Source organism: Eriocheir sinensis, unplaced genomic scaffold (assembly GCF_024679095.1).
Source record: "Eriocheir sinensis breed Jianghai 21 unplaced genomic scaffold, ASM2467909v1 Scaffold103, whole genome shotgun sequence".
Taxonomy (NCBI): domain Eukaryota; kingdom Metazoa; phylum Arthropoda; class Malacostraca; order Decapoda; family Varunidae; genus Eriocheir; species Eriocheir sinensis.
In genome coordinates, this window is record NW_026110330.1 from 688,706 (window position 1) to 832,884 (window position 144,179).

General features: G+C 37.7%; 1 protein-coding gene and 3 long non-coding RNA genes across 27 annotated transcripts in view; 2 read left to right on the plus strand and 2 right to left on the minus strand.

The window, feature by feature from the left end:
- Positions 1-2,632, plus strand: part of LOC126989046 (uncharacterized) — an 8,184-nt gene extending 5,552 nt beyond the window's left edge. Inside the window, exons 4-5 of the long non-coding RNA XR_007742812.1 lie at positions 1-2,147; positions 2,393-2,632. The exon at positions 1-2,147 is cut by the window's left edge and continues 405 nt beyond it. This is a non-coding gene — a long non-coding RNA (uncharacterized LOC126989046). The remainder of the gene's footprint in view (positions 2,148-2,392) is intronic.
- Positions 2,633-9,554: 6,922 nt separating this feature from the next.
- LOC126989047 (uncharacterized) lies at positions 9,555-44,150 on the plus strand. 4 transcript variants are annotated; one of them, XR_007742813.1, is made up of 8 exons: positions 9,555-9,700; positions 12,673-12,889; positions 17,181-17,297; positions 21,277-21,343; positions 24,831-24,947; positions 28,349-28,432; positions 33,146-33,195; positions 44,109-44,150. It is a non-coding gene; the product is annotated as an uncharacterized LOC126989047 (long non-coding RNA). The 4 variants fall into 4 exon arrangements; XR_007742816.1 differs by lacking the exon at positions 44,109-44,150 and adding an exon at positions 13,091-13,212 and having other exon boundaries at positions 33,146-33,179; XR_007742815.1 differs by lacking the exon at positions 28,349-28,432.
- Positions 44,151-48,058: 3,908 nt separating this feature from the next.
- LOC126989048 (uncharacterized) lies at positions 48,059-101,672 on the minus strand. 21 transcript variants are annotated; one of them, XR_007742830.1, is made up of 6 exons: positions 94,303-96,740; positions 92,850-92,926; positions 71,789-71,858; positions 68,049-68,097; positions 64,422-64,490; positions 48,059-48,379 (listed from the first exon to the last, which is right to left on the minus strand). XR_007742830.1 is itself a non-coding variant. In XM_050847594.1 (6 exons), the coding sequence occupies exons 2-6, from the start codon at positions 93,812-93,814 to the stop codon at positions 48,312-48,314; spliced, it is 447 nt and encodes a 148-aa protein (XP_050703551.1). In that variant the 5' UTR covers positions 93,815-93,857; positions 93,920-94,294; the 3' UTR covers positions 48,059-48,311. The 21 variants fall into 21 exon arrangements, 5 of the variants coding, with proteins under 5 accessions (XP_050703551.1, XP_050703550.1, XP_050703554.1 ...); XM_050847594.1 differs by lacking the exons at positions 92,850-92,926; positions 94,303-96,740 and adding exons at positions 93,624-93,857; positions 93,920-94,294; XM_050847593.1 differs by lacking the exons at positions 71,789-71,858; positions 92,850-92,926; positions 94,303-96,740 and adding exons at positions 92,615-92,687; positions 93,624-93,857; positions 93,920-94,294.
- LOC126989049 (uncharacterized) lies at positions 55,963-63,119 on the minus strand. The gene is made up of 2 exons (XR_007742833.1): positions 60,348-63,119; positions 55,963-57,577 (listed from the first exon to the last, which is right to left on the minus strand). It is a non-coding gene; the product is annotated as an uncharacterized LOC126989049 (long non-coding RNA).
- Positions 101,673-144,179: the final 42,507 nt, after the last annotated feature.

Below are 144,179 nucleotides of genomic sequence, written 5' to 3' on the forward strand. Positions count from 1 at the left end.
TCAGCTTGTGTACAGGGTTAAAATATAGTTAATGTTAGAGTTGGAAGTGTCTGACAGTCCCATCTCTTTCTTACAGGCCAAGCAGGAAGAAGAAGGAGGAAGAAGAAGAAGAAGAAGAAGAAGAAGGAGGAGGAGGAGGAGGAGGAAGAAGAAGGAGGAGGAGGAGGCAACTTATAAATATAGACAAGTTTATGTGTCTAGGAAAATATTTAAATGATCTGTATTATGTAAAGTATTGAATTTAAAATATATCTACTAATAATTTCTATGCATGTTTACAGGGTTACATATTTAAGCTGTAATATAATTTACATGTATTTAAATGGGGTTTTAAGTATAAGGTGTTTGGTATTGCTATACTTATAAAATCTTTGGTTTTTGGGTATATAATTCTAAGTAAGTGTTTCCCTACGTTATTTAAGTGTAAAGTAAGTGTGTAAGGTATTAAGTTATATATTAAAGTGTGTACCGGGTTCTCTAATAAGTGTGTAGTGATGGGAAGTATTTAAGTGTAATGTATAAAGGTTACATATATATATATATATAAGTATTTAAGTGGGAGCAGCAAGTAGTGGGCTGTATTTTTCTACACTTTTTTGCCCTTGAAAAAAAAATACTGTGAAATCTTTAAGTGTACTGTATGAAGGCTATACATTTATAAGTATGTGTAACGTCCTGTGGGAGCTAACTAATGTAAGGGTGATTTCATAAGTGTTACCGTAGTGGTGTGACTTAATCAGCAACCTCTACTGCAATTAGTCTGAGTACAATTACTGGTTCTGGTACTCTGAGTATAAACAAAACCTTTTAATTTCAGTTACCAAGGACAACCTCTGCTGCTCTGGGTATCAACTCCTGCACTCCTGGGACTGGTGTAACATCTGCATGCCCTCGTAATAACTCACTCTGCTTCTGCTATTCGTAACACCTCGCTCTGCGCCTGCTGTCGTACTAACTCCTGCTCGCTTAACCCGCATGGATTTTGTATAACACCTATAGTTTTCGTGTGACGGTTCTCTTCACTCTTCCTTCATAACTAATCGCACGGCTTTGCATAAAAACTCCGGCAACTTACGGCTTAAATTTCGCATGAGAACTACTCCTGCTTACGTATGACAATTCTCTCTGGCTTTCCTAACAATTCATGGATTTTGCATAACCCCATTCCATTTCCGCTGTCATGCTAACCCATACTAATGCTGGCTGGAGTATCCTAACCCATAGTCTAAGCTGCCGGCCAGAGCTTCAGGTGACCCCTAACTTGAAGCCTGTCGGATCAGCGTCTAGCGAGGGAGGTTCCGTCAGGTTCCGTTCACCCCTAGAGCTGTCTCCCTTCACCTTAAAAAAATAGTTTGACATCATTTGAGAGCAGCAGTACAGGCCAGGTATCAGAGAGGGGTTCAGGCCTATATGGGGGCATCTCCGTTAGGCTTGTACCTCAAAAAATAAAAGATTGAAAATTAAAAAAGACTGTATGTGAGAATCCTGACTATGGAGGGAGATTATCCTCAAACACGTACGGTTATATATATGTGTCTTTTACCCACCCATGCGTGCAGTACGGTTGAACATTAGAACGTAAGAACATGGTGGTGGTGGTGGTGGTAGGGGATCATGTTTCTTAATGGTCCCTCTAAGCGAGAAAAATTAGAAAAAATCATCACTCACACAAACCATTTCATAATACATATCCAAGCATTTGTCATCAGATTATGTATCATCTATTTTGGGGGGTTTATATCATGGCACAAATTTGGCCCGTCGCTGCTACACGGTAAAGCCACAAATTTGGCCCGTCACTGCTACACGGTATAGCCACAAATTTGACCCGTCGCTGCTACCGTATTAAAAAGCATTACCAAGCACATCAGACGCCCGGGAAACATACTATACACTATGAAAGCCTTACCAAGCACATGCAACCTCTACCAAGCCTTACCTCATAAAATAATCTACCAATTAATATATTTCCCTGGTCTAACAGTCTACATTTTCAGGACTCGTATTTATATATTTATTTTTATTGTGTTATTTTAGTGTTGTTGTATGTCTGTTTATTGAGGGGACTGTTTGGGTCTTGTATTTTCTGTTGTATATTTCCAAGGCCAAAAAGGTCAGTAATTGGGTTCTCAATGATGTTTTTTTAGGTTGATGGTACAGAGGAAGGGTCATAAAAGCACCCCTGTCTGTAACTCCCCTGAAAGCCTTGTCAAATATGTGTTTTTTAGGTTCATGGTACAGAGGAAGGGTCATAAAAGCACCCCTGTCTGTAACTCCCCTGAAAGCCTTGTCAAATATGTGTTTTTTTAGGTTCATGGTACAGAGGAAGGGTCATAAAAGCACCCCTGTCTGTAACTCCCCTGAAAGCCTTGTCAAATATGTGTTTTTTTAGGTTGATGGTACAGAGGAAGGGTCATAAAAGCACCCTTGTCTGTAACTCCCCTGAAAGCCTTGTCAAATATGTGTTTTTTAGGTTCATGGTACAGAGGAAGGGTCATAAAAGCACCCTTGTCTGTAACTCCCCTGAAAGCCTTGTCAAATATGTGTTTTTTAGGTTGATGGTACAGAGGAAGGGTCATAAAAGCACCCCTGTCTGTAACTCCCCTGAAAGCCTTGTCAAATATGTGTTTTTTAGGTTCATGGTACAGAGGAAGGGTCATAAAAGCACCCCTGTCTGTAACTCCCCTGAAAGCCTTGTCAAATATGTGTTTTTTAGGTTGATGGTACAGAGGAAGGGTCATAAAAGCACCCCTGTCTGTAACTCCCTGAAAGCCTTGTCAAATATGTGTTTTTTAGGTTGATGGTACAGAGGAAGGGTCATAAAGCACCCCTGTCTGTAACTCCTGAAAGCCGTGTCAAATATGTGTTTTTTTAGGTTCATGGTACAGAGGAAGGGTCATAAAAGCACCCCTGTCTGTAACTCCCCTGAAAGCCTTGTCAAATATGTGTTTTTTTAGGTTGATGGTACAGAGGAAGGGTCATAAAAGCACCCCTGTCTGTAACTCCCCTGAAAGCCTTGTCAAATATGTGTTTTTTAGGTTCATGGTACAGAGGAAGGGTCATAAAAGCACCCCTGTCTGTAACTCCTGAAAGCCTTGTCAAATGTTTTTTTTAGGTTCATGGTACAGAGGAAGGGTCATAAAAGCACCCCTGTCTGTAACTCCCCTGAAAGCCTTGTCAAATATGTGTTTTTTAGGTTCATGGTACAGAGGAAGGGTCATAAAAGCACCCCTGTCTGTAACTCCCCTGAAAGCCTTGTCAAATATGTGTTTTTTAGGTTCATGGTACAGAGGAAGGGTCATAAAAGCACCCTTGTATGTAAATCCCTGAAAGCCTTGTCAAATATGTGTTTTTAGGTTCATGGTACAGAGGAAGGGTCATAAAAGCACCCTTGTCTGTAACTCCCCAAAGCCTTGTCAAATATGTTTTTTTAGGTTGATGGTACAGAGGAAGGGTCATAAAAGCACCCCTGTCTGTAACTCCCCTGAAAGCCTTGTCAAATATGTGTTTTTTAGGTTGATGGTACAGAGGAAGGGTCATAAAAGCACCCCTGTCTGTAACTCCCCTGAAAGCCTTGTCAAATATGTGTTTTTTAGGTTGATGGTACAGAGGAAGGGTCATAAAAGCACCCATGTGTGTAACACAACTGAAAGACTTGTCAAATATCTGTTTTTAGGTTGATGGTACAGAGGAAGGGTCATAAAACCACCCCGGTCTGTAACACCCCCTGAAAGCCTTGTCAAATATGTGTTTTTTAGGTTCATGGTACAGAGGAAGGGTCATAAAAGCACCCCTGTCTGTAACTCCCCTGAAAGCCTTGTCAAATATGTGTTTTTTAGGTTCATGGTACAGAGGAAGGGTCACATTTCCACAGATCATAAAAGCATCTCGGAAAATGCCCAAACCTCCACTGAAAGCCTTGTCAAATATGTTTTATTTTTTTTATGTCATGGCCTATTGCGCTGGTAGGCATCTTCCCAGTGGATCCTGATGGTCGGCCCAAGGCTTCTTCCCGGTGGGGCCTGATGGTCGGCCCAGCCCGTTCTGGCACAGGCAAGTGTTTATAGTGGTGCCATCTTGCATTGGCTCATGCTGCCCTCCCGGAGCTCATCTTTAATCCTAGAATCTACCCTTACCTGTGTTAGGATAATAGGCTACTGGTGTGATAAACTAAATCTCTCATTATAACCTTTCTCCTCTTCTGTTCAAAGCTAAAAACCTAATCTTTTTCCCTCTTCCTATAGCTCAAGCCCATCCATAGGGGGGGGGATTGAGGTCTAGCACTGTCTTGGATAAAAATGTGAGAGGATTATCCCAGCTTAGCTCAGGCCCTTGGAAACCACTTATAGGGAAATACATGTAAGGTTGTGTCTACAGGTCAGCTAGTATTCCTCCTGTCTCATAATGCTTATAGTTTTTGCCTTCAACACTGATTTGATAACAAGGTGCCAATGCTCAGGTGAGGGAAAGTGCATGTGTGGGGGTGGGTCGGACAGAGAGCTTTACTATATGAAAAGGCTTCGTACACTCAGAATTTGCCATGTTTAACCCTTGAAAGCTTAGTTCTGGCTAGATATCAAGCTTTAAAGCATCACATTGAGCAAGGGTTGATGTAGGAGAATCAATTACTTCCCCACTCAGTATTTAAAGAGACTGACTATTTGGAAAGGTCCTGTACACTCAGAATTTGCCATGTTTAACCCTTGAAAGCTTAGTACTGGCTAGATATCAAGCTCTAAAGCATCACATTGAGCAAGGGTTGATGTAGGAGAATCAATTACTTCCCCATACAGTATTTAAAGAGAGTGACTATTTGGAAAGGTCCTGTACACTCAGAATTTGCCATGTTTAACCCTTGAAAGCTTAGTTCTGGCTAGATAATTACCGGACATTAAGTGTCTTACCATGGTCAGTGTCAGCATTTGTTTAGCCTTAATTATCATGAGCATAGTTTTATATCAAGCACTGACTCTTGGGTAAGACTTTGAGAAGGTCTTAATGTACTCAATCTTTGGCATATAAAAACAAGTCTAGCAATGCCTTAGGAAGATACCATGAGCAAGGGGTGAGTTAGGAAACTGATGTACCTATCCCTCAATACTGCATAAACAATGGATCGAGGGCTTGTTCAGTATATATATATCAGGCACAATTGTCCATCTTTTGAGTTAGTTTATCAAAGACATATCACAATCTTCTACCATGAGCAAGGGATGAGTTAGCAGCTTGATATATATTCCTTAATACTACAAAAATAATGGAAAGAGGGCTTGTTCAGTATATATTATCACTCATATAGGTTACAATTGTCCATCTTTTGAGTTAGTTTATCAAAGACATATCACAATCTTCTACCATGAGCAAGGCATGAGTTAGCAGCTTGATATATATTCCTTAATACTGCATAGACAATGGATCGAGGGCTTGTTCAGTATATATATATATCAGGCACAATTGTCCATCTTTTGAGTTAGTTTATTAAAGACATATCACTGAATATTCTACCATGAGCAAGGCATGAGTTAGCAGCTTGACATATATTCCTTAATACTGCATAGACAATGGATCGAGGGCTTGTTCAGTATATATATCAGGCACAATTGTCCATCTTTTGAGTTAGTTTATCAAAGACATATCACAATCTTCTACCATGGGCAAGGGATGAGTTAGCAGCTTGATATATATTCCTTAATACTGCAAAGATAATGGAAAGAGGGCTTGTTCAATATATATTATCACTCATATAGGTTACAATTGTCCATCTTTTAGTTTATCAAAGACATATTACTGAACCTTCCACCATGAGCAAGGGATGAGTTAGCAGCTTGATATATATTCCTTAATACTGCATAAACAATGGATCGAGGTCTTGTTCAGTATATATATATCAGGCACAATTGTCCATCTTTTGAGTTAGTTTATCAAAGACATATCACAATCTTCTACCATGGGCAAGGGATGAGTTAGCAGCTTGATATATATTCCTTAATACTGCATAGACAATGGATCAAGGGCTTGTTCAGTATATATATCAGGCACAATTGTCCATCTTTTGAGTTAGCTTATCAAAGACATATTACTGAACCTTCCACCATGAGCAAGGGGTGAGTTAGCAGCTTGATATATATTCCTTAATACTGCAAAGATAATGGAAAGAGGGCTTGTTCAGTATATATATCAGGCACAATTGTCCATCTTTTGAGTTAGCTTATCAAAGACATATTACTGAACCTTCCACCATGAGCAAGGGATGAGTTAGCAGCTTGATATATATTCCTTAATACTGCAAAAATAATGGAAAGAGGGCTTGTTCAATATATATTATCACTCGGATAGGTTACAATTGTCCATCTTTTAGTTTATCAAAGACATTACTGTATCTTGTACCATGAGCAAGGGCCTTAGGGTGACTTATAGGAGATAGTTATACATTCCTATGTGTTTCATAGAGGAAAGCAAGAGATCTAGAATGATATATATTCTAATGTTTCTTCATCTCTTATAGTTAAATAGTTCAGCAGTGAAAATCAGTTTTATGCTGAGTGCTGAGTAGCCTTGATGTCGATCGGCCAACACGTACCTCAAGTCAGCATGCATTTGTGTTATAAGGTCAATAAACTCAAGGCCCAGAATCAATCAGCATTTTTGAAGTCGGCATTTAAAGTCAGCATCTCTCTCTCTCTCTCTCTCTCTCTCTCTCTCTCTCTCTCTCTCTTCCCAGCACGGCTTAATTCGATATCAGCCCTTAATGATGTTGCCGTTAAGTATCTCATTAACGATCATGCATGCAGGGGACGAGAAAGCTGAAAAAAAAGTAAACTATGACGAGGCGGAAGAATTATATATGGCGAGCGATCGAGTCCATTGGCGGGGGTGTTGCCATTCTGAGAAAAAAAAAACTTGTTATTTTCTCGTAAGTCTATAAGAGTATTTCTTCTATCCCTGTGTCTCGGTATGCTAGGTCACAGGTCAAGTCATGCAATAAACATGTTCTGTACGAGTGTGGTGACTCCGGAAACAATATATCATTAGTGTGCCGAGGTGACCGATCAGCTGATTAAAACAGCTGATTGGGTACGCGGAGATTTAAACATTACGTCATAGCTTTCGGATAGGTTTAATTTACAGATTTACATAGAAAATCAGACCCCAGGGTCCAGACTAAGTGGCCTGTCCTTAAACTAAGTGATTCTACATTAATCCGATGGCTCCATAACGTTGCATTTCAACTCTTGTTAATATTGAGTTGAAGGAAGTGACGGCCGAGCTTATTTTTAAAGGAAATCAATCGTGTGACCACTGAAGGAAGGCAGGGAGCTTATTCCATTCTCGCACTACAACGTTGATGAAGAAAAGTTTGGTTCAGTCTGAATTTACTTGTCTACATTTGAGTTTTACGCCTTAATTTGTTCCTCGTACGCAGAGTGTCATCGATCATAAACAATATTGATCTGTCTACATTCGTGAAACATATGGAGCCAAGCTCAGCAAATTCAGCATGGCCCAGAATTTCTTTAAGTCGGCATGGTCTGAAGTCAGCATGGCCTATAGCTGGCTCGATCCCCCAACTCGGCATATGTCGGTACAGGAAGCTTTTTTGTAGCGATATGCTTAATTCACCTCAGCCTATGACCTTTTCTGAGCTCAGCATACTACTACTACTACTACTACTACTACTACTACTATTACTACTACTACTACTACTACTACTACTACTACTACTACTACTACTACTACTACTACTACTACTACTACTACTACTACTACTATTACTACTACTACTACTACTACTACTACTAGTACTACTACTACTACTACTATTATTACTACTACTACTATTACTACTACTACTACTACTACTATTACTACTACTATTACTACTACTACTACTATTACTATATAGGGGTTTAATTATGAACAAGTCAGCAATGCTCACTCGATCAGGATGGCGCCTAGCTGTTTCTCAATGCTGATCCTATTTTGAACTCAGCATGCATTAAAGAGTTACTGATTTCAGTCTGTATAGCCACTCTGAGCTCAGCATGGTGGTCTATATATGACAGCATGATCGTTTTCTTGATATGCTGAGTTCGGAGTTCAACATGGATTTAAGTTAAGATTAGCATATGAGTCAGCATGGCCATAAGTTTAAATCAGCTTGCATAAGATCGAGTCAGCATGGCTATCTCTTTCAATGCTGACTTTTTATAGGCTCAGCATGGGAGTTATACAAGTGAACAATGCCGTCATTGCACTCAACTTACTGCATATATTGTGACCTTTATTTCAAGTCAGCATTCATCATGAAGTCAGCATGTGACCGTAAGCTTAAATCAGCTTGATAGCATAAGATATAGCATTTCAGCATATATCCTTCAACTTAATATCAACTAGAGTAGAAATGCAACGTTTTGGAGTCTTCTGATTAATGTAAAATCACTTAGGTTTAAGGACAGACCACCAAGTCTGGACCATGGGGTCTGTGTGGTCTGATTTTCTATGTAAATCTATGTAAAGGTTGGAACAATTAGTTTTGAGGTACAACAATAAGTTTTCCTGTTCCAACGTCCATCTTCCCTTATTAAATATTTCAAAGCCATTATTTACACGGCTTTAGGTTTAATTAAAGAGAAAAAGCGATATAATTACCAGTTTATACAGGAAGAAACGTTGTAACCAATGGCTTTAAGATCTAATTAATACGTGATTCATTTCCCTGCCTCCCTCCCTCTATCTCCTCTCCTCCTCCCTCCATGCTTCACGTAAGGAGACTACTAAGTGTATTAAGAACTCCCTGAAGCCATTATTCCCACATATAAGCTCATTACATCATATTGTAAGCCCGTGCTGAAGAGTGATAGGATTTTATACTTTCTGCAGTTTCGTTCACAACATGTGCCGAGACCCAGACCCAGACCAACCCATTAATAACGAATAATAATGATTCCAAGGCTTTACCGCTGTTATTAAGGCCCCGGCAGGACTTAATTGGGGTTTACTAATGATAGGACACGCGATAAGAGGGCAAAGGGGCAGTTAAATAGAGTAATTAATGTTTCCGTGGTTAAACTAAAACTATTTATGTCAGCGATAATATACCTAAGCACTGCAAAAAAAGCCCTATTAATTAAACATTTCGACCCTACCTCCAAATAAATCTAGTTATTGGAGCGGAAAAGACAGTTCCAGGGTCATTTAATTCAAGTACGAGAATCTATTGAGCTGGCAGGAATCAGCTCGCAGCCGAAAAATAGCTCGCAAAGGGGACTTGAAACAATGCTTAATTTTCAATATATCACTCACTGCTATCGTTTAACTGTCCCTTTGCGACTTCAATACACTGAAAATACATCAGATAAACACTTAAAATCAGTAGAAGGCTTTAAAACAAACACATAGGAGATTACATAGGAGGAACTACTCGGAGCTGATACTCACTCCTGGTTTGGGCAATCTCAACGCTTATATATAGATCACAGGTGGTTAAAGAGACATAAATCAAGGCAAATTAAGACGTTTTTTGCTGTCTTTACCCCATTGGACATGTGTAGTGGGTAGTATCGCGACTTATTTCCCCGAGGAGGTATTTCTCGCACACACCTGGAAGCCACTGTCATCCGTGAAGGGAGTCGGCTCTTATATTTTTGTGTTTTTTGAAGCGAATTATCCTGTTGCCGAGGGAGCCATGCATCTGGAAACGGTAAATAGTCCCTCGTGATTGTTTTGGGCGGGTGAGGGCAGTGAATTAAGGCTTGTAATAGGTGGAAATAGGGAAAATGTATCTGTGGGGGAGAGAGGTGGATTTCAATGGCCGCCGTGGTCGTTCAGAAGTTCATCGTTTTTTACTGATTTCCGGTAAAGTAGAGTACGTAGCGGCACGGGGCTTGAGGGGCAGGGCGACACGTGCATTGCATTCCTGTGTGTGAAGTTGGAGAGCGGGATATAAGCCGGTAAGGTCAGAAAGGTCACGTATATAACTGGCTTGGGGTGTCCGGCTCCATATATGACCTTAATTATTAATGACCTCTAAGACCTTCGGGCACTATGATAGGGAGAACTGAGATGAATGACCTAATGTATGGGGTCAAATGAGGTGTGAGTGTCTTAAATATTGAATTATGGGCGTTTAGCGGTGAGGTCATAAGGGCGTGATGGAGCGAACCATATGTGACGTATTATCTCAGTTATCAATAACACCTAAGAACTTTGAACGCTATGAGAGGGAGAACTAAGCTGAATGACCTAATGTATGGGGTCAAATGAGGTGTGAGTGTCTTAGATATTGAATTATGGGCGTTTAGCGGTGAGGTCATAAGGGCGTAACCGGCGGATGGAGCGAACCATATGTGACGTATTATCTCAGTTATCAATAACACCTAAGAACTTTGAACACTATGAGAGGGAGAACTAAGCTGAATGACCTAATGTATGGGGTCAAATGAAGTGTGAGGGTCTTAGATATTGAATTATTGGCGTTTAGCGGTGAGGTCATAAGGGCGTAACCGGCGGATGGGAGCGAACCATACGTGACCTTATATCCGTGAGTTTTGACCAGTGTAAGATGCCTGGGTACTCCTATATTAAGGGTTAGGGTGTATTTGTGTTGTATTATTGCAGATATGAGGTGTGGGTTGTGTTACTCAGGAAATATTGAAGGTTAACGTGAGCTAGAAGTGTTTAAAGGGTGACTCGTCTAGCGGGCGGGGTGAATTTTACGAATTTTTCAGATTTATTTATTTCAGTGTTATTTCTCTTGATTCTTTTTGCATTTTCATCGTTATGGTTGTGATTTCATGTGTGTCTGAGGTGGTATTGATGGTGATTGTGGTGATTTTAGGTGATGCATGTGGTGGTGATGACCCGGGGTGGTGAACCTATTAACTCTAAGGGGGAGTATGTAGGTTAGCGTTGTTGACTTGACCACATGTGCTTACCCTAGGCCATCGGGTGTCATTCTAGAGTTATACATGCTCCTGGTACTGTGAAGGCTGGCATGAACCTGTATTTTGCCTGTCAAGATTTACTTTGGTCTCACAGGAGGTTAAGGTTAAAATCTAAGTTTAATCCAAGGTTAGGATAACTTAGTGATGACCAACATCTTATCCTAGACCTGGGGGCTTCGTGGTGCAGTGGTTAGCAGTTAGCACACTCGGCTCACAACCGAGAGAGCCTGGGTTCGATTCCCGGGCAGAGTGGGAAAATTTGGGAGGCTTTTCCAATACCCTATGCCCCTGTAAACCCAGCAGTGTACCAGGTATAATTGGGGGTTGTGTCCCGTCTCCTGGGATCTGTTCCCTTCTATAATTCCTTCCCCTTCTGTCTCTCTCCGGCATATGACCACAGATGTTGCGCCGACTAAATGAAATTTTCCAACTTTTTTATCCTAGACCATCGGGTGTTATTCTGGAGGTCTGCTCATGATACCGTGAGGTCCGGAATTGACCTATTTTGTCTGTCAATTTTTATCTTGCTCTCACAGGAGGTTACGTTAAAATCTAAGTTATCCAAGGTTAGGATAACTTAGTGCTGACCGAGCATTTTTTTTGTTAATGTTTCTGATATTTTTCAGCCCTTGAATATATAAATAAGTGTGAAGTGATGAGACTTGGGTGTTTTTTCTGGAATAACACCCACTTGTTTAGGATAAATAGGCAGGATAGGCCTCTCACCACACTGCCGTTGATGTCACTGGCGGGAGAGGTGGCTACGGTCATCTCCATACTCCCCGCCTCTTAAAATATTGTCTTGGGGTGCAACGCAGTATATATTTGTTTTATTTCATTGTGGTAGTAGAGCGCACGGCAGGTACGGTTAACCCAGTAGCTGTGGGGATCATGTTTCTTAAGTCGGTAGCAGCGACTGGCCAAATTTGTGTCTTTACCGTGTAGCAGCGATGGGCCAAATTTGTGGCTTTACCGTGTAGCAGCGACGGGCCAAATTTGTGCCATGATATAAACCCCCCAAAATAGATGATACATAATCTGATCACAAATGCTTTATATATAACATGAAATGGTTTGTGTGAGGGGTGATTTTTCTCCATTTTTCTCGCTTGGAGGGACCATTAAGAAACATGATCCCTGCTGCTACCACTGGGTTAAAGGCCTTTCCCTCAAAGCGAGAAAAATGAGAAAAAAATCATCACTCACACAAACCACTTCATAATATATATCAATGCATTTGTGATCAGTTTATGGATCATCTATTTATTTATTTATTTATTTATTATTTATTTTTACGTCTTGGCCTATTGCGCCGGTAGGCTTCTTCCCGGTGGATCCTAATGGTCGGTGGTGGGGTTTATATCCTTCTTAATATATCAAGTTACATATCATGGCAAGAATTTGGCCCGTCGCTGGTACACTGTAAAGCCACAAATTTGGGCCCTTGTTACTACCGGGTTAAGTTAGGTCTTGTTAGGATAGCTCAGCAAGTTTGGGCAGGTTAGGATAGCTTAGATTTAATTCTCTAAATATATGGTCTTGGGGGGGACACCTGGAGATACATTTCTGTTTATATTGTGTTTTGATAGTGGCTTGCTAAGACTAGATTAGTTTAATTAAAGTTTGGTTAGGTTAGGATGGCTTAGATTTAATTCTCTTTATATATAGTCTGGGATGACACATTGAAGCATATGTTTTTACTTTTTGCATATTTGGCGTCGGAACACAGGCTGGGGAAGGAGACGGTGGCTGAGTGGTTAGCGTGCCGGTCCTGCGTTCGCTACGTCATGGATGATGAGGGTTTGAATCTGTCGCTGCCACAGACTACTTGTCCTGAAGACCACCACCATCATCCTGGACTGTATGGGACTGTCCAAGGGAAAGCAAGATGGGGCCGCTATAAACACTTGCCGGCTTGGGCCCACCACCAGGCCCAGCCGAGGGAGGTAAGGAAAAAGAAAAAAAGTATGGCTAGGTTTGAATAAGTTTTAGGTTAGAATAGCTTAGTATTAAATAATCTTGTAATTATTATTAGTCATTAATATCATTGCTATTGCAACTCATGTTAATGGAGAGGTATCTTGTATGCCCTCCTGGACGTGACTGACTCTCGTTCACCCTCCATCTCGTACGATATGTCGAGTTAGCTTCACGTTGGTGGTCGGGTGTAGTTCCGGTGCCCCGAGAATAGGGGAACCACCTGCTAAACCCTGGGGTGAAGCCTGCACCTCAAGCATGGCCAGCGGTTGCGGGAGTCTCCGAAACAACCGTAACACTTTGACTTGTGTTTCATATCTTTATCATCTCTACTTGTTAGTAAGATAACGTCAATTCTGTAAAAAAATAACATGTAAGATGGTTCTTACGTAAATAGTTTTTTTGAGATATGAGACGCATTAATGGATTTACATTAATTTCAATGGGGAAATTTGTTTTGGTTTTCGAGTGTTTTGGTGTGCGAGCATTATTCTTGAATGAATTAAACTCGTAAATCGAGGTTTGACTGTATATGTACTCCATAAATAGCTAACATAACAGATCGCAGGTCATCGCTAGGTCTGTAAACAATGGGGGGGTTCCCCGGGCCAGGCCACAGGGCTCAAGTTAATAGTATATCCGGTTGTGTTGGAAAATTTAATGTTGTTATTTTTTTATATAGAATCTTGGCAACTGTGTTGAAAATGTTCCAGGTAGTATTGTGAACATAGAAAAATATGTTGCCAGTTTTTTCATTTGGTCCCACATGACTTTCTACTACAGAAACTAAAGTCACTAAAATCGAGCAGTTCGATCAAGATTGGAAAATAGCGCCTACATACATATAGGTTTAGATATGTTTCTGCATGACATTTTTGTAGTTTTTGGGGTATTGTGGCACTATAAAGGTAGGTATATATTATGCGCAGAACATACCCGAATACATAGCTCGAATGCAAGAGATACAAACCACAGATCCAATGATTTGGCAAGAGTTTGTAAATGGTGACTTCACAGTGAATACAAGCAACACTATCCCGTTCACTCGTATTGCAGTAGACCAGGCAATGGAGCATCAAAATAAATCTACCAAAGGTCAAGGAGGAATCTCTGGAATAACATCAAACCCAAAGACTTTGCTGAAGTTCTGTCTCACTGGTCCTGAGTTGGCACGCATTGCTTCCGAAAGTGAACAACTGGCAGCAGTGTCTAACAGTGCTACAATACAACAACAGCACCACTGCCTCTCTCAGGCCAAAGTTCGTCGCCAGGAACAGGCAATCACACAACTGAAGAAGGTACTGTCGCCATGGAACATCTTTAGTGGATCAAAAGGAACTGAGACTGGGCCGCCAGTGATGCAACGACAGGTCGGATGTTCAAGCTTCTGTCGAAGGAGATCATTACCGACTACATCAAAGAAAGCATTCTGTCCACAGAGCAGATTGGCATGGATGCATACAGAAGTTTCATTGAAGATCGTCTGATTGGCAATGGAAACCTGTGGGCCAAGATGACAAAGGTTAAACTGCTGTCTTGGTCAGCAACTGCCAAGGAAATTAAACTGAAAGCCGGTTCCCAAGTGATCACACTGAAAGCAACATCATCACTGTTTGCTAGGATGCTGGTGATAGCACGATCCTCAAGGGATGACATCAACTTAGAGGAAGTGATTGGCACCCACGAGTTTGTGTACATAACCAGATGGAGCAATCCACCCGACCACTGACAAGAGCATGGTAATCCACCTGCTGGAGAACCTTCTGGAGCCAGATGACAATACAACCCCAGGAACCAATGCTCAGGGCACCAACGATGAAAACGAGGGTTTCTGTCTTGTAGTTGATGGCATGGCTGTATTGCATGAGTTGATGGCTGTCAAGAACGTCAAAAACTGCAAGGATCTAGGCACATCATATGTCAAGTTGATTGACTCAAAAGCTCGAGGTTATGGCCAAGTGAGGATCATCTTTGATAATTACACCATAGTATCTTCACTCAAGGAGGGCACACGGGAGAGCCGCAGAGGCAAGCCCAAGGGAATCAATTCCTACATTGTAGAAGATGCAACTTGTATCAAAGACAAAGGTACATTTCTTGCAAGCAATGAGACAAAGGATTCACTCACTTTGTACCTGGCACAACAACTCATCAACCAGAGTACTACCAAGAACCTAGTAACCGTGACACGCAGCAGCATTATGACAAACTCTGAATGTCATGTATCTACAGGTGTAAGCACCCACGAAGAAGCTGACACTCTGATGATATTACACGCTGTAGAAGTAGCAGGAACACGATTTGAAGTCCACATATACTCACAGGACACTGATGTTCTGCTCTTGGCTCTTCGTAGGGTGCCAATGCTTGGTACGCGACCAGCAATGATCATGGGCACCGGAGAACGCCGTCGCATCATCCAGCTGAAACCCATCTATGACAAGCTTGGTTCCGACAAAGCATCAGCTTTGATCAAATGGCATGCGCTGACTGGATGCGATACAACTGGGCATATACAAGGCAAAGGAAAAAAAGGATGCTTCAAAGCTTTCCTTAATGCCAGTTCAACCGTACTTGCTGCACTGAATGGGCTTGGAGAAGGAGCCGAACCATCAGATAGTGTGGTCGAAGGGTGTGAAGAATTCTTATGCTCACTCTTCTGTCCTAAGCAACTCCATATCCCCAAGGCAAAGAATCTCAGGTGGTACCTCTTCAAAAGGCTGAGATCTGACCAAGGAGTAGACATGTTACCACCTACACATGGAGCTTGGCTCGAGCACATCCGAATCGCACATATTCAAGCAAGTGTTTGGTCACAAGACCTGGTCTTAAATCCAGTCATACCAAATCCTCTCATGCTCGGATGGCAAATGCAACATGACAAACTGATGCCACTGCTATCAAAGGAAGCACCAGCTCCAGAAGCAGTTCTTCAACTCATTCGATGCAACTGCGGATCCACTAACCGATTCAGCCAACAAGTGTTCGCGCAGATGCTCTTGCAGACAAAATAATCTTGTGTGCACTGAATTGTGCAACTGTACAGGAGATGACACATGCCAGAACACTAATCCTATCACAGATGGCCAGGATATTGAAGAGGACTGACGTCGTGGACATTTGTGGCTGTAACTTGAAACAGCGGATCATTAACATTTGTGTTATTCTTTTGCAATAAGAATTACTTGTTAAGTTGCTAGAAGCAGAATCTTTTGGTGAACATTTATACCATAAGTACAAAATAGTCACACACTATTAGTCTTTATCACATATTTTCCAAAACTGGATAATTATGGCCATTTAAAATTGTTACACACTGTAAATAATTTGAAAATATGTTATTTTTGAATTTTACGATATTATTTGTTGATGCTGAAAATCAGTCTGGGACCACACAGAAAAACTGGCAACATAATTTTCCGTTTGATGATGTATTTAGATGATAATAAAACTTGTTGCCAAGATTCTATATGAAAATATGGCTTTTATACACAAGCCGATATACTATAAGAGTCCATGGACTATAGCTAACTAAACTACCTGATAACTAACTAAACTGACCCCCTCCTTCCCCTTCACACTAAGAGCAAGGTCTCCAGCGGACTGCTTCAGCTTTCAAACACATCGCTGAGTTTAGTGTGGTCACCCGCATGCAGCCCTATGGGGCTTCGTGGTTCAGTGGTTAGCACACTCGGCTCACAACTGAGAGAGCCCGGGTTCGATTCCCGGGCGGAGTGGAAAAATTTGGGCGGCGTTTCCAATACCCTACGCCCTGTCCACCCAGCAGTGTACCAGGTATTAATCGGGGGTTGTGTCCCGTCTCCTGGAATCTGTTCCCTTCTCCTATAATTCCTTCCCCTTCTGTCTCTCTCCGGCATATGACCACAGATGTTGCGCTGTCCACTAAACAAAACTTTCCACTTTCCACCTGCTACCACCACCAGGTTAATGATAAATATAAATGAATCTCGTTATTGGGGACCAGGAGACAGATTTTGTGTTGGAAGTCAACAGTCAACAGTCTAGCAATGTTGGCACTGCCTCAAAGTATAGGCCTGGCTGTATGTATAGAGTTATGAAAGGAGAAAGAGAGAGGGAGGGTAGAGGAAGAAAAGGATGTAAAAAAACAAATATGAGAGAGAGAGTATCAATTAATTATCTTATATTATACAGCCCTTGATAGAGAGAGAGATTTTATAATATATTGTCCCATGCTGTCTTTCCCGGTACAAGACTTTGAGAGTGGACACATATTTGCAGGTTGGTGTAGCAGTGCCGGGAGGTGCCATAACACAGGGCACTCCTCACCTCAACAACAGTCTCTTCACCGACAAGTAATTCTTCACCAACAAGCTTTTCAGCAGCTTGGAGAAATAGGTAAGCTTTCTCCACTCACTTCCTGCCCTGCCTTCATTACCCCCGCCAGAAGCCCCCAAAGGGCGAACCCGTTATATTGAGCTGTAAAATGTTCAGCAGCTCACTTAGTAACCCAGTGTGTTGTAAAATGTTCACTACCTCCCCTTGCTTAGAGGGAAAGGCCTTTTAACCCAGTGGTGGTGGTAGCAGCAGGAATCATGTTTCAGTGGTCCCCCCAAGCGAGAAAAATGAGAAAAAATCACCCCTCACACAAACCATTTCATAATACATATCAAAGCATTTGTGATCAGTTTACACATCATCTATTTTGGGGGGTTTAAATCATGGCACAAATTTGTCCCGTTGCTGCTACACGGTAAAGCCACAAATTTGGCCCATTGCTGCTACACGGTAAAGCCAAAAATTTGGCCCGTTGCTGCTACACGGTAAAGCCACAAATTTGTCCCGTTGCTGCTACACGGTAAAGCCACAAATTTGTCCCATTGCTGCTACACGGCAAAGCCACAAATTTGGCCCGTTGCTGCTACACGGTAAAGCCACAAATTTGGCCCGTTGCTGCTACACGGTAAAGCCAAAAATTTGGCCCGTTGCTGCTACACGGTAAAGCCACAAATTTGTCCCGTTGCTGCTACACGGCAAAGCCACAAATTTGGCCCGTTGCTGCTACACGGTAAAGCCACAAATTTGGCCCGTCACTGCTACCGGGTAAGAAACATGATCCCCGCAGGGTTAAGCATAGGGTGCATGATATATGTTTCCCAAAGTGCTTACTATGCACTGGATACATATTATGCATGCAAGATTGGTTTTGCTTTATAATATAGTTAGATTAATTTGATTTATTTATTCAGCCCTTGACAGAGAGGAAAGTAATATTTCTTATTGTACAAGGGACTTACCACAGACATGTTGCTAACCTGATTTTGTATAAGTTTAAACCCAGGAATAAGTCACCTCCAATCCTGGCATCAAAGTTCCTTAAGCCCCTAACTCACTCACCTGTGCTAATGCAGGAGTCAAGTCATCATTATACAGTAAATATTGGTGTGAAAAAGACTCCTAATATTGGCCGCATCATGTGTGGAAATACATATTAAAAGGAAGCCTAGCCAGCAGGGAGGGAGGAGGAGGCTCACTACATGGTTTGGTCTCAAAAGCTAACAGGCTATATTTTCACCTGCAAGGGTAGATATATATTTTTCTACTTACTTTTTTGCCTTATTTTACAGCCTTTGACAGAGAGGAAAGTAACACACACAAACTGATCACAAATGCTTTGACATATAATATGAAATGGTTTGTGTGAGGGGTGATTTTTTCTCATTTTTCTTGCTTGGAGGGACCATTAAGAAACATGATCCCTGCCACCACCGGGTTAAGTTAAAGTTTTCTAAAGAAAGAATTGCTACATTACATTTGTAAGTCACTGACACAACAAAAACACTCACCACCATCACTTTGTTGATGCGTCATGGACAGCGATATTAGGTAGGGTTAGATACACGGGAGCCAAGGTTCAGAGGAGCTGCTTCGTGCAGACTCCTATGTTCTTATGTCACTGGACGAGGTGGAAGGATGCTTGGGTGCCATAGTAGGGGTCAAAATGCAGTGTGTGTATTCCAGAGAAACGTTCCACTCACAGTGCTGGCTAGCTTCAGACTGAGGAGAAAGACAGCGTCTCCGCCATAGCAGGGCACGATAACAGAAAACCTTATTCCCGATAACTGATAATGAAAAACCTTAACAACACCCTGCGCCGTATCCGAGATCGCCACGCGCGCTAAATTTCAAATGTCGCTATTGAATATGACAAGCTTTCAGCCATAAACTCAGCATAATCATCATTTTTATATATGAAAACATGCAGAATTAAATGGTGCACATAAAGAAACTCACTACGGCCAGGCCAAAACAACACCCGGCACCGTATCCGAGATCGCCACGCGCGCTAAATTTCAAATGTCGCTATTGAATATAACAAACTTTCAGCCATAAACTCAACATAATCATCATGTATTATATATGAAAACATGCAGAATTACATGGTGCACATAAAGAAACTCACTACGGCCAGGCCAAAACAGCGCCCTCTGCTGTGTCCGAGATCGCCAAGGCTTAAATTTCAAATGTCGCTATTGAATATAACAAGCTTTCAGCCATAAACTCAACATAATCATCATGTATTATATATGACAACATGCAGAATTACATGGTTCACATAAAGAAACTCACTACGGCCGGGCCAAAACAGCGCCCTCTGCTGTGTCCGAGATCTCCGCGCGCGCTAAATTTCAAATGTCGCTATTGAATATAACAAGCTTTCAGCCATAAACTCAACATAATCATCATGTATTATATATGAAAACATGCAGAATTAAATGGTGCACATAAAGAAACTCACTACGGCCGGGCCAAAACAGCGCCCTGTGCCGTATCTGAGATCGCCACGCGCGTCAAATTTCAAATGTCGCTATTGAATATAACAAGCTTTCAGCCATAAACTCAGCATAATCATCATGTATTATATATGAAAACATGCAGAATTAAATGGTACACATAAAGAAACTCACTACGGCCGGGCCAAACAACACCCCCGCATCATCCGAGATCGCCATTCGCGCTAAATTTCAAATGTCGCTATTGAATATAACCAGGTTTCAGCCATAAACTCAACATAATCATCATGTATTATATGTGAAAACATGCAGAATTACATGGTGCACATAAAGAAATTCACTACGGCCGGGCCAAAACAGTGCCCTGCGCCGTATCCGAGATCGCCACGCTCTCCAAATTTCAAATGTCGCTATTGAATATAACAAGCTTTCAGCCATAAACTCAGCATAATCATCATGTATTATATATGAAAACATGCAGAATTAAATGGTACACATAAAGAAACTCACTACGGCCGGGCCAAAACAACACCCCGCACCGTATCCGAGATCGCCACGCGCGCCAAATTTCAAATGTCGCTATTGAATATAACAAGCTTTCAGCCATAAACTCAGCATAATCATCATGTATTATATATGAAAACATGCAGAATTAAATGGCACACATAAAGAAACTCACTACGGCCGGGCCAAAACAACACCCCGCACCGTATCCGAGATCGCCACGCGCGCCAAATTTCAAATGTCGCTATTGAATATAACAAGCTTTCAGCCATAAACTCAGCATAATCATCATGTATTATATATGAAAACATGCAGAATTACATGGTGCACATAAAGAAGTATAAATTAATTGATAATTTTGAGATGTAAGCATAAATATAGAGATAAAATAACTCGTATATTGGCTAAAGCAAGCCAGTATGCGTGTCCTGGGATATGGTACGGGGCACACAAGGACACAGTATACTCGTGTTGAAGGGGTTAAACCCATTACTACGTGTCCTTCCCGGTTCTCTTACCAACAAAACCCTATGAATATCCCCCTTATTACAGGCCCTTCCTTCCCTCTAAGTGTGAAATATGAGAAAAAAAATCATCACTCCCACAAACCATTTCATGATATATATATATATATATATATATATATATATATATATATATATATATATATATATATATATATATATATATATATATATATATATATATATATATATATATATATATATATATATATATATATATATATATATATATATATATATATACACACATCATCTCATTTGTCATCACATTATGCATATATTTTGTGTGTGTGAGAGAGAGAGAGAGAGAGAGAGAGAGAGAGAGAGAGAGAGAGAGTTATGCTTTCACAGTTATTGAGAAAATTTCTAAAGCTGAGAAAGTAAAGAGATTATTTTTAAGATGAAAGAAAAGTGAGCAAGTATGGCACCAGAATTAAAGTCTCTCTCTCTCTCTCTACCAATATCTATATATATAATTTTACCTTGAAAATAATTTATTATCTCAAAAAATCCCAATTATTTTACAGCTGACTTATTTCCTTACCCTGTTTACAGAGGAAGAAGAGGAGGAAGAAGAAGAGAAGATGAAGAGGAAGAAGAGGAGGAGGAGGATAAGGACTTGGTGAGTGTTCAAATCAATTCTCTTTCCATTGCAAACTTCTTCCTTCCTTCCTTCCTTCCTTCCTTCCCTCTTGGCTCTTAGACCACTGAATAAAGAAAGGAGAGACAGAAGAGATGGTTAGATTATGATAATGCATTGCAACACCCAAACTCACATGTAATATTTAAGTCTTTTGTTGAGGTTTGGGGCATTTCCAGGGGTAGTTTTATGAGGCTGGTGGTGGTGTGACCCTTCCTCTCTGCTATGAATCTAAAAACACACTTTAGACATGTTTTTTGTAGGAGTTTAGGGCATTTCCAGGGGTAGTTTTATGAGGCTGGTGGTGGTGTGACCCTTCCTCTGTGCTATGAAGCTAAAAAACACACATTTGACATTAGAGGGTAGCAGGACGCCTATCAGGACGCCTATCAGGTCAGGGGCAAGAACAAACACATGTTATCTAATAGGAGTGGCCATACAGGACGCGGGTAGCAGGTAAGCTTGGAGGGAACCCGCTACCTGCGTCCTGTATGGCCACTCCTATTAGATAACGTGTTTGTTCTTGCCTCTGACCCGCTAGGCGTCCCGCTACCCTCTACTGGGCCCGAATTTACAATAAATCTTTAACCGCTAAGTTTGACTTTAGGGCGAGTTTAACTTTATTCTTCATCTTATCCCTCATAAGTTGATCTTAGCTGACGAGATATTTTAGGCGGGCCCAAACCCGTCTTAAGGAGCCTAAGTCGAACTTCAGTCGCCAAGATGGCCGAACGTCAACAAGCCCGTCAGCGCCTAGAGAAGACTTTTCAAGAGCGAAGAGACGTTCTGAATACTTTGAGTGACGCAGAACTATTGAAACGCTACAGACTGGACCGTGCAGGAGTACTGTTCGTAACGGATTTGGTGAGAGGGGCCCTGCAAAGCCCTACTTCAAGGAGTTTTGCATTGACACCCGAAATGAAAGTAATTATTACACTGCGTTACTTAGCAACGGGGAAAATGCAGATGTGTAACAGTGATGATCTTGGTCCATCACAGTCGTCAGTAAAAGCGATCACCGATACCCTCAAGGCACTTACACAGCCAGCCATACTTGTCCAATTCATTCGATTTCCTCGCACCGTCCCTGAAATCCGAGAGAAACAACAAGAATTTGTGCAAGTTGCAAACTTCCCTGGCATTGTTGGTGTAATAGATTGCACGCATGTCAGGAAATATGAAGCAGACTATGTCAACAGGAAGAATTTCCATAGCATAAACACACAATTAGTGTTTGATGCCAAATATAATATTCTTAATGTTGTAGCTAATTGGCCTGGGTCCACTCATGATGCTCGTATTTGGCGTGAGGGTGGCCTCAAACGCATGTTTGAGGATCATCGTATACCACCGGATTCATGTCATCTATTAGGGGACAGTGGCTACCCTTGCAGACGGTATCTGTTGACTCCCTTCCCTTTACTATGTGTAGAGTGTGGCAGTCTCTCCAATTCACTCCCCTTTTCCTCTTGGGAGAAGTGAAAGCGGCAATATTTTCCATGATTACCTCGTCAGAGGGTGGGTGATGCAAGAATGAGGAAGACGAACAGGAACGCGTGTCCGTGTTTACATTCAAGAGAAAAAAAAAAGAATATCACCTTGCGCGGATGATAAACGTAACCTTTATTTTATAAATACTACCTTATTATGCCCATGTTTCTGAAGTATATCATCATATAACATTGATAAGGTAGTATTACTACATATTCAATCACTGAAGTGTCGCAATTCTGCAATTTAAAAAATACATCTTTTGCCAGGACAAATTTTCAAACTGGATCAGCTGCTGAGTGAAGTTGAACTTATTTTTTCATTTAAGCTCAGCTATAAGTTAAACTTGAGATTCAGTGGAACTCTTAAGTTAAAGATTAAGATTAATTGTAAATTTGGGCCCTGGAACTCGCAGGGAGGGTTTAGCACCAGCGGCAAGTTACGCTAGTCCTCCCTGCAAGTATTTAGCAACCAAAGGGTTAATTTACAGTCCTTGATAGAGAGAGACTATAGAATATCTTATCCAGTGCTGTCTTTCCCAATACAAGACTTTGACAGTGGACACATATTTGCAGGGGGGCTTTGTGGTGCAGTGGTTAGCACACTCGGGTCACAACCGAGAGAGCCCGGGTTCGATTCCCAGGAGTAGTGGAAAATTTAGGGAGGATTTTCCGATACCCTACATAGCCCCTGTCCACCCAGCAGTGTACCAGGTATTAATCAGGGGTTGTGTCCCGTCTCCTGGGGTCTGTTCCCTTCTATAATTCCTTCCCCCTCCTGTCTCTCTCCGGCATATGACCACAGATGTTGTGCTGCCCACAAAACCAAACTTTCCAAACTTAATAATTTGTGGGTTGTGTCATAACCTTGAAATAGTCATAGGTGGAGGGCATCATAGCTGAGGATCCCCTGTACAGTGCCTTGAATATGTAGCTTTCTGGATAATAGCAAAATTTGTCACTAAAGAAATAATCGCCTAAGCAGGGTTGGCAATGATTAAATCAAATTGATTTAATCAGATGATTAAATCTTTGATTTCTTTACTAAAAAATCATGATTGTTATTACCAAACAAAATCATGATTTTTTTTTTATTTGATTTTTTTTAGTAAAAGTATTCCATGAGTTAAATGGTGTGCTCCAAAGATGGTAAAGGAAAACAACGTATTCATTTGCAATGATTCATTTATTCTCTTCAAGGTATATACCACAAAACAACAAGAAGAATCCTACATTATTATAAATTTATAAGTAGGCTTTGACAATTGATATGAATTAATCCTTGAACTCACTATTTAAAGTTTTGAACTCTCGATATAAAGTTATTGTACTTGCTAAAGTCCTGCTCTTGCCTTTCCTCCAACACTGAGGGAATTTTAAAAAGATAGGTTAGTAAGCTTTGGTCTGCCAGCTGATCAGCTGCAGGAAAACCCTTTTTCAGGTTAACCCTTTGAATCTCACTTTGTATGTCTCTGGTAAAGCAAAGAAAGCAACAGGACTTAACAAGCATACACGTAGATGCCACTGAGCTGGTAATCTCACAAAAGCAAACTGCCGAGGCACTGACTGTGACTGACCAACTGGTGGAAAATACATGTACTGAGTTTAGTGAGTTCTCTTGTGCTAATGTTGCCAACTGTTTCAGATATCAATATTCAACAGAAAGGACATATTTTATGAAATTAATGGAATATTGAGTTCCATATAGTTTTTTTGGGGGGGTGGCTTCGTGGTGCAGTGGTTGGCACTGCCTCAAAGTATAGGCCTGGCTGTATGTATAGAGTTATGAGGGGGGAGAGAGAGAGAGAGAGAGAGGGAGGGTAGAGGAAGAAAAGTATGTAAAAAAACAAATATGAGAGAGAGAGTATCAATTAATTATCTTAATTATACAGCCCTTGATAGAGAGAGAGATTTCATAATATATTATCCCATGCTGTCTTTCCCGGTACAAGACTTTGAGAGTGGACACATATTTGCAGGTTGGTGTAGCAGTGCTGGGAGGTGCCATAACACAGGGCACTCCTCACCTCAACAACAGTCTCTTCACCGACAAGTAATTCTTCACCAACAAGCTTTTCAGCAGCTTGGAGAAATAGGTAAGCTTTCTCTACTCATTTCCTGCCCTGCCTTCATTACCCCCGCCAGAAGCCCCCAAAGGGTGAACCCGTTATATTGAGCTGTAAAATGTTCAGCAGCTCACTTAGTAACCCAGTGTGTTGTAAAATGTTCAGTACATCCCCTTGCTTAGAGGGAAAGGCCTTTTAACCCAGTGGTTGTAGCAGTGGGGATCATGTTTCTTAATGGTCCCCCAAGCGAGAAAAATGAGAAAAAATCACCCCTCACACAAACCATTTCATAATACATATCAAAGCATTTGTGATCAGTTTACACATCATCTATTTTGGGGGGTTTAAATCATGGCACAAATTTGGCCCGTTGCTGCTACACGGTAAAGCCACAAATTTGGCCCGTTGCTGCTACACGGTAAAGCCACAAATTTGGCCCGTTGCTGCTACACGGTAAAGCCACAAATTTGGCCCGTTGCTGCTACACGGTAAAGCCACAAATTTGGCCCGTTGCTGCTACACGGTAAAGCCACAAATTTGGCCCGTTGCTGCTACACGGTAAAGCCACAAATTTGGCCCGTTGCTGCTACACGGTAAGAAACATGATCCCCGCAGGGTTAAGCATAGGGTGCATGATTATGTTTGCCAAAGTGCTTACTATGCACTGGATACATATTATGCATGCAAGATTGGTTTTGCTTTATAATATAGTTAGATTAATTTGATTTATTTATTCAGCCCTTGACAGAGAGGAAAGTAATATTTCTTATTGTACAAGGGACTTACCACAGACATGTTGCTAACCTGATTTTGTATAAGTTTAAACCCAGGAATAAGTCACCTCCAATCCTGGCATCAAAGTTCCTTAAGCCCCTAACTCACTCACCGGTGCTAATGCAGGAGTCAAGTCATCATTATACAGTAAATATTGGTGTGAAAAAGACTCCTAATATTGGCCGCATCATGTGTGGAAATACATATTAAAAGGAAGCCTAGCCAGCAGGGAGGGAGGAGGAGGCTCACTACACGGTCTGGTCTCAAAAGCTAACAGGCTATATTTTCACCTGCAAGGGTAGATATATATTTTTCTGCTTACTTTTTGCCTTCTTTTACAGCCTTAGACAGAGAGGAAAGTAACACACAAACTGATCACAAATGCTTTGATATATAATATGAAATGGTTTGTGTGAGGGGTGATTTTTTGTCATTTTTCTTGCTTGGAGGGACCATTAAGAAACATGATCCCTGCCACCACCGGGTTAAGTTAAAGTTTTCTAAAGAAAGAATTGCTACATTACATTTGTAAGTCACTGACACAACAAAAACACTCACCACCATCACTTTGTTGATGCGTCATGGACAGCGATATTAGGTAGGGTTAGATACACGGGAGCCAAGGTTCAGAGGAGCTGCCTCGTGCAGACTCCTCGGTTCTTATGTCACTGGACGAGGTGGAAGGACGCCTGGGTGCCATAGTAGGGGTCAAAATGCAGTGTGTGTAATCCAGAGAAACGTTCCACTCACAGTGCTGGCTAGCTTCAGACTGAGGAGAAAGACAGCGTCTCCGCGCGGTGACATCATTGATGAAACTCATGTTAAATCAAACATATTGCGTTAGTCAAATGTATCTACTTAACCCTTTCATTGCTAAGTGCTCACAGCTAGACTATCCCCTCAGGCGTGCTCGGGCACCCCAGCGGGGGAAGGGGATCTCTTTTATCCGCTGCGTCTCAAAAACTATTCATCACAGCTACAAAATAAAACCACCATTGGAAAGAGGAGGCCAAGATCTACAGGATTCAGTAATGTAAACCTCTCCTGCGAAAGTACAGGCACGTTGAGGGGGTGTTGCCTGTGAAGACGTACATTTATACATGCGCGACGGTCAGCCGCAAGGCAACTACTGTAGATCTCTTGATGATGGGGTGCTGGCAGGGCAGTATTGCCAACTGCAATATTTACAACTATTTGATCAAAATATCAGTCATGTGAACCTATGCAAAAATGTCGCTATATTGGACAACAACATCCACCAGTTGCTCGTCCATAGATTCTCCGCGCTGGGCTGACATGATTTTCCACCAAATTTAGTGAAGAACACACTCAATTGTCAATCCTGTGTTGTGAGAATTAGTGTTGGAACACTCATACACGGGAGATTTGAGTGCGGGTGGAGCTCGCAGGGAGCGTTTAGCACCACCAGCAAATACGCCTAACACTCGCTGCGAGCGTTTAGCAAAGAAAGGGTTGAATATCAACTTGTTTTAAGTCAAAAACGCTTTATTTAAACTCATGTTAATCGAGAGGCGACTGTATTAGTAGTGGGTCAGTGGTAAGTGTGTTTAGCCCAAGGACGTAGGTTCGCACCGAAACACTGAAGGTCATCATATGCCGTCCGGATCTCCAGTCAACCCTTAACTTTCTTGAACCCACCATTGCCAGATTGTTGTACTTAGAGCATGGTGTTTACTAATTTTTGACACTTGACGATCCCCAAAAGATATCAGAAATTAACGATTGTAATGATAACTATAAATGAGTCTCGTTATTTGTGTGTAGGAGACAGTTTTGGGATCGGAAGTCGGTATAAAGAAGAGGTTGAATAAGGCAATCTGGCAACACTGCTTGAACCCCAAATTTCAGACAACTATTAAGTCCTACCTTCAAGGATTAGGATTTTCATTATCTTTCTTGCCTGCTTATAAGACTTCATTTTGCTTCTTTTCCAGAGAGAGAGAGAGAGAGAAAATAAAGATTGTGTGTGTGTGTGTGTGTGTGAGAGAGAGATTGTGTGTGTGTGTGTGTGTGTGTGAGAGAGAGAGAGAGAGAGAGAGAGAGAGAGAGAGAGAGGAAAAAAATAAAGATTGTGTGTGAGAGAGAGAGAGAGAGAGAGAGAGATACAGACAGAGATACAAAAATATATTGTGTGAGAGAGAGAGAGAGAGAGAGAGAGAGAGAGAGAGAGAGAGAGAGAGAGAGAGAGAGAGAGAGAGAGAGAGAGAGAGAGAGAGAGAGAGAGAGAGAGAGAGAGAGAGAGAGAGAGAGAGAGAGAGAGAGAGAGATATAAAAAAATAAAGATATGTGTGTGTGTGTGTGTGTGTGAGAGAGAGAGAGAGAGAGAGAGAGAGAGAGAGAGAGAGAGAGAGAGAGAGAGAGAGAGAGAGAGAGAGAGAAATTCCTTCACATTGAAAATAAATAAAATGAATTACACACACACACACACACACACACACACACACTGCATTAATTACACTGTATTTATAAGCCCAGCAAAACTTATTACTATTACTATTACTATTATTATTATTATTATTATTATTATTATTATTATTATTATTATTATTATTACTATTATTATTAGGTCTGACAAGAGGTTATTAGCTCAAAAAATTAATTATCAACTGTTTATTAATATCCTTCCTTAATTTTAGAGACAAGAGGAGGAGGAAGAGGAGGAGGAGGAAGAAGAGGAGGAGGAGGACTTTGAAGACTGACAGACAGACATCATTTCAGTGGTGAGTGAAGTTATTTTCCTTCCCTTCCTTCCTTCCTTCCTTCTTTCTTTCCTCTCTTCCTTCCTTCCTTCCTAACTTCCTTCCTCCCTCCCTTCCTTCCTTCCTTCCTCCCTTCCTCCCTTCCTTCCTTCCTCTTTTCCTTCCTTCCTTCCTCCCTTCCTTCCTTCCTTCCTTCCTTCCTTCCTTCCTTCCTTCCTTCCTTCATACCTTCCTTCCTTCCTCCCTTCCTTCCTTCCTTCCTTCCTTCCTTCTTTCCTTCCTTCCTTCCTTCCTTCCTTCCTTCCTTCCTTCCTTCCTTCCTTCCTTCCTTCCTTCCTTCCTTCCTTCCTCCCTTCCTTCCTTCCTTCCTCCCTTCCTTCCTTCCTCCCTTCCTTCCTTCCTTCCTTCCTTCCTTCCTCCCTTCCTTCCTTCCTTCTCTTGGATAGGTTAGGATAAAAGGGCGGATTATTAGTTCGCCAAAAGATCACTTCTGCTTATAACAAGTTTTCAGCCATAATCTCAACATAATCATCATGTATTATATATAAAAATGTAATGCGGTATCTAGGGTTTTCCTGGTCAAGATTCCTAATCCTCGAAGATCTGTTTTTCCCTATTTCTCCTAAGTAGTTGGTCAGAAGATATTCACAATCATTGATTTAAGACCTTTATTCTTCCTTCACTTGTGGTAGCGTTGAACTAATTCTCATTCAGATTACATCAGGCAAGAAAAATATCCTTTTGGTAGCGTTGAAGACTTAATTACAGTAGTCAATAATGGCCGAATTAATCCCTTGATCCTCTTAACTCATTCACCAGAATACAATAATGGGCGTTAGGCTTGTTTGGATGTTACACGGGTTTACAGTCCTTCACCTAGCGAGGGTGATATTTTTTTTTTTTTTTTACGTCGCTGCCTGTTGCGCCGGTAGGCATCTTCCTGGTGGGGCCTGATGGTCGGCCCAAGGCTTCTTCCAGGTGGGGCCTGATGGTTGGCCCAGCCCGTTCTGGCGCAGGCGAGTGTTTATAGTGGCGCCATCTTGCATTGGCTCATGCTGCCCCCCGGAACTCGTTCTTGATTCGCTTGGACGGCTTCCTCTAGAGTCCGGGTTGATGGGTGGTCTTCAGGACAGCATGTGGGTAGTTTTAAGCCACTCGGCGGTGGCTGAAAAATCCGAGTGGTAGCGTGGGGATTCGAACCCGCGTCGTCCGTCACGCGGTGAATGTGGGCCCAGTACTCTACCAATTCGGCCACCGCCTACCACAAACGTGGCACGAAAAACAGTTCACTGGTGCTCACATGGGCATAAACAATCTTCTTAGAATCTCCTATATCCTTAGTAAAATATAGCCTAACCAGCAGACAAAGGGGACGAACCAGGTGGTTACATCCTCGTTAAAGAGAAATACTGCACAGCCCTGCTACTCCGTGGACTAAACACCCTACGTAGTCAATACGTGTATCATACCGAACACACCCGAGACACGCACGTGACAGACCCTTTATCTCCACTCACTTCCCTGTCCGGGGGAAGAGCCAAGGCGTGTCTGTTAGTGTTTGCACCGCACAAATACAATAATGAGAAAATATATCTATAATATGAACAGGAATTACTTCACCTCAGAGCGACGCACCTGTCTGGGGGAAGAGCCAAGGCATGTCTGTTGGTGTTTGCACCGCACAAATACAATAATGAGAAAATATATCTATAATATGAACAGGAATTACTTCACCTCAGAGCGACGCACCTGTCTGGGGGAAGAGCCAAGGCATGTCTGTTAGTGTTTGCACCGCACAAATACAATAATGAGAAAATATATCTATAATATGAACAGGAATTACTTCACCTCAGAGCGACGCACCTGTCTGGGGGAAGAGCCAAGGCGTGTCTGTTAGTGTTTGCACCGCACAAATACAATAATGAGAAAATATATCTATAATATGAACAGGAATTACTTCACCTCAGAGAGACGCACCTGTCCGGGGGAAGAGCCAAGGCGTGTCTGTTGGTGTTTGCTGGGTGGGCCCTCACGCCAGCCGCTGCCCAGTTCACATCCTCCCCAGATTTAATTCGAACCCTGATTTGTTCAACCTTGCAACAACCGTCTATGGTACTTTTACGTCGCTTGATATTGGTATAATGGTTCCCTGAATAGCAAGGTGAAAAATTCTAACTAGAAGCTACTATCTTGTATTAAAATTATGCCCATTATCTCGTATGGAACCGATCACCTACTTTCTGCAGGCGTCAACATGTATGTCTGTCTGTCTGTCCGTCTGTCTCGGGGGTGTGAGCATCACGCAATAATAATTCAATGTTACTAATAATTCTTACATTAACTTAAATGTTACTTACATTAACTTAACATTACTTACCCATACTTAATACTACGTCCCGGCACTACAATATGACCACAGATGTTCCCTTCTCCTATAATTCCTTCCCCTCCTGTCTCTCTCCGGCATATGACCACAGATGTTCCCTTCTCCTGTAATTCCTTCCCCTTCTGTCTCTCTCCGGCATATGACCACAGATGTTCCTTCTCCTATAATTCCTTCCCTTCTGTCTCTCTCCGCATATGACCACAGATGTTCCTTCTCCTATAATTCCTTCCCCTCCTGTCTCTCTCCGGCATATGACTACAGATGTTCCTTCTCCTATAATTCCTTCCCTTCTGTCTCTCTCCGGCATATGACCACAGATGTTCCTTCTCCTATAATTCCTTCCCCTTCTGTCTCTCTCGGCATATGATCACAGATGTTCCTTCTCCTATAATTCCTTCCCTTCTGTCTCTCTCCGGCATATGACCACAGATGTTCCTTCTCCTATAATTCCTTCCCTCCTGTCTCTCTCCGGCATATGACCACAGATGTTCCTTCTCCTATAATTCCTTCCCTTCTGTCTCTCTCCAGCATATGACCACAGATACTCCCTTCTCCTATAATTCCTTCCCTCCTGTCTCTCTCCAGCATATGACCACAGATGTTCCTTCTCCTATAATTCCATCCCTTCTGTCTCTCTCCAGCATATGACCACAGATGTTCCCTTCTCCTATAATTCCTTCCCCTCCTGTCTCTCTCCAGCATATGACCACAGATGTTCCCTTCTCCTATAATTCCTTCCCCTCCTGTCTCTCTCCAGCATATGACCACAGATGTTCCCTTCTCCTATAATTCCTTCCCCTTCTGTCTCTCTCCAGCATATGACCACAGATGTTCCCTTCTCCTATAATTCCTTCCCCTTCTGTCTCTCTCCAGCATATGACCACAGATGTTCCCTTCTCCTATAATTTCTTCCCCTCCTGTCTCTCTCCAGCATATGACCACAGATGTTCCCTTCTCCTATAATTCCTTCCCCTCCTGTCTCTCTCCAGCATATGACCACAGATGTTCCCTTCTCCTATAATTCCTTCCCCTCCTGTCTCTCTCCGGCATATGACCACAGATGTTCCCTTCTCCTATAATTCCTTCCCCTTCTGTCTCTCTCCAGCATATGACCACAGATACTCCCTTCTCCTATAATTCCTTCCTCTCCTGTCTCTCTCCAGCATATGACCACAGATGTTCCCTTCCCCTATAATTCCTTCCCCTTCTGTCTCTCTCCGGCATATGACCACAGATGTTCCCTTCTCCTATAATTCCTTCCCCTTCTGTCTCTCTCCAGCATATGACTACAGATGTTCCCTTCTCCTATAATTCCTTCCCCTCCTGTCTCTCTCCAGCATATGACCACAGATGTTCCCTTCTCCTATAATTCCTTCCACTCCTGTCTCTCTCCAGCATATGACCACAGATGTTCCCTCCTCCTATAATTCCTTCCCCTCCTGTCTCTCTCCGGCATATGACCACAGATGTTCCCTTCTCCTATAATTCCTTCCCCTTCTGTCTCTCTCCGGCATATGACCACAGATGTTCCCTTCTATAATTCCTTCCCCTTCTGTCTCTCTCCGGCATATGACCACAGATGTTCCCTTCTCCTATAATTCCTTCCCTTCATGACTCTCTCCAGCATATGACACCAGATGTTCCCTTCTCCTATAATTCCTTCCCCTTCTATCTCTCTCCGGCATATGACCACAGATGTTCCCTTCTCCTATAATTCCTTCCCCTCCTGTCTCTCTCCAGCATATGACCACAGATGTTCCCTTCTCCTATAATTCCTTCCCCTTCTGTCTCTCTCCGGCATATGACCACAGATGTTCCCTTCTCCTATAATTCCTTCCCCTCCTGTCTCTCTCCAGCATATGACCACAGATGTTCCCTTCTCCTATAATTCCTTCCCCTCCTGTCTCTCTCCGGCACATGACCACAGATGTCACTAAACCAAACTTTCCTTCCACCCATGAAAACCTGGTTAACTTTGTCTGTGTACACAGTGGTAATGGGAGCCCAATATGTTGAAGAAGATACAGTCATCCTCGAGGTAGTTTTAAAATGTTTCTGCACCTTTAACAGTAACATGGATACCTTGTGTCTATTCTCTGTGGCGGCCTTGGGAAGCAATGCCAGGAAAATGATTATTATGTTGGTAAAGATAGGAGAGCTTGTAAATATTTGACCCTGTGTCTCGGCAAGGCTCTGACCCTGCCCCCTGTGTTGACCCTCTGGTGGTAGTGACTGTGTGAAAGGAAGGAAGGAAGGAAGGAAGGGTTGAAAGTTTAAAGGAATTTATTATTATATGTAAAATGAATCTTCAGGTTGACACAAATACTAATTCCTTACTTATATTATAGATGAAAGAGGAAGAGGAAGAGGAGGAAGAGGAGGACACAGGAATTTCTTGGTGAGTGTTGTTTTTATTTCTTTGATCCATTTATCAATATTTTCCCTTGTTTCCTTTTTTTCTGATCTTCATTTTCTTTACAAAGGAAGGAATGAAGGAGAGAGAGAGAGAGAGAGAGAGAGAGAGAGAGAGAGAGAGAGAGAGAGAGAGAGAGAGAGAGAAGGGAGGGAGGGAGGAAAAGAAGGAAGGGAGGGAGGAAGAGAAGGAAGGAATGAAGGAAAGAAAGGGAGAGGAAAGAAGGAAGGAAGGAAGGGAGGGAAGGAGAAAGATAGGAAAAAGAGGGAGAGGAAAGAAGGAAGGAAGGAAGGGAGGGAGGGAGGGAAGGAAGGAAGGAAGGAAGGAAGGAAGGAAGGAAAGAGAGGGAGAGGAAAGAAGGAAGGAAGAAAGGGAGGGAAGGAGAAAGATAGGAAGGAAGGAAGGAAAAAGAGGGAGAGGAAAGAAGGAAGGAAGGGAGGTAGGGAGGGAGGGAAGGAAGAAAGGAAGGAAAGGAGGGAGGTAAGGATCGAAGGAAGAAAGAGATGTAAGGGAAGGAAGGAATGAAGGAAGGAAGGGAGGTAGGGAGGGAGGGAAGGAAGGAAGGAAGAGAGGGAGGGAGGTAAGGATCGAAGGAAGAAAGAGATGTGAGGAAAGGAAGGAATGAAGGAAAGAGAGGGAGAGGAAAGAAGGAAAAAAGGAAGGAAGGGAGGCAAGGAGAAAGATAGGAAGGAATGAAGGAAAGAGAGGGAGAGGAAAGAAGGAAGGAAGGAAGGGAGGGAAGGAGAAAGATAGGAAGGAAGGAAGGAAAAAGAGGGAGAGGAAAGAAGGAAGGAAGGGAGGTAGGGAGGGAGGGAAGGAAGGAAGGAAGGAAAGGAGGGAGGTAAGGATCGAAGGAAGAAAGAGATGTAAGGGAAGGAAGGAATGAAGGAAGGAAGGAGGGAGAGAGGAGGATGGAAGGAAGGAAGGAAGGAAGGAAGGAAAGGAGGGAGGTAAGGATCGAAGGAAGAAAGAGATGTAAGGGAAGGAAGGAATGAAGGAAGGAAGGGAGGGAGGAGGAGGAGGGAAGGAAGGAAGGAAGGAAGGAAGGAAAGGAGGTAAGGATCGAAGGAAGAAAGAGATGTAAGGAAGGAAGGAATGAAGGAAGGAAGGAGGTAGGGAGGAGGAAGGAAGGCAGGAAGGAAAGGAGGGAGGGAAGGATCGAAGGAAGAAAGAGATGTAAGGGAAGGAAGGAATGAAGGAAGGAAGGGAGGTAGGGAGGGAGGGAAGGAAGGAAGGAAGGAAAGTAAGGAGGTAAGGAACGAAGGAAGAAAGAAAGATAATGAAAGGAAGGAATGAAGGAAGGAAGGAAGGAGGAGGAGGAGGGAGGAGGGAAGGAAGGAAGGAAGGAAAGGAGGAGGTAAGGATCGAAGGAAGAAAGAGATGTAAGGAAGGAAGGAATGAAGGAAGGAAGGAGGAGGGAGGAGGGAAGGAAGGAAGGAAAAGGAGGGAGGTAAGGATCGAAGGAAGAAAGAGATGTAAGGGAAGGAAGGAATGAAGGAAGGAAGGGAGGGAGGGAGGGAGGGAAGGAAGGAAGGAAGGGAGGGAGGTAAGGATCGAAGGAAGAAAGAGATGTAAGGGAAGGAATGAAGGAAGGAAGGGAGGTAGGGAGGGAGGGAAGGAAGGAAGGAAGGAAAGGAGGGAGGTAAGGATCGAAGGAAGAAAGAGATGTAAGGGAAGGAAGGAATGAAGGGAGGGAGGGAGGGAGGGAAGGAAGGAAGGAAGGAAAGGAGGGAGGCAAGGATCGAAGGAAGAAAGAGATGTAAGGGAAGGAAGGAATGAAGGAAGGACGGGAGGGAGGGAGGGAAGGAAGGAAGGAAGGAATGGAGGGAGGCAAGGATCGAAGGAAGAAAGAGAGGGAAGGCAAGGAAGGAAGGAAGGAAGGGAGGTAGGGAGGGAGGGAAGGAAGGAAGGAAGGAAAAGGAGGAGGCAAGGATCGAAGGAAGAAAGAGATGTAAGGAAGGAAGGAATGAAGGAAGGAAGGGAGGAGGAGGGAGGAAGGAAGGAAGGAAGGAAAGGAGGTAGGTAAGGATCGAAGGAAGAAAGAGATGTAAGGGAAGGAAGGAATGAAGGAAGGAAGGGAGGGAGGAGGTAAGAAGGAAGGAAAGGAGGGAGGGAAGGATCGAAGGAAGAAAGAGAGGGAAGGGAAGGAAGGAATGAAGGAAGGAAGGGAGGGAGGGAGGGAGGGAAGGAAGGAAGGAAGGAAAGGAGGGAGGCAAGGATCGAAGGAAGAAAGAGATGTAAGGGAAGGAAGGAATGAAGGAAGGAAGGGAGGTAGGGAGGGAGGGAAGGAAGGAAGGAAGGAAAGGAGGGAGGTAAGGATCGAAGGAAGAAAGAGATGTAAGGGAAGGAAGGAATGAAGGAAGGAAGGGAGGTAGGGAGGGAGGGAAGGAAGGAAAGGAGGGAGGTAAGGATCGAAGGAAGAAAGAGATGTAAGGGAAGGAAGGAATGAAGGAAGGAAGGGAGGTAGGGAGGGAGGGAAGGAAGGAAGGAAGGAAGGAAAGGAGGGAGGTAAGGATCGAAGGAAGAAAGAGATGTAAGGGAAGGAAGGAATGAAGGAAGGAAAGGAGGGAGGTAAGGATCGAAGGAAAGGAGGGAGGTAAGGATCGAAGGAAGAAAGAGATGTAAGGGAAGGAAGGAATGAAGGAAGGAAGGGAGGTAGGGAGGGAGGGAGGGAAGGAAGGAAGGAAGGAAGGAAAGGAGGGAGGTAAGGATCGAAGGAAGAAAGAGATGTAAGGGAAGGAAGGAATGAAGGAAGGAAGGAAGGGAGGGAGGGAGGGAAGGAAGGAAGGAAGGAAAGGAGGGAGGTAAGGATCGAAGGAAGAAAGAGATGTAAGGGAAGGAAGGAATGAAGGAAGGAAGGGAGGGAGGGAGGGAAGGAAGGAAGGAAGGAAAGGAGGGAGGCAAGGATCGAAGGAAGAAAGAGATGTAAGGGAAGGAAGGAATGAAGGAAGGAAGGGAGGAGGAGGAGGAAGGAAGGAAGGAAGGAAGGAAAGGAGGAGGCAAGGATCGAAGGAAGAAAGAGATGTAGGGAAGGAAGGAATGAAGGAAGGAAGGAGGAGGGAGGGAGGAAGGAAGGAAGGAGGAGGAGGGAGGCAAGGATCAAGGAAGAAAGAGATGTAAGGAAGGAAGGAAGGAAGGGAGGGAGGGAGGAGGGAGGAAGGAAGGAAGGAAGGGAAGGAGGAGGAAGGATCGAAGAAAGAAAGAGATGTAAGGAAGGAAGGAATGAAGGAAGGAAGGAGGTAGGGAGGAGGGAAGGAAGGAAGGAAGGAAAGGAGGTAAGGATCAAGGAAGAAAGAGATGTAAGGGAAGGAAGGAATGAAGGAAGGAAGGAGAGGGAGAGGAGGGAGGTAAGAAGGAAGGAAAGGAGGGAGGTAAGGATCAAGGAAGAAAGAGATGTAAGGGAAGGAAGGAATGAAGGAAGGGAGAGGAGGGAGGAAGGAAGGAAGGAAGGAAGGAAAGGAGGAGGTAAGGATCAGGAAGTAAGAGATGTAAGGAAGGAAGGAATGAAGGAAGGAAGGGAGGGAGGGAGGGAAGGAAGGAAGGAAGGAAGGAAAGGAGGGAGGTAAGGATCGAAGGAAGAAAGAGATGTAAGGGAAGGAAGGAATGAAGGAAGGAAGGGAGGGAGGGAAGGAAGGAAGGAAGGAAAGGAGGGAGGTAAGGATCGAAGGAAGAAAGAGATGTAAGGGAAGGAATGAATGAAGGAAGGAAGGAAGGGAGGAGGAGGGAGGAAGGAAGGAAGGAAAAGGAGGGAGGTAAGGATCGAAGGAAGATAGAGATGTAAGGGAAGGAAGGAATGAAGGTAGGAAGGTAGGGAGGGAGGAGGGATGGAAGGAAGGAAGGAAGGAAAGGAGGGAGGTAAGGATCGAAGGAAGAAAGAGATGTAAGGGAAGGAAGGAATGAAGGAAGGAAGGGAGGGAGGTAGGAAGGAAGGAAGGAAGGAAAGGAAAGGAGGGAGGTAAGGATCAAGGAAGAAAGAGATGTAAGGGAAAGAAGGAATGAAGGAAGGAAGGGAGGGAGGGAGGAGGAAGGAAGGAAGGAAGGAAGGAAGGAGGAGGTAAGGATCGAAGGAAGAAAGAGATGTAAGGAAGGAATGAATGAAGGAAGGGAGGGAGGGAGGGAAGGAAGGAAGGAAGGAAAGGAGGGAGGTAAGGATCGAAGGAAGAAAGAGATGTAAGGAAAGAGGAATGAAGGAAGGAAGGAGGAGGAGGGAGGGAAGGAATGAAGGAAGGAAGGAAGAGGAGGAGGTAAGGATCGAAGGAAGAAAGAGATGTAAGGGAAGGAAGGAATGAAGGAAGGAAGGAGGAGGAAGGAAGGAAGGAAGGAAGGAAAGGAGGAGGTAAGGATCGAAGGAAGAAAGAAATGTAAGGGAAGGAAGGAAGGAAGGAAGGAAGGAGGGGAGAGAGGGGGAGGAAGGAAGGAAGAAAGGAAAGGAGGAGGTAAGGATCGAAGGAAGAAAGAGATGTAAGGGAAGGAAGGAATGAAGGAAGGGAGGTAGGGAGGAGGGAGGAAGGAAGGAAGGAAGGAGGAGGAGGTAAGGATCGAAGGAAGAAAGAGATGTAAGGAAAGAATGAATGAAGGAAGGAAGGGAGGGAGGGAGGGAAGGAAGGAAGGAAGGAAGGAAGGAAAGGAGGGAGGTAAGGATCGAAGGAAGAAAGAGATGTAAGGGAAGGAAGGAATGAAGGAAGGAAGGGAGGTAGGGAGGGAGGGAAGGAAGGAAGGAAGGAAAGGAGGGAGGCAAGGATCGAAGGAAGAAAGAGATGTAAGGAAGGAATGAAGGAAGGGAAGGGAGGGAAGGGAGGAGGAAGGAAGGAAAGGAGGGAGGAAAGGATCGAAGGAAGAAAGCGATGTAAGGAACGAAGGAATGAAGGAAGGAAGGGAGGTAGGGAGGGAGGGAAGGAAGGAAGGAAGGAAGGAAAGGAGGGAGGCAAGGATCGAAGGAAGAAAGAGATGTAAGGAAGGAAGGAATGAAGGAAGGAAGGAGGAGGGAGGAGGAAGGAAGGAAGGAAGGAAGGAAAGGAGGAGGTAAGGATCGAAGGAAGAAAGAGATGTAAGGGAAGGAAGGAATGAAGGAAGGAAGGAGGAGGGAGGAAGGAAGGAAGGAAGGAAGGAAAGGAAGGGAGGTAAGGATCAAGGAAGGAGAAAGAGATGTAAGGAAGGAAGGAATGAAGGGAAGGAAGGAGGGAGGAAGGAAGGAAGGAAGGAAAAGGAGGAGGTAAGGATCGAAGGAAGAAAGAGATGGAAGGAAGGAAGGAATGAAGGAAGAAGAGGAGGGAGGGAAGGAAGGAAGGAAGGAAGGAAAGGGAGGAGGTAAGGATCGAAGGAAGAAAGAGATGTAAGGGAAGGAAGGAATGAAGGAAGGAAGGAGGGAGGAGGAGGGAAGGAAGGAAGGAAGGAAGGAAAGGGAGGAGGTAAGGATCGAAGGAAGAAAGAGATGTAAGGAAGGAAGGAATGAAGGAAGGAAGGGAGGGAGGAGGAAGGAAGGAAGGAAGGAAAGGAGGAGGTAAGGATCGAAGGAAGAAAGAGACGGAAGGAAGGAAGGAATGAAGGAAGGAAGGGGAGGAAGGGAGGGAAGGAAGGAAGGAAGGAAAGGAGGTAGGTAAGGATCGAAGGAAGAAAGATATGTAAGGGAAGGAAGGAATGAAGGAAGGGGAAGGGAGGAGGGAGGAAGGAAGGAAGGAAGGAAGGAAGGGAGGTAAGGATCGAAGGAAGAAAGAGATGTAAGGGAAGGAAGGAATGAAGGAAGGGAGGTAGGGAGGGAGGGAAGGAAGGAAGGAAGGAAAGGAGGGAGGTAAGGATCGAAGGAAGAAAGAGATGTAAGGGAAAGAAGGAATGAAGGAAGGAAGGAAGGGAGGAGGAGGAGGAAGGAAGGAAGGAAGGAAGGAGGAGGAGGAAGGATCGAAGGAAGAAAGAGATGTAAGGGAAGGAAGGAATGAAGGAAGGAAGGGAGGGAGGGAGGGAAGGAAGGAAGGAAAGGAGGGAGGGAAGGATCGAAGGAAGAAAGAGATGTAAGGGAAGGAAGGAATGAAGGAAGAAGGAAGGAAGGGAGGGAGGTAAGAAGGAAGGAAAGGAGGGAGGTAAGGATCGAAGGAAGAAGAGATGTAAGGAAGGAAGGAAGGAAGGCAGGAAGGAGGGAGGGGAGGGAGGGAAGGAAGGAAGGAAGGAAAGGAGGAGGTAAGGATCGAAGGAAAGAGATGTAAGGAAGGAAGGAATGAAGGAAGGAAGGGTGGTTGGGAGGGAGGGAAGGAAGGAAGGAAGGAAAGGAGGGAGGCAAGGATCGAAGGAAGAAAGAGATGTAAGGGAAGGAAGGAAGGGAGGTAGGGAGGGAGGGAAGGAAGGAAGGAAGGAAAGGAGGGAGGTAAGGATCGAAGGAAGAAAGAGATGTAAGGGAAGGAAGGAATGAATGAATGAAGGAAGGAAGAGGGAGAGGAGAAGGAAGGAAGGAAGAGGGAGGAGGTCAGGATCGAAGGAAGAAAGAGATGTGAGGGAAGGAAGGACTGAAGGCCAGAGGAAAAAGAGGGAGAGGAAAGAAGGAAGGAAGGAAGGGAGGGAAGGAGATAGATAGGAAGCAAGGAAGGAAGGAAGAGAGTATATATATTTGACAAGGCTTTCCTTGGAGTTGTGGGCATTTTCAGGGGTAGTTTCATGACCCTGGTGGTAGTGTGACCCTTCCTCTGTACCATAACCCTGATAAACACATTTGACAAGGCTTTCCTTGGAGTTGTGGGCATTTCCAGGGGTAGTTTCATGACCCTGGTGGTAGTGTGACCCTTCCTCTGTACCATGAACCTAAGAAACACACATTTGACATGGCTTTTGAGGGAGTTGTGGGAGGCATTTCTTGTTCAATTTTCTATATTCTGGTGTTGTCAGCGTAAGGCAGCTGGACTAGTCAGGCAGGGAGAGCAGTGGTAGCAGTGTGAGGTGGTAGTGCGCTGGTTGGCTGTGTTCTGTGGATGGTAGCGTATGGTACAATGATGACTGGTGCCTAGGAAACTGAGCAGATGTAGCCACAGGTCGGATTCAAACTGGGCTGCCCACAACTCCTATGAAAGCCTTGGCAAATATGTGTTTCTCCAGGTTCACGGTAGGAATGTCACTACCACCAGGGTCATAAAACTACCCAAATGCCCTAAACTTGAAAGCCTTCTCAAATGTGTGTTTCTTTAGTACAGAGGAAGGGTCACACTACCACCAGGAGCATAAGACTACCCCTGGAAATACCCAAAACTCCCTTGAAAGCCTTGTCAAATGTGTGTTTCTTTAGGTTCACAGTACAGAGGAAGGGTCACACTACCACCAGGGCTTAAAACTACCCATGGAAATGCCCAAAACTCTTATGAAAACTTTGCCAAATGTGTGTCTTAAGGTTCATGGTACAGAGGAAGGGTCACATTACCACTAGGGTCATAAAACTACCCCCTGAAAATGCCCCAAACTCCCTTGAAAGCCTTGTCAAATGTGTGTTTCTTTAGGTTCATGGTACAGAGGAAGGGTCACACTACCACCGGGGTCATAAAAATACCCCTGGAAATACCCAAAACTCCTACAAAAGCTTTGCCAAATGTGTGTCTTTAGGTTCATGGTACAGAGGAAGGGTCACACTACCACCTGTGTCTTATAACTACCCCTGGACATACCCTACACACACTCGCCACTCCATTCACTCACCAAGTTAGCCTGTTCTCACGCCAAGCATCTGCTAGTTGAGTCTTTCTCCTTGGGTGCACCTTCTGAAAGCCCCGGTCCATGTTCAGATGTTTCCGTACAGTGCCACTATTCATATCAAAAGTTACCCTGTTCTCACGCCAAGCATCTTTCTTTCTCTTTAAACATGATATTATTGTACCGTGTGGGACCCAGCCTCCTGGTACTGAAGGGAAGTGTGCTGTATAGGTTACATATATGCGGTTACGGGTATGCGGTACGTAACATTGGGACCTGTTTGGGTGAGCTACGAGTGCGGATCTTTGCTCTCTATCTCCAGAGTCTGTGTAGTCCACTGTAAGTCAGATTATACTGCTTACTGTACCAGGAATGACCTTCTGAATAAAGCCTGTATTCTTGAACTTCATGACACCGCAGTTTGCTTGTTTGAAAAGCTGTTATGACTGTTTCCCAAAGCCACAGAGAAGGCTAACCGGGTTTTCATGGGTGGTTTAACCGTTCATGGTGCAGAGGGAGTGTAAAACTATCACCAGGGTCACAAACCAGTCCATGAAACCACTGTAGGATCTATGACGAGAGGCTTCCCAGCTCCTATTATGACTTTTGCAGGGCCGTAGAGAAGATTAACCAGGTTTTCATGGGTAATTTTCCAGTTGAAGATGCGAGACCATGTTAAACTATCACCAGGGTCACCAAACTCCTACCACGAGAGAATTTTCAAGGCGGTGAACTGAGGCGGTTATGTTTAAAAATACTACCAGCTTAATCCCTAAAGGGCGGGAACGTACCATGCAATCGGTTGTCCCTGTACGGTAATGTGACGTCTTCCTGAAAATTGCTCACTTAACATTATCAGTATCACGGCTCTCCCTAACCCGGCAGCTTTGAATATACCAGCATTTGTTTATCCATCCTTCCTCTTCAATCTGCCGCAAACTTGGTGTCTCTGCGTCATGTGGTGTGTGTGTTACGGCGTTACGAAGTGCAGTGATGTTACGCTGTCAGTAGGTCTTCGTTCTGAGGGCTGCATAGGTTGTGCTTAGCTTGGTGTGGCTAATGTCTCTCCCTCTCCATCCACTCAATTTGGTAATTTTTTGTCAAATTTGATCATTTTTTGCAAACCACAATATTACGTAGGAAACAGCGAGGACTGAAAAATGTCACCCATGCGCGCTACACCTTTTTGACAGGGCCTTCATAGGAGTTGTGGGCATTTCCAGGGGTAGTTGGATGACCCTGGTGGTTGTTTAACCCTTCTACTGTACCAAGAACCTAAGAAAACACTCATTCAAACATTGTATTAGTGTCGTATTCAAAAACATTTTGTCCCCTGAGTGAGGTAAACTGACAGGGCTTTCATAGGAGTTGTGGGCATTTCCAGGGGTAGTTTTATGACCCTGGTTGTAGCAAGACCTTTCCTCTTTACCATGAACCTATAAAACAAGTCAAAAGAACCCAATTAATCTCCTTTACGGCCTTTGGAAGTAGCTGATGTGAGGAGCGGAAATGTCCGAGGCTCACACATTCTTGAAAAAGCCATCCTGAGAGACCTGTATTTAAGGCTTCCGTAGGAGGTTTGGGCATTTCCAGGGGTAGTTTTATGACCCTGGTGATAGATTAACCCGTCCTATGTACCATGAACCTTCAAAACCACTCAATTAGAACCCGATTGATCTCCTTTTTGGCATCTGACAGTCACATTCTTAAAAATATTGTTCCAAGCGCACACATTTGACAAGCTTTTGTAGGAGTTGTGAGAATTTCCAGGGGCAGTTTGATGACCCAGGTGGTAGTTTTAACTTTCTCCTTACCATGAATCTTAAAACAAGACTCGTGAGAACTTGATTGATCTCCTTATTGACCTTTGCAAGTAGCTGACGTGAGGGGCGGAAGGGTCTGGCTCATAGATCTTAGGAAGGGAAGTTTGAGACATACCTTGAATCGGCTCCTTGACGCTAGTAGACTCCATGGCTGGCGTTCCTTCCTCCTTGTCTTCCTCAAATTCCAGACTTTCCTCCTCTGTGATGTACCTTTCTCTCTCTCTCTCTCTCAGTTCTAATCATTCCTTCTTTATTTAGTTTTATTTATATATATCCTCATCTGTTTTACTTCCCTTTACTTACCTTAATATCTCTCTTCTCCGCCTCCTCCTCCTCACTTTCCTCCTCGCATACGTACATCCTTCTCGGTAAATCCTTTTCACTGTATCGTATATATAGAGTTCCATTATTTGCTTGTTTCCCTTCCTCCTCATCTCTTAACGTATAAACGAGGCTTACGGCAGAGAAATCCTAAGGCACGATGACCTATTCTTACGTATACTAGAGTACGTTCACACACTGAGAACAGATTACGAGACTTCCAGCCCTCCGCTCATCCTATGCAAGGTTTATTTTCCCTTGCAAGTAACTATATCTTGTTCTTCCTTTCCCCCCTTGCTAACTAGAACATAATTATTGTTATATTGCTCGTCATGATGTACGTTACAAGGGAAAGTGACCCTCCGTCTGCCCCATAAAAGTTGAGCTTCCATTTTGATTCGTCCCTTGTTCATCCTTGGAGGGGTAGTCTGTCTTTCCCAGTGCAAATTAGAGTTAAATTGCTATGTTATGATACTAATTGCAAGGGGAAAGAGACCCTTCGTACAATTTACACAAGGGTCGCCATTCCTAATGTCACCTCACTTCTCTGCCGTACGCCTCAAATATTTTAGTCTGTGATATGTTGTTATCTGCTTTCTCTTTGTCTAAGGTATTTATGTCATAGTAATAATCTCATGTCTGTCTTATTTTCTTCTTGTTTCCACGTCTTTTATTTCATATGTTCTTATTGTCTCTTAATTTCCATTGCTTTTTCAATGACTTTTGAGCTCTTTATGTATACAATCTCTCCTCTTGTTAGTTCCCTTCGTTGTCTTCTCTTATATCTCAATATCTTGTTTCCAATTCATATATAATTCTTTTTATATTATAAGTTTTTTTTTCCGTATGAAAATTGGTTCCTCCCTTTAATATATATAGAATTAGCTTAAGTCAATTATACCTAAAAAAGTGTCTGGGGATATTAGCTAAATGGGTTTGGGGCAAGATAAAGTCATAGGTGTAGCTCTTAACTTTATTTATAAGACTTCATAGTACAGATACAGTTCATCTTCTGTGACTGGCTTAGAACAGTCCTTGCAGAGAAAAGTACAAGTCATCAGAGTTGACTAACACGACTTCCTTCCTTGGCAGAATTGAATGGCTGGCGTCTCGGTCTGCCTGCCTGGGACACACACACTCTGGAAGAAGAAAAGAACACCAAGATGTCAAGTTCCTGCATAATCAGCCTCTTAGTGAAGGAAATGTATATTTATTTAATAAATGATTGACAAAAAATAATTTTGTATTTATTTTAGAAAATTATATGGCTCACTTTTGCATATGTTGCAATACTATGCAATAAGTATATCATACAATAAGTTAGCCATAAATATGCTAATATATATATATATATATATATATATATATATATATATATATATATATATATATATATATATATATATATATATATATATATATATATATATATATATATATATATATATATATATATATATATATATATATATATATATATATATATATATATATATATATATATATATATATATATATATATATATATATATATATATATATATATATATATATATATATATATATATATATATATATATATATATATATATATATATATATATATATATATATATATATATATATATATATATATATATATATATATATATATATATATATATATATATATATATATATATATATATATATATATATATATATATATATATATATATATATATATATATATATATATATATATATATATATATATATAAAAGTTGAGAGGAGGAGCTTGGAGAGAGATAGAGAGATATATATAATGAGAGCATATATATATATATATATATATATATATATATAAACAAATATATATATATATATATTGGTACTATGTAATAAGTGTATCCAAATAGTTATATATATATATATATATATATATATATATATATATATATATATACTACAACATACTAATATAATAGTAAGTGTGTTTAAAGTTCTTAACAAACCTATTAGAAGAGGGAATGAAAGAGGAGATGAGTAAAAGAAGGTTGAGTAAAAGATGAGTCAAAATGAGGGAGAAAATGAGTTAAAAGTAGAATACCAGCAAGAGAAGCCTGAAATTAAACCAATATGTCAGAGAGAAGCCTGAACCACACAGAAAGAACAGAGGTGAAATCTGTGACAGCCGAAGCAAATTTTACATAAACTACAAGACGTCCAGCTAAGATAGGCAGAGAGAGAGAGAGGATTTATTGAGAAGGAAGGATTTGTGAGAGAGAGAGAGAATTTATTGAGATTTATTGAGGAGAGAGAGATTTATTGAGGAGAGGATTTATTGAGGGAGAGAGGATTTATTGAGAAGAGAGGATTTATTGAGGAGAGAGAGAGAGAGAGAATTTATTGAGAGAGAGGATTTATTGAGGAGAGATTTATTGAGAGAGAGAGATTTATTGAGAGAGAGAGATGATTTATTGAGAGGAGAGGATTTATTGAGAGAGAGAGAGATTTATTGAGAGAGAGAGATTTATTGAGAGAGGATTTATTGAGAGAGAGAGATTTATTGAGGAGAGAGGAGATTTATTGAGGTGGGGATTTATTGAGACGAGAGGAGATTTATTGAGGAGGGAGAGAGAATTTATTGAGGAGAGAGGATTTATTGAGAGGGATTTATTGAGGAGAGAGAGAATTTTTGAGGAAGAGGATTTATTGAGGAGAGGATTTATTGAGGAGAGAGATTTATTGAGAGAGGATTTATTGAGTAGAGGATTTATTGAGGAGAGAGAGAGAGATTTATTGAGAGAGAGATTTATTGAGAGGATTTATTGAGGAGAGAGAGGAGATTGAGAGGATTTATTGAGAGAGAGATTTATTGAGGAGAGAGAGTTTATTGAGGAGAGAGAGATTTATTGAGGAGAGAGATTTATTGAGAGAGAGATTTATTGAGGAGAGAGGATTTATTGAGAGAGAGATTTATTGAGAGAGAGAGGATTTATTGAGGAGAGAGAGAGAGAGAGAGAGAGATTGAGAGAGGAGATTTATTGAGAGAGAGAGGAGATTTATTGAGAGAGAGAGGAGACTTATTGAGAGATGATTTATTGAGAGAGGATTTATTGAGGAGAGAGAGAGGAGATTTATTGAGGAGAGAGAGAGGAGATTTATTGAGGAGAGAGAGAGAGAGAGATTTATTGAGAGATTTATTGAGAGGATTTATTGAGGAGAGAGAGAGATTTATTGAGAGAGAGAGAGATTTATTGAGAGAGGATTTATTGAGAGAGAGAGAGAGAGGATTTATTGAGGAGAGTGGATTTATTGAGGAGAGAGAGGGGATTTATTGAGGAGAGAGAGAGAGAGAGAGAGAGAGAGAGAGAGAGGATGAACAAAATACTATATGATAGATAAGAACATTTATATAATCTTAATTACCAGGCACACCATGAGGCACTCAACAGGAGAGAGGAAGTCCTCCACCTCTTCAAGCTAACCTCCACAATGGGTTAAGTAGCTCACTCCTTCAGACACTTCCCTAAGGTATAAAATCTCCTTCAACGAATGTATTTTCCTCCCTTACTGACGTACAGAATCTTCATCCTAAGAGCTGCTAAAGAAAGGTTACTAAGGTAGGTATACTTAGATGCCTCACTCCCTCACATCAGATATTTCCAAAGGCCAAAAATGAGGTCAGTTAGGTCTTATTGAATGTTTTGGTAAGTTCAAGGTTCAGAAGAATGGTCACACTACCACCAGGGTCATTAAACTACCCTGGAAATGCCTCAAACTCCTCCAAGCCTTCTCAAATGTGTGTTTATCAGGTTCATGGTACAGAAGAAGGTCACACTACCACCAGGGTCATTAAACTACCCCTGGAAATGCGCAAAACTCATCCGAAAGCCTTCTCAAATGTGCATTTCTTCTGATCATGGTACAGAAGTCACATTACCAGAAGGGTCATTAAACTACCCCTGGAAATGCCCCAGACTCCTCCGAAAGCCTTGCCATGTATGTGCTGCTGGGTGCAATACAGGCTTAGTCCTCACGCAGGAGCCCAGCCAATGCGAGACTAGACTAGCCGTGCCGTGTGAGGTCAGAGCGTCAAAATACAATTAACCTGGTAGCAGCGACAGGCCAATTTTATGGCTTTACCGTGTAGCAGCGACGGGCCAAATTTTTGCCATGACATAAACCCCCTAAAATAGATGATACATAAGGTCGCATTATAAGACATATATTTGACAAGGCTTTCCTCTGAGTTGTGGGTATATCCAGGAGTAGTTTTATGACCCTGGTGGTAGTTTAACCATTCTTCCGCACCGTGAACCTCAAGAAACGCTCATTAGAACCCGACTGACCCCCTCTTTGGCCTTTTGAAATAGCTGATGTGGGAAGCAAAAGTGTCTTATGATACCGGTGTTACACGCCATAGTGTCCTCCCCCGCCTAAATGTCCTCCCCCCCCCGTCGGGTCCCCGGTGTCGGAGCGAACATAAACAAACAAAGGCCAGCTGATAGCAGTCTCACGCCAGAGTGTCCACCACAACAATGGCTTCGGATCTCCGCGACAGGATTTTCCATTTTAATGAGAATTTAGTCCCGCTTAAGCAACTAATTCTTAACAACCAGTATCCACCAGGCTTGACTGGAAATCAAAGGAGAATTTTGAGAAGACAGAGGGAACATCACATGATAAAAGGTGAGTACTGATCGAGTGAAAATAGTTTATTGTTTCGGGGAAACAACAAAGGGGTACTCTTGCATTTAATAAACTCTGGTTTGTTGAAAAAGCCAGTCAGCCTGAATAGCACCCGTGGAAAGTGGCAGCCACAAGCTGAGCAATACAGTGGTTTGTGTTTTATGGTTCCAGGGCTGAAGGTCAGCTCAGGCTAGGGCAGGTCATACCCAGTCTTGCCCCCCCCACATAATTATCAGAATTTATCTACCATCCCTAAAATCCCTTCATTAAGAACTATGAAAGGGAAAAAGAAGGCCTGGGCCATAAGGAAATGGCCATAAGTGTCTAGGAAGTGCTGTGGCTGTACAAAATAGAACACTACAAAGATGGCCACCCATGATGTGAACAAAGGCACCCAAGGCAGGCCAGCCATGTGCTGCCAGGTCAAGTGGGCAAATTACCCTACTTTCCCCCTTAAAATTACCCTGTTTGCTTTAAAATTACTCAGTTTGCCATCTGTTTTATACATAAACACACACACACACACACACTATATATATATATATATATATATATATATATATATATATATATATATATATATATATATATATATATATATATATATATATATATATATGGTCAAAATGTAATATTCATACTCATCAGTGTGTACTGCTGTGTAGAGTTGTTGGTAAACCATGTCATGCCTGAGAATAGAAATTAAAGTGTTTGGTGACTATATTAAGAAAATTACATTAAAGAATCCTGATGGATCCTAGCATCATGACTCATGAGGACTGACTTCAGTTTGTGAGTATGTAGTACTATGTTATATTCAATGTATAGGTCAGTGCGCTCTCTCTCTCTCTCTCTCTCTCTCTCTCTCTCTCTCTCTCTCTCTCTCTCTCCTAAATAGCTAGATTTCAGAGGGTTTTGCAGTCTGTGGTGAAATTACTCTAGAAATCTGTCTTTGTCTATGCTTCTACCCATTACCCTGATAGTGTTCAGATTACCCAAAAACAGGGTAATTACCCTGCACCTGGCAGCACATGATGTGCTTGGCAGTGTTACGCAGATATGACACCCTGGCTAGTGAGAATGAAGAATGTATGCAATCTGCACGGTTGCAGACCATCAGTGGCACACACAACACTGCAAACGCTAATCTCCATGAAATCCATAAAATAGTGGAAGAGATACATGGTCAAGGGAGGGAGACTAGAGGCCAGTAGACAAAGACACTCCTTCACCCTAAAGGCACACAATTTCCCAGAAGCCAGAACAACAGAGGCAGAGGTGTTGAGCTACCAAGTGGAGAAAAGAAGTCATTTTGAAGGACCTGTAATTATACCATAAAAAAAGACTGTACATTTGGCTAAAATGGAATCAGCTGTCCTTATGAACACTCAAAATCATGCCCAAAGCTCCTCACACTTGGCTTGGACAAACAGATACACAATGCAGACAAGGGAAGCATTGTAAAGACTTACACCAATTTGAAAATTTTGTTGAGTTTTGAATTAATATAACAGTTTCTTGTCAAAATCACATTCTATATTACTGAAATAATAGGCCTGGCCAGCGATGGTCAGGGCTGCCACTCAAGTGCCTCGCCATAACTGTTATTTTGTCCTTCAACTGCTGTGCTAAATCCCTCACTCACAGAATTTTCTAATGAAGAAACAGTAAATTTTAAAATTAAATCAAATCTAACCTAACTAATCTCTAACTTAAGGCTTTGCGTCTTAACCCCTTGAAAATTAAGAAATTTATATCATTGTTATTTCTAAATTTTTCAACCTAGTTCAACTGTGAAAATGTTGAGATCTATTCAATGAAACAGTTAAGGTTTGATTGTTTCATGGATGCTGTAAAGCAGTATATAATACCATTACTTTTACATGTGGTAAAGTTATCCTTTTGTTACAGAGAACCAGCTGTATCGCAAGAGAAGAAACAAATGGGTTCAGATTCCTTCAACACTGGGAGAAGTGATGGATATTCTGCTTTTTTATCATGTCACAAGTGGCTGTCATGCTGGTATTGATAAAACCAAGTCCAGGATTTCTGACCATTATTACTGGCTTGGTATGTCAAGGGACGTCATTGCATATGTAAGTAAATAACACCTTCAGGTAAAAGTTTTATTGCACTTTTATCTGTGTATATTTTAGTTATTAGTTGTATTTTTTGAAGTCCACAAAAGTGAAGGTTCAGATCATAGGTTTAGGAATTAACAAATTTCACACTCAGAATATAAAATATGTAGTATATTACTGAAATGCATACTGTACTATCTGTTTCTCTTTAATAATGCTAATATCTCTTTCTATTTTTTATTGATATTTCCACGCTGACTGCTCTTCTGAACTTGCTAACTGCATGCCTCACCCCCTCCCGCAGCCCCGCTGCACGCAATTTTCTACTCATGCTCATCCCTATTCTGTCCAAACCCCTTATGCAAGAGTTAAGCAACATCTCCACTCTTTCATCCCTCATGCTGGTAAACTCTGGAACAATCTTCCTTTATCTGTATTTCCTTCTGCCTATGACTTGCACTCTTTCAAGAGGAGGATATCAGGACACCTCTCCTCCCGAAATTGATCGATTTGGATATATCTATCAATTCTTTTTTGGGGAAGCAGCGAAAAGCGGGCTTTTTTTTTCATTATCTTTTTTTTTTTGTGCCCTTGAGCTGCTTCCTATGTTTAAAAAAAAAAAATCCACCAAGACAGTATATAATAATTTTGTCTGCCTTCTGTTTAAAGTCAGCAACACAACACAAGGTGATAGTGTTATTTCCATTTAATACTTGATATTAGCAACACATCAAAAATAATTATGCCACAGCTACAATTCTTTACAGAATCAGGATAGAAGCACAATAACCCTGCCTACCTTTCAGGTTTACTACATCCTTTCTTTACTTTTTTCAGATATCAACTTGTACAACTTGCCAGACTTTTGAGGTTGTAAAGACACAAGCTCCCACACTTAAACAAATTAAGGTGTCTCAACCCATGGAAGTCGTAGGCATGGATCTTATTGGTAAGTGTTTTGGTGTATTTATCGCCTCTACATCAATGGATAATATTTAATAATGTTTAGTCCATTTCTTTCATGCTTTGTTGGTGGACAGACGGAATGAAACAGATTATAGTTATTGCTGTCAAATTAACACACACACATATTTATACATGTGTGCAGTATCTGTCATAATGTTGTTTAAGACTGAAGATTTTGATATTTTTTATCAATGTACTGAAGCTGATGATTGTCAAAATTTAGTATAATTGTTAGTGTCATCACTATTTGTCAAACTACATTAGTGTAGCATATTAATTGTCCATTATGTAAATTCCAGCTATTGTCACATGGATTTCCATGCTTGTTTTCAATTTACCATAATTTCTTGAGCAATAGGTTAAGGCTAGATCTAGTGGAATATATATATATATATATATATATATATATATATATATATATATATATATATATATATATATATATATATATATAATATATATATATATATATATATATATATACAGATATGAGAAATTCGATTTCCAGGATTTACATGTTATTACAGGAAAAGCTAAGGTAGTGTTGCAAGCAGGCAGTGACAAATACAGTTCGGCGACATGACATGCTCATCTTGTCCAGGACCTCATCCAGTATAATGAAGGGCAATCAGTTTCTAGTTTATTAGAATGCATATGAGATTTTAAGATGCATGATGAACCCTTGCATGTTTTATGGTGTCTTAAAAGTTTTAGGTGAACATCGTGAAATATATTATATTTTACCTGTAAAAATGTAACTCATTTATTTACTTTTGCTAAGGTTTCACATCAGGAAGTATGGTCCCTCTTCTTACTGTTTCTTATTATTGTGTGTACATAAACACATTACTTTCTCACACTTATGTTGGCTAATAGTTCACTCTATGATGGCATGTTCCCCTGCAATGACCTCTGTATCACATTTACTGCTTTCTCTTACTTATTTTTGTTATGTGGTTGCCACTAGCATTAGGGCCCCCAGTTACTGTTATTAGGTTATAAGAAATAGCAGCTGCACTTAATTAGCCTAACTGTTACCTTCTTCTGACAAATTAAAACCTAAAGGGTGGGAATGTACAGTGAAAGCCATAAATCCTCGCACAAACTTCAAAATTATGGCGGAAAAAGTCGGACCAGAAAACCCTGTCACCCGCCCTTTAGGGTTTAACCTCCCCTGCTTCATGCCCTGGCCAGTAATCCTCACATCCCCTGCACTTAGGAGTTTGGTTCAGTAGGTTTTGTATGCCTTATTTATATTACTATAAAATCTTACCATCCTCACACCAGATAAGATAATGGTTTTTTGCATGTGGAATTTTGTATCTTAAGAGATCTTACAAATGACAGAGTGTTGCTCTGCGATGGATTTCTCAATTGACTTCATTGATTTAGAAATGATGAGTTAAGGGATGATGATAGAAGATACTTTGATGCAGTAAATACTGTTACATTTACAATTGCCACAATTTAATTTTCCACAATATTTTGAAACAAAACAACTTAGCATTCAGTGTTCCATTGTAATGACACCTTTATTATCTGTTTTCTGCCACCACATAGTAAGTCATTACAGTGCTGCTCCTCATGTTTTTCAGCTAAATGATATCCATCGTGGGGATGATATATGCCACTACATGTATACTGATATATTTTCACTGTATTACAGGACCACTAGCGATGACCAAGAGTGGGAGTCAGTACGTATTGACAATTGTGGATTACTTCACCAAATATGTACTGTTGTTCCCTCTTCCAAGAAAGGATGGGACAGGTGTCAACAATTGCATCAAGCAGTACATAAGCATGTAAGATGAATTTCATTGATACGTACTGGTTTTGTAGGTCTTTGTATTCCAATGGGACAATCCTTAGTGTAATAAGATATCAATAGTATTTCCTTTACAGTATTCTTAGGTAGAATAAGCATAAACATACACAAAATATATTTTATGTAAAATATTTATGGCACTGTAAGGTCCATGAGGGAGAATGTGTAAGCTCGCTGTACCATATGGTGTGTTTATGTTTTCACAGATTAGAGCACCAAAACGCCTCATCTCTGATCAAGGAAGGAGTTTTGTAATAAGGTATGGATCATTTAGAATGACAGGTATAATACTGGAGCTTTTGAAATTGACAATTTTTTTAAGTGTCTACTTAGTATATATATATATATATATATATATATATATATATATATATATATATATATATAGATATATATATATATATATATATATATATATATATATATATATATATATATATATATATATATATATATATATATATATATATATATATATATATATATATATATATATATATATATATATATATATATATATATATATATATATATATATATATATATATATATATATATATATATATATATATATATATATATATATATATATATATATATATATATATATATATATATATATATATATATATATATATATATATATATATATATTTATATATATATATATATATATATATATATATATATATATATATATATATATATACATGTATGACTTCTTTAGATAGTCACTTTGAAAGGTTGTCCATACTTAATAGGCCTCACCAATTTTTCAGTTCGGTTAAATCAGGAAATTTTGAACTTATGATAATGGTTGTGCACTATTTTGTACCTCCCATACTGTAACCAAGTAGGGGGGAAGGAACACCACCTCCTTACTGTCAGCTGAAGGAGAGGACATTCATGTCCCCTGATCCCTGTCACACATTCATTTGCTGCCGTGCAGTCCTGCCACAACAGTAGTTGTCACCCTCCATGACTTCTTGTGGAAAGTTTAATATTTTCTTTAGTGTTTAGTGTAGCGTGAACGGATTACTCAACCCATGGCTATAAGCTACATAAATGTGTTAGGATGATTAACACATATATAAATAATCTTACGGTTTGTTGAAAATTACTCGATCATTGACAGTTTCTACAATGTGTGCAATATTTTTACATGCAATGCCTCATACTTTCAGATCAACAATGACTTCTGCCAGCAAATGGGAATAAAAAGGTGTGTCTCCAGTGCTTATCATCCCCAGACCAATGGTTAGTTTGGCTTAATTATACAGTATACTTTGAAGCAGGATGCTTCAATTAACACAACTTGGGAACCAGCTTTTATTAGCTTAAGTTTTATCTGGCACTGCTTAGGGAATCATTTAGTAAAAGTTTTGTTAACAGCTTTCCTCTAATAAAGTGGTGGTGCTTATCATCCAGGGCATAACAGTTCACTTACTATTTACCAAGTATTATCAATTTAATGACGAGATTTTCTGTTCTCTTTTCCTATTACTCTCGCACGTCCTCTGCGTGTATCAAATCACACGAGAGACTAATCACAAGGAGAGAGTATTCGCCGGCTGCCTGGGATTGAACCTGTGACGAGAGTGTCGGAGAGCCACTCCTTACCGAGTTGGTTATGGGAGGATGTTCATCAGGCATAGTCACTGCAGTACATAAACAGCTTTGTTTGGTCTAAAGTACTACTATTCTTGTGCTTTTCTTGCCTTGGAATGTCATGCAGATCAGGTCCCCATTAGAGTATGGGCACTGTAAAGGAACTGCACAGCAAACAGTCTCAGGTGTAGCAGATTTATTTTCACTGAGCTTCTATAACAGTGGGATTATAAAACAGTAATGTTGCTGTGATAGTGATATGGCAGATCAGTTTGAACACATTTCCTGATATCATATGAGTTGAGTTATGTGGCTTTTATTTGGTTCTTAAGATTGGTATCCATTTCTAGGTTTGGTGGAAAGAGTAAACGGTATGGTGAAACGCCGAGTAAGCAAGCTGTTGGTTGACCGTGGCAAAACTGGGACGAGAGTCTGCATGACATCATTTTCTCAATAAACGCTCAGCCACAGTCAGCTACGAAGTACACCATTTTTCCTAATGTTTGGTCAGGAAGCCCACACACTTTTGGAGGTCAGTATAAACATTGTTTTTGGTGCATGTAATGCCTAAAAGTAACAGTTATTGGTGTGCATCACATTTTTAGTCAGAGAGGGAATATGCAGAAAACACTATATGATTCATGTGCTTTCAAAAACCGTAATGATAAAATCAACAGAATTATTTTTAGCACTACTGAATAAACTTATGGGGACGTTTGCATTGTCCAACTATATGTAGCTTGTGTAATACGTATTTCATGATGACCAGTATGTCTTATTGATTATGTAGTTCATGTAAATTTGCCTTCCCTCAGATCAAAGGTGTGGACTCTGACACTGACATCATAGAAGATGGCAAGCTTGAGGAATTTGTAGAAGACCATGCAACCACCTACGAAAAGGCATATGAAAAGGTGAGTCTTGACTTTACTTATAATAGTCTCTTTTGAATGGAAATTACAATTTGTAGCATGTATTACTTGCTGACATAATGTAATTGTATTTTGGTAGTACATTATTACATGGATTTGTAGTAATTTCCATATATTGGTTTTACTCTTTTAATAAGTATTAAATTTATAGGCTTAGATCAACCAAACAAAAGCACATGCCAAGGCAAACAAGGCATACGAAAAGAAAAAATCCAAGGGGGTCAAAAGCTTTGCACTGCATGTGGGCCAGCTTGTGCTGAAACGCCAGGCAGCCAACATTGCACGCAAAGGTGGACAGTGTGATCCACTGTGGACTGGCCCATTTAGGTGAGTGACATTTTTTGCTAATCTATGAATGGCATTTGAATATGTAATTTTAGTTTTACTAATCCAGTAAGATGTGATCCACTTTGGAGTGGGTAAGAGAAATTTGTAGTTTATATATGAATGGCTTTTGAATATAATGTTATACTAATTGACAACAACACACTATTGCAAATTTTGCCTCCACAACTTCCATAAAACATAGTTGACAGTTGACTACATTTAAGCATGGTACCTATATTATGTGTGCTGTTAGATTGCATATTTTTCCTGTTGTCTTTTATGGGCATGTTTCAGTTCAGTAGTGATTGTGTTTCCTCATGTACCTATGTTGTGATGTATGCATGTTTTAGTTGATGCTTCTCTCATGTATGAACTTTTCCCCTCTTTCTAGTAGTGTTGAGGCAGAGCCTTGAGCCTCCATCAACTGTCTTTACAGAGAGGTAACAACAGGCTGCAGCGTTGTGGAATTCAGCAGTGGCATGATTAGGGAGACACCACAACTCTGGCTGGCAATGGAGCACTCGCCCAGCTGTGGGGTCCAGCCATTAATTGAGATCACCAGAACCTTTCTCAACTGTTTCCATTGTCTCCACAAAATAATATTAATTATCTTTCTTAACCCTTTCATTGCTAAGCGCTCACAATGAGACTCCCCTCAGGCGCGTTCACAGCGAGCTTTTAGCACCACCAGCAAGTGACGCTAGTGCTCGCTCTTTTAACCTTTGTATAAAAAAACTATTTATCACAGCTAAAAACAAAAACACCATTGGAAAGAGGAGGCCAAGATTTATAATATTCGGTAATGTAAGCCTCTCCTGCGAAAATACAGGCACGTTCAGGGGGTGTTTCCTGTGAAGATGTACATTTATGTGTGCGTGACGGTCAGCCGCAAGGCAACTACTGTAGATCTCTTGATGATGGGTGCTGGCAAGGGAGTATTGCCAACTGCAAACTTTACAACTATTTGGTCAAAATATGAGTCAAGTGATAGGTGAAGCTGTGCAAAAATGTCACTATATTGGGCAAGAATATCCACCACTTGCTCATCCGTAGATTTTCTGTGCTTGGCTGACATGATTTTCCACCAAATTTAGTGAAGAACCCACTCTATTGGCAATCGGACCTGTGTTATGAGAATTAGTTATGGAACACTCACATGTGGGAGATTTGAGTGCAGCTGGAGCTCACAGCGAGTGTTTAGCGCCACCAGCAAATACGCCTAATGCCCACTGCAAACATTTATCAATGAAAGGGTTACTAAAATTTCATTGCAGATTTATTTATTCTTAATGAAATATTGGCTTCTCCATTTCCTTCCCTCATACTCTCTCTTCACATATTCTTTTTTTTTTTATGAAATATTGGCTTCACCATTTCCTTCCCTCATACTCTCTCTTCACATATTCTTTTTTTTTTATGAAATATTGGCTTCTCCATTTCCTTCCCTCATACTCTCTCTTCACATATTCTTTTTTTTTTGTAATGAAATATTGGCTTCTCCATTTCCTTCCCTCATACTCTCTCTTCACATATTCTTTTTTTTTTATGAAATATTGGCTTCTCCATTTCCTTCCCTCATACTCTCTCTTCACATATTCTTTTTTTTTTATGAAATATTGGCTTCACCATTTCCTTCCCTCATACTCTCTCTTCACATATTCTTTTTTTTTTATGAAATATTGGCTTCACCATTTCCTTCCCTCATACTCTCTCTTCACATATTCTTTTTTTTTGTAATGAAATATTGGCTTCACCATTTCCTTCCCTCATACTCTCTCTTCACATATTCTTTTTTTTTTTAATGAAATATTGGCTTCTCCATTTCCTTCCCTCATACTCTCTCTTCACATATTCTTTTTTTTTTTAATTAAATATTGGCTTCACCATTTCCTTCCCTCATACTCTCTCTTCACATATTCTTTTTTTGTAATGAAATATTGGCTTCACCATTTCCTTCCCTCATACTCTCTCTTCACATATTCTTTTTTTTGTAATGAAATATTGGCTTCACCATTTCCTTCCCTCATACTCTCTCTTCACATATTCTTTTTTTTTTTATGAAATATTGGCTTCACCATTTCCTTCCCTCATACTCTCTCTTCACATATTCTTTTTTTTTTTATGAAATATTGGCTTCACCATTTCCTTCCCTCATACTCTCTCTTCACATATTCTTTTTTTTTTATGAAATATTGGCTTCACCATTTCCTTCCCTCATACTCTCTCTTCACATATTCTTTTTTTTTTTTTGTAATGAAATATTGGCTTCTCCATTTCCTTCCCTCATACTCTCTCTTCACATATTCTTTTTTTTTTGTAATGAAATATTGGCTTCACCATTTCCTTCCCTCATACTCTCTCTTCACATATTCTTTTTTTTTGTAATGAAATATTGGCTTCACCATTTCCTTCCCTCATACTCTCTCTTCACATATTCTTTTTTTTTTTTTGTAATGAAATATTGGCTTCACCATTTCCTTCCCTCATACTCTCACTTCACATATTCTTTTTTTTTTTAATGAAATATTGGCTTCTCCATTTCCTTCCTAATACTCTCTCTTCACATATTCTTTTTTTTTGTAATGAAATATTGGCTTCTCCATTTCCTTCCCTCATACTCTCTCTTCACATATTCTTTTTTTTTTGTAATGAAATATTGGCTTCACCATTTCCTTCCCTCATACTCTCTCTTCACATATTCTTTTTTTTTTTTTGTAATGAAATATTGGCTTCACCATTTCCTTCCCTCATACTCTCTCTTCACATATTCTTTTTTTTTGTAATGAAATATTGGCTTCTCCATTTCCTTCCCTCATACTCTCTCTTCACATATTCTTTTTTTTTGTAATGAAATAATGTATTCACCATTTCCTTCCTCATACTCTCTCTTCACATATTCTTTTTTTTGTAATGAAATATTGGCTTCACCATTTCCTTCCCTCATACTCTCTCTTCACATATTCTTTTTTTTTTAATGAAATATTGGCTTCTCCATTTCCTTCCCTCATACTCTCTCTTCACATATTCTTTTTTTTTTTTAATGAAATATTGGCTTCACCATTTCCTTCCCACATACTCTTAATTCACATATTCTTTTTTTTTGTAATGAAATATTGGCTTCCATTTCCTTCCCTCATACTCTCTTCACATATTCTTTTTTTTTTTTATGAAATATTGGCTTCTCCATTTCCTTCCCTCATACTCTCTCTTCACATATTCTTTTTTTTTTTTTGTAATGAAATATTGGCTTCTCCATTTCCTTCCCTCATACTCTCTCTTCACATATTCTTTTTTTTTTTTTTAATGAAATATTGGCTTCTCCATTTCCTTCCCTCATACTCTCTCTTCACATATTTTTTTTTTTTTTTAATGAAATATTGGCTTCTCCATTTCCTTCCCTCATACTCTCTCTTCACATATTCATTCTCACAGGTCCACACCATCTCAGTGCCCCATGCTTCACCCACTCCACAATCCACTTTTTCACTGTCACACCGATACCAAACTGCTTATGCATGCTTTCACTACTTTCTCCATCTCATCCGGACACACATGTTTTGATGGGGCTACCCTATGTTATATTATAATAGTGATGCAACTTAAGGTAATGAATGTTTATATTTGCAGGATTTTGGAAATAACAGAAAGGGACACAGTAAAGCTGGCTCACGTCAAGATTGGACACGATGATGTTCCCCTGGCACGGATGGTGGCTTACGATCAGCTTAAGCCTGTAAAGTTCGGTGCTCTTCACAGGCCCTCAGAAGAGCTGCCAGCAGGCAGTTCTACTGATACAGACCCTGAACTACACCTCAATGAGGAATTATACCAAAAAAGACAAGGCCTTTCCATCCCTGTGTCAGTTACTGCCCATCCTAATCCAGGGACACAAGGCATCCAGACACGGAGGAAGACGTCATTCTGATCGGAACCAGGGCCAAGGCTGAAAGAGAAGCCGTGTGTCTGCCCCCTGTGCCAGCCAGTCGCCAAGATCCACAAATGGAGGTAATGATTCAGATTCTTGAAGAGAGAAGGTGGCTCACTGATGACCACATGAATCATTGCCAGGCCCTCCTCAAACATCAGTTTCCCGAGGTTGATGGCCTCCAAAGCTGTGCAATATTTGAGGCGGTGGAGCATATTCGTGTTGGTACCCCTAGGGGGAAGTTTGTTCAAATTATCAATGTCAGTAGTAATCACTGGATTACAGTAAGTAACATTCAAAATTTTCAAGAAGGTAAAGTAAGAATCTATGACTCCATGTTCACTAAAGTCGGTATGTCCCACCGCCAAAAATTCATTGAACAGCTTGGGTGGATGCTACACACCTCTAGCGATGCCATAACAATGGAATGGCGTGATGTTCAGCGTCAGAGGGGCGGCGATGCTTGCGGCTTGTATGCCATCGCCAATGCTTATGCACTCTGTGCAAATATCAGACCTGAGGAGTGTGCATGGGATCAAGATAGTTTGTACGACTGGCTGGTTGGATGCCTTCAAGCCGGAGAACTGTCTCAACCCCCTGTAACAGTACCCCAAAGGAACAATAAGGGTACTGTTCACACTGAGGTGGAAACAGTCTTATGTAAATGCCGTTTGCCAAACAATGAGACCCGTCCCATGATTGCCTGTGATAACTGCAACGCGTGGTATCACTTCAGCTACGAGGGAGTGTCAGAAGCTAACAGCCAGACATTCCACTGCAGCAACTGCAGGTAACTTCTTTTCAGATGCTATTTGAAAAGTACCTAGAGAAGAATAGGAAGCTGTTTGCTGCATTCATGGACATAGAGATGGCATATGAAAGGGAAGGGTTAATGGAGTAACATCCCATAAACCCTTCCTGTCAACCTTGTCATATACCATCTCTAGGTCCTTGAATGCAGCAAACAGCTTCCTATGCTTCTCTAGGTACTTTTCAAATAGCATTTTCAGTAAAAGAAAATAATCTACACAACCTCTTCCTTTCCTAGAAACACCTTGGTGTAGATTTGCTCTAACCTCTCAATGTTTCTGTGTGTGATAATGCCGCACCGTGGAGCAGTATTCAAGCATTGATCTCACAAGTGTGATATACTACTACTAGTTGTATAAGTGTTTTTTTTTATACAGTTATGTTGATTACACTTAAGGATCCAAAAGTGTTCAGTTGGCTGTGGCACTGATGTGTTCTGTGTGAGTGTTGAATTTTAAGTTAATGGAGAATTGAACTCTGAGGTATTTGTGTGTGTGTACAATTCACATGAGCATTTGGGTTGTAAGGCCATGTTGTGAGTCAGAAACAATGTTGTTTGTGTCAAGCAGATTTCATTATGTGTTTGTGTATTGTGTTCAAAGTTCCACATGGAATCAGTGTTAGTGAAATGGGGCAATAATTGGCTGTGTCAGTCCAGTCACCTGTCTCAAATAAAGGGTTGATGTTTGTCAGAAGCCAGTCAAAGTAATGATGAGGATGATATATATTGGATCAAGGAGTCCCTGGAGGACGGGGCTAAGGATTTAAGAATGAAGGCAAGGATGTTGTCGGGCCCAGTGAATTTACTTGTCAAGTCCTTCTGTAATGCCAGGATTCCCCCTCTCCTCCCCATACTGTTAATGGGAATGTTGAGGGGGGCTGTTGGAAGAAGGGGCTGTGTGGCATGGTTGGTGTCTGGTAGTGTTCTTGGGTGCACACTAATTGGAACGGTGTTGTGGGCTGGTTACTACTGTGATATTGTTGTCTTTCTGTGATATAATAGTGTTGGTAGCATATTTGCATGCCCTAAAGAATTTGAAAAAATGTTTATGTTGTTACTTAAATTGTCTGCGAGGAAGGTTGCTATGTGTTTGTGTTCGGCAAATTTTATGTTTTTGTTAAGTGTTTTTTGGGGGGCCATCTAATTATCTGTTGTGTTGTATGTCTGTATCTGTACCTTTTTTATTATTATAATTAGTAGTAGCAGTAGTAGTAGTAGTAGTAGTAGTAGTAGGTAGATAGTAAATTAATACACAATTGTGTAAATAACTATATGTAATTTACCAAATATATATTTATGCAAGAAATTTTGGAGCCTTCTTTGACCCTTAAATTAATTATGGATGGTTGTTAGACTACCAAAGGAATATCTTGTAACATGAAGAACTAGAGAACTAGAGAGCATGAAGAACTGGGGTCTTCCTTAAGCCCTTGGGAGGGAAGGAAGGGGAAAAACGTGTACCAAGGTAAGTAAGATCTTGCAGCATGAACTGGGGTCTTCCTCCGAGCGCTTGGGAGGGGAAGAAGGGCACAGACCTGTTACCAAGGTAAGGAATCAAAATCATGCTATATGAAGAACTGAGGACTTCCTCAGAGCCCTTGGGAGGGGAGGAATTATGTGAAAATATGTACCAGGGGGGATCTTATAACAAATGATGTCCTTAGAAGAGAAGAAAATATAAATGGATAGCTCTCTGGGACCTATTACATTCTTAAATAGCCATTTTTCCAGCAAGATACTTGATTCCTGTAGACAATCAAACCTCACCCATAGCACAGTGTACCGCAATGTAATTCTGATAACCTGAGTTGTTATACAGTAGGGTCATATGTAGTAGACCCCACATAATTATAAGAGAAAGCAATCTGCTTTGGGGGGGGGGGGGTAAGCTATTTATATAGCACCACCCCTCACTTTTTTTTAGATCATCTTCAAAATTCCCTTAAAGGGCTTATATAAAGAAAAATAAAAAGCACATATGCATGGCATGCTCAATTCGCTCACCCCCCACACACACAAAAAAAAGGGTCTCATAGGCTATGCATATCGACATTTTTTTTACTATAGCAAAAGGCTATTTGCCGTTAATTTACTGATGAATCATTGTCATGAAGGCTATTTATTGTCCCTTCACTTCATTTATACAAAGCAGAGCGTTGTAATGTATTCACTGATGTTTTCCTATGAAAGAATATAACAATATGCCCTTCCGTGCTGGAAAATAATGGGAGGACATTTAGGAATTTGAGGACGCGGCGGAACACGATACCGTAAGCCTTAATGTCCTCCCTTTTGTTTGTAAACAAAGGGGGACATTTAGACGGGGGAGGACACTGTGGCGTGTGACACCGGGCATAAACTGATCACAAATGCGTTGATATATATTATGAAATGGTTTGCGTGAGTGATGATTTTTTCTCATTTTTCTCGCTTTGATGGAGGAGCCTTTAACCCGAGAAGTTTCTGGTCCCTACAGAGTTTGGGATGAATAACTCTGTAGGGACCCAAAACTCCTCGGATTGGCCCTGTAAAACGGCCCCTAAACCGACCTTTGGAGGGACCCAAAACTTCTCGGGTTTAACTCGTAATACTTTGCACAGTCCCAACACTTTATTTTTCCCTCTCATGTATTACCAATAGATAACATAGGAGAGGGAGGGAATCCAACACCCAAACAGACTATTTGAAATGGTTATACTGAAGTCGTTTGATCCTAATTCTGTCCTTTCATGGGTTTTTTCTTTATTTCCAGGGGTAGATTTGTGACCTCGATGGTAGTTTGATCCTTCCTCTGTATCATGAACCTAAAAACACAGATTTGCCAAGGTTTTCGTAGGAGTTTTGAACATTTCCAGGAGCAGTTTTGTGGCCCTGGTGGTAGTGTGACCTTTCCTCTGTACCATGAACCTATAGAAACACACATTTGTCAAGGATTTCCTAGGAGTTGTGGGCATTTCAGGGGTAGTTTTGTGGCCCTGGTGGTAGTGTGACCCTTCCTCTGTACCATGACCCTGAAGAAACACACATCTGGCAAGGCCTTCCTAGGAATTGTGGGCATTTCCAGGGGTAGTTTTATAACCCTGGTGCTGGCCTAACCCTTCTTCAGTTGCAGGAACCCCACAAAACACTCATTGCAACCCAACTGATCCCTCTTTAGCCCTTAGAAATAGCTGATGTAAGAAGCAAAACTGTCTTACTATACTGGCCAAAGACATGCCCAAGTTGGTGGCAATGCAGACCCCACAAGACCGCCACAAAGTCATCATTATCCTTGACGGTGAAGGCCTCAGTCATCGTCAAATAGCACAGCCGACTGGTGTGTCTGTCTCTAACGTATGAATGGGTCTGCAGACAACATGTGGTCACAGGCTCCACTAGTGACAGGCCTCAAAGCCTTGCAGCAGATTTTTAACAGTGTAATCACAGCATTACTAAATAGATACCTATCATCCTCATATATCGTATAGCTATGGTGCAGTATGTGCTTTACGTATTAATTTTGGCAGATATTATAATTCTGTATAATTTTACCGGTAATTATGCTTCTATACCACCACCTAGAGTTATCATTGACTCAATTAAATAAGGATGAGGTCAGCCCCAGCATTTAAACTGCCTGAGAATGGTTCATGTTACAATACAAAACATGAAGAAACACTCATTAGAACCCGATTGCCTCCTCTTTGACCTTCAGAAATACAGAACATAGTTGACGTGAGAAGCAAAAGTGTCTTATTATACCAATCCCAGGATATAGTTAATATTGTGTCATCAAAACCCAGATTAAATTCAAACCTCTCCTGCGTCCATCCCACTCTGACTGGGCTCATGTTAACGCCTCCCTGCACTGTGACGCCTTGTTTAAGAGGCCCCCGAGCCAAGAAGGACGGAACAGAGAGGGAGAAAGCTGTTGCTGAGAGTGAGAAAATATAAGAAAGATTTTAATGGAAGCGGCCAAGATAGATAATGGAGAGAGAGAGAGAGAGAGAGAGAGAGAGAGAGAGAGAGAGAGAGAGAGAATTACCTCCACTAAAAATGATCCACAAAGTCTAAATGGATGTATATAATCCCCCCTTTGCGCCCATGGACCCCCCTAACGAAACAGACCAGCTATAGTGTAAGCTATCTAATGGGGGCCTTCTCCCCCTCAACAACTTGACAAAACTACAAAAAAACATCACACTTTCCCTCCTTATTATAAAAATTCCTTGACTGCTCGTTAACCATTTTAGAAAAAATAAATCAACACTCACCAATGGGCTCCTCCTGTGTTCCTCGTCTTCTTCCCAGTCCTCCTCCTCCTCTTCTTCGTTTGGTAGTGTCTGCAAATCAAGTTCGGTGTCAATTAACTGTGTAAATGTGGTGCCCCGCAGTGCTCTGCATCCACTAACACAGACGCAGTAACGTCAACTGACCCAGTACATCCATCACAAATAAACAAGGAAGACGAAAGCGACGTAGAACGTTAGAATACATCCAACTTTAAGAACAATTTGAAGAACACAGCACAGCGAGGCGACAGTGAGAAGAACAAATCATTATCAAAACACACAGGAAGCAAAAAGGGGCGTCTCGGGCCACCATACAGCCGGCGCTCTGCCGGCTTCCCGAAACCGCCCACTTCACCCAACGACAGCACCACGCTAAAGACTATAAGGACGAGAATCATGTAAACGGAAGTCATGTAAAATAACACTACTCATGAATATTCACTCTTATGTGCTATAACCATAGAGGATGTAACAATATCATAGGGAAAGGAGTGCACCCTCAGTGCAGGAGCCTTGTGTACCCAGTCAATAGGTATGACGTAGTGATGACGTATAGTGACGTAGGCAATCGCCCATATAAGGGGGTTCCCTCGGAGTACTCGGGGCAGAACTAGAAATACTTCTGACCGACACTCACGTGTCCCTCTAAATTTTAGACACAATATGTGTCGTGTGTTCATCTACGCTGTCGTGAGTAGAAAGTGAAGTGTTGTACCGTAAAGGAAAGCGCACTAGTGTCCATTGTGTATAGTGGTATTGTTTAGATTATAAGAGTATATATCTTCAGTGTATGTGTAATAAGAAATATTTAGGATTGCAACTAGTATTGAAGTAGGACGTTACTTGTCCCTTAACAGGCAGTGTGCGAGGCCTGACGACCCGCTGGGTCTGATTGAAGTGTATTCTGTATTTTATATTATTTTGTTATTCAAAGTGTTAAAATAAGTTAAAATTAAATATAAAAAAGCGACAACGTTTCATCACCCCAACTACGAGCTCCTTCAAATACTCTTGAAGTACCAGAATATTAAGTCAGTTGTCGCTACGACGAATCAGTCTTAAACCTCCTTGAGAGCCCGGTAGCGTACTACAACATAAACATTAACATACTTTTTGTTTACAGTAAACAGTTCAAGAAAAAAAAAGGAACCAATAATGAAAAAAGCCTGTCACTCCAAAAAATATCATTATAAATTGTGCAACAACTTCAGCGTGCGATGGTGTACCCAGTGCAGTCCAGCCCAGTATCACAAGTCTACAACAAAATGACCTGACCTGTCTCCCAAAACCTAGTCCTGATTTGAGTATGTAATGACCTAGCCACCATAGTAACCTGTCCCAAACATTCATAACAGCTTTTCAAACGAGCAGAGTGCGTCGTCATTACGTTCAAGGCTTTATTCAGAAGGTAATTCCTGGTACAGTGAGCAGTATAATCTGACTTACAGTGGACTACTCTGGGGATAGAAAGCAAAGATCCGCACTCGTGGCTTACCCGAACAGGTCCCAACGTTACGTACCACATACCCGTAACCCAGGGGTGGATATGGGGTGACCTCATTCCTCACATGCAAGCAGAAAGTGAATTTTAGTGCAGGCCACTATCATCAGGAAATAAGGGAAGACTTCCTTGCCTTTGTGCACGCCAGGCCTCACCGGTAAAGGTTTAGCCTGGCTCCTTTTGCGCACCGTTGAAGACCTCGGATTGGACATGGCCAAGTGCAGGGGACTTGGTTTCGATGGAGCAAGTGCCATGATGGGAAAATTCAAAGGGTGTGCCGCAGTACTCATGAAGAAGTACACCCTGGCCAAGCCAATCCACTGCTCTGACCACCGGCAGAATCTAGTACTGACGAAGCCGTGTGACGTCAAGGAAGTGAAGATCGCTCTTCAAACACTGACCGAGGTGTGCAACTTCGTTCATTCTTCAAATATGCACTGTCTCCGCTTCACAGAGGTTGTCAAGCTTACCTCGGCCAAGCGCGAAGAGCTTGTTCCCCTGTGCCCCACCAGGTGGATTGAGAGGCATGACGCAGTGCTGGTTTTTGTTGAATTTCTGCCTGTCATTGATGTTTTTCTCAAGGAAGAACTTGACGCCACCGCTGGGCTCCTTCTCATCGCCATACATGTTCCCCGCTTTCTCGTTGGACTGGTTGTAGTGGAGTGTACATTGGCGCATACTCTCAAGCCAAGCCGAACTCTTCAGAGAAAAGATGGCGACCTGGTGTCAGCCTATGCCCGATTCGTGGCATCGAGACCATTTTTGGCAAGTTCAGAGCAGATGTGGAGAATCATTTCCACGATGTGTTCATGAAAGCGGAAGAGCTTTTGGTAGAGGTGGGGTCATCGCATGACACCATCCCTGTGCCACGACTCTGTGGACGACAGACCCAGCGATCAAATGTTCCGTGCGAGAATGCTGAGGAGTGCTACCGCCGGGCGGTGTACATTCCATTCGTGGACCACGTCTTGGCTGAGTTGAAGAGTCGGTTCGGCGACTACACAGTGCCTGTCGCACTTCGATCAGCTCAAGCAACTCCTCAATGGCCTCGAAACGGATGTTGCAGCTGTGCTTCAAGCGGAGAAGCTCTACGAGCTCGACATGGAATCCCTGACACTCGTGAAGGCACTGGGCATTATCTGTTTTGGTCTTCCAAACTATCAAAGAAGCCCAGGCACACGCCAGCACCAGCGTGTTCCCCAATCTCGCCATTCTCTTGAAAACTCTGTTGACGCTTCCAGTCTCCAACGAGAGGTCTTTCTCAGCATTGAAAAGGCTTAAAACCTATTTGAGGAGTACCGTTGGCCAAGAGCGCCTGAACGGACTTGCCCTCCTCTATGTCCACTATGATATCCCCCCCATTTCAGTCAAGAGAGTGATAAGCAAATTCGGCGAAAAAAAACGCCAACTACTCTTTGCTTAGTGAGGCACTTGTTGAATACTTGGGAATTTATTGTAAATATATTTCTGTACCGTCCTGAAACCCTCACTTAAGGGTAAGGTCAGGATAAGTTAAGGTAAGGTTAGGATATTAAGGTAAGGTCAGGATAGGTCAGATTCAGGTTACCTTGGAGTGAATTACGTTTAGGGGATTATTTTAAGGCAAGTTTAGGGTAATTCAACTGTAGTTTTAGGTAAGATGGGAGTGAATTACATTAGTTTAGGGTCATTCAAGACAGAGTAAGGTTACTTTAGGGTGAATTAGTAAATTCAGGCTGCTTATGACAGACTTTCGGCACTTAGGGATCCTTTGTTTTGATCGTTACCAATGGCGCCGATCGATGCTATAGTTTTCCATGTGAAACTGGCCTATGGGGTGGTGGCGGCTGCAGAGGAAGCGAGAGGGGTTGAGAGTGTGTGGCTAATATATTGCTCCACATAATTAATGGAAGCTGAGATTCCGGTGATGTGGACTCCAGCAGCCATTATACCTCCATGGGAGGAACCAACAGACGGAGAGAAGAAACAACTGTGGAAAGGAGAGGAGGAAGAGGAAGGGGATCAGAGAATGAAGGGAGGATTAGGCAGAGAACAGATGTAATTAAGAGGAGGTAGTATAACGATAAAGGGAGGAGGAGAAACAGGAAAGAATTATTATTGACACTCACCAACTGATTCCTCTGTATCCTCTTCCTCCTCCTCTTCTTCTGGCAGTATCTGCAGATCAAGTGAGGGATTAATAGGCTGTATAAACATTAACATGCTTTTGGAAATAATAAATTCTCTTCACTGTCTAAATTCAACACAACAATAGTTCGCATGCATAAAGTTCATACACAATTGTTTGTAAGCAAATGTTTGTAAGGGATAAAGTTCGTCTGAAAAAAGTACGTACGCTGAAGTTCGTATGGTATAAAGTATGTATGTAAATTATTCGTAACGACAAAAGTTCGTATGGAAAAGTTTTGTATGAAATTGTTCGTAAGCAAAAGTTTGTACGCAAATTTGCATCAGGGATTAAGTTCATCTGACAAAAATACTTAAGTAAAAGTTCGTTCGCTAAAGTTCGTATGCAGATATTCGTATGGTATAAAGTACGTATGTAAAATATTCGTAACGACAAAAGTTAGTATAGAAAAAAAAATCATGTGCAATTATCCGTACGCAAATGTTCGTCAGGGATAAAATTCTTGTGTGTAAAGTAGTACGGACGGAAAAAGTTTGTGAGCATGTTTGTATGGCAATAAGGGCCGCTTTCAGTCGTTTTGTTTGTTTTGATCGTTACCTACGGCGCCGATCGACGCTATAGTTTTCCATGTGAAACTGGCCTATGGGGTAGTGGCGGCTGCAGAGGAAGCAAGGTGTTGAGAGTGTGTGGTAGGGTGCGGGGCTGGGCTAACCCCGCAGCCGCCACTTCCCCATCGGCCAGTTTTGAGTGGAAATTCTAAAGCGGCGATCATTGGTAACGATCAAAACAAACAAAACGACTGTGAAAGCGGCCCTGAGTTGCTATGGATACTTGCGACACGAAGCTTTTCTATACGAATTTTTGTCCGAAACCCATGAAAAATGGGGGTGTCGCTAAGAGCCGACCCTGCTGACAACCACCATCACCTCCGCTACCAACAACCAACATCATAACCTTGCACTCTGCCGCCACCGCCCTCATTAACGCAAAATAATACACACTGACAAGATGAGCCACTGCCTCCAGGAATTATTTCAAGACTAAAGATCTTGTCGCCCAGTACCTTAAAAAGTTTCTTACTGGACCAGTTTTTCACCACGGGGAGACCTTTTGGTCCCCCAGTTATGTTAAAAAAATGCACACACACACACACACATTTCTCTCTCTCTCTCTCTCTCTCTCTCTCTGTACAAACTATTTCCATGCGTACTTTGGTCCTAGAATCAAACGAACTTTACCATACGAATTATTGCCATACAAAGTTTTTTTCTATTCCATACGAACTTTATCTCTGACGGATATTTGCGTACGAACAGTTGCGTACGAACATTTGCATACGAACGTTTTCCATACAAACTTTTACGTGTACGAACGTCTTTCTACCGAACATTTGCACGACGAACATTTAAGCTTACGATTTTTTTCCTTTACGATTTTTTCCCATTACGAACTTTTGACATGACGAACTTTATACTCTACGTACTTATGGCAAACGAACTTTATCCTTCGAATTTGCCATTGACTGGCCCAACGTGCAAGTCGATCTCAATCTGATTGTTATGCTTCTTCGTCGAGTGTCGCAGTTACTTTACTAGCAATTTTTGTGTCATCAGCAAATTTTGATACTTTGCAAGTGAGCCCATCATCGATATCATTAACATAAATTAAGCAGAGCATGGGGCCAAGCACTGATCCTTGAGGTATGCCGCTTCTGACGTCGAGCCAGTTAGATGTAACACCATTTAGAACTACTCTCTGTTTCCGCTCAGAGAGCCAGTCCACAAGCCAATTGTGAATGTTACCGAGATACCGTGCGCCAATAGTTTGCTGAGCAATCGTTGGTGGGGGACCTTATCAAATGCCTTTTGAAAATCCAGATATATGATATCTACTGATCTGCTTTCATCGAACACCTAAAAAATATAATGAAAAAAATCAAGTAAGTTAGTTAAACACGAACGTTTACTACGGAAGCCATGTTGCGAATTATTTATCATATTATTTTCTTCGAAAAATTTCACCATATTGTCGCGAATGATAGTCTCCATTAACTTACAAACAATCGATATCAGGCTAATTGGTCGATAGTTTCCTGGATGAGACTTGTCCCCCTTTTTGAAAATTGGTGTGACATTTGCAAGTTTCCAATCTGACGGAACTTTTCCAGCTGTTAAAGATTTATTGAATATGATGGAATAGATGGGAATGGAATGGAATGGAAGGGAAGAGAAGGGACAGGAAGGGATGGGAAGGGCAGGGATTGGAAGGGATGGGATTGGAAGGGAGGGGAAGGGAACGGATTGGATGGGATGGGATGAGAAGGTAAGGGATGGGAAGGGAAGGGAAGGGATGGGAAGGGAAGAGAAGGATGGGAAGGGAAGAGAAGGGATGGGAAGGGAAGGGTAGGGAAGGAATGGGAAGGAAAAGGAAGGGATGGAAAGGGAAGGGTTGGGAAAGGAAGGGAAAGGAAGGGAAAGGATTGGATGGGATGGGATGAGAAGGTAAGGGATGGGAAGGGAAGGGATGGGAAGGGATGAGAAGGATGGGAAGGGAAGAGAAGGGATGGGAAGGGAAGAGAAGGGATGGGATGGGAAGGGTAGAGAGGGTTAGGGAAGGGGAGGGGAGGGAAGGGAAGGGAAGGGAAGTTAAGGGAAGAGAAAGGTTAGGAAGGGGAAGGGATGGAAGGGGAAGAGAAGGGATAGGAAGGGAAGGGATGGAAAGGAAGGCATGGGAAGGGATGGGATGGGAAGAAATGGAGTATGATATTCCCAAACACACACACACACACACACACACACATATACACTCACTCACCCACCCAGATACATACATATTCAAAGTGTGTGTGTGTGTGTGTGTGTGTGTGTGTGTTATGCTCCTGAGACTTCCATATAGTTGTGTGTCACTTTCATGAGGTGCTTTTCCTACTAGTGTTTTTAGGGCGAGTCCATTCAAGGCACCTGTGTACCACCCCATACAAGCTCGAAGTCTTGACAAATGTGTGTTTCTTTAGCTTCATGGTACAGAGGAAGGGTCACACTACCACCAGGGTCATAAACTACCCAAGGAGATGCCCCAAACTCCTATGAAAGTCTTGACAAATGTGTGTTTCTTTAGGTTCATGGTACAGAGGAAGGGTCACACTACCTCCAGGGTCATAAAACTACCCAAGGAGATGCCCCAAACTCCTATGAAAGTCTTGACAAATGTGTGTTTCTTTAGCTTCATGGTACAGAGGAAGGGTCACACTACCACCAGGGTCATAAAACTACCCCAGGAAATGCCCACAACTCCTACGAAAGCCTTGTCAAATATGTGTTCTTGGGCGGCGAAATGTCTCATAATACGACCCTAAGAGCCACCTTGCCACCAGGGTCTGACCACCAACTGACTCCAAACCAACCCACTCCTCTCTTTGAACCCAGTCATGATTAGGACCACCCTATATATGGCAGGGACTTCACTATTCTGTACAACCGCTCCCACAACATGTCACGCTTGATGGCAGAGTCCCTTTTCATATGACAACTCTGCCCCACTGTGACCTGACATTGTACCGAGGGCAGCTGTGTGGCAGGAACTAACAGGAAGGAGAGAAGACTGAGAGCTGGAAATGGAAATAAAAAGACCGAGAATTTTGCACAAAAGGAACAATTGCAGGAAGAAAATTGGTGCAAGAAGATGAACAAGGAAAATAGTTATAAAGTTAACAACACTCACCATTTGATTCCTGTGTGTCCCCTTCATCCTCCTCCTCCTCCTCTTGTTCTTCCTCCTCTTCTTCTTATGTCTGCAAATTAAGTTAGGAATGAGAACTGTATAAACACTGAGTCTTTTGGGAATAATAAATTCCTTCATGAATTTTAATGTTTATTTTATGAGAGAGAGAGAGAGAGAGAGAGAGAGAGAGAGAGAGAGAGAGAGAGAGTGCATTACATATATGAACAGTAGTAAATGTTTATAATGAGGGCAAGGAGGAGGTGGCGGCCAGTGGTCCACCCACACACACAAATATAACACGGAAACAAGACAAAGGAAATATTACCTGAGAACCTAACCTCCCTTATCTATGGCCTCCTGTGACCTACAAAGACTTATTCTATTACAGGGTTTAGACAAGAATTGCTCCGCTCTTTATAATGATTCTAGGACCACAGTACGTATGGAAATAGTTCGCATGCATAAAATTCGTATGCAATTTTTTGTAAGCAAATGTTTGTAAGGGATAAAGTTCGTTTGAAAAAAGTACGTATGCAATTCAATATTATAATAAATAAATAAATAAAAATCACGGGCCGGGGCCAGCCGAAAATTTAGCAGGCAGAAGTATGGGGCCATCCAGTCCCCATTAAAGCTAATGATACATATATGGAAAAAATTAACATCTATATATAGTGAGAGTTATCACCTTCATATCACAGGTAAAACTCCAGAAATACACCCACCAACTACCAGTGACAATGGAGCAGTGCAAAGCCTGCCCCATTTTTACCAAGGCAACCTGACCAAATCTAACCTAACCATTGAGTAAATAGAACGTTAAATGGTAAAAAGCGCTCAAAATAACGGAAAAGATGAGTAAAAAGATGAATTAATCTAACCTAACCACATCTGATTTCTGGAATAACACCCAAATAGTTAGGGATAAATGTCAAAATAATTAGGCTACCCTTTCTTCAATAATCCCTTAATGATAACAAATACTCTAACCTATCACTGCCGCTGCCGATGTCAATGGAGGTGGAATTGGTGGAGTGGACATGGCGGCTGACCCCAATCACTGCTGAGGGTCTAACACCATCATCACCACCACCACCATCAACACTGCCATCACCATCACCACCATCACCACCACCACCATCACTGCCATCACCACCACCACCACCATCAACACTGCCATCACCATCACCACCACCACCATCACCACCACCACCATCACCATCACCACCACCACCATCACCACCACCACCATCACCACCACCACCATCACCACCGCCGTCATCACCACCACCACCATCACCACCGCCGTCATCATCACCACCACCACCACCATCACCACCGCCGTCATCACCACCGCCGTCATCACCACCACCACCATCACCACCACCATCACCACCGCCGTCATCACCACCACCATCACCACCGCCGTCATCATCACCACCAACACCTGTCACCACTGCCGTCATCACCACCACCACCATCACCACCGCCGTCATCACCACCACCATCACCACCGCCGTCATCACCACCACCACCATCACCACCACCATCACCACCGCCGTCATCACCACCACCACCATCACCGCCGTCATCACCACCGCCGTCACCACCACCATCACCGCCGCCATCACCACCACCACCACCATCACATGAAACAGATTTTCCAATTTTCCCCTATTTCCACGCCCTGATTTCCTGTCCCTGCACACTAAAATAAGGGCAAAGGATCCACCTACCTTCCCACAGCATGGCGCTTCCGGGCACTTTATAATAACCTAAAAAAACAAGAAAAATACAGCGCTGTCTCGGCAGCCTTCACAGACGACAGGGAAAATGGAGGCCGTGACGTCATCATAGTGTTGGAACTTTAATACACGACAACCTTAGAACTTGACGACGGATAAATAGAGCAAGTTCACTGGTAAAAACACGCTCAAAATAACAGATAAGGGGAGACGAATAAGATCAGGGTATGCTATTAAGTATTAACGAAAGAAGAAAACGATACCCGAAGGGAAAGTTTGCATCAGTAAAGTCTTCAGAACACTTGAACTCGGGGCATAATAACGTGTTTAAGTGTGCAGGGTGACGTGGGTAAGTGTGGAAAAGTGTACAAAAGTGTGCAGAAGGATATGAAAAGCGAGACAGAGCGGGGAAGGTCAAAATATTAATAATTTTCTCCTCCTCTCTTTCTCTTTCTCTCTCTCTCTCTCTCTCTTGTCTATTTCTTTCTCGTAGTAGTAGTAGTAGTAGTAGACTGGACCAATTTTTTCTTCATCAACGTTGTAGTGCGAGGATGGACTAAGCTTAATTAAGGTGACCTTTCTGAGACAAAATCCGGGGACATTTTCGGTGGACCCGAGGCTTAAAAACTTCCAAATGTAGCGTTTTTGTCACTGAAAAACCAAAACGGGGACACTGCCGGGCTTAGTACCATTCATGGAGCAGCATTCAAAAGTCTCTCACCCTATTTGGTTGATTGATTGATAGTTTATTGTTGCAAGTAAAAAAATAAAGGAGAAGGGAGTTCCTTAGCTATATACACTGCGCCGAGGTCCACAACTATATATACGTAGAGTTTGCTCAACATTTTCGTGTTCTTTTTTATCTTTGAGTCACAGTGAAAACCGGGGACAGGTCACTGAAAACGGGAACGTCTGGTCACCCTAAATAAGCTTCCTGCCTTCCTTCAGTGGTCCAGTGTTACACGACTGACTCCTTGAAAAACAAGCTCGGCCGTGTATTTCCCTCAACTCAATATTAACTATATAGAAATGCAACGTTCTGGAGCCATCGGATTAACGTAGAATCACTTAGGTTTAAGGACAGACTACCTATGTCTGGACCATGGGGTCTGTGTGGTCTGATTTTCTATGTAAATCTATGTAAATTTAAATCCACACAGCTCCGGTAGCTATGACGTAATGTTTAAATCTCCGCTTACCCAATCAGCTGATCGGTCACCTCAGCGCGTACACTACTGATATATCGTTTCCGGAGTCATCACACTCGTACAGAACATGTTTATTGCATGACTTGACCTGACCTAGCATACCGAGACACAGGGATGGATGAAATTCTCTAATATATAAACTTACGAGAAAATAACAAGTTTTTTTCTCTCAGAATGGCAACACCCCCGCCAATAGACTCGATCGCTCGCCATATATAATTCTTCCGCCTCGTCATTTTTTTTTTTTTTTCAGCTTTCTCGTCCCCTGCATGCATGATGGTTAATGTTGTACTTAACGGCAACATCAATAAGGGCTGATATCATATTAAGCCGTGCTGGGAAGAGAGAGAGAGAGAGAGAGAGAGAGAGAGAGAGAGAGAGAGAGAGAGAGAGAGAGAGAGAGAGAGAGATGCTGACTTTAAATGCCGACTTCATAAATGCTGACTGATTATGGGCCATGAGTTTATAGACAATATAACACAAAAGCATGATGACTTGAGGTAGGTGTTGGCCGATCGACATCAGCACTCAGCATAAAACTGATTTTCACTGCTGAACTAATTAACTATAAGAGATGAAGAACCCTTAGAATATATATCATTCTAGATCTCTTCCTTTCCTCTATGAAACACATAGGAATGTATAACTATCTCCTATAAGTCACCCTAAGGACCTTGCTCATGGTACAAGATACAGTAATGTCTTTGATAAACTAACTCAAAAGATGGACAATTGTAACCTATATGAGTGATAATATATATTGAACAAGCCCTCTTTCCATTATTTTTGCAGTATTAAGGAATATATATCAAGCTGCTAACTCATCCCTTGCTCATGGTGGAAGATTGTGATATGTCTTTGATAAACTAACTCAAAAGATGGACAATTGTGCCTGATATATATACTGAACAAGACCTCGATCCATTGTCTATAATATATATCTATATACTGAACAAGACCTCGATCCATTGTTTATGCAGTATTGAGGATAGGTATATCAGTTTCCTAACTCACCTTGCTCATGGTATCTTCCTAAGGCATTGCTAGACTTGTTTTTATATGCCAAAGATTGAGTACATTAAGACCTTCTCAAAGTCTTACCCAAGAGTTGGTGCTTGATATAAAACTATGCTCATGATAATTAAGGCTTCACAAATGCTGACACTGCCCATGGGAAGACTTAATGTCAGGTAATTATCAAAACTAACACATAATTAATGGTTTTGATCCCCCAGAAAATAAGGTAGCTACTGGGTGTGTCTGGAAGAGGATGAGGGTCTGGGGGCTTGAGCTAGGGGGCTTCAGGTAAGAGAAAATACATATAATTAATAGCTTGGACATCAATAATCTTGACCAACCCTTGCTTATGGTAGCTTTCCAAGGCATCGCTTATAGACTTTTTATAATATAGCAAAAATAGAGTACCATCAAGGCTTTCTCAGTCCAATTACTCAAGAATTAGTTCAGTGCTTGTTATAATATTGTTTTCTCGGCCAACCCTTGACAAGGCTATTAAAACTGTTCTTGACAATGCTAGTAATTATCTAACATATACTGGAACCCTTACTAATGTTACATAACAAAGTGGAGACTTAATTGCTGGGGATATTTGATTCATAGTTCCATATTAATTGTTTTTGCTCATTGGAAAGGTTAATTAAAATGTTACCGCCAGTATTATGCTAAGACACCTGCTTGGATAGGTTAGGTGACCAATTACTGGGGGCCTGAGGGTCTTAGGGCTGACACAGGAAGGGAAAACACTTATATATAATGTCTTTGACCCCCAGAATAAAGGTAATTGGGAGCTGAGACTGGGGTGGGAGGGGCTGGGTACATACTGTTTGGGCAGGTAAATCATTCTTCTACATCAATCCTCTGTTATTTTTTAAGCTTGAGAACTTTGACTAAAAGCAGCGATGGACCTTCAACTGTAAGGACGTGGCAAATTCTATGAGTCTGAGGCCTTTTCAAGCACTCAAAATCTCTCTTTAAATAGTTTGGGGGAGATAATTCATTCCTTTACATCAAGCGTGTTATTTTTTAAGCTTGAGAACTTTGACTAAAAGCAACGCTGGACCTTCAACTGTAGAGACATGGCAAATTCTGTGTTTATATGTTGTTTGAGGAGGTAATTAATTCTCCTATGAACTTCTTTGCCCCTCGAGATATTCCCCTCGCTCAATGTGATGCTTAAGAGCTTGTAAATATGTATACTAGTGCTAAGCTTTCAAGTATTAAAAATGGCAAATTCTGAGTGTTCTTTAAATACTGTATGGAGAGGTAATTGATTCTCCTACATCAACCCTTGCTCAATGTGATGCTTTAAAGCTTGATATCTAGCCAGAACTAAGCTTTCAAGGGTTAAACATGGCAAATTCTGAGTGTACAGGACCTTTCCAAATAGTCAGTCTCTTTAAATACTGTATGGGGAAGTAATTGATTCTCCTACATCAACCCTTGCTCAATGTGATGCTTTAGAGCTTGATATCTAGCCAGAACTAAGCTTTCAAGGGTTAAACATGGCAAATTCTGAGTGTACGAAGCCTTTCCAAATAGTCAGTCTCTTTAAATACTGTATGGGGAAGTAATTGATTCTCCTACATCAACCCTTGCTCAATGTGATGCTTTAAAGCTTTGGTATCTAGCCAGAACTAAGCTTTCAAGGGTTAAACATGGCAAATTCTGAGTGTACGAAGCCTTTCCAAATAGTCAGTCTCTTTAAATACTGTATGGGGAAATAATTGATTCTCCTACATCAACCCTTGCTCAATGTGATGCTTTAGAGCTTTGGTATCTAGCCAGAACTAAGCTTTCAAGGGTTAAACATGGCAAATTCTGAGTGTACGAAGCCTTTTCATATAGTAAAGCTCTCTGTCCGACCCACCCACACACATGCACTTTCCCTCACCTGAGCATTGGCACCTTGTTATCAAATCAGTGTTGAAGGCAAAAACTATAAGCATTATGAGACAGGAGGAATACTAGCTGACCTGTAGACACAACCTTACATGTATTTCCCTATAAGTGGTTTCCAAGGGCCTGAGCTAAGCTGGGATAATCCTCTCACATTTTTATCCAAGACAGTGCTAGACCTCAATCCCCCCCCCTATGGATGGGCTTGAGCTATAGGAAGAGGGAAAAAGATTAGGTTTTTAGCTTTGAACAGAAGAGGAGAAAGGTTATAATGAGATTTAGTTTATCACACCAGTAGCCTATTATCCCTAACACAGGTAAGGATAATACACTATTAAGTTTTGGGGGAGGAGGAGGAGAGACTTACGATAGGAGGTAATGAACCAAATTTGTGGCTTTACCGTGTAGCAGCGATGGGCCAAATTTGTGCCATGATTTGAACCCCCCAAAATAGATGATACATAAACTTATCACAAATGCTGATATATATTATTATGAAATGGTTTGTGTGAGTGATGATTTTTTCCCATTTTTCTCGCTTAGAGGGACCATTAAGAAACATGATCCCCGCTGCTATCGGGTTAAAACTACCCACATGCTGTCCAGAAGACCACCTATCAACCCGGACTCTAGATTCTAGGATTAAAGATGAGCTCCGGGAGGGCAGCATGAGCCAATGCAAGATGGCACCACTATAAACACTTGCCTGCACCAGAATGGGCTGGGCCGACCATCAGGCCCCACCGGGAAGAAGCCTTGGGCCGACCATCAGGATCCACTGGGAAGAAGCTTACCGGAGCAATAGGCCATGACGTAAAAACAAACAAACAAACAAACAAACAAAAAAAACATATTTGACAAGGCTTTCAGGGGAGTTACAGACAAGGGTGCTTTTATGACCCTTCCTCTGTACCATCAACCTAAAAAAACATCATTGAGAACCCAATTACTGACCTTTTTGGCCTTGGAAACATACAACAGAAAATACAAGACCCAAACAGTCCCCTCAATAAACAGACATACAACTGAAATTTGTGCCATGATATAACCCCCCCAAAATAGATGATGCATAATGTGATCACAAATGCTTTGATATATATTATGAAATGGTTTGTGTGAGTGATGATTTTTTCTCATTTTTCTCGCTTAGAGGGACCATTAAGAAACATGATCCCTACCACCACCACCACTGGGTGAAATATGTTAGGTTGCAAATATTTCCACGAGTCACTACATCACTTGAAGGCTTTCCATATACGCTGTGTTGCTAGTATTTCCAAGGGTGGTTTTACGAGCCTTGACACCGTGACAAGGCTTACGTAACAGCCACCCATGACAGCCTGACCCATACCCTTAACAGCCGTGGGAAATTGCCGTCTCGAGATTCCAAAACAACGCCCGCCAGACTCAACGTCATATGGTGGTGAAGATTTTAACGCAGGTACACAAAGACGCAGGGATGGACGCTCAACCCTAAGGTCGAGACGTCGGCCGAAGATGTTGACGTAGCGATCCCAGACGCAGGGACAAACGGTCAACTGTGGGGTCAAACATCAGATATCAACCCGTTTTTTCAACCTGTACATATCTGCTGCCGAATATGGATGAGGGAAATATATTTTAAACCAATTTATTTTTTTCCTGTTACGTATATTTATTTCATAGAGGTCAGAGTTCACCACCCGTACTGCACGCATGGGTGGGTAAAAGACATGTATATATATAACCGTACGTGTTTGAGGATAATCTCCCTCCATAGTCAGGATTCACATGACTAGGTTACGTATGGTCATTGTTTAACACTTTCCAACTTTTTCTAGTTATTTATTGAGGTACAAGCCTAACAGAGGTGTCCCCATATAGGCCTGAACCCTCTCTGATACCTGGCCTGTACTGCTGCTCTCAAATTATGTCAAACTATTTTTTAAGGTGAAGGGAGACAGCTCTAGCAGGGAACGGAACCTGACGGAACCTCCCTCGCTAGACGCCGATCCGACAGGCTTGTTAGGGGTCACCTGGAGCACTGGGCGGCAGCTTACAGAATGGGTTAGGTCGTTAGGATACTCAAGCCAGCAGTGTGGGTTAGTGAGCAGCAGAAATGAAATGCGTTCACATGCAAAAGCCATACGTGCTGTTATGGAAGCCAGAGAGAATTGTCATACGTAAGCAGGAGTAGCTGTTATGCGAAATTTTGCCGTAAGCAGCTGGAGTTGTCATGCAGAGAAGCCGTGGGATTAGTTACGAAGGAAGGCGCAGAATGTGTTGATAGGTACGAAAGCCAGAAGCAGAGAGAGAAGTGTAAATCCATGCGGGTTATGCGAGCAGGAGTTAGTATACAGAAGCCATGCCCTGTTACGACAGCAGACGCAGAACGGGGTGTTATGAATAGCAGAAGCAGAGTGAGTTGTTACAAGGGCATGCAGATGTTATGCCAGTCCCAGGAGTGCAGGAGTTGATACCCGGAGCAGCAGAGGTTGTCCTTGGTAGCTGAAATTAAAAGGTTTTGTTAATACTCCTAGTACGGAAGTGTTGTAAGTTATGGACAGCACCAGTAGTAGTAGTAGCTATTGCAGAAGGGGTTGTTAAGTTAAGACAAATCCCTACAGACATTATCATATTACCCCAACATAAATACCCTTCCATCCAGTATCTTAACCTTCAAATACATATCTCCAATACATAATTAAATCTATACACAAGCACCAGTAGGAGTTGTTGCAGGAGAGGTTGTTAGTTACGACACCCCCACTACAGACCTTTCCCCTACATAAATTCCCCTCCATTCAGTACTTTAACCTTGAAATAAATACCCCCAATACACAATATATACCCCAATACATTGAATGCACATACACATGCAACTCAGTAACACGCACATTTAAATCCATACCAAGTTCCTTATACGTACTGGGATAGGAAATACCTTATGAAGAAATAACCACAGACTTTGTATATAAATAACCCCAGTGCATAACATTCTTTCCCAACAAAACACCATTCTTAGGATATACATATATAAAACACAGAAGACGAAAATCCCAAATACACATTTTAGTATACATGCAACTCAGTAACTCACACATAAATCCATACCCAGGTTGCTTATACGTACTGGGATAGGAAATACCTTAACCTAAAGAAACACTAAAGGCTGTATATGTAAAATCATGCGTAGTACCTTATAAGAAATAGCCCCGGCCCTTTACGTAAATACTCTCAGTGCATGACATTTCAATACATGCCAAGTAACTTTCTAACCCCGTACACATGCTGAAAGAGAGATTGTTGTTAATAGCCATAACACACTTCCATACTTATTGATATAGCCTTCATAGATAACATGCACCCTTTCACTACTTTCTGAGCCAGTACACAAGCTGAAAGAAAGAGGATTTGTTAATTAATAGCCATAGTAGAAAGGCTTTGTAGGAGGTACCCACAGCCACAGAACTTATAAGTAAAATCCTAAGTACAACCTTATAAGTAAAAAAAAACACCACAGACCTTGTAAGTAAATCCCATAGCCTTATACATACAAACATCCAAGTTCATAACATTTCAATACATGCATAATACAAATCATTTAAATATTTTCCTTGGCACATAAACTTCTGCCTATATTTACAAGTTAACCTTCTCCTCCCTCTTATCCTCTTTAATACATAGAATGACATATTTCCTCTACTCCATAAGCTTCTATATATTGATCTGCCTTTATGTATAGAACTCACATCCTCCTCTTCTTCTTCCTCCTCCTTCTCTGCACTGCTTGGCCTGTAAGAAGATGGGATTGTTTCCGACTCTAACATTAACTACTTGCAAAGGCTAAAAAAAGAGATCAATTTGGTTCTAATGAGTGCTTCTGTAGCATTATGGTACAGGGAAGGTCACACTACCACCAGGGTCATTAAACTACCCCTGAAAATGCCCACAACTCCTATGAAAGCCTTGTCAAATATATGTTTTCTTAGGGTCATGGTACAGAGGAAGGGTCAGACTACCACCAGGGTCATTCAACTATCCCAGGAAATGCCCACAACTCCTATGAAAGCCTTGTCAAATATGTGTTTTTAGGTTCACGGTACAGAGGAAGGGTCACACTACCATCAGGGTCATAAAACTACCCCTGGAAATGCCCACAACTCCTAGGAAAGCCATGTCAAATATGTTTTCTTAGGGTCATGGTACAGAGGAAAGGTCACACTAACACCAGGGTCATTAAACTACCCCAAGAAATGACAAACTCCTATGAAAGAACTGTCAAATATATGTTTTCGTTGGGTCATGGTACAGAGGAAGGGGCACACTACCACCAGGGTCATAAAACTGCCCCTGGAAATGCCTAAAACTCCTAGGAAAGCCTTGTCAAATATGTGTTTTTAGGTTCACGGTACAGAGGAAGGCTCACATTTTCATATATTATTTTTTCCTTCTTTTTGTAACTTCATTTTCCTTTCCTTTCCTTTCCCTTCCCTTCCTTTCCTTTCCCTTCCCTTCCCTTGCGTGAAATTCCCCCCAAAACATAAAAATCAGTTATACAACAGAATACAACAGAATAAAAGAGAATACAACAGAATAAAAGATAATACAACAGAATACAACAGAATAAAAGAGAATACAACAGAATACAACAGAATAAAAGAGAATACAACAGAATACAACAGAATAAAAGAGAATACAACAGAATACAACAGAATACAACAGAATAAAAGAGAATACAACAGAATACAACAGAATAAAAGAGAATACAACAGAATAAAAGAGAATACAACAGAATACAACAGAATAAAAGAGAATACAACAGAATACAACAGAATAAAAGAGAATACAACAGAATAAAAGAGAATACAATAGAATAAAAGAGAATACAACAGAACACAACAGAATAAAAGAGAATACAACAGAATACAACAGAATAAAAGAGAATACAACAGAATAAAAGAGAATACAACAGAATACAACAGAATACAACAGAATAAAAGAGAATACAACAGAATAAAAGAGAATACAACAGAATACAACAGAATAAAAGAGAATACAACAGAATAAAAGAGAATACAACAGAATAAAAGAGAATACAACAGAATACAACAGAATAAAAGAGAATACAACAGAATAAAAGATAATACAACAGAATACAACAGAATAAAAGAGAATACAACAGAATACAACAGAATAAAAGAGAATACAACAGAATAAAAGATAATACAACAGAATACAACAGAATAAAAGAGAATACAACAAAATACAACAGAATACAACAGAATAAAAGAGAATACAACAGAATACAACAGAATAAAAGAGAATACAACAGAATACAACAGAATAAAAGAGAATACAACAGAATACAACAGAATAAAAGAGAATACAACAGAATAAAAGAGAATACAACAGAATACAACAGAATAAAAGAGAATACAACAGAATACAACAGAATAAAAGAGAATACAACAGAATAAAAGATAATACAACAGAATACAACAGAATACAACAGAATAAAAGAGAATACAACAGAATACAACAGAATAAAAGAGAATACAACAGAATACAACAGAATAAAAGAGAATACAACAGAATACAACAGAATAAAAGAGAATACAACAGAATAAAAGAGAATACAACAGAATACAACAAAATAAAAGAGAATACAACAGAATAAAAGAGAATACAACAGAATACAACAGAATAAAAGAGAATACAACAGAATACAACAGAATACAACAGAATAAAAGAGAATACAACAGAATAAAAGATAATACAACAGAATACAACAGAATAAAAGAGAATACAACAGAATACAAAAGAATAAAAGATAATACAACAGAATACAACAGAATACAACAGAATAAAAGAGAATACAACAGAATACAACAGAATAAAAGAGAATACAACAGAATAAAAGATAATACAACAGAATACAACAGAATAAAAGAGAATACAAAAGAATACAACAGAATAAAAGAGAATACAACAGAATAAAAGATAATACAACAGAATACAACAGAATAAAAGAGAATACAACAGAATACAACAGAATAAAAGAGAATACAACAGAATAAAAGAGAATACAACAGAATACAACAAAATAAAAGAGAATACAACAGAATAAAAGAGAATACAACAGAATACAACAGAATAAAAGAGAATACAACAGAATACAACAGAATACAACAGAATAAAAGAGAATACAACAGAATAAAAGATAATACAACAGAATACAACAGAATAAAAGAGAATACAACAGAATACAAAAGAATAAAAGATAATACAACAGAATACAACAGAATAAAAGAGAATACAACAGAATAAAAGATAATACAACAGAATACAACAGAATAAAAGAGAATACAACAGAATACAACAGAATAAAAGAGAAAACAACAGAATACAACAGAATAAAAGAGAATACAACAGAATACAACAGAATAAAAGATAATACAACAGAATACAACAGAATAAAAGAGAATACAACAGAATACAACAGATATAAAAGAGAATACAACAGAATACAACAGAATAAAAGATAATACAACAGAATACAACAGAATACAACAGAATAAAAGAGAATACAACAGAATAAAAGAGAATACAACAGAATACAACAGAATAAAAGAGAATACAACAGAATACAACAGAATAAAAGAGAATACAACAGAATAAAAGATAATACAACAGAATACAACAGAATAAAAGAGAATACAACAGATTACAACATAATACAACAGAATAAAAGATAATACAACAGAATACAACAGAATAAAAGAGAATACAACAGAATACAACAGAATAAAAGAGAATACAACAGAATACAACAGAATAAAAGAGAATACAACAGAATAAAAGAGAATACAACAGAACACAACAGAATAAAAGAGAATACAACAGAATACAACAGAATACAACAGAATAAAAGAGAATACAACAGAATAAAAGAGAATACAACAGAATACAACAGAATAAAAGATAATACAACAGAATACAACAGAATAAAAGAGAATACAACAGAATAAAAGAGAATACAACAGAATACAACAGAATAAAAGAGAATACAACAGAATAAAAGATAATACAACAGAATACAACAGAATAAAAGATAATACAACAGAATACAACAGAATAAAAGAGAATACAACAGAATACAACAGAATAAAAGAGAATACAACAGAATACAACAGAATAAAAGAGAATACAACAGAATAAAAGATAATACAACAGAATACAACAGAATAAAAGAGAATACAACAAAATACAACAGAATAAAAGAGAATACAACAGAAAACAACAGAATAAAAGCGAATACAACAGAATACAACAGAATACAACAGAATAAAAGAGAATACAACAGAATAAAAGAGAATACAACAGAATACAACAGAATAAAAGAGAATACAACAGAATAAAAGAGAATACAACAGAATACAACAGAATACAACAGAATAAAAGAGAATACAACAGAATACAACAGAATAAAAGAGAATACAACAGAATACAACAGAATAAAAGATAATACAACAGAATACAACAGAATAAAAGAGAATACAACAGAATAAAAGATAATACAACAGAATAAAAGAGAATACAACAGAATACAACAGAATACATCAGAATAAAAGACAATACAACAGAATATAACAGAATAAAAGAGAATACAACAGAATACAACAGAATAAAAGAGAATACAACAGAATACAACAGAATAAAAGATAATACAACAGAATACAACAGAATAAAAGATAATACAACAGAATACAACAGAATAAAAGAGAATACAACAGAATACAACAGAATAAAGAGAATACAACAGAATAAAAGAGAATACAACAGAATACAACAGAATAAAAGATAATACAACAGAATACAACAGAATAAAAGAGAATACAACAGAATAAAAGAATACAACAGAATACAACAGAATAAAAGAGAATACAACAGAATACAACAGAATAAAAGATAATACAACAGAATACAACAGAATAAAAGAGAATACAACAGAATACAACAGAATAAAAGAGAATACAACAGAATAAAAGAGAATACAACAGAATACAACAGAATAAAAGAGAATACAACAGAATACAACAGAATAAAAGAGAATACAACAGAATACAACAGAAATGAGAATACAACAGAATAAAAGATAATACAACAGAATACAACAGAATAAAAGAGAATACAACAGAATACAACAGAATAAAAGAGAATACAACAGAATAAAAGAGAATACAACAGAATACAACAGAATAAAAGAGAATACAACAGAATAAAAGATAATACAACAGAATACAACAGAATAAAAGAGAATACAACAGAATACAACAGAATAAAAGATAATACAACAGAATACAACAGAATAAAAGAGAATACAACAGAATAAAAGAGAATACAACAGAATAAAAGATAATACAACAGAATACAACAGAATAAAAGAGAATACAACAGAATACAACAGAATAAAAGAGAATACAACAGAATACAACAGAATAAAAGAGAATACAACAGAATAAAAGAGAATACAACAGAATAAAAGATAATACAACAGAATACAACAGAATAAAAGAGAATACAACAGAATACAACAGAATAAAAGAGAATACAACAGAATACAACAGAATACAACAGAATAAAAGAGAATACAACAGAATACAACAGAATAAAAGATAATACAACAGAATAAAAGAGAATACAACAGAATACAACAGAATAAAAGATAATACAACAGAATACAACAGAATAAAAGAGAATACAACAGAATAAAAGAGAATACAACAGAATAAAAGAGAATACAACAGAATAAAAGATAATACAACAGAATACAACAGAATAAAAGATAATACAACAGAATACAACAGAATAAAAGAGAATACAACAGAATACAACAGAATAAAAGATAATACAACAGAATACAACAGAATAAAAGAGAATACAACAGAATACAACAGAATAAAAGAGAATACAACAGAATAAAAGATAATACAACAGAATACAACAGAATAAAAGAGAATACAACAGAATACAACAGAATAAAAAAAATACAACAGAATAAAAGATAATACAACAGAATACAACAGAATAAAAGAGAATACAACAGAATACAACAGAATAAAAGAGAATACAACAGAATACAACAGAATAAAAGAGAATACAACAGAATACAACAGAATAAAAGAGAATACAACAGAATAAAAGATAATACAACAGAATACAACAGAATATAAGAGAATACAACAGAATACAACAGAATAAAAGAGAATACAACAGAATACAACAGAATAAAAGAGAATACAACAGAATACAACAGAATAAAAGAGAATACAACAGAATAAAAGAGAATACAACAGAATACAACAGAATACAACAGAATAAAAGATAATACAACAGAATACAACAGAATAAAAGAGAATACAACAGAATACAATAGACTAAAAGATAATACAACAGAATACAACAGAATAAAAGAGAATACAACAGAATAAAAGAGAATACAACAGAATACAACAGAATAAAAGATAATACAAAAGAATAAAAGAGAATACAACAGAATACAACAGAATACGACAAAATACAACAGAATAAAAGAGAATACAACAGAATACAAATAGAATACAACATAATAAAAGAGAATACAACAGAATACAACAGAATAAGAGAATACAACAGAATAAAAGAGAATACAACAGAATACAACAGAATACAACAGAATAAAAGAGAATACAACAGAATAAAAGATAATACAACAGAATAAAAGAGAATACAACAGAATAAAAGATAATACAAGATAATACAACAGAATACAACAGAATAAAAGATAATACAACAGAATACAACAGAATAAAAGAGAATACAACAGAATACAACAGAATAAAAGAGAATACAACAGAATACAACAGAATAAAAGAGAATACAACAGAATAAAAGAGAATACAACAGAATACAACAGAATAAAAGAGAATACAACAGAATACAACAGAATACAACAGAATAAAAGAGAATACAACAGAATACAACAGAATAAAAGAGAATACAACAGAATAAAAGAGAATACAACAGAATACAACAGAATAAAAGAGAATACAACAGAATAAAAGAGAATACAACAGAATACAACAGAATAAAAGAGAATACAACAGAATACAACAGAATAAAAGAGAATACAACAGAATAAAAGAGAATACAACAGAATACAAAAGAATAAAAGATAATACAACAGAATACAACAGAATAAAAGAGAATACAACAGAATACAACAGAATAAAAGAGAATACAACAGAATAAAAGATAATACAACAGAATACAACAGAATAAAAGAGAATACAACAGAATAAAAGAGAATACAACAGAATACAACAGAATAAAAGAGAATACAACAGAATACAACAGAATAAAAGAGAATACAACAGAATAAAAGATAATACAACAGAATACAACAGAATAAAAGAGAATACAACAGAATACAACAGAATAAAAGAGAATACAACAGAATACAACAGAATAAAAGAGAATACAACAGAATAAAAGATAATACAACAGAATACAACAGAATAAAAGAGAATACAACAGAATAAAAGAGAATACAACAGAATAAAAGAGAATACAACAGAATACAACAGAATACAACAGAATAAAAGAGAATACAACAGAATACAACAGAATAAAAGATAATACAACAGAATACAACAGAATAAAAGAGAATACAACAGAATACAACAGAATAAAAGATAATACAACAGAATACAACAGAATAAAAGAGAATACAACAGAATACAACAGAATAAAAGAGAATACAACAGAATAAAAGATAATACAACAGAATACAACAGAATAAAAGATAATACAACAGAATACAACAGAATAAAAGAGAATACAACAGAATACAACAGAATAAAAGAGAATACAACAGAATAAAAGAGAATACAACAGAATAAAAGATAATACAACAGAATACAACAGAATAAAAGAGAATACAACAGAATACAACAGAATAAAAGAGAATACAACAGAATAAAAGATAATACAACAGAATACAACAGAATAAAAGAGAACACAATACAACAGAATAAAAGAGAATACAACAGAATACAACAGAATAAAAGAGAATACAACAGAATACAACAGAATAAAAGAGAATACAACAGAATAAAAGATAATACAACAGAATACAACAGAATAAAAGAGAATACAACAGAATACAACAGAATAAAAGAGAATACAACAGAATACAACAGAATAAAAGAGAATACAACAGAATACAACAGAATAAAAGAGAATACAACAGAATAAAAGAGAATACAACAGAATACAACAGAATACAACAGAATAAAAGATAATACAACAGAATACAACAGAATAAAAGAGAATACAACAGAATACAACAGACTAAAAGATAATACAACAGAATAAAAGAGAATACAACAGAATAAAAGAGAATACAACAGAATACAACAGAATAAAAGATAATACAACAGAATAAAAGAGAATACAACAGAATAAAAGAGAATACAACAGAATACAACAGAATAAAAGAGAATACAACAGAATAAAAGAGAATACAACAGAATACAACAGAATAAAAGATAATACAACAGAATACAACAGAATAAAAGAGAATACAACAGAATACAACAGAATAAAAGAGAATACAACAGAATACAACAGAGTAAAAGATAATACAACAGAATACAACAGAATAAAAGAGAATACAACAGAATACAACAGAATAAAAGATAATACAACAGAATACAACAGAATAAAAGAGAATACAACAGAATAAAAGAGAATACAACAGAATAAAAGAGAATACAACAGAATACAACAGAATAAAAGATAATACAACAGAATACAACAGAATAAAAGAGAATACAAAAGAATACAACAGAATACAACAGAATAAAAGAGAATACAACAGAATAAAAGATAATACAACAGAATACAACAGAATAAAAGAGAATACAACAGAATAAATGAGAATACAACAGAATACAACAGAATAAAAGAGAATACAACAGAATACAACAGAATAAAAGAGAATACAACAGAATACAACAGAATAAAAGAGAATACAACAGAATACAACAGAATAAAAGAGAATACAACAGAATAAAAGAGAATACAACAGAATACAACAGAATAAAAGAGAATACAACAGAATAAAAGATAATACAACAGAATAAAAGAGAATACAACAGAATACAACAGAATAAAAGAGAATACAACAGAATAAAAGAGAATACAACAGAATACAACAGAATAAAAGAGAATACAACAGAATAAAAGAGAATACAACAGAATACAACAGAATAAAAGAGAATACAACAGAATACAACAGAATAAAAGAGAATACAACAGAATACAACAGAATAAAAGAGAATACAACAGAATAAAAGATAATACAACAGAATACAACAGAATAAAAGAGAATACAACAGAATAAAAGAGAATACAACAGAATAAAGAGAATACAACAGAATAAAAGATAATACAACAGAATACAACAGAATAAAAGAGAATACAACAGAATAAAAGAGAATACAACAGAATACAACAGAATACAACAGAATAAAAGAGAATACAACAGAATAAAAGATAATACAACAGAATACAACAGAATAAAAGAGAATACAACAGAATACAACAGAATAAAAGAGAATACAACAGAATACAACAGAATAAAAGAGAATACAACAGAATACAACAGAATAAAAGAGAATACAACAGAATAAAAGAGAATACAACAGAATAAAAGATAATACAAGATAATACAACAGAATACAACAGAATAAAAGAGAATACAACAGAATACAACAGAATAAAAGAGAATACAACAGAATACAACAGAATACAACAGAATAAAAGAGAATACAACAGAATACAACAGAATAAAAGATAATACAACAGAATACAACAGAATAAAAGAGAATACAACAGAATACAACAGAATAAAAGAGAATACAACAGAATACAACAGAATAAAAGAGAATACAACAGAATAAAAGAGAATACAACAGAATACAACAGAATAAAAGAGAATACAACAGAATACAACAGAATAAAAGAGAATACAACAGAATAAAAGAGAATACAACAGAATACAACAGAATAAAAGATAATACAACAGAATAAAAGAGAATACAACAGAATAAAAGAGAATACAACAGAATACAACAGAATAAAAGATAATACAACAGAATACAACAGAATAAAAGAGAATACAACAGAATACAACAGAATAAAAGAGAATACAACAGAATAAAAGATAATACAACAGAATACAACAGAATAAAAGAGAATACAACAGAATAAAAGAGAATACAACAGAATACAACAGAATAAAAGAGAATACAACAGAATAAAAGAGAATACAACAGAATAAAAGAGAATACAACAGAATACAACAGAATAAAAGAGAATACAACAGAATACAACAGAATAAAAGAGAATACAACAGAATACAACAGAATAAAAGAGAATACAACAGAATAAAAGAGAATACAACAGAATACAACAGAATACAACAGAATAAAAGATAATACAACAGAATACAACAGAATATAAGAGAATACAACAGAATAAAAGAGAATACAACAGAATACAACAGAATAAAAGATAATACAACAGAATACAACAGAATAAAAGAGAATACAACAGAATAAAAGAGAATACAACAGAATAAAAGATAATACAACAGAATACAACAGAATACAAGATAATACAACAGAATAAAAGAGAATACAACAGAATACAACAGAATAAAAGAGAATACAACAGAATAAAAGATAATACAACAGAATACAACAGAATAAAAGAGAATACAACAGAATACAACAGAATAAAAGATAATACAACAGAATACAACAGAATAAAAGAGAATACAACAGAATACAACAGAATAAAAGATAATACAACAGAATACAACAGAATAAAAGAGAATACAACAGAATACAACAGAATAAAAGAGAATAGGATAGGTAGGGAAGGGATGGAAAGGAAGGCATGGGAAGGGATGGGATGGGAAGAAATGGAGTATGATATTCCCAAACACACACACACACACACACATATACACTCACTCACCCACCCAGATACATACATATTCAAAGTGTGTGTGTGTGTGTGTGTGTGTGTGTGTGTGTGTGTGTGTGTGTGTTATGCTCCTGAGACTTCCATATAGTTGTGTGTCACTTTCATGAGGTGCTTTTCCTACTAGTGTTTTTAGGGCGAGTCCATTCAAGGCACCTGTGTACCACCCCATACAAGCTCGAAGTCTTGACAAATGTGTGTTTCTTTAGCTTCATGGTACAGAGGAAGGGTCACACTACCACCAGGGTCATAAACTACCCAAGGAGATGCCCCAAACTCCTATGAAAGTCTTGACAAATGTGTGTTTCTTTAGGTTCATGGTACAGAGGAAGGGTCACACTACCTCCAGGGTCATAAAACTACCCAAGGAGATGCCCCAAACTCCTATGAAAGTCTTGACAAATGTGTGTTTCTTTAGCTTCATGGTACAGAGGAAGGGTCACACTACCACCAGGGTCATAAAACTACCCCAGGAAATGCCCACAACTCCTACGAAAGCCTTGTCAAATATGTGTTCTTGGGCGGCGAAATGTCTCATAATACGACCCTAAGAGCCACCTTGCCACCAGGGTCTGACCACCAACTGACTCCAAACCAACCCACTCCTCTCTTTGAACCCAGTCATGATTAGGACCACCCTATATATGGCAGGGACTTCACTATTCTGTACAACCGCTCCCACAACATGTCACGCTTGATGGCACTGTGACCTGACATTGTACCGAGGGCAGCTGTGTGGCAGGAACTAACAGGAAGGAGAGAAGACTGAGAGCTGGAAATGGAAATAAAAAAGACCGAGAATTTTGCACAAAAGGAACAATTGCAGGAAGAAAATTGGTGCAAGAAGATGAACAAGGAAAATAGTTATAGTTAACAACACTCACCATTTGATTCCTGTGTGTCCCCTTCATCCTCCTCCTCCTCCTCCTCTTGTTCTTCCTCCTCTTCTTCTTATGTCTGCAAATTAAGTTAGGAATGAGAACTGTATAAACACGGAGTCTTTTGGGGAATAATAAATTCCTTCAAGAATTTTAATGTTTATTTTTATGAGAGAGAGAGAGAGAGAGAGAGAGAGAGAGAGAGAGAGAGAGAGAGAGAGAGAGAGAGAGAGTGCATTACCTATAGGAACAGTAGTAAAGGTTTAGCATGAGGGCAAGGAGGAGGTGGCGGCCAGTGGTCCACCCTGACCCTCAAAGCTAACAGGGAAACAAGACAAAGGAAATATTACCTGAGAACCTAACCTCCCTTATCTATGGCCTCCTGTGACCTACAAAGACTTATTCTATTACAGGGTTTAGACAAGAATTGCTCCGCTCTTTATAATGATTCTAGGACCACAGTACGTATGGAAATAGTTCGCATGCATAAAATTCGTATGCAATTTTTTGTAAGCAAATGTTTGTAAGGGATAAAGTTCGTTTGAAAAAAGTACGTATGCAATTCAATATTATAATAAATAAATAAATAAAAATCACGGGCCGGGGCCAGCCGAAAATTTAGCAGGCAGAAGTATGGGGCCATCCAGTCCCCATTAAAGCTAATGATACATATATGGAAAAAATTAACATCTATATATAGTGAGAGTTATCACCTTCATATCACAGGTAAAACTCCAGAAATACACCCACCAACTACCAGTGACAATGGAGCTGTGCAAAGCCTGCCCCATTTTTACCAAGGCAACCTGACCAAATCTAACCTAACCATTGAGTAAATAGAACGTTAAATGGTAAAAAGCGCTCAAAATAACGGAAAAGATGAGTAAAAAGATGAATTAATCTAACCTAACCACATCTGATTTCTGGAATAACACCCAAATAGTTAGGGATAAATGTCAAAATAATTAGGCTACCCTTTCTTCAATAATCCCTTAATGATAACAAATACTCTAACCTATCACTGCCGCTGCCGATGTCAATGGAGGTGGAATTGGTGGAGTGGACATGGCGGCTGACCCCAATCACTGCTGAGGGTCTAACACCATCATCACCACCACCACCATCAACACTGCCATCACCATCACCACCATCACTGCCATCACCACCGCCGTCATCACCACCAACACCTGTCACCACCGCTGTCATCACCACCAACACCTGTCACCACCGCCGCCATCACCACCAACACCTGTCACCACTGCCGTCATCACCACCAACACCTGTCACCACCGCTGTCATCACCACCAACACCTGTCACCACCGCCTTCATCACCACAAACACCTGTCACCACTGCCGTCATCACCACCGCCGTCATCACCACCACCACCATCACCACCGCCGTCATCACCACCATCACCACCACCACCGCCGTCATCACCACCGCCGTCATCACCACCACCACCATCACCGCCGTCATCACCACCGCCGTCACCACCACCACCACCATCACCACCGCCGTCATCACCACCACCACCATCACCGCCGTCATCACCACCGCCGTCACCACCACCATCACCGCCGCCATCACCACCACCACCACCATCACATGAAACAGATTTTCCAATTTTCCCCTATTTCCACGCCCTGATTTCCTGTCCCTGCACACTAAAATAAGGGCAAAGGATCCACCTACCTTCCCACAGCATGGCGCTTCCGGGCACTTTATAATAACCTAAAAAAACAAGAAAAATACAGCGCTGTCTCGGCAGCCTTCACAGACGACAGGGAAAATGGAGGCCGTGACGTCATCATAGTGTTGGAACTTTAATACACGACAACCTTAGAACTTGACGACGGATAAATAGAGCAAGTTCACTGGTAAAAACACGCTCAAAATAACGGATAAGGGGAGACGAATAAGATCAGGGTATGCTATTAAGTATTAACGAAAGAAGAAAACGATACCCGAAGGGAAAGTTTGCATCAGTAAAGTCTTCAGAACACTTGAACTCGGGGCATAATAACGTGTTTAAGTGTGCAGGGTGACGTGGGTAAGTGTGGAAAAGTGTACAAAAGTGTGCAGAAGGATATGAGAAGCGAGACAGAGCGGGGAAGGTCAAAATATTAATAATTTTCTCCTCCTCTCTTTCTCTCTCTCTCTCTTGTCTATTTCTTTCTCGTAGTAGTAGTAGTAGTAGTAGTAGTAGACTGGACCAATTTTTTCTTCATCAACGTTGTAGTGCGAGGATGGACTAAGCTTAATTAAGGTGACCTTTCTGAGACAAAATCCGGGGACATTTTCGGTGGATCCGAGGCTTAAAAACTTCCAAATGTAGCGTTTTTGTCACTGAAAAACCAAAACGGGGACACTGCCGGGCTTAGTACCATTCATGGAGCAGCATTCAAAAGTCTCTCACCCTATTTGGTTGATTGATTGATAGTTTATTGTTGCAAGTAAAAAAATAAAGGAGAAGGGAGTTCCTTAGCTATATACACTGCGCCGAGGTCCACAACTATATATACGTAGAGTTTGCTCAACATTTTCGTGTTCTTTTTTATCTTTGAGTCACAGTGAAAACCGGGGACAGGTCACTGAAAACGGGAACGTCTGGTCACCCTAAATAAGCTTCCTGCCTTCCTTCAGTGGTCCAGTGTTACACGACTGACTCCTTGAAAAACAAGCTCGGCCGTGTATTTCCCTCAACTCAATATTAACTATATAGAAATGCAACGTTCTGGAGCCATCGGATTAACGTAGAATCACTTAGGTTTAAGGACAGACTACCTATGTCTGGACCATGGGGTCTGTGTGGTCTGATTTTCTATGTAAATCTATGTAAATTTAAATCCACACAGCTCCGGTAGCTATGACGTAATGTTTAAATCTCCGCTTACCCAATCAGCTGATCGGTCACCTCAGCGCGTACACTACTGATATATCGTTTCCGGAGTCATCACACTCGTACAGAACATGTTTATTGCATGACTTGACCTGACCTAGCATACCGAGACACAGGGATGGATGAAATTCTCCAATATATAAACTTACGAGAAAATAACAAGTTTTTTTCTCTCAGAATGGCAACACCCCCGCCAATAGACTCGATCGCTCGCCATATATAATTCTTCCGCCTCGTCATTTTTTTTTTTTTTTCAGCTTTCTCGTCCCCTGCATGCATGATGGTTAATGTTGTACTTAACGGCAACATCAATAAGGGCTGATATCATATTAAGCCGTGCTGGGAAGAGAGAGAGAGAGAGAGAGAGAGAGAGAGAGAGAGAGAGAGAGAGAGAGAGAGAGAGAGATGCTGACTTTAAATGCCGACTCATAAATGCTGACTGATTATGGGCCATGAGTTTATTGACCTTATAACACAAATGCATGCTGACTTGAGGTACGTGTTGATACTCAGCACTCAGCATAAAACTGATTTTCACTGCTGAACTAATAAACTATAAGAGATGAAGAACCCTTAGAATATATATCATTCTAGATCTCTTCCTTTCCTCTATGAAACACATAGGAATGTATAACTATCTCCTATAAGTCACCCTAAGGACCTTGCTCATGGTACAAGATACAGTAATGTCTTTGATAAACTAACTCAAAAGATGGACAATTGTAACCTATATGAGTGATAATATATATTGAACAAGCCCTCTTTCCATTATTTTTGCAGTATTAAGGAATATATATCAAGCTGCTAACTCATCCCTTGCTCATGGTAGAAGATTGTGATATGTCTTTGATAAACTAACTCAAAAGATGGACAATTGTGCCTGATATATATATACTGAACAAGACCTCGATCCATTGTTTATGCAGTATTGAGGGATAGGTATATCAGTTTCCTAACTCACCCCTTGCTCATGGTATCTTCCTAAGGCATTGCTAGACTTGTTTTTATATGCCAAAGATTGAGTACATTAAGACCTTCTCAAAGTCTTACCCAAGAGTTAGTGCTTGATATAAAACTATGCTCATGATAATTAAGGCTTCACAAATCCCGACACTGACCATGGTAAGACACTTAATGTCAGGTAATTATCAAAACTAACACATAATTAATGGTTTTGATCCCCCAGAAAATAAGGTAGCTACTGGGGGGGTCTGGAAGAGGCTGATCGAGGGTCTGGGGGGCTTCAGGTAAGAGAAAATACATATAATTAATAGCTTGGACATCAATAATCTATACCAACCCTTGCTTATGGTAGCTTTCCAAGGCATCGTTTATAGACTTTTTATAATATAGCAAAAATAGAGTACCATCAAGGCTTTCTCAGTCCAATTACTCAAGAATTAGTTCAGTGCTTGTTATAATATTGTTTTCTCGGCCAACCCTTGACAAGGCTATTAAAACTGTTCTTGACAATGCTAGTAATTATCTAACATATACTGGAACCCTTACTAATGTTACATAACAAAGTGGAGACTTAATTGCTGGGGATATTTGATTCAGTTCCATATTAATTGTTTTTGCTCATTGGAAAGGTTAATTAAAATGTTACCGCCAGTATTATGCTAAGACACCTGCTTGGATAGGTTAGGTGACCAATTACTGGGGGCCTGAGGGTCTTAGGGCTGACACAGGAAGGGAAAACACTTATATATAATGTCTTTGACCCCCAGAATAAAGGTAATTTGGAGCCGAGACTGGGGGTGGGAATGCACTGGGTACTTGAGGGGGCTGGGTACATACTGTTTGGGCAGGTAAATCATTCTTCTACATCAATCCTCTGTTATTTTTAAGCTTAAGAACTTTGACTAAAAGCAGCGATGGACCTTCAACTGTAAGGACGTGGCAAATTCTACGAGTCTGAGGCCTCTTCAAGCACTCAAAATCTCTCTTTAAATAGTTTGGGGGAGATAATTCATTCCTTTACATCAAGCGTGTTATTTTTTAAGCTTGAGAACTTTGACTAAAAGCAGTGCTGGACCTTCAACTGTAGAGACATGGCAAATTCTATGTTTGAGGCCTTTTTAAATAGTCAAATCCCTTCTTATATGTTGTTTGAGGAGGTAATTAATTCTCCTATGAACTTCTTTGCCCCAACATGTCAAATTCTGAGTGTACAGGACCTTTCCAAATAGTCAGTCTCTTTAAATACTGTATGGGGAAATAATTGATTCTCCTACATCAACCCTTGCTCAATGTGATGCTTTAAAGCTTGATATCTAGCCAGAACTAAGCTTTCAAGGGTTAAACATGGCAAATTCTGAGAATAGTCAGTCTCTTTAAATACTGTATGGGGAAATAATTGATTCTCCTACATCAACCCTTGCTCAATGTGATGCTTTAGAGCTTGATATCTAGCCAGAACTAAGCTTTCAAGGGTTAAACATGGCAAATTCTGAGTGTACGAAGCCTTTCCAAATAGTCAGTCTCTTTAAATACTGTATGGGGAAATAATTGATTCTCCTACATCAACCCTTGCTCAATGAAGATCTCACTCACTTTAAAATATTCCGCCCCCCAAAATATACATACTGGGATCAGAAATCTATGTGGTTGCAGCTATCCACTGGCTATGAAGGGTAAATTTCACTCACCAAAGGCCGCCGAGTGGCTTAACCCGGTAGCAGGGACGGGCCAAATTTGTGGCTTTACCGTGTAGCAGCGATGGGCCAAATTTGTGCCATGATTTGAACCCCCCAAAATAGATGATACATAAACTTGTCACAAATGCTGATATATATTATTATGAAATGGTTTGCGTGAGTGATGATTTTTTCCCATTTTTCCCGCTTAGAGGGACCATTAAGAAACATGATCCCCACTGCTATCGGGTTAAAACTACCCACATGCTGTCCAGAAGACCACCTACCAACCCGGACTCTAGATTCTAGGATTAAAGATGAGCTCCGGGAGGGCAGCATGAGCCAATGCAAGATGGCACCACTATAAACACTTGCCTGCACCAGAACGGGCTGGGCCGACCATCAGGCCCCACCGGGAAGAAGCCTTGGGCCGACCATCAGGATCCACTGGGAAGAAGCTTACCGGAGCAATAGGCCATGACGTAAAAAAACAAAAAAAACACATATTTGACAAGGCTTTCAGGGGAGTTACAGACAGGGGTGCTTTTATGACCCTTCCTCTGTACCATCAACCTAAAAAAACATCATTGAGAACCCAATTACTGACCCTTTTAGCCTTGGAAATATACAACAGAAAATACAAGACCCAAACAGTCCCCTCAATAAACAGACATACAACTGAAATTTGTGCCATGATATAACCCCCCAAAATAGATGATGCATAATGTGATCACAAATGCTTTGATATATAGTATGAAATGGTTTGTGAGTGATGATTTTTTTTCTTTTTAGAGGGACCGTTAAGATACATGACCCTACCACCACCACCACTGGGTGAAATATGTTAGGTTGCAAATATTTCCACGAGTCACTACATCATTTGAAGGCTTTCCATATACGCTGTGTTGCTAGTATTTCCAAGGGTGGTTTTACGAGCCTTGACACCGTGACAAGGCTAACGTAACAGCCACCCATGACAGCCTGACCCATACCCTTAACAGCCGTGGGAAATTGCCGTCTCGAGATTCCAAAACAACGCCCGCCAGACTCAACGTCATATGGTGGTGAAGATTTTAACGCAGGTACACAAAGACGCAGGGATGGACGCTCAACCCTAAGGTGGAGACGTCGGCCGAAGATGTTGACGTAGCGATCCCAGACGCAGGGACAAACGGTCAACTGTGGGGTCAAACATCAGATATCAACCCGTTTTTTCAACCTGTACATATCTGCTGCCGAATATGGATGAGGGAAATATATTTTAAACCAATTTATTTTTTTCCTGTTACGTATATTTATTTCATAGAGGTCAGAGTTCACCACCCGTACTGCACGCATGGGTGGGTAAAAGACATGTATATATATAACCGTACGTGTTTGAGGATAATCTCCCTCCATAGTCAGGATTCACACATGACTAGGTTACGTATGGTCATTGTTTAACACTTTCCAACTTTTTTCTAGTTATTTATTGAGGTACAAGCCTAACAGAGGTGTCCCCATAGGCCTGAACCCTCTCTGATACCTGGCCTGTACTGCTGCTCTCAAATTATGTCAAACTATTTTTTTTAAGGTGAAGGGAGACAGCTCTAGCAGGGAACGGAACCTGACGGAACCTCCCTCGCTAGACGCCGATCCGACAGGCTTGTTAGGGGTCACCTGAAGCACTGGGCGGCAGCTTACAGAATGGGTTAGGTCGTTAGGATACTCATACCAGCAGTGTGGGTTAGTGTGCAGCAGAAATGAAATGCGTTCACATGCAAAAGCCATACGTGCTGTTATGGAAGCCAGAGAGAATTGTCATACGTAAGCAGGAGTAGCTGTTATGCGAAATTTTGCCGTAAGCAGCTGGAGTTGTCATGCAGAGAAGCCGTGGGATTAGTTACGAAGGAAGGCGCAGAATGTGTTGATACGAAAGCTAGAAGCAGAGAGAACTGTAAATCCATGCGGGTTATGCGAGCAGGAGTTAGTATACAGAAGCCATGCCCTGTTACGACAGCAGACGCAGAACGGGGTGTTATGAATAGCAGAAGCAGAGTGAGTTGTTACAAGGGCATGCAGATGTTATGCCAGTCCCAGGAGTGCAGGAGTTGATACCCGGAGCAGCAGAGGTTGTCCTTGGTAGCTGAAATTAAAAGGTTTTGTTAATACTCCTAGTACGGAAGTGTTGTAAGTTATGGACAGCACCAGTAGTAGTAGTAGCTATTGCAGAAGGGGTTGTTAAGTTAAGACAAATCCCTACAGACATTATCATATTACCCCAACATAAATACCCTTCCATCCAGTATCTTAACCTTCAAATACATATCTCCAATACATAATTAAATCTATACACAAGCACCAGTAGGAGTTGTTGCAGGAGAGGTTGTTAGTTACGACACCCCCACTACAGACCTTTCCCCTACATAAATTCCCCTCCATTCAGTACTTTAACCTTGAAATAAATACCCCCAATACACAATATATACCCCAATACATTGAATGCACATACACATGCAACTCAGTAACACGCACATTTAAATCCATACCAAGTTCCTTATACGTACTGGGATAGGAAATACCTTATGAAGAAATAACCACAGACTTTGTATATAAATAACCCCAGTGCATAACATTCTTTCCCAACAAAACACCATTCTTAGGATATATATATATAAAACACAGAAGACGAAAATCCCAAATACACATTTTAGTATACATGCAACTCAGTAACTCACACATAAATCCATACCCAGGTTGCTTATACGTACTGGGATAGGAAATACCTTAACCTAAAGAAACACTAAAGGCTGTATATGTAAAATCATGCGTAGTACCTTATAAGAAATAACCCCGGCCCTTTACGTAAATACTCTCAGTGCATGACATTTCAATATATGCCAAGTAACTTTCTAACCCCGTACACATGCTGAAAGAGAGATTGTTGTTAATAGCCATAACACACTTCCATACTTATTGATATAGCCTTCATAGATAACATGCACCCTTTAACTACTTTCTGAGCCAGTACACAAGCTGAAAGAATGAGTTTTTGGTTAATTAATAGCCATAGTAGAAAGGGTTTGTAGGAGTTACCCACAGCCACAGAACTTATAAGTAAAATCCTAAGTACAACCTTATAAGTAAAAAAAAACACCACAGACCTTGTAAGTAAATCCCATAGCCTTATACATACAAACATCCAAGTTCATAACATTTCAATACATGCATAATACAAATCATTTAAATATTTTCCTTGGCACATAAACTTCTGCCTATATTTACAAGTTAACCTTCTCCTCCCTCTTATCCTCTTTAATACATAGAATGACATATTTCCTCTACTCCATAAGCTTCTATATATTGATCTGCCTTTATGTATAGAACTCACATCCTCCTCTTCTTCTTCCTCCTCCTTCTCCTCTGCACTGCTTGGCCTGTAAGAAGATGGGATTGTCAGATGTTTCCGACTCTAACATTAACTACTTGCAAAGGCTAAAAAAAGAGATCAATTTGGTTCTAATGAGTGCTTCTGTAGCATTATGGTACAGGGAAGGTCACACTACCATCAGGGTCATTAAACTACCCCTGAAAATGCCCACAACTCCTATGAAAGCCTTGTCAAATATATGTTTCTTAGGGTCATGGTACAGGGGAAGGGTCACACTACCACCAGGGTCATTAAACTATCCCAGTAAATGCCCACAACTCCTATGAAAGCCTTGTCAAATATGTGTTTTTAGGTTCACGGTACAGAGGAAGGGTCACACTACCATCAGGGTCATAAAACTACCCTGAAATGCCCACAACTCGAAGCAAAGCCATGTACAATATGTGATCTTAGGGTCATGGTACAGAGGAAAGGTCACACTAACACCAGGGTCATTAAACTACCCCAAGAAATGACAAACTCCTATGAAAGAACTGTCAAATATATGTTTTCGTTGGGTCATGGTACAGAGAAGGGCACACTACCACCAGGGTCATAAAACTGCCCCTGGAAATGCCTAAAACTCCTAGGAAAGCCTTGTCAAATATGTGTTTTTAGGTTCACGGTACAGAGGAAGGCTCACATTTTCATATTTTATTTTTTCCTTCTTTTGTAACTTCATTTCCTTTCCTTTCCTTTCCTTCCTTCCTTTCCTTTCCTTCCCTTCCCTTGCGTGAAATTCCCCAAAACATAAAAAATCAGTTATACAACAGAATACAACAGAATAAAAGAGAATACAACAGAATAAAAGATAATACAACAGAATACAACAGAATAAAAGAGAATACAACAGAATACAACAGAATAAAAGAGAATACAACAGAATAAAAGAGAATACAACAGAATACAACAGAATAAAAGAGAATACAACAGAAAACAACAGAATAAAAGAGAATACAACAGAATAAAAGAGAATACAACAGAATACAACAGAATAAAAGAGAATACAACAGAATACAATAGAATAAAAGAGAATACAACAGAACACAACAGAATAAAAGAGAATACAACAGAATACAACAGAATAAAAGAGAATACAACAGAATAAAAGAGAATACAACAGAATACAACAGAATAAAAGAGAATACAACAGAATAAAAGAGAATACAACAGAATAAAAGGGAATACAACAGAATACAACAGAATAAAAGAGAATACAACAGAATACAACAGAATAAAAGAGAATACAACAGAATACAACAGAATAAAAGATAATACAACAGAATACAACAGAATAAAAGAGAATACAACAGAATACAACAGAATAAAAGATAATACAACAGAATACAACAGAATAAAAGAGAATACAACAAAATACAACAGAATACAACAGAATAAAAGAGAATACAACAGAATACAACAGAATAAAAGAGAATACAACAGAAAAAAGAAAATACAACAGAATAAAAGAGAATACAACAGAATACAACAGAATAAAAGAGAATACAACAGAATACAACAGAATAAAAGAGAATACAACAGAATACAACAGAATAAAAGAGAATACAACAGAATACAACAGAATAAAAGAGAATACAACAGAATAAAAGAGAATACAACAGAATAAAAGAAATACAACAGAATACAACAGAATAAAAGAGAATACAACAGAATAAGAGAATACAACAGAATAAAAGAGAATACAACAGAATACAACAGAATAAAAGAGAATACAACAGAATAAAAGAGAATACAACAGAATAAAAGAGAATACAACAGAATACAACAGAATAAAAGAGAATACAACAGAATACAACAGAATAAAAGAGAATACAACAGAATAAAAGATAATACAACAGAATACAACAGAATAAAAGAGAATACAACAGAATACAACAGAATACAACAGAATAAAAGAGAATACAACAGAATACAACAGAATAAAAGATAATACAACAGAATACAACAGAATAAAAGAGAATACAACAGAATACAACAGAAAAGAGAATACAACAGAATACAACAGAATAAAAGAGAATACAACAGAATACAACAGAATAAAAGAGAATACAACAGAATACAACAGAATAAAAGAGAATACAACAGAATACAACAGAATAAAAGAGAATACAACAGAATACAACAGAATAAAAGAGAATACAACAGAATAAAAGAGAATACAACAGAATACAACAGAATAAAAGAGAATACAACAGAATACAACAGAATACAACAGAATAAAAGATAATACAACAGAATACAACAGAATACAAGAGAAAACAACAGACAACAACAGAATACAACAGAATAAAAGATAATACAACAGAATACAACAGAATAAAAGAGAATACAACAGAATACAACAGAATAAAAGAGAATACAACAGAATAAAAGAGAATACAACAGAATACAACAGAATAAAAGAGAATACAACAGAATAAAAGAGAATACAACAGAATACAACAGAATAAAAGAGAATACAACAGAATACAACAGAATAAAAGAGAATACAACAGAATAAAAGATAATACAACAGAATACAACAGAATAAAAGAGAATACAACAGAATACAACAGAATAAAAGATAATACAACAGAATACAACAGAATAAAAGAGAATACAACAGAATAAAAAATACAACAGAATACAACAGAATAAAAGAGAATACAACAGAATAAAAGATAATACAACAGAATACAACAGAATAAAAGAGAATACAACAGAATACAACAGAATAAAAGATAATACAACAGAATACAACAGAATAAAAGAGAATACAACAGAATACAACAGAATAAAAGAGAATACAACAGAATACAACAGAATAAAAGATAATACAACAGAATACAACAGAATAAAAGAGAATACAACAGAATAAAAGAGAATACAACAGAATACAACAGAATAAAAGAGAATACAACAGAATACAACAGAATAAAAGAGAATACAACAGAATAAAAGATAATAAAACAGAATACAACAGAATAAAAGAGAATACAACAGAATACAACAGAATACAACAGAATAAAAGAGAATACAACAGAATACAACAGAATAAAAGAGAATACAACAGAATAAAAGATAATACAACAGAATACAACAGAATAAAAGAAAACAAAAAAAAAAATAAGAATAAAACAGAATACAACAGAATACAACAGAAAAGAGAATACAACAGAATACAACAGAATAAAAGAGAATACAACAGAATACAACAGAATAAAAGAGAATACAACAGAATACAACAGAATAAAAGATAATACAACAGAATACAACAGAATAAAAGAGAATACAACAGAATACAACAGAATAAGAGAATACAACAGAATACAACAGAATACAACAGAATAAAAGAGAATACAACAGAATACAACAGAATACAACAGAATAAAAGAGAATACAACAGAATAAAAGATAATACAACAGAATACAACAGAATAAAAGAGAATACAACAGAATACAACAGAATAAAAGAGAATACAACAGAATACAACAGAATAAAAGAGAATACAACAGAATAAAAGATAATACAACAGAATACAACAGAATAAAAGAGAATACAACAGAATACAACAGAATAAAAGAGAATACAACAGAATAAAAGAGAATACAACAGAATACAACAGAATAAAAGAGAATACAACAGAATACAACAGAATAAATTAGAATACAACAGAATACAACAGAATAAAAGATAATACAACAGAATACAACAGAATAAAAGAGAATACAACAGAATACAACAGAATAAAAGAGAATACAACAGAATACAACAGAATAAAAGAGAATACAACAGAATAAAAGAATACAACAGAATACAACAGAATAAAAGATAATACAACAGAATACAACAGAATAAAGAGAATACAACAGAATACAACAGAATAAAAGAGAATACAACAGAATACAACAGAATAAAAGAGAATACAACAGAATACAACAGAATAAAAGATAATACAACAGAATACAACAGAATAAAAGAGAATACAACAGAATACAACAGAATACAAGAGAATACAACAGAATAAAAGATAATACAACAGAATACAACAGAATAAAAGATAATACAACAGAATACAACAGAATAAAAGAGAATACAACAGAATAAAAGAGAATACAACAGAATACAACAGAATAAAGAGAATAACACAGAATACAACAGAATAAAAGATAATACAACAGAATACAACAGAATAAAAGAGAATACAACAGAATACAACAGAATAAAAGATAATACAACAGAATAAAAGAGAATACAACAGAATACAACAGAATAAAAGATAATACAACAGAATACAACAGAATAAAAGAGAATACAACAGAATACAACAGAATAAAAGAGAATACAACAGAATACAACAGAATAAAAGAGAATACAACAGAATACAACAGAATAAAAGATAATACAACAGAATAAAAGATAATACAACAGAATAAAAGAGAATACAACAGAATACAACAGAATAAAAGAGAATACAACAGAATACAACAGAATAAAAGAGAATACAACAGAATACAACAGAATACAACAGAATAAAAGAGAATACAACAGAATACAACAGAATAAAAGAGAATACAACAGAATACAACAGAATAAAAGAGAATACAACAGAATAAAAGAGAATACAACAGAATACAACAGAATAAAAGAGAATACAACAGAATAAAAGAGAATACAACAGAATACAACAGAATAAAGGAGAATACAACAGAATAAAAGAGAATACAACAGAATACAACAGAATAAAAGAGAATACAACAGAATACAACAGAATAAAAGAGAATACAACAGAATAAAAGAGAATACAACAGAATACAACAGAATAAAAGAGAATACAACAGAATACAACAGAATAAAAGAGAATACAACAGAATACAACAGAATAAAAGAGAATACAACAGAATACAACAGAATAAAAGAGAATACAACAGAATAAAAGATAATACAACAGAATACAACAGAATAAAAGAGAATACAACAGAATAAAACAGAATAAAAGAGAATACAACAGAATACAACAGAATAAAAGAGAATACAACAGAATACAACAGAATAAAAGAGAATACAACAGAATAAAAGAGAATACAACAGAATACAACAGAATAAAAGAGAATACAACAGAATAAGAGAATACAACAGAATAAAAGAGAATACAACAGAATACAACAGAATAAAAGAGAATACAACAGAATACAACAGAATAAAAGAGAATACAACAGAATACAACAGAATAAAAGAGAATACAACAGAATAAAAGAGAATACAACAGAATAAAAGAGAATACAACAGAATACAACAGAATAAAAGAGAATACAACAGAATACAACAGAATAAAAGAGAATACAACAGAATAAAAGATAATACAACAGAATACAACAGAATAAAAGAGAATACAACAGAATACAACAGAATAAAAGAGAATACAACAGAATAAATCAGAATACTACAGAATACAACAGAATAAAAGAGAATACAACAGAATACAACAGAATAAAAGAGAATACAACAGAATAAAAGAGAATACAACAGAATACAACAGAATAAAAGAGAATACAACAGAATACAACAGAATAAAAGAGAATACAACAGAATACAAGAGAATAAAACAGAATACAACAGAATACAACAGAATAAAAGATAATACAACAGAATACAACAGAATAAAAGAGAATACAACAGAATAAAAGAGAATACAAAGAGAACACAACAGAATAAAAGAATACAACAGAATAAAAGAGAATACAACAGAATAAAAGAGAATACAACAGAATAAAAAAGAATACAACAGAATACAACAGAATACAACAGAATAAAAGAGAATACAACAGAATACAACAGAATAAAAGAGAATACAACAGAATAAAAGAGAATACAACAGAATACAACAGAATAAAAGAGAATACAACAGAATACAACAGAATAAAAGAGAATACAACAGAATACAACAGAATAAAAGAGAATACAACAGAATACAACAGAATACGACAGAATACAACAGAATAAAAGAGAATACAACAGAATACAACAGAATAAAAGAGAATACAACAGAATACAACAGAATAAAAGAGAATACAACAGAATAAAAGATAATACAACAGAATACAACAGAATAAAAGAGAATACAACAGAATACAACAGAATAAAAGAGAATACAACAGAATAAAAGAGAATACAACAGAATACAACAGAATAAAAGAGAATACAACAGAATACAACAGAATAAAAGAGAATACAACAGAATACAACAGAATACAACAGAATAAAAGAGAATACAACAGAATACAACAGAATAAAAGAGAATACAACAGAATAAAAGATAATACAACAGAATACAACAGAATAAAAGAGAATACAACAGAATACAACAGAATAAAAGAGAATACAACAGAATAAAAGATAATACAACAGAATACAACAGAATAAAAGAGAATACAACAGAATACAACAGAATAAAAGAGAATACAACAGAATACAACAGAATAAAAGAGAATACAACAGAATACAAGAGAATACAACAGAATACAACAGAATACAACAGAATACAAGAGAATACAACAGAATAACAGAGACTACAACAGAATACAACAGAAGAAACGAGAATACAACAGAATACAACAGAATAAAAGAGAATACAACAGAATACAACAGAATAAAAAGAGAATACAACAGAATACAACAGAATAAAAGAGAATACAACAGAATAAAGAGAATACAACAGAATAAAAGAGAATACAACAGAATACAACAGAATAAAAGAGAATACAACAGAATACAACAGAATAAAGAGAATACAACAGAATACAACAGAATAAAAGAGAATACAACAGAATACAACAGAATAAAGAGAATGCAACAGAATACAACAGAATAAAAGAGAATACAACAGAATACAACAGAATAAAGGAGAATACAACAGAATAAAAGAATACAACAGAATAAAAGAGAATACAACAGAATACAACAGAATAAAAGAGAATACAACAGAATACAACAGAATAAAAGAGAATACAACAGAATAAAAGAGAATACAACAGAATACAACAGAATACAAAAGAATACAACAGAATACAACAGAATAAAAGAGAATACAACAGAATAAAAGAGAATACAACAGAATAAAAGAGAATACAACAGAATAAAAGAGAATACAACAGAATACAACAGAATAAAAGAGAATACAACAGAATACAAGAGAATACAACAGAATAAAAGAGAATACAACAGAATACAACAGAATACAACAGAATAAAAGAGAATACAACAGAATAAAAGATAATACAACAGAATACAACAGAATAAAAGAGAATACAACAGAATACAACAGAATAAAAGAGAATACAACAGAATACAACAGAATAAAAGAGAATACAACAGAATAAAAGAGAATACAACAGAATACAACAGAATAAAAGAGAATACAACAGAATACAACAGAATAAAAGAGAATACAACAGAATAAATGATAATACAACAGAATAAAAGAGAATACAACAGAATACAACAGAATAAAAGAGAATACAACAGAATACAACAGAATAAAAGAGAATACAACAGAATACAACAGAATAAAAGAGAATACAACAGAATACAAGAGAATACAACAGAATACAACAGAATAAAACAGAATACAACAGAATACAACAGAATAAAAGAGAATACAACAGAATACAACAGAATAAAAGAGAATACAACAGAATACAACAGAATAAAAGAGAATACAACAGAATACAACAGAATAAAAGAGAATACAACAGAATACAACAGAATAAAAGAGAATACAACAGAATACAACAGAATAAAAGAGAATACAACAGAATACAACAGAATAAAAGAGAATACAACAGAATACAACAGAATAAAAGAGAATACAACAGAATAAAAGAGAATACAACAGAATACAACAGAATAAAAGAATAAAACAGAATACAACAGAATAAAAGAGAATACAACAGAATAAAAGAGAATACAACAGAATACAACAGAATAAAGGAGAATACAACAGAATAAAAGAGAATACAACAGAATACAACAGAATAAAAGATAATACAACAGAATACAACAGAATAAAAGAGAATACAACAGAATACAACAGAATACAACAGAATACAACAGAATACACCAGAATAAAAAGAGAATACAACAGAATACAACAGAATAAAGAGAATACAACAGAATACAACAGAATAAAAGAGAATACAACAGAATACAACAGAATAAAAGAGAATACAACAGAATACAACAGAATAAAAGAGAATACAACAGAATACAACAGAATAAAAGAGAATACAACAGAATACAACAGAATAAAAGAGAATACAACAGAATACAACAGAATACAACAGAATAAAAAATACAACAGAATACAACAGAATAAAAGAGAATACAACAGAATACAACAGAATAAAAGAGAATACAACAGAATAAAAGAGAATACAACAGAATACAACAGAATAAAAGAGAATACAACAGAATACAACAGAATAAAAGAGAATACAACAGAATACAACAGAATAAAAGAGAATACAACAGAATACAAGAGAATACAACAGAATACAACAGAATAAAAGAGAATACAACAGAATAAAAGAGAATACAACAGAATACAACAGAATAAAAGAGAATACAACAGAATACAACAGAACAATACAGAATACACCAGAATAAACGAGCCTACAACAGAAAAAAGAGACTACAACAGAATAAAAGAGAATACAACAGAATACAACAGAATAAAAGAGAATACAACAGAATACAACAGAATAAAAGAGAATTCAACAGAATACAACAGAATAAAGAGAAGACAACAAAATACAACAGAATAAAAGAGAATACAACAGAATACACCAGAATAAAACCGACTACAAGAGAATACAACAGAATACAACAGAATAAAAGAGAATACAACAGAATACAACAGAATAAAAGAGAATACAACAGAATACAACAGAATAAAAGAGAATACAACAGAATACAACAGAATAAAAGAGAATACAACAGAATACAACAGAATAAAAGAGAATACAACAGAATACAACAGAATAAAAGAGAATACAACAGAATACAACAGAATACAACAGAATAAAAGAGAATACAACAGAATAAAAGAGAATACAACAGAATACAACAGAATAAAAGAGAATACAACAGAATACAACAGAATAAAAGAGAATACAACAGAATAAAATAGAATACAACAGAATACAACAGAATAAAAGAGAATACAACAGAATACAACAGAATAAAAGAGAATACAACAGAATACAACAGAATACAACAGAATAAAAGAGAATACAACAGAATACAACAGAATACAACAGAATAAAAGATAATACAACAGAATACAACAGAATAAAAGAGAATACAACAGAATACAAGAGAATACAACAGAATACAACAGAATAAAACAGAATACAACAGAATACAACAGAATAAAAGAGAATACAACAGAATAAAAGAGAATACAACAGAATAAAAGAGAATACAACAGAATAAAAGAGAATACAACAGAATAAAAGATAATACAACAGAATACAACAGAATAAAAGAGAATACAACAGAATACAACAGAATAAAAGAGAATACAACAGAATACAACAGAATACAACAGAATAAAAGAGAATACAACAGAATACAACAGAATAAAAGAGAATACAACAGAATAAAAGAGAATACAACAGAATAAAAGAGAATACACCAGAATACAACAGAATAATAGAGAATACAACAGAATAAAAGAGAATACAACAGAATACAACAGAATTAAAGAGAATACAACAGAATACAACAGAATAAAAGAGAATACAACAGAATACAACAGAATAAAAGATAATACAACAGAATACAACAGAATAAAAGAGAATACAACAGAATACAACAGAATAAAAGAGAATACAACAGAATAAAAGATAATACAACAGAATACAAGAGAATACAACAGAATACAACAGAATAAAAGAGAATACAACAGAATACAACAGAATAAAAGAGAATACAACAGAATAAAAGATAATACAATAGAATACAACAGAATTAAAGAGAATACAACAGAATACAACAGAATAAAAGAGAATTCAACAGAATACAAAAGAATACAACAGAATAAAAGATAATACAACACAATACAACAGAATACAACAGAATAAAAGAGAATACAACAGAATACAACAGAATAAAAGAGAATACAACAGAATACAAGAGAATACAACAGAATACAACAGAATAAAAGAGAATACAACAGAATACAACAGAATAAAAGAGAATACAACAGAATACAACAGAATAAAAGAATACAACAGAATACAACAGAATAAAAGAGAATACAACAGAATACAACAGAATAAAGAATACAACAGAATACAACAGAATAAAAGAGAATACAACAGAATACAACAGAATAAAAGAGAATACAACAGAATACAACAGAATACAACAGAATACAACAGAATAAAAGAGAATACAACAGAATAAAAGAGAATACAACAGAATACAACAGAATAAAAGAGAATACAACAGAATAAAAGAGAATACAACAGAATACAACACAATAAAAGAGAATACAACAGAATACAACAGAATAAAAGATAATACAACAGAATACAAAAGAATAAAAGTTAATACAACAGAATACAACAGAATAAAAGATAATACAACAGAATACAACAGAATAAAAGAGAATACAACAGAATAAAAGAGAATACAACAGAATACAACAGAATAAAAGAGAATACAACAGAATACAACAGAATAAAGGAGAATACAACAGAATACAACAGAAAAAAAGAGAATACAACAGAATACAACAGAATAAAAGAGAATACAACAGAATACAACAGAATAAAAGAGAATACAACAGAATACAACAGAATAAGAGAATACACCAGAATACAACAGAATAAAAGAGAATACACCAGAATAAAGAGAATACAACAGAATACAACAGAATAAAAGAATACAACAGAATAAAAGAGAATACAACAGAATACAAGAGAATACAACAGAATACAACAGAATAAAAGAGAATACAACAGAATACAACAGAATACAACAGAATAAAAGAGAATACAACAGAATAAAAGAGAATACAACAGAATACAACAGAATAAAAGAGAATACAACAGAATACAACAGAATAAAAGATAATACAACAGAATACAACAGAATAAAAGAGAATACAACAGAATACAACAGAATAAAAGATTATACAACAGAATACAACAGAATAAAAGAGAATACAACAGAATACAACAGAATAAAAGAGAATACAACAGAATACAACAGAATAAAAGAGAATACAACAGAATACAACAGAATAAAAGAGAATACAACAGAATACAACAGAATAAAAGAGAATACAACAGAATACAACAGAATAAAAGAGAATACAACAGAATAAACGAGAATACAACAGAATAAAAGAGAATACAAAAGAATACTACAGAATAAAAGAGAATACAACAGAATACAACAGAATAAAGAGAATACAACAGAATACAACAGAATAAAGAGAATACAACAGAATAAAAGAGAATACAACAGAATACAACAGAATAAAAAGAGAATACAACAGAATACAACAGAATAAAAAGAGAATACAACAGAATAAAAGAGAATACAACAGAATACAACAGAATAAAAGAATACAACAGAATACAACAGAATAAAGAGAATACAACAGAATAAAGAGAATACAACAGAATAAAAGAGAATACAACAGAATACAACAGAATAAAAGAGAATACAACAGAATACAACAGAATAAAAGAGAATACAACAGAATAATACAACAGAATACAACAGAATAAAGAGAATACAACAGAATAAAAGAGAATACAACAGAATACAACAGAATAAAAGAGAATACAACAGAATACAACAGAATAAAAGATAATACAACAGAATACAACAGAATAATACAACAGAATACAACAGAATAAAAGAGAATACAACAGAATACAACAGAATAAAAGAGAATACAACAGAATAAAAGATACAACAGAATACAACAGAATAAAAGAGAATACAACAGAATACAACAGAATAAAAGAATACAAACAGAATACAACAGAATACAACAGAATAAAAGAATACAACAGAATACAACAGAATAAAAGAGAATACAACAGAATACAACAGAATAAAAGAGAATACAACAGAATACAACAGAATACAACAGAATACAACAGAATAAGAATAACAACAGAATACAACAGAATAAAGAGAATACAACAGAATACAACAGAATAAAAAGAATACAATAGAAAACAACAGAATAAAAGAGAATACAACAGAATACAACAGAATAAAAGATAATACAACAGAATACAACAGAATAAAAGAGAATACAACAGAATACAACAGAATAAAAACAGAATACAGAAAAGAGAATACAACAGAATAAAAGAGAATACAACAGAATACAACAGAATACAACAGAATAAAAGAGAATACAACAGAATAAAGAGAATACAACAGAATACAACAGAATAAAAGAATACAACAGAATACAACAGAATAAAAGAGACTACAACAGAATACAACAGAATAAAAGAGAATACAACAGAATACAACAGAATAAAAGAGAATACAACAGAATAAAAGAGAATACAACAGAATACAACAGAATACAACAGAATAAAAGAGAATACAACAGAATACAACAGAATACAAGAGAATACAACAGAATAAAGAGAATACAACAGAATACAACAGAATAAAGAGAATACAACAGAATACAACAGAATAAAAGAGAATACAACAGAATACAACAGAATACAACAGAATAAAGATAATACAACAGAATACAACAGAATAAAAGAGAATACAACAGAATACAACAGAATAAAGAGAATACAACAGAATAAAAGAGAATACACCAGAATACAACAGACTAACAGAGAATACAACAGAATACACCAGAATAAAAAGAGAATACAACAGAATACAACAGAATAAAATATAATACAACAGAATACAACAGAATAAAGAGAATACAACAGAATAAAAAGAGAATACAACAGAAAAAAACAGAATACAACAGAATAAAAGATAATACAACAGAATACAACAGAAAAAAAGAGAATACAACAGAATAAAAGAGAATACAACAGAATACAACAGAATACAACAGAATAAAAGAGAATACAACAGAATACAACAGAATAAAAGATAATACAACAGAATACAACAGAATAAAAGAGAATACAACAGAATAAAAGAGAATACAACAGAATACAACAGAATAAAAGATAATACAACATAATACAACAGAATAAAAGATAATAAAACAGAATACAACAGAATAAAATATAATAAAACAGAATACAACAGAATAAAACAGAATACAACAGAATACAACAGAATAAAAGAGAATACAACAGAATAAAAGAGAATACAACAGAATACAACAGAATAAATAAGAATACAACAGAATACAACAGAATAAAGAGAATACAACAGAATAAAAGAGAATACAACAGAATACAACAGAATAAAAGAATACAACAGAATACAACAGAATAAAGAGAATACAACAGAATACAACAGAATAAAGATAATATAACAGAATACAACAGAATACAACAGAATAAAAGAGAATACAACAGAATACAACAGAATAAAAGAGAATACAACAGAATAAAGAGAATACAACAGAATAAAAGAGAATACAACAGAATACAACAGAATAAAGAGAATAAAACAGAATACAACATAATAAAAGAGAATACAACAGAATACAACAGAATAAAAGAGAATACAACAGAATACAACAGAATAAAAGAGAATACAACAGAATACAACAGAATACAATAGAATAAAAGAGAATACAACAGAATACAACAGAATACAACAGAATACAACAGAATAAAAGATAATACAACAGAATACAACAGAAGACAAGAGAATACAACCGAATACAACAGAATAAAGAATACAACAGAATAAAAGATAATACAACAGAATACAGAATAAAACAGAATAAAAGAGAATACAACAGAATAAAAGAGAATACAACAGAATAAAAGAATACAACAGAATACAACAGAATAAAGAATACAACAGAATACAACAGAATAAAAGAGAATACAGAATACAACAGAATACAACAGAATAAAGAGAATACAACAGAATAAAAGAGAATACAACAGAATACAACAGAATAATAAAGAGAATACAACAGAATACAACAGAATAAAAGATAATACAACAGAATACAAAGAATAAGAATACAACAGAATACAACAGAATAAAGAGAATACAACAGAATAAAGAATACAACAGAATAAAAGAGAATACAACAGAATACAACAGAATAAAAGAGAATACAACAGAATACAACAGAATAAAAGAATACAACAGAATAAAAGAGAATACAACAGAATAAACGAGAATACAACAGAATACAACAGAATAAAAGAGAATACCACAGAATACAACAGAATAAAAGATAATACAACAGAATACAACAGAATAAAAGAGAATACAACAGAATAAAGAGAATACAACAGAATAAAGAGAATACAACAGAATAAAAGAGAATACAACAGAATACAACAGAATAAAGAGAATACAACAGAATAAAAAGAGAATACAACAGAATACAACAGAATAAAGAGAATACAACAGAATAAAACAGAATAAAGAGAATACAACAGAATACAACAGAATAAAAAGAGAATACAACAGAATACAACAGAATAAAAAGAGAATACAACAGAATACAACAGAATAAAAAGAGATAATACAACAGAATACAACAGAATAAAAGAGAATACAACAGAATACAACAGAATAAAAGAGAATACAACAGAATACAACAGAATAAAGAGAATACAACAGAATACAACAGAATAAAAAGAGAATACAACAGAATACAACAGATTAAAAGAGAATACAACAGAATACAACAGAATAAAAGAGAATACAACAGAATACAACAGAATAAAAGAGAATACAACAGAATACAACAGAATAAAAGAGAATACAACAGAATACAACAGAATAAAAGAGAATACAACAGAATACAACAGAATAAAAGAGAATACAACAGAATACAACAGAATAACAGAATACAAAGAGAATACAACAGAATAAAGAGAATAAAAGAGAATACAACAGAATACAACAGAATACAAAGAGAATACAACAGAATACAACAGAATAAAGAGAATACAACAGAATACAACAGAATAAAAAGAGAATACAACAGAATACAACAGAAAAAGAGAATACAACAGAATAAAAGAGAATACAACAGAATACAACAGAATAAAAAGAGAATACAACAGAATACAACAGAATAAAAAGATAATACAACAGAGTATAAAACAGAATACAACAGAATAAAAGAGAATACAACAGAATAAAAGAGAATACAACAGAAAACAACAGAATAAAAGAGAATACAACAGAATACAACAGAATAAAAGAGAATACAACAGAATACAACAGAATAAAAGAGAATACAACAGAATAAAAATATACAACAGAATAAAAGAGAATACAACAGAATACAACAGAATAAAAGATAATACAACAGAATACAACAGAATAAAAGAGAATACAACAGAATACAACAGAATAAAAGAGAATACAACAGAATAAAAGAGAATACAACAGAATACAACAGAATACAAGAGAATAAAACAGAATACAAGAGAATAAAAGAGAATACAAAAGAATAAAAGAATACAACAGAATACAACAGAATAAAAGAGAATACAACAGAATACAACAGAATAAAAGAGAATACAACAGAATACAACAGAATACAACAGAATACAACAGAATAAAAGAGAATACAACAGAATACAACAGAATAAAAGAGAATACAACAGAATAAAAGAGAATACAACAGAATACAACAGAATAAAAGAGAATACAACAGAATACAACAGAATAAAAGAGAATACAACAGAATACAACAGAATAAAAGAGAATACAACAGAATACAACAGAATAAAAGAGAATACAACAGAATACAACAGAATAAAAGAATACAACAGAATACAACAGAATAAAAGAGAATACAACAGAATACAACAGAATAAAAGAGAATACAACAGAATAAAAGAGAATACAACAGAATACAACAGAATAAAAGAGAATACAACAGAATAAAAGAGAATACAACAGAATACAACAGAATACAACAGAATAAAAGAGAATACAACAGAATAAAAGAGAATACAACAGAATACAACAGAATAAAAGAGAATACAACAGAATACAACAGAATAAAAGAGAATACAACAGAATACAACAGAATACAACAGAATACAAGAGAATACAACAGAATACAACAGAATAAAAGAGAATACAACAGAATACAACAGAATAAAAGAGAATAAAAGAGAATACAACAGAATACAACAGAATAAAAGAGAATACAACAGAATACAACAGAATAAAAGAGAATACAACAGAATAAAAGAGAATACAACAGAATACAACAGAATAAAAGAGAATACAACAGAATACAACAGAATACAACAGAATAAAAGAGAATACAACAGAATACAACAGAATAAAAGAGAATACAACAGAATACAACAGAATACAACAGAATAAAAGAGAATACAACAGAATACAACAGAATAAAAGAGAATACAACAGAATACAAAAGAATACAACAGAATAAAAGAGAATACAACAGAATAAAAGAGAATACAACAGAATACAACAGAATAAAAGAGAATACAACAGAATAAAAGAGAATACAACAGAATACAACAGAATAAAAGAGAATACAACAGAATACAACAGAATAAAAGAGAATACAACAGAATACAACAGAATAAAAGAGAATACAACAGAATACAACAGAATAAAAGAGAATACAACAGAATACAACAGAATAAAAGAGAATACAACAGAATACAACAGAATAAGAGAATACAACAGAATACAACAGAATAAAAGAGAATACAACAGAATACAACAGAATAAAACAGAGAATACAACAGAATAAAGAGAATACAACAGAATACAACAGAATAAAAGAGAATACAACAGAATACAACAGAATAAAAGAGAGAATACAACAGAATAAAAGAGAAATACAACAGAATACAACAGAATAAAAGAGAATACAACAGAATAAAAGAGAATACAACAGAATACAACAGAATAAAACAGAATAAAACAGAATACAACAGAATACAACAGAATAAAAGAGAATACAACAGAATACAACAGAATAAAAGAGAATACAACAGAATACAACAGAATAAAAGAGAATACAACAGAATACAACAGAATAAATACAACAGAATACAACAGAATACAAGAGAATACAACAAGAATAAAAGAGAATACAACAGAATACAACAGAATAAAAGAGAATACAACAGAATACAACAGAATAAAAGATAATACAACAGAATACAACAGAATAAAAGAGAAAACAACAGAATACAACAGAATAAAAGAGAATACAACCGAATAAAAGAGAATAAAAGAGAATACAACAGAATAAAAAGAATACAAAGAGAAACAGAATAAAAGAGAATACAACAGAATACAACAGAATAAAAGAATACAACAGAATACAACAGAATAAAAGAGAATACAACAGAATACAACAGAATAAAGAGAACAGAATACAACAGAATAAAAGAGAGAATACAACAGAATACAACAGAATAAAAGAATACAATAGAATAACAGAATACAACAGAATATAAGAGAATACAACAGAATACAACAGAATAAAAGAGAATACAACAGAATACAACAGAATAAAAGATAATACAACAGGATAAAGAAATACAACAGAATAATAAAGAGAATACAACAGAATACAACAGAATAAAAGAGAATACAACAGAATACAACAGAATAAAGAGAATACAACAAGAATACAACAGAATAAAAGAGAATACAACAGAATAAAAGAGAATACAACAGAATAAAAGAGAATACAACAGAATACAACAGAATACAAAGAGAATAAATGAACAGAGATACAACAGAATACAACAGAATAACAGAATACAACAAGATAAAGATAATAGAACAACAGAATAAAAACAGAATACAACAGAATAAAAGAGAATACAACAGAATACAACAGACAGAATAAAAGAGAATACAACAGAATACAAAGAGAATACAACAGAATACAACAGAATAAAAGATAGAATACAACAGAATACAACAGAATAAAAAGAGAATACAACAGAATACAACAGAATAAAAGAGAATACAACAGAATACAACAGAATACAAAAAGAGAGAATACAACAGAATACAACAGAATACAACAGAATAAAAAGAGAATACAACAGAATAAAAGAGAATACAACAGAATACAACAGAATAAAAAAGAGAATACAACAGAATACAACAGAATAAAAGATAATACAACAGAATACAACAGAATAAAAGAGAATACAACAGAATACAACAGAATAAAAGAGAATACAACAGAATACAACAGAATAAAAGAGAGAATACAACAGAATACAACAGAATACAAGAGAATACAACAGAATAAAGATAATACAACAGAATACAATAGAATAAAGAGAATACAACAGAATAAAAGAGAATACAACAGAGAATACAACAGAATAAAAGATAATACAACAGAATACAACAGAATAAAAGAGAGAATACAACAGAATAAAAGAGAATAATACAACAGAATACAACAGAATAAAAGAGAATACAGCAGAATACAACAGAAAACAACATAATTAAAGAGAATACAACAGAATAAAAGAGAATACAACAGAATAAAAGAGAATACAACAGAATACAACAGAATAAGATAAAATACAACAAAGAGAATACAACATATTACAACAGAATAAAAGAGAATACAACAAAATAGAATATAATACAACAGAATACAACAGAATAAAAGAGAATAAAACAGAATACAACAGAATAAAAGATAATACAACAGAATACAACAGAATAATACAACAGAATACAAAGAGAATACAACAGAATAAAAGAGAGAATACAACAGAATACAACAGAATAAAAGAATACAACAGAATACAACAGAATAAAAGAGAATACAACAGAATACAACAGAATAAAAGAGAATACAACAGAATACAACAGAATAAAGAGAGAATACAACCGAATAAAAGAGAATACAACAGAATAAAAGAGAATACAACAGAATAAAAGAGAATACAACAGAATACAACAGAATAAAAGAGAATACAACAGAATACAACAGAATACAACAGAATAAAAGAGAATACAACAGAATACAACAGAATAAAAGAGAATACAACAGAATACAACAGAATAAAAGATAATACAACAGAATACAACAGAATAAAAAGAGAATACAACAGAATACAACAGAATAAAAGAGAATACAACAGAATAAAAGATAATACAACAGAATACAACAGAATAAAAAAGAGAATACAGAATAATAGAATACAACAGAATAAAGAGAATACAACAGAATACAACAGAATAAAGATAATACAACAGAATACAACAGAATAAAAGAGAATACAACAGAATAAAGATAATACAACAGAATACAACAGAATAAGAAATACAACAACAGAATAAAAGAGAATACAAAGAGAATACAACAGAATACAACAGAATAAAAGAGAATACAACAGAATAACAAGAGAATACAACAGAATACAACAGAATAAAAGAGAATACAACAGAATACAACAGAATAAAGAGAATACAAACAGAATACAACAGAATAAAAGAGAATACAAATAGAACAACAGAATACAACAGAATAAAAAGAGAATACAACAGAATACAACAGAATAAAAAGAGAATACAACAGAATACAACAGAATAAAACAGAATACAACAGAATAAAAGACAAATAGAATACAACAGAATAAAAGAATACAACAGAATACAACAGAATAAGATAATACAACAGAAACAAAAAGAGAATACAACAGAATACAACAGAATAAAAGAGAATACAACAGAATACAAGAATAAAAGAGAATACAACAGAATACAAATACAAAAGAATACAACAGAATACAACAGAATAAAAGAATACAACAGAATAAAAGAGAATACAACAGAATACAACAGAATAAAAGAGAATACAACAGAATACAACAGAATAAAGAGAATACAACAGAATACAACAGAATAAAGAGAATACAACAGAATACAACAGAATAAAAAGAGAATACAACAGAATACAACAGAATAAAGAGAATACAACAGAATAAAAAGAAACAGAATAAAAGAGAATACAACAGAATAAAAAGATAATACAGAGAATACAACAGAATACAACAGAATAAAAGAGAATACAACAGAATACAACAGAATAAGAAAGACAACAGAATACAACAGAATAAAGAGAATACAACAGAATACAACAGAATAAAGAGAATACAACAGAATACAACAGAATAAAAAGAGAATACAACAGAATACAACAGAATAAAAGAGAATACAACAGAATACAACAGAATAAAAGAAGATACAACAGAATACAACAGAATACAAGAATACAACAGAATAAAAGAATACAACAGAATACAACAGAATACAACAGAATAAAAGAGAATACAACAGAATACAACAGAATAAAGAGAATACAACAGAATACAACAGAATAAAAGATACAATACAACAGAATAAAGAGAATACAACAGAATACAACAGAATAAAAGAGAATACAAGAATACAACAGAATACAACAGAATAAAGATAATACAACAGAATACAACAGAATACAAAGGAATAACAGAATAAAGACAATGAATACAACAGAATACAACAGAATAAAGATAAAGATAATACAACAGAATACAACAGAATAAAAGAGAATACAACAGAATACAACAGAATAAAAGATACAACAGAATACAACAGAATAAAAAGAGAATACAACAGAATACAACAGAATAAAAGAGAATACAACAGAATAAAAGAGAATACAACAGAATACAACAGAATAAAAGAGAATACAACAGAATAAAAGAGAATACAACAGAATACAACAGAATACAAGAGAATACAACAGAATAAAAGAGAATACAAATACAACAGAATACAACAGAATAAAAGAGAATACAACAGAATAAAAGAGAATACAAGAATACAACAGAATAAAAGATAATACAACAGAATAAAAGAATACAACAGAATAAAAGAATACAACAGAATACAACAGAATACAACAGAATAAAGAGAATACAACAGAATACAACAGAATAAAAGAGAATACAACAGAATACAACAGAATAAAGAGAATACAAGAGAATACAACAGAATAAAAGATAATACAACAGAATACAACAGAATAAAAGAGAATACAACAGACTACAACAGAATACAACAGAATAAAAGAGAATACAACAGAATACAACAGAATAAAAGAGAATACAACAGAATACAACAGAATAAAAGAGAATACAACAGAATACAACAGAATAAAAGAGAATACAACAGAATACAACAGAATAAAAGAGAATACAACAGAATACAACAGAATAAAAGAGAATACAACAGAATACAACAGAATAAAAGAGAGAATACAACAGAATACAAAAGAGAATACAACAGAATACAAAGAGATACAACAGAATAAAAGAGAATACAACAGAATAAAGAAGAAATACAACAGAATACAACAGAATAAAGAGAATACAACAGAATACAAGAGAATAATACAACAGAATACAACAGAATAAAAAGAGAATACAACAGAATACAACAGAATAAAGAGAATACAACAAGAATACAACAGAATAAAAGAGAATACAACAGAATACAAAGAGAATAAAAGAGAATACAACAGAATACAGAAAGAGAGAATACAACAGAATACAACAGAATAAAAGAGAATACAACAGAATACAACAGAATAAGAACAGAATAAAACAGAATACAACAGATAAAAGAGAATACAACAGAATACAACAGAATACAAAGAGAATACAACAGAATAAAGAGAATACAACAGAATATAAAGATAATACAACAGAATACAACAGAATAAAAGAGAATACAACAGAATACAACAGAATAAAAGAAGAATACAACAGAATAAAAAGAGAATACAACAGAATACAACAGAATAAAAGAGAATACAACAGAATACAACAGAATAAAAGAGATAATACAACAGAATACAACAGAATAAAAGAGAATACAACAGAATAAAGAGAAAACAGAATACAACAGAATAAAAGAGAATACAACAGAATAAAAGAGAATACAACAGAATACAACAGAATAAAGAAGATACAACAGAATACAAGAGAATAAGAATAAAAGAATACAACAGAATACAACAGAAATAAAGAATACAACAGAATAAAAGAGAATACAACAGAATACAACAGAATACAACAGAATAAAGAGAATACAACAGAATAAAAGAGAATACAACAGAATACAACAGAATAAAAGAGAATACAACAGAATACAACAGAATAAAGAGAATACAACAGAATACAACAGAATACAAGAGAATACAACAGAATACAACAGAATACAACAGAATACAAAGAGAATACAACAGAATAAAAGAGAATACAACAGAATACAACAGAATAAGAGAATACAACAGAATACAACAGAATAAAAAGAAGATACAACAGAATACAACAGAATACAACAGAATACAACAGAATAAAGAGAATACAAAGAGAATACAACAGAATAAAAAGAGAATACAACAGAATACAACAGAATAAAAGAGAATACAACAGAATACAACAGAATAAAGAGAATACAACAGAATACAACAGAATAAAAAGAGAGAATACAACAGAATACAGAATACAACAGAATAAAAGAGAATACAACAGAATACAACAGAATAAAAAGAGAATACAACAGAATACAACAGAATAAAGATAATACAACAGAATACAACAGAATACAACAGAATAAAATAAGAACAACAGAATACAACAGAATACAAAAGAGAATACAACAGAATACAACAGAATAAAAGAGAGAATACAACAGAATACAACAGAATAAAAGATAATACAACAGAATACAACAGAATACAACAGAATACAACAGAATAAAAGAGAATACAACAGAATAAAAGAGAATACATCAGAATACAACAGAATAAAGAATACAACAGAATACAACAGATAATACAAGAATACAACAGAATAAAAGATAATACAACAGAATACAACAGAATAAAAGAGAATACAACAGAATACAACAGAATAAAAGAGAATACAACAGAATACAACAGAATAAAAAGAATACAACAGAATACAACAGAGAGATACAACAGAATACAACAGAATAAAAGATAAATACAACAGAATACAACAGAATAAAAGAGAATACAACAGAATAAAAAGAGAATACAACAGAATAAAGAGAATACAAACAGAATAAAGAGAATACAACAGAATACAACAGAATAAAAGAGAATACAACAGAATACAACAGAATAAAAAGAGAATACAACAGAATACAACAACAGAATAAAAGAGAATACAACAGAATACAACAGAATAAAAAGAGAATACAACAGAATACAACAGAATAAAAGAGAATACAACAGAATACAAAGAGAATACAACAGAATACAACAGAATAAAAGATAATACAACAGAATAAAAAGAGAATACAACAAGAATACAACAGAATAAAAGAGAATACAACAGAATACAACAGAATAAAAAGAGAATACAACAGAATACAACAGAATACAACAGAATAAAAGAGAATACAACAGAATACAACAGAATAAAGAATACAACAGAATAAAAAGAGAATACAACAGAATACAACAGAATAAAGAGAGAATACAACAGAATAAAAGATAATACAACAGAATACAACAGAATAAAAAGAGAATACAACAGAATACAACAGAATAAAGATAACAACAGAATACAACAGAATAAAAGAGAATACAACAGAATACAACAGAATAAAGATAATACAACAGAATACAACAGAATAAAAGAGAATACAACAGAATACAACAGAATAAAAGAATACAACAGAATACAACAGAATACAACAGAATACAATAAAAGAGAATACAACAGAATACAACAGAAATACAGAATAAAAGAGAATACAACAGAATAAAGAGAATACAACAGAATAAAAAGAGAATACAACAGAATACAACAGAATAAAAGAGAAGATACAACAGAATAAAAGAGAATACAACAGAATACAACAGAATAAAGAGAATACAACAGAATACAACAGAATATAAAGAGAATACAATAGAATAAAAGAGAATACAACAGAATACAACAGAATAAAAGAAATACAACAGAATACAACAGAATAAAAGATAATACAACAGAATAAAGAGAATACAACAGAATACAACAGAATAAAGAGAATACAACAGAATACAACAGAATAAAAGAATACAACAGAATAAAAGAGAATACAACAGAATAAAAGAGAATACAACAGAATACAAAACAGAATAAAAAGAGAATACAACAGAATAAAAGAGAATACAACAGAATACAACAGAATAAAAGATACAACAGAATACCACAGAATAAAAGAGAATACAACAGAATAAAAGATAATACAACAGAATACAACAGAATAAAAGAGAATACAACAGAATACAACAGAATAAAAGAGAATACAACAGAATACAACAGAATACAACAGAATAAAAGAGAATACAACAGAATAAAAGAGAATACAACAGAATACAACAGAATAAAAAGATAATACAACAGAATACAAAGAGAATACAACAGAATACAACAGAATAAAAAGAGAATACAACAGAATACAACAAAGAGAATACAACAGAATACAACAGAATAAAAGAGAATACAACAGAATACAACAGAATAAAAAGAGAATACAACAGAATACAACAGAATAAAAAGAGAATACAACAGAATACAAAAGATAATACAAGAGAATACAACATAATACAACAGAATACAACAGAATAAAAAAGAGAATACAACAGAATACAACAGAATACAAAGAACAACAACAGAATAAAGATAATACAACAGAATACAACAGAATAAAAGAGAATACAACAGAATACAACAGAATAAAAGATAATACAACAGAATACAACAGAATAAAGAGAATACAACAGAATACAACAGAATAAAAGAGAATACAACAGAATACAACAGAATAAAAGAGAATACAACAGAATACAACAGAATAAAAGATAATACAGAATACAACAGAATACAACAGAAATAAAGATAGAATACAACAGAATACAAACAGAATAAAAGAGAATACAACAGAATACAACAGAATAAAGATAATACAACAGAATACAACAGAGAATAAAAGAATACAACAGAATACAACAGAATAAAAAGAGAATACAACAGAATACAACAGAATAAAGAGAATACAACAGAATAAAAGAGAATACAACAGAATACAACAGAATAAAAGAGAATACAACAGAATACAACAGAATAAAAGAGAATACAACAGAACAAAGATACAAGAATTAACAAAGATACAACAGAATACAACAGAATAAAGAGAATACAACAGAATACAACAGAATAAAGAAAGTCTCAGCATGTGATTCAAGTGTGGTGAAATATATATCATGAGTCTCAGCACACAAAGGTGAAATTTACATGGTTTCAGCATGACACACAGCACATGTTCAGTACATGACAAGTGTGTAATACACATGAAAGTTCAGCACATGACAAAGCATGGTAAATAAGACATGAAACATGACTGTGCTGTGTGGAAGACATAATACGAGCTCAGCAAGAGACAGGCAAGTGGTGAACATATACATGCTCAGCATATGATTGTAACAAGGAGCACATGAAAGCCCAGCATATGACAAAGGTAATACATGAAAGCCCAGCATATGACAGGCTGTGTGGAAGTACATGAAAGCCCAGCACATAAGGACAAAGGGTGAAGATACAGCACATGAAAGCTCCAGTAATATGACTGTGCTGCAATACATACGAAAGTCCAGCACATGACTGGGCTGTAAGTACATATCACGAGTTCACAGCACATGATCAGGCTGCAGAACATATATCACGAGAGTCCATGATGATCAGGCTGTGGCGAACACATAACACGAGTCCAGCACATGACAGGCTGTGGTGAAATACATATCACGAGTTCATACATGATTGTGCTGTGGTGAAATACATCACGAGTCCAGCATATGATCAGGCTACAGAACTTCATACCACGAAAGCCCAGCACATGACGCTTGGGGAATCTACATCACGAAGCCCAGTAAGCATGACGTGGGGCCAAGAATCTACACATGAGCTCAGTACAAGGACGTAAGTTTTGGTGAACATATGAAAGTCTAGCACAGACTGTGCTGTGGTACTACGAATACAATTTACTCCCACACAGCTCTCTCAAGTAACCTCGCCTTTTTACCACAGCACGCAATTTGGCTGACCCTACTACCCTTATTGCCACCTAAATTTAATTCTGAATCTACCCCCACCACAACCCCGCCCTTTTAATTAATTTACTGACCCCATTTACCCATCATTCGATGACCTATTGAGTTCCATTGCCCCACCCATTACCACAAACTCGCCCCTTTAATTATCACCACACAATTACTGACCCTATACCCATTATTCATACCAACACGACCCACCAAGGAATTCATACTCCCACAGCCCCCAATAACACAACCCTTGCCCCTTTACCATCACCACGTACCACGTTCCCATTTACCTATTCGACACCGTGAAACATGACCAAATTACGAATTCCACCTACTCTAATAAGCCTCTAATACCATTCACCCTTGCCTCTGGACATCACCACAAATTTAATGCCCCATTTACCCAAAATGGACACACCGCTTAATTCCATTTTGAGCCCACCCATCCCCAAACCCCTAATTATCATCACAATTTATTGACCCTATCACCATCATCTGACACCGAACATCACCAATTACGAAATCCACCTCATCCCTAATAACCCCCCCATTACCATTAACCCCCGCCCCTTTAATTATCACCACGCAATTTACTGACCCCATTTACCCATTATTCGACACCGAACATGAACAAATTACGAATTTCACCTACCCATTAATGGCAATCCCCCATTACCATTCACCCCGCCCCTCTGAATTATCACCACGCAATTTACTGACCCCATTTACCCAGTATTTGACACACATGACCTATTTCAAATTTCATCTACTCCCCATTAGCCCCTCCCCCAATTACCATTAACCCCTGCCCCCTTTAATTATCACCACGCAATTTATTGACCCCATTTACCCATGATTCGACATCGAACATGACCTAATTACGAATTCCACACACCCCATTAGCCCCCCCATTACCATCAACCCCGCCCTCTCATTATCACCACGCAATTTACTGACCCCATTAACTCCAGTATTTGACACCTCACATGATCCATTTTCGAGTTTCACCTACACCCATTAGCCCCCCCATTACCATTAACCCCGCCCCTTTCATTATCACCACGCAATTTACTGACCCCATTATTCCTCCAAAAGGCGAGGTTGTTCCTGCTGGGATGCCCAACCTCACCCCTTGTGAAGAGACAGCTCTGACGAGCGTTGTCAACCCCAGGCTCTTTCAGGGAACGAACACTACAGTTCCGATTCCAAATCAACACCTCCTGGGAAGAGCAACACTGCCGCCGACTTTCTGTCCCGCTACCCAGCTCTCAGGGCACCCCGACAACAGCGGACCTCGACGGACGAGGATATCATCGGGCAGTCGCCGCCGCAGTCATAGCCTGCACCGACCGGGAGGGACGCGGTGGACGAAGAGGAGGTCAAGCAGGCCGCCACGACGACCTGACGTACCAGATGTTAGTCGCCAAGGTCATGGCGGGTGACTGGCACCAGCATAAAGCACACAAGAAGTGGCATCCTGCGTCCCTTCTAGGGCGAGGGACAGGCTGGCAGTGATGCATGACGTAGTGACATACATGTTTGACCAGGGTACGTGCGCCTCGTCATCCCCTGAAGCTTCTCCGACAGCAGGTAGCAGCAAACCCACACGCCAGCCACCAGGGCCTGATTGCCATGTGCGGAGGGCGAGGCAGTGTGTATACTGCCGATTGAGGGGACCTGCGGCACCACCGCCCACGTGCACAGAATGCTAAACACGCGCCCATCGCAGCCCGCTGAAACGCTGGCGATGCTGCCGCCCTCTGAGTACCTGTTCCAGCAGACGGTGGCCGACATGTTCCAGCACGAAGGACACACACATGGCCTACACCGACAGGCTGCCGGCTGGCTGGAAATAGCTCACTTCACACGGCGCCACGTCCCAGAGAATCAAGACGCAACTGCGGCGACATTCGCCCGCTGGGGGCCCCGGAGCAAGTATCCACGGATCTAATGAACCTGGCCACAGCGACGAGATGATGGAGTTCCTGAAAAGTGGGGCGTGTTGGTGCATGTCCTCTGCCCAATACCCACAATCCAACGGAAGGGCCAGGTCGCCGTCAAGACAGCCAAGAGGCTCATCGTGCCCAACACCGGCTAAAGGACGAGAATCATGTAAACCCAAGCCATGTAGAATACTCATGAATATTCACTTATGTACTTATGAGGATGTAACCATATCATAGAGTGCACCCTCAGTGCCTTATGTGTAAAGTCAATGGTTATGCGACGTAGTAATGACGTATAGTGACGTAGGCAACCGCCCATAAGGGGTTCCTGTTGGACGTGCCGAGATGTTTTCTGCCTGCGCCCGCACCGGCGAGGAGAACCTTTGTCAGTTACTGACTCACTCAGTAAACGGGAGCACACACGCCCTGCATTTCCTTAGCCAGACATCTTACATGGCACAGTGAACGGAAGTCTGATACTAACTGACCACTCTCCCGGTTGTCACCAGCCTCCGCTCCAGAGAAGTTCGAGCTGGAGATGTCGCCAGCCGCCTTTAAGTCACGGAGGAGGTCCATGGAGTGCTGGCTGCTTCTGTGCAGGTGGCTGCCACAGGAGGCAGTGCAACACGTCAGGCTCCAATGTGCCCCTGCAGTGGGCCCTGGACGCACGCTTCACTATGGACCAGTGGAGCACCCTGACTCCACCCACGGCCTTGACGCCATCGGCAAGCTCGTCCTTCGGCCATCTACTCAGGCAGCAGTGGGCAGAGTTCTTCGGAGTGAGGCAGGAGCAGGAGTGTGTCAGTGAGTACATACCAAGTGCACACAGAAAGCGACAGATCAGTGCCTTTAAGTGCCCACAGCGTAGCACAGATTTGTTGGAGTACTTGTCGCTTAAGAAGATAATGGAGTCCTCCGTGACGTGACACTGAGGCAACAAGTGTACCAGGCGTGTGACTCAATCGGCAGTGTCGACGCCCTGAGGGCCATGTGCCTCACGAGGCCGCCTGTCGCGAAGCCACAGGTGGTGGAGGCCCGGGGGCGGAGGTTGCTCAAAGTGGCTGGCACTGCGCAAAGCGAGGAGACTGAGTGCGAGGAAGAGTAGCTGTAATTTGAACTGAGCTATAAGATTAACAGTATTTATAACTGTTGGTGGAATTGAGGTTTTAAATCTAATAATTGTAATTCAGCTTAAGAGTTGTAAAAAGTAAACTAACTCAATAAACAATATTCTCATGAGTAAATACACTCATCATATATATAAGGAAAAAGTGCCCACCACCTCAGACAATTTGGTGGAAGACACTTAAAAATCCTCCCTGACACTTACCCCTGACGGTGGTATACACATACATATTAGCGACGTTTCACAGGAGGTTTAATACATTATGTTAGTATCTTAATACTAACTAACAGCTTACGGAATATTGAAAACTTGAAAAAATGTGAAAAGTTTTATAACAGCCATTGTATTCTGGCAGAGACACAGGTCAGTCAGGTGTCATGTTAGGTCTTGTTCATTAGGTTAGGTTAGAATTAAATAACACTAAATTTCCTAGCGATCCGATCACACCTCAGACAATGTATTGCATCAGCGGCACACGTTAGGTTTTAAGAGGTAATAATTTTGCTTTAAACAGAACCAGCTCATGGGTAATATATATGATAACAATATTGCCCACCTAGCTGTGTGCTGATAACCATTAACAGTACTACGCATTATTTACCAACTGATGCCGGGGCAGGTCGTGACGGGCGTAAGCGTCAGGGAGTGGACCTCCAGCATTAAAAAGTCATCCATTCAGCGCCTCGGTTTCTGTAAAATCAGCATCCCCATAATAAAGAGCATCATATACTGACCAGCAGGAATAAGATTATCTCATGTAAAAGTCATTTTCCCCACAGCTTAGGAGCAGGAGTGTGTCAGTGAGTACATAACCAAGTGCACACAGAAAGCGACAGACTGTGCCTTTAAGTGCCCACAGCGTAGCACAGATTTGTTGGAGTACTTGTCGCTTAAGAAGATAATGGAGTCCTCCGTGATGTGACACTGAGGCAACAAGTGTACCAGGCGTGTGACTCAATCGGCAGTGTCGACGCCCTGAGGGCCATGTGTTGTGCTCACGAGGCCGCCTGTCGCGAAGCCACAGGTGGTGGAGGCCTCGGGAGGCTGCTTCAGGGCTGGCACTGCGCAAAAGCGAGGAGACTGACGAGGAAGAGTAGCTGTAATTTGAACTGAGCTATAAGATTAACAGTATTTATAACTGTTGGTGGAATTGAGGTTTTAAATCTAATAATTGTAATTCAGCTTAAGAGTTGTAAAAAGTAAACTAACTCATGTAAACAATATTCTCATGAGTAAATACACTCATCATATATATATGAAAAAGTGCCCACCACCTCAGACAATTTGGTGGAAGACACTTAAAATCCCTCCCTGACACTTACCCTGACGGTGGTATACAATATACATATTAGCGACGTTTCACAGGAGGTTTAATACATTATGTTAGTATCTTAATACTAACTAACAGCTTACGGAATATTGAAAACTTCTGAAAAAAATGTGAAAAGTTTTATAACAGCCATTGTATTCTGGCAGAGACACAGGTCATTCAGGTGTCATGTTAGGTCTTGTTCATTAGGTTAGGTTAGAATTAAATAACACTAAACTTCCTAGCGATCCGATCACACCTCGGACAATGTATTGCATCAGCGGCACACGTTAGGTTTTATGAGGTAATAATTCTTGCTTTAAACAGAACCAGCTCATGGGTAATATATATGATAACAATATTGCCCACCTAGCTGTGTGCTGGATAACCATTAACAGTACTACGCATTATTTACCAACTGATGCCGGGGCAGGTCGTGACGTGCAGGGCGGGGCACCTCCAGCATTAAAAAGTCATCCATTCAGCGCACGGTTTCTGTAAAATAGCAGCATCCCCATAATAAAGAGCATCATATACTGACCAAAGCAGGAATAAGTATTTCTATGTTCTTATGTAATGAAGTCATTTTCCCCCACAGCTTAGGTTACCAGTAGTGTGTTAAGGGTAGTAATTTCTCTTATTTCTCTTTACTGTAAAATTTCCATGGCCCTTTCTTCCTTAAAGGTACATGAGAGAGAGAGAGACTGCGAGCTCCGGGGTGAAGAAAGGGAAAAGCCCGCGTGGAAAAGTACCCCCCTTGTGACATAAACACGTCTGCTGGCTTGTCAAAACCAGGCTGGATGTGCTAGAAATGTTGTAATTACCACCACACCCCGCCCTAAACGCACACCCACTAAAGAGCTTGTGGTGATGATTGTGTGACCTGCTGTAGCCTTGATCAGGTCAGCCTTGATGTGAGATTAACTTTAATTAACAAGAGTACTACATCACAGCGGTGCGAATATTCCCGAAGCCTCTGTACAGGGTCCTAGGGTCACATGGGTGTTATTCTATACATTTGCCGTCCCCGGCACGAATGGCTGGCATCACACTGATTCTGGCACCACACGAATCTATGCCACTGTGAACACTGCCTGGTAACATAACACTGTCTGTGGCACTGCATATTAAACACCCTGGCTGAGCCCACATCACAGGAGGGGGGTCACACCAGGTAGGTGGTTAACAAGACACTGTAACACTGGGTAACTAATCTGTCTTGCATCACGTAACACCTGCTGAACATGGAACTGTCGGTGGCACTGTTAACACTGCATAACACCTGAGAGCCCACGTCACAGCCCGTCACCTTAACACAGTGACGTAACACAGCCAGTAACAGCCCTATCATGTGTCCAGGTAACAGAATACTACTAATGTCACAACGTGTAACACTCTCTGGGATCACGTAACACATATTTCATGTAGCACGGTGTATTTCATTGTTTTCAATTTTGTTGTATTTTAGAAGCAGTATTTTGTTGTATTTCATTGTATTTTTGTTGTCAATGAGTCACAATTGTATTTCATTGTATTTTGTTGTATTTCATTGTATGTTGCATTTCATTGTATTTCATTGTATTTTGTTGTATTTGTATTTAATTGTATTTTTTCATTGTATTTGTTGTATTTCATTGAATTTATTTCATTGTATTTTGTTGTATTTCATTGTATTTCATTGTGTTTCATTGTTTATCATTGTATTTTCTTGTATTTCATTGTATTTCATTGTATTTCATTGTATTTTTGTTGTATTTTGTTGTATTTCATTGCATATTGTTGTATTTCATTGTATTTGTTGATTTCATTGTATTTCATTGTATTTCTGTTGTATTTCATTGTATTTGTATTTCATTCAGTGCATTTTTTGTATTTCATTGTATTTGTGTATTGTATTGTCTTGTATTTGTTGTATTTCATTGCATTTTGTTGTATTTCATTGTATTGTATTTTATTGTCATGTATTTTGTATTTGTTGTATTTCATTGTATTTTCATGTATTTTGTTGTATTCATTGTTGTTGCATTTTATGTATTTCATTGTATTATTGTTGTATTTCATGTTGTATTTCATTGTATTTTGTTGTATTTGTTGTATTTCATTGTATTCATTGTATATTGTATTTCATTGTATTTTGTTGTATTTCATTGTATTTTGCATTGTATTGTATTTTCATATGTTGATATTGTATTATTTGTATTTCATTGTATTTCATTGTATTTTTTTGTATTTCATTGTATTTCATTGTATTTTGTTGTATTTCATTGTATTTTGTTGTATTTTGTTGTATTTCATTGTATTTCATTTTATTTTTTTGTATTTCATTGTATTTTGTTGTATTTCATAGTATTTTATTGTATTTCATTGTATTTTTGTTGTATTTCATTGTCTTTCATTGTATTTTGTTGTATTTTGTTGTATTTTGTTGTATTTCATTATATTTTGTTGTATTTCATTGTATTTTGTTGTATTGTATTGTATATAAGTTGTATTTCATTGTATTTCATTGTATTTTTTTGTATTTCATTGTGTTTTGTTGTATTTCATTGTATTTTGTTATATTTCATTGTATTTTGTTGTATTTCATTGTATTCTGTTGTATTTTATGGTATTCTGTTGTATTTTGTCTTTTTCTGTTGTATTTTGATGTATTCTGTTGTATTCTGTTGTATTTTAATGTATTATGTTGTCCTCTGTTGTATTTTACAGTATTCAGTTGTATTCTGTTGTATTTTAATGTTTTCTGTTGTATTCTGTTGTATTTTAATGTATTCTGTTTTATTTTAATGTATTATGTTATTACCGTACATTAGCCTATTAACAACATCAACCTTTCTATCGTAGCCTATTAACACCATCAAACTATCTATCGTAGCCTATTAACACAGTGAACCCTTCTATCGTAGCCTGTTAAGACCATGTAACTTTCTACATTAGCCTATTGACAACATCAACCTTTCTACATTAGCCTATTAACAACATGAGCCTTTCTAGCATAGCATATTAACACCATGAACCTTTCAATCATTGTATTCTGTTGTATTTTGTTGTATTTATTAGTATTTCATTGGCTTTCACTGTATTCTGTCGCATTCTATTGTATTCTGCTGTATTTCATTCTATTCTGTTATATTTCATTGTATTCTATTGTATTTTATTGTATTCTGTTGTATTTTATTGTATTCTCCTGTATTTCACTGCATACTGTTGTATTTTATTGTTTTACGTTGTATTTCATTGTATTCTGTTGTATTTCATTGTATTCTGTTGTATTCTGTTGTATTTTATGGTATTCTGTTGTATTTTAATGTATTCTGTTGCATTCTGTTGTATTTTAATTTATTCTGTTGTCTTCTATTGTATTCTGTTGTATTTTCATGTATTATGTTGTCTTCTGTATTATTCTGCTGTATTTCATTCTATTCTGTTATATTTCATTGTATTCTATTGTATTTTATTTTATTCTGTTATATTTTAATGTATTATGTTGTCTTCTGTTGTATTTTATTATATTCTGTTGTATTCTGTTGTATTTTAATGTATTCTGTTGAATTATGTTGTATTTTAGTGTATTATGTTATATATTAATGTAATCTGTTGTTTTTAATGTATTCTGTTGTATTCTGTTGTATTCTCTTGTATTCTATTGTATTCTGTTGTATTCTGTTATATTTTAAAATATTATGTTGTCTTCTGTTGTTTTCTGTTGTATTTTATTGTATTCTCTTGTATTCTGTTGTATTTCAATGTATTCAGTTGCTTTCTGTTGTATTTTAGTGTATTCTGTTGTATTCTGTTGTATTTTACTATATTCTGTAGTATTCTATTATATTTTAATGTATTCTCTTGTTGTATTTTGTTGTATTCTGTTGTATTTTAATGTATTCTGTTGTATTCTGTTTTATTTTATTGTATTTTCTTGTATTTTAATGTATTCTGTTGTTGTATTCTGTTGTATTCTCTTATATTTTATTTTATTCTGTTGTATTTTAATGCATTCTGTTGTATTCTGTTCCATTTTAATTTATTATGTTGCATTCTGTTGTATTTTAATGGGTTCTGTTGTATTCTGTTGCATTCGGTTGTATTCGGTTGTATTTTAATGTATTCTGATTTATTCTGTTGTATTCTGGTGCATTCTGCTGTATATTATTATATTCTGTTGTATTTTAATGTATTCTGTTGTATTCTGTTATATTTTAATGTATTCTATATTATTTTATTGTATTCGGTTGTATTTTAATGTATTATGGTATGACCTTCCATTAGCCTTTTCACAACATCAACCTTTCTATCGTAGCCTATTAACACCATCAAACTATCAATCGTAGCCTATTAACAAAATGAACCTTTCTATCGTAGCCTATTAACACCATGAAACTTTCTACATTAGCCTATTAACAACATCAACCTTTCTATATTAGCCTACATGAGCCTTTCTAGCATATATTAACACCATTAACCTTTCAATCATTGTATTCTGTTGTATTTTGATGTATTTATTAGTATTTCATTATATTTTGTTGGATTTCGTTGTACTCTGTTGCATTTCATTCTGTTATATTTGTGTACATTTCTGTTCTGTTATATTTTCATTTGTATTCTATATTTTTGCTACAATATTATTTTGTCTCTGTATTTCACTGCATTCTGTTATTTTATTGTTTACATTGTATTGTATTCTACTGTGTTATTTATATTCTGTTCTCTTTATTATTTTTTGGAACTATTTGTGTTAATGTATTCTGTTGTATTCTGTTAGTTTTTAATGTGATATAATAGCCATTTCTGTTGTATTATATATTTTGCACGTTTTAATCAGTATGTTGTCTTCTGTTGTATTCTGTTGTGTTTGTTACATGTTCTGTTGTATTCTATTTGCATATTTTAATACATAATTCTGTTTGTATTCTGCCTGTATTCTCTTGTATTTTTATTATTTCTCTTGCTTATTCCATATTTATTAGATTCTGATATATTCACCATTGTTTCTCTAGTATTTTTGACCCATGTTCTCATTTGTGTTCAGTTTCTATTCAGTTTGTCCCCACTTTTAATGTATTCTACTCATGTATTCTCTTGTATTTCTTATTTGTATTCTGTTGTATTTTATTATATTCTGTTGTATTTTAATGTATTCTGTTGTATTTTATTGTTTTAAGTTGTATTCTGATGTATTTTGTACTGTTGTATTTAATGTATTATGTTATTACACTACATTAGCCTATTAACAACATCGATCTTTCTATCGTAGCCTATTAAAACGATCAAACTATCTATCGTAGCCTATTAACACTATGAACCTTTCTACATTAGCCTATTAACACCACGAATCTTTCTACATTAGCCTATTAACAACATCAACCTTTCTATATTAGCATATTAACAACATGAGGCTTTCTAGCATAGCCTATTAACACCATCAACCTTTCAATCATTGTATTCTGTTGTATTTTGTTGTATTTATTAGTATTTCATTGTATTTTGTTGTATTGCATTGTATTCTGTTGCATTTTATTCTATTCTGTTGTATTGCATTCTATTCTGTTATATTTCATTGTATTCTATTATATTTTACTGTATTCTGTTGTATTTTATTGTATTCTCCTGTATTTCACTGCATTCTGTTGTATTTTATTGTTTTACGTTGTATTTCATTGTATTCTGCTGTATTTCATTGTATTCTGTTCTATTCTTTAGTATTTTTGGGTATTCTGTTGTATTTTAATGTATTCTGTTGTATTATGTTGGATTTTAATGTATTCTCTTGTATTCTGTTGTATTATGTTGCATTTTAATGTATTATGTTGTCTTCTGTTGTATTCTGTTGTATTTTATTGTATTCTGTTGTATTCTGTTGTATTTTAATATATTCTGTTGTATTCTGCTGTATTCTCTTGTATTTTATTGTATTCTCTTGTATTATGTTGTATTTTAATGTATTCTGTTGTATTCTCTTGTATTTTAATGTATTATGTTATTACACTACATTAGCCTATTAACAACATCGATCTTTCTATCGTAGCCTATTAAAACCATCAAACTATCTATCGTAGCCTATTAACACAATGAACCTTTCTACATTAGCCTATTAACACCATGAAACTTTCTACATTAGCCTATTAACAACATCAACCTTCCTACATTAGCATATTAACAACATGAGCCTTTCTAGCATAGCCTATTAACACCATCAACCTTTCAATCATTGTATTCTGTTGTATTTATTAGTATTTCATGGTATGTTGTTGGATTTCATTGTATTCTGTTGCATTTTATTCTATTCTGTTGTATTGCATTCTATTCTGTTATATTTCATTGTATTCTTTTTTATTTTATTGCATTCTGTTGTATTTTATTGTATTATCCTGTATTTCACTGCATTCTGTTGTATTTTATTATTTTACGCTGTAATTCATTGTATTCTGCTGTATTTCATTGTATTCTGTTGTATTCTGCTGTATTTTATGGTATTCTGTTGTATTTTAATGTGTTCTGTTGTATTCTGTTGTATTTTAATGTATTCTCTTGTATTCTGTTGTATTTTAATGTATAATGTTGTCTTCTGTTGTATTCTGTTGTATTTTATTTTAGTCTGTTGTATTCTGTTCTATTTTAATATATTCTGTTCAATTATGTATTTTAGTGTATTCTGTTGTATTTTAATGTAATCTCTTGTATTCTGTTGTATTTTAATGTATTCTGTTGTATTCTCTTGTATTTTATTGTATTCTCTTGTATTATGTTGTATTTTAATGTATTCTGTTGTATTCTCTAGTATTTTAATGAATTATGTTATTACACTACATTAGCCTATTAACAACATCGATCTTTCTATCGTAGCCTATTAAAACCATCAAACTATCTATCGTAGCCTATTAACACAATGAACATTTCTACATTAGCCTATTAACACCATGAAACTTTCTACATTAGCCTATTAACAACATCAACCTTTCTACATTAGCATATTAACAACATGAGCCTTTCTAGCATAGCCTATTAACACCATCAACCTTTCAATCATTGTATTCTGTTGTATTTTGTTGTATTTACTAATATTTCATGGTATTTTGTTGGATTTCATTGTATTCTGCTGCATTTTATTCTATTCTGTTGTATTGCATTCTATTCTGTTATATTTCATTGTATTTTTTTATTTTATTTTATTGTATTCTGTTGTATTTTATTGTATTCTCCTGTATTTCACTGCATTCTGTTGTATTTTATTGTTTTACGTTATATTTCATTGAATTATGTTGTATTTCATTGTATTCTCTTGTATTTTATTGTATTCTGTTGTATTTTATGGTATTCTGTCGTATTTTATTGTATTCTCTTGTATTTCATTGTATTCTGTTGTATTTCTTTCTATTCTGTTGTATTTTATTGTATTGTGGAGTATTTCATTGTATTTTGTTGGATTTCATTGTATGCTGTTGTATTCCATTGTATTTTCTTCTATATTATTATATTCCGTTATATTTCATTGTATTCTCTTGTATTTTATTGCATTCTGTTGTATTTCATTGTATTCTGTTCTAGTTCGTAGCCTATTAACACCATAAACTTTTCTACATTAGCCTTTTAACACCATCAACCTTTCTATCGTACCCTATTAACACCATAAACTTTTCTACATTACCTTATTAACACCAACAACCATTCTAGTGTATCCTATTAACACCATCAAACTATCTATCGTAGCCTATTAACACAAGCAACATTTCTATCGTAGCCTATTAACACCATCAACCTTCCTACATTAGCCTATTAACAACACCAACCTTTCTACATTAGCCTATTAACACCATCAGCCTTTCTACATTAGCCTATTAACAACACCAACCTTTCTACATTAGCCTATTAACACCATCAGCCTTTCTAGCATAGCCTATTAACACCATCAACCTTTCAATCATTGTATTCTGTTGTATTTTATTGTATTTTGTTGGATTTCATTCTATTCTGTTAGATTTCATTGTATTCTATTGTATTCTCTTGTATTTTATTGTATTCTCCTCTATTTCACTGTATTCTGTTGTATTTTATTGTTTTACGTTCTATTTCATTGTATTCTGCTCTATTTCATTGTATTCTGTTGTATTTTATTGTATTCCGTTGTATTTTAGGGTATTCTGTTTTATTTTATTGTATTTTATTGTATTTCATTGTATTCTGCTGTATTTCTTTGTATTCTGTACTATTTTATTGTATTGCTTGCCAGCTTCCCACTACGTCATACGGGACAGCCAATCAGCGTCGCCGCCGAGAACAGTAGCACCATGGGAAGCGCCCGCGGGGTATAAAAGCAACACAGCCAGCGGGCCCGGCCACAACGGATCCAGCTCTCCTACGGACAACATCCTCTCCAGCCTTCTCTCCAGCACCACTCTCTTGCCTGCTCTTCACTCGAGCTGCGCCGACAACAGCACCAGCCAGCACTTCGACCTCACGCTGTATACCGGGGAAAGCTCATCTCTCCTTCGGTTGTGCTTTCCGCTCAGCGTGACGATTAAAAGAGAATACAAGACTCCGACTGTCTCGATTTGCCCCTGCAAACGACAAGAGACGTTCCCCCACGGGTCCGGATTGGAGGCAACGCCCCAGACCTGCGGAATGTTATTCTTGTTGATTTGTAGGAAGCGAGGGTTCAGACAGGCTATCTCTACCACTCGAGCTCCTTCTTTTTTCCGTCCTTGGGTGAGGGGCCTGGGGGACCTAAAAAGCCCCCAGAAGTCCTGAAGCAGGGACACACTTCCTCCTCCTCTTCCTCCTCTTCTACATCCACTTCATCCTCCTCCTCCTCTTCCTCTTCCTCCTCCCTCCTCCGCCTCTTCCCCCTCCTCTTCCTCCTACTTCCTCCATCTCTTCCTACTCTTCCTCCTCCTTTAAATCCTCCTCTTTCTCCTCCTCTTCTTCCTCCTCCTCTTCCTCCTCCTTCCTTCTTCCTCCTCCTACTCTTCCTCCTCCTCCCTTCCTCCTCTTCTTACTCCTAATCTTCTTCCTCTTCACCTCCTCACCTCCTCCTCGTACTCTTCCTTCCTCCTCTTCGCCTCCTCTCCTCTCCTCTTCTTCCTCTCTCTTCCTCCTCCTTCCTTCTCCTCCTCCTACTCTTCCTCTCCTCCCTTCCTCTCTCTTCTTACTCTATCTTCTTCTCTTCCTCCTCCTCCTCTCCTCCTCCTCTTCCTTCCTCCTCTTCCATACTCCTCCTGCCTCCACCTCCTCCTCCTCTTCCTCCTCTTCCTCCTCCTCCTCCTCTTCCATCTCTTCCTCTTCCTCTTATTTCTTCTCTTCCTTCACCTCATCTTCGTCCTCTTCCTGTCCTCTTCTTCTTCCTCCTACAACTCTTTTACTTTTATATATTAATCCTCCTCCTCACCTCTTCCTCCTCTTCCTCTTCCTTCTCCTTCCTCCTCCTCCTCCTCTTCTCATCTCCTCTTCCTCTTCCTCTCCCCTTCCGGCTGTATCCTGTTTTTATTCTGTTTATTTGTGTATTCTCTTGTTGTATTCTGTTGTATTCTGCTGTATTTTGTATTCAGTTTGTATTTTAATGTATTCTCTGTTCTGTGCATTTTAATGTATTCTATTTGTGTTTTGTTTATTCTGTTGTATTCTGTTGTACTGTATTCTCCTTAATCTCTTCTCTCCTCCTCCCTCCTCCTCTTCCTCCTCCTTCTCCTCTCCTCCTCCTCCTTCCTCCTCCTCCTCTTCCTCCTCCTCCTCCTCCTCTTCCTCCTCTTCCTCCTCCTCTTCTCCTCTTCCTGTCTCTTCCTCTTATTCCTCCTCTTCCTCTTCCTCTTCCTCCTCCTCCTCTCCTCCTCCTCCTCCTCCTCCTCCTCCTCCTCCTCTGTCCTCCTCCTCCTCCCCTCATCCTCCTCTTCCTCTTCTTCTCACCCTCCTCCTCTATTTTTGTTCTCCTCTTCCTACTCATCATCCTCTTCCTCCTCCTCCTCCTCCTCCTCTTCCTCCTCCTCCTCCTCCTCATCCTCCTCCTCCTCCTACTCATCCTCCTCATCCTCCTCATCCTCCTCCTCCTCATCCTCATCCTCCTCCTCCTCCTCATCCTCTCTTCTCCCTCCTCACCTCCTCTTCCTCCTCCTCCTCCTCCCTCCTCCTCTCTTCCTCATCCTCCTCTTCCCTTTCCTCACATCCTCCTGTTCTTCTTCCTCCTCCTCCTCCTCTTAATCCTCCTCCTCTCCTCCTCTCTTCCTAATCCTCCTCCTCTCTCCTCTCCTGTCTTCCTCCTCTGCTCCTTCCTCTTCGTCCTCTTCCTCCTCCTCCTCTTCCTCCTCCTCCTCCTTCTCTTCCTCCTCATCCTCCTCATCCTCCTCCTCTTCCTCCTCCTCCTCGTCCTCTTCCTCCTCCAACTCTTCCCTCTCCTCCTCTTCCTCCTCCTCTCCGTCCCTCCTCCTTCCTCTTCTTCCTCTCTTCCCATCCTCCTCCTCTCTCCTCATCTTATCTCTTCCCTCCTCTTCCTCCTCCTCCTCTTCCTCTTCCTATTCCTCTTCCTCTTCCTCCTCTTCCTTCTCTTCTTCCTCTTCTTCCTCCTCTTCCTCCTCCTCCTCCTCCTCCTCCTCCTCCTCTTCCTCCTCTTCTTCCTCTTCTTCCTCCTCCTCTTCCTCCTCTTCCTCCTTATCCTCCTCATCCTCTTCCTCCTCTTCCTCCTCCTCCTCCTCCTCTTCCTCTTTCTCCTCTTCCTCCTCCTCCTCTTCCTCCTCCTCCTCCTCCTCCTCCTCCTCCTCCTCTTCCTCCTCCTCCTCTTCCTCTTCCTCCTTCTCCTCCTCCTCTTCCTCCTCTTTCTCCTCCTCCTCTTCCTCCTCCTCCTCTACCTCTTCCTCTTCCTTGACGTGAGATTAACTTTAATTAACAAGAGTACTACATCACAGCGGTGCGAATATTCCCGAAGCCTCTGTACAGGGTCCTAGGGTCACATGGGTGTTATTCTATACATTTGCCGTCACGGCACGAATGGCTGGCATCACACTGATTCTGGCACCACACGAATCTATGCCACTGTGAACACTGCCTGGTAACATAACACTGTCTGTGGCACTGCATATTAAACACCCTGGCTGAGCCCACATCACAGGAGGGGGGTCACACCAGGTAGGTGGTTAACAAGACACTGTAACACTGGGTAACTAATCTGTCTTGCATCACGTAACACCTGCTGAACTTGGAACTGTCGGTGGCACTGTTAACACTGCATAACACCTGAGAGCCCACGTCACAGCCCGTCACCTTAACACAGTGACGTAACACAGCCAGTAACAGCCCTATCATGTATCCAGGTAACAGAATACTACTAATGTCACAACGTGTAACACTCTCTGGGATCACGTAACACATTTAAACACTGCTGCTGCCACGTCACACACTCGTCCGTCAGCATGACGTAACTCTGGTACTATGAAGGTGGGAGAAAACACCCACGGGAAAGCGACGACCCTTTTTTTTCTCACCTTAGAAGCAGAGCAGCAGCAGGGCCTGAAAACCCTCACTGCAGGCCGATGATTTTGGGGGGCGGCGATGCTTGAGGTCAATGAGTCACATTTTCTGACAAGGCTTGTATGTTATGGGGGACATTTCCAGAGGTAGATAATGACCCGGTAGCTTGACCCTTCCTCTGTACCATGAACGTTAAAAGTCACTTCCACGGGAATGATTCATCTCCCTTTATGACCTCTTAAGAACAGCTGATGGCGCGGGTCAAACCGTCACCTATAAACACGTATTTGACAAGGCTTCCGCAGGCGTTGTAAGACAGGGGTATCAATGACCCTGGTGGTATTTGACCTTCCTCTGTACCATGTGAACGTAAAATACACTGTCTTACCGCCAAAAACACTGCAAATACCTCTCAAATTAATAA

Excerpts from the sequence above, each read along its gene's own strand:
- LOC126989048 (XM_050847593.1), bottom strand. The coding sequence starts at position 93,814 with ATGACAGCGGTGGTGACAGGTGTTGGTGGTGATGACGGCGGTGGTGAT. Across the intron at positions 92,688-93,623 it reads ATCGGCAGCGGCAGTGATAG|ACATAAGAAGAAGAGGAGGA; the intron begins GTTAGAGTATTT and ends CTTAATTTGCAG. Across the intron at positions 48,380-64,421 it reads AACACAGGAGGAGCCCATTG|GCATGACATGGTTTACCAAC; the intron begins GTGAGTGTTGAT and ends TTCTATTCTCAG.